Source organism: Protobothrops mucrosquamatus, unplaced genomic scaffold (genome assembly GCF_001527695.2).
Source record: "Protobothrops mucrosquamatus isolate PMUCROS unplaced genomic scaffold, P.Mucros_1.0 scaffold2194, whole genome shotgun sequence".
NCBI classification, from domain to species: domain Eukaryota; kingdom Metazoa; phylum Chordata; class Lepidosauria; order Squamata; family Viperidae; genus Protobothrops; species Protobothrops mucrosquamatus.
The window spans coordinates 40,278-165,204 of NW_015388287.1; the positions used below are offsets into that span (position 1 = coordinate 40,278).

The window sequence follows — 124,927 nt, forward strand, 5'->3', positions numbered from 1 at the left end:
CTACCCTTTCAATTCAAAATCTCCAAGACAAAGATCATAGATCTTCATTCTTTTCCTGAAATTAATCACCTCTAAGTGGCATCTGGAGAATGCCACTCCAGGTGAGACACTTTACAACTCCCCTCCCTATTGACTTTTTTGTTCCAGTTGATTCGCTTGCTTTGCTCACATTCAATTTACCTCTCCCTCTTGAAAACTAACCTTACCTGTTTGCTGCCAACCCTCCCTTGCCCCTTTCTATCGAGGAAGAAGAAGAAGAAGAAGAAGAAAAATATACAACTGTGCCAAAAATGAATGAGACGTGTGGGCGAGGCCTAATAAGGCACGACCACAAATGGGGTGGTGAGGGGAAAAAAACCCCATCCCTACTCAACTCTTCCACAGACACTTTTGCAAGACGGAACAGGAGACAAGATGATGGAAGTGATGGCAGTCTTCATGGTACTTTTGATTGGGACAACAATCAATGCTGCACATGCAGAAGGTAAGAGAGTTGTTGCTTGGCTGTTGTTTCAATGGATTCCATGGGAAATTAATGAATTGAATCATTTGGAATTGAAAGTATAAAAGATAATGTGCTATGTCTCTCATCGAACATCCACAGGCTAAACAGGCATTCCTCAACAAAATGCAAATTCTTTAGGGTAGGTGGGAAAAGAATGTTAGCTGTGTGTCAGCATACTGCGTGAAACCTGGTGGAAGATGGAGGGAGGGGAGAAATGTTCCCACAACATGCTAAGCCTCATTAATTTATTTTCTGCTAAATATGTTTTGGTAAACCAGTCAGTATGGTGGATATATGGTTCAATGTATTATGCAAATACAGAAAATTAATTAAATCAGCAATCAAATTAAGCATGCTGTGTGAACACAGCCTTTGGACTGCAATTTCTACCTCTTGCTAATTATGACTTGTTCTTTTAATGGACTGATTATTAACAAAATCCTAGTTTTTCACTGTTCATGGGGAAAAATATTAATCAATATATAAATGATTTGGTGGAAAGAGAATGAACAATGATTTGTATAGAGCCCTTTCCCAAAATAAGGTGACAATCAGGACCTAATTATGAAAAGGTCCATTAAGACTGTTCAACTCTCAATTCTCCAGTTTCTGTTTTTAAAGAAGAAAAAATATGTTCAATGGCATTTTTAGATTTCTCTTTTGAGAAGATTTTAAATTAACAAATAGCATAAACTGTCACAGGCAACAACCTGGTTCAGCAGATCTTGACATGAAACAGATGACAGCAAAGTGGAAAAGCGACTTGAAAGTCGATCAATGGGAAATGTTCTCGCTCCTTTAATAATTAAAACAATGAATAATCTTTGTAATACATTTAGTAATCATAATCTGATGTTCTAGAAACCCTAGATTTACATGGACAATTTTCTGGTTGATATCCCGTTCAATTTTTGTTTTTAGTAATATGTTCATTCAAACAACTAAAAGGACGAAGAGTTTCTATTTTAAAAGTAAGATTTCTTTCCAGATAAACTTTGTTTCTATTCTATTTTTGTGAGGGAGAACTAAAGTTATAGTTTGTGACATAATAAACAAGGTTATATAACCTTCATTTGATGCAGGATGTTCAAATTAGTATTGACTGTGGGTTATTGCGTAGACAAATCCCTGCAGTTTTCTTAAGTTTATGATTCAATATTTTAAGACCACCTCCAAGAATTCATAGTCTTGACTGCTATCCCGGCCACCTTTCTTGTGGATGGGTGGCTGACGATTCTTGACATTCTGAGCTTCCCTCATGTCCATCTAACTCAGCAAAAGCTTACCTGCAACCCTGGCTTATAGTCATCCCCCCAGTTTTAAATGTGTGCGCGCGCACCCACACACACACACACACACACACACACTTGGGTAAGTGCAGTGAGTTTTGACAGATTTCTAAACCAGGAATCTCTGGAGCAAGTCAAGATTTTTTCAGAATGATATGTACATCTTTCCTTACTTGCTTATGTGAGACATTTTGACCCAAGTATAATAAGAGTGAAGCTAACATCACAGATCATATTTTATTATTGCCCTCCTTCTTCCCTATGGATGCCCATGGGTTAAAATTGATGGCCTAGCCATGTATCCAAATTCATGTTTTCCCCAGTCAAAAATAGAATAACTGAATAACAGAGTTGGAGGGGACATTGGAGGTATTCTAGTCCAACCCCCTGCTCAGGCAGGAAACTATACCATTTCAGACAAATGTATATCCAATCTCTTCTTTAAAACCTCCAGAGCTGGCGCATCCGCAACTTCTGGAGGCAAGTCATTCCATTGATTAATTGTTCTAACTGTCAGGAAATTTCTCCTTAGTTCTAGGTTGCTTCTCTCTTTGGTTAGTTTCCATCCATTGCTTCTTGTCCTGCCTTCTGGTGCTTTGTAGAATAGGTTGACTCCCTCTTCTTTGTGGCAGCCCCTGAGATATTGGAACACTGCTATCATGTCCCCCCTCGTCCTTCTCTTCATTAAACTAGACATACCCAATTCCAGCAACCGTTCTTCATATGTTTTAGCCTCCAGTCCCCTAATCCTCTTTGTTGCTCTTCTCTGTATTCTTTCTAGAATCTCAACTTTTTTTTTTATATTGTGGAGACCAAAACTGGATGCAGTATTCCAAGTGTGGTCTTACAAGACATTATAAAGTGGTACTAACACTTCACGTGATCTTAATTCTATCCCTCTGTTAATGCAGCCTAGGACTGCATTGGCTTTTTCGGCAGCTGCAGCACACTGCTGGCTCATATTTAAGTGATTGTCCACTAGGACTCCAAGATCCCTCTCACAGTTACTACTATTGAGCCAAGTACCTGTGCATTTGGGTTTTTTTTGCCTAAATGTAGAACCTTACTTTTTTCACCATTTTGTTAGATAGGCCCCAACGTTCAAGTCTGTCAAGATCCATCTATATATTGTGCCTATCTTCTGGAGTATTTGCTGGATCTTTCTCTGCAGAATGGCGATGTCTGGTGAGAGGGGAAGGAAACAAAGGCAGGAAACTCAGCTGATCCCTGTTTTAACCTGCCTCTACCCCATAAATCAACATAAATTATTTGCTAGCATAGGGCTTGAAGTTGCAGAGGGATCTGCCAAGAAGCAACAAGACTTATGCAAGAAAAAGCATTCTGCTAACTCCGGAACTTGGGGACAACAATTCAACTAGATGCCAAGGAAGAAACCACTTCTGAAAATATGCAAAGAAATGCTAGGGTTTAGTGAACTTTAGGACAGGTGAGATTAGACTAAGTCTTTCCCGTTTTGTGTCTTCATTTAGTTCCATCCTTCAGCATGCTCATGGGGGAATGATATAAAATAATGGGGGAGAGATACTGTGGTCTGTTATTATCAACTACCAATGTCCACAGGAAGTGGTTTAAAAAAGGCAGCCACCGCAATGTAATCAAATTCCCTCTCCTTTGTACAGGCACGCAAACAAAAAGAGCAGGAATTTGATCATGAGCATAATTTTTCCCTTTTTGACCTCCTATGCAGATTAGGAAGCACCACTACCACCATCATTTTCTTACTGCTCCAGCTTCCCACTCCCATGTTCAAATCTAGAAGGGAAAACCATTTGGAAACTATAAAGTGCTATAAAGAGACCAGGCTGAAAAGTATAATTTTATTATAGCTGGTCCTCGACTTATGACCACAACTGAGCCCACAATTTCTGATGTTAAGTGAGACAGTTGTCAAGTGAGTTTTGCCCCATTTTACAACCTTTCTTGCCACAGATGTTAAGTGAATTACTGCAGTTGATAAGTTGGTAACCTGGATGTTACTGTAAGTGAATCTGGCTTCCCCACTGATTTTGCTTGTCCAAAGGTTGCAAAAGGTGATCACATGACCTTGGGAAACGGCAACGGTCGTAAGTATGACCCAGTTGCTAAGCATCTGAATTTTGATCACATGATCATGGGGATGCTACAAAGGTTGTAAGTGTTAAAAATGGGCATAAGTCACTTTTTTCAGTGCTGTTGTAACTTTGAACATCACTAAATGAAATGTTGTAAGCTGAGGACTACCTGTACATGCTTGGAAAAAATAACAGGATTTCACCTTAATACCATTTGACCAACAGATTGATCCTACTCACACCTCAAGATTAACTGGAATCATGGAATCATAGAATCTAAGGGGTGGAAGGGACCTTGGAGGTCTTCTAGTCCTCCCCAAAGCAGACATCTTTAGTCCATCCCAAATAAATAAATGGTTGTCCAATCTTTTCTTGAAAACCTCCAGCAATGGAGTACCCACAACTCCGGGAAGCAAGCCGTTCCATTGATTAATCATTCTCACTGTCAGAAAATTTCTCCTTAGTTTTAGTCTGGATCTCCTTCTGAAGAGCTTCCACCCAATTTTTCTTGTCCTGCCCCTCTTCCCTGTGACAACCTTCAAATATCTGAAGACCTGCTATTATGTCACCCTAACCTTTCTGTTTGTTAAGCTAAATATATTGTACCTAGTTCATTGTATGGTTTAGCCTCCAGACCCTTATCATCTTTGTGGCTCTTCTCTACAATCCGAGATTTTTTAATTATTATTTTTACTTCTTGGATGTTTTTATTTTACTTCTTACCTTGCAGCAAGATGAGCAGCAAACAAATTTAATAAATAATTATAATATTTTTTATTTTACTGATCAATATTTTAGCAACAATAGCAATGGCACGTGAGAAATACTTTTTGTTTCGGTTAAAAAAAAAGTCTTTCAGCAATGAAAAAGAGCTTTCTCAGATACAAAAATCTGAAGCCTCTCAAATATTTTAAGTATTTTGGACTTGAGCTTCAAGCAGCCCTTAACATAACCACCGTACTCTAGTTTCCAAAGTTCTTTTTCTGCACAGCTCAGATTTTAATCACATCACCCTTCCCTTCCTGCTTATCTATTTTAATACAATTTTGATAAACAAGAGGTGTTATGAAAATGCTTTAATTTTTTTTATATCTCCGACGATTAACCCACTGTAGAAAGTATTACGTGGAGAAGCCTTTGTGCTGTGGGACCTGAATGCAGAGGGAAAACTCACTTTGTTTTCTTTTTCCAGAATTGATTGACTATACTCCTCATCTCACTACTGAGGAAATAGCAGGGAAGATCACTGCTTCCACTTTTACCCTACAGCAACCACGCTGTGTCTTCTACAAGGTTGTCAGTCCCAGTGATGTGATCTGGCTGGTTGTGGCTCTTAGTACAGGTGTGTTACGATTCTTAGCAATGCGCTAGTAATAATTTCTAAAAGAGATGGAATAACCAACCACCAAGCGGCTCATTCTAGAGAAACAGATCTACACTACAGTTGCAATTACTATATTTATTGAGCTATCAGTCCTTGGGTGTTACTGAAAAAATACTAATCCCAGTTAAACTCTTTAAAAATCAGGTGATGTGGTCAGTAACTTTACTGTGTGAACTAAATGCCTGTGCAGTGGGGTTTTTTTTTGCATGGAACAGCCCTCGTTTTAATGATTATTCTTGATTCAAAGACAATGTGTGGTTACAATCTCTACTGTATGATCCAGTTTGGTTCCATGATAGAACATTCCATTAGATAAAGCTTTGGAAGTGCCATTATCGCTTCAGGAAGGTTTGGATGGGGAATTACAGTCCCCACTTTTCCCAAACAGTGTGAATTGAAATTCACCAGCAAATCAGTGATTTTTAGCAATGGGATTAGAGGAGGGTGGGAATTAAAATAGTTATTAAGCCTTCATCAAGATCAATGGTTTTATTTTATTTTTTATTCCAAGGCAACCCTCCAAACAAGACATGGACATTTCAGGGCTATACTTTCCAGTGACAGTACAACAACGTAACCTATCTCCCCATCTCCCTCTTTTTCACTAGGGCAATGTGCATAGATTTAATTTCCAAAAAACTTAACATCTGCAGAGTATGAAAGGAAAACAGCTGGGCTGGACCTCAATTGAATGTTAAGGGAATTGACTTGATCTCAAAGAATGATTGCATGCCATATATGCAGAAATGCCCTCTACTAGCTTATAATGGTCCAGGATCCTTGCACTGACAATGGATTGCAAAATAGAAGGCTGAAAATTGATTATAATGATAATAATAATAAAGTCCTGGCTTCTTTCCAGATACAGTAGGTTAGTTTGCATCCAGCACACGCTCATTTATCTTTATAGTCAGAACAGAGCAAGCACATAGAGAGACTGCTCAGATTAGTCACCCAAAAAATAATGCAGCTTGGTATTAATAATAAATATCAGCAAGCACCAAAACAGTTAATTGGCAAAGCTGGACAAAAGGCAGGCAAAAGCACAGAATGAGAGAAAGAAGAACAGGCAGTGATTTATATTGTCTATACATCTAACTATAGGTACAGTAGTTCTCAACTTATGACGAGTCACTGAGCAACTGTTCAAAGGACCTACCTGGAGGGTATTTATGACCGAGATTCAAAGTCGCCCTCCGCCCCTACAATCATGGGGTTGCACTTTGGATGCTAGGCAACCAGGCCACATTTATATCCATTTACTGTATATCCATGGTACTGTAACATGCTGAAAACCGGTGTTTACGTCTGGTTTTTGGCAAAACTAGCCCATAGTGAGCTGTAGTGTCATTTAACAACCCCAGCAATTGCTTAACAACTGTAGTGTTGACTTGCTTAATGACCTTCACAAAAAGGTAAAAAAAATTGGGTAGGTCATGTGACTGACTCACTTTACCACTGTCACAAGTTACGACCATGATAGGCAGGCTCCATCACAGTCATAACTGGAAGACTATGTGTATCAAAAAGGCCACTTTCCAGAACCACTGGAAACAGGACTCTGTTTCAATCAGCATGGGCTGTCCAAAGAGAGTGGCCTTTTGTTATTCCAGTTGTTTTCCTTTAATGTATTTAACAGTAGCAGAATAAGATGGAAAGAAGGCTTCCAGGTGATTCCCCCTTCTATCATGATTCCCTAGTTCCAGGTGATTCTCCTGCTACCAAGTGATTCTGCCTGCTTCTACCAGGTGATTCACCTCCTCCATTGTCCCATTGTGCTACCAGTTGGACTACTGTACTGTGCTCTACATGGGACTGTCCTTGAAGAGTACCCATTCAGCTGATTCAGAATGCAGCATGGGCACACATTACACCTCTGCTTGGCAAGTTGTATTGATTACCATTTTGTTTCCAGATCCAATTAAAGATGCAATTTTAAGCCCTACATGGCAAGGGATCATGTTATATGAGAGATCACATTTCCCCAATGATATCTTCCTGTCCTGCCAGATCCAGCAGAGAGGACATGCTACAGGTTCAGTCCACTAGGGAGCTATATTTGGGTGGGCCTTAAAGGGTGGACCCTTTCTTCTGTGACATCCTCCCCCTGAAGTGATGCTGTTTTTATCACTTTTGACTTTCTGAACAACTTGGTTGTGTCATTAGGGCCAGGGACTCACAGAGACTGGCAACATATTGAGATGGCTCCGTTATTACTAACATCCCTTTGTCCAACATTTCTTCTTAAGCTGTGCTTTTAATGTTTTTAGTAATAATAATAACCACAATAACAGTAATCTGTTATTTGTTAACTATTAGCTTTGTTGTACATTAGTACATTACCCAACCATCGCTTGTTTTGTGAGATGAATGGTATTTAAATTTGATGACGGTTTGGTGGACGAGGCATGATGGATCCACCACTCACAAACTTCAGCTTTGGTGGAACAGAGAAATAATTATTTGCTCTTTTTCCCCATAGCTGTGAAGACTTTCAAAAATCCCAGCACGCCTGAGGATCTGCCTTACCAATTTTTTGACACACATCATGTTTACATGACTTTGAACACCACGGTGTCGAATTACCCCTGTCCAGAAAAAAGTGAAGATGATGAAATTACCATCCTGCGTGTGGGGACTGAAACTCAGTGCGTTCTGGATCTTTCGCGGCCAGACTGTAATGGTCCTCTTCCAGGGCCAGGACCCTACAGGTGAGAAAAGAATGTTAGAAATTTCCCCGAAGTTCTCTATAGCTTATTTCTTCATTGTCTGAATTGATAGCAAAACAATACATGTCCATAATACAAAGCTGACACGTTTGAACTGTGGTGCTGTCATAAATTATGGCATACACCAGCCAGAGTAACTAACAGAGAAGTGTTAAATCGTATAAAACCAGACACTGGAAGCTAAAATCATAAGACTACATCTGATTTATTTTGGCCATGCTATGCATGTGAATTCATTGGAGAAGGCAATGATGTTAGGAATGGTTAGTGGACATAGAAGGGGAAAGCAAAGAACATGCTGGCTTCATAACATCAAATTTGATGCAAAGTTGAATATACAACAATTGAAAGAAACTGTGCTTGACAGGATAGCATGGAGAGCACTTGCCTATAAAGTCACCAAGAGTCGGATGTGACTAAATGGTTAAAAACAGCAATACATATCCCACGTACATAGACTATTCAAAGAGAGGAATGCATTTCAAAGTATATAATTCCAAAGTTGTCCAATCTGCCTAGGTATGTTTCTATATAAAGTATATATTAATGACCATTTTTAAGGCTTTCAAACCTTGGCCATGTACCTGAGCCTGGGGCTCTGAATGTATTAAGAGTCCTGTTTCTTGGCTTTAATGTTAATTGGTTAATTATCTCAGCTGCCGTATATATTTATTTTGGAGGTTTTTATTATTTTAAATATTTTTTAATGTTTAATTGCTTTTATATATTTATATTTTATGTATTTAGAACGGTGAGCTGCTGAGAGTCGCAGTTTAAGATGGGCAGCTAGAGAAATCAAATAAATAACTTCAAAAGCTACATCTATTCAGCCCAGATAATGTATACAAACTATTTTCCCATGATGTATTTCTTGTGCCTTGGCAATGCATAAATGATTTGGTCTAATGATTAAAAGACCAGGCTAGAACTCACCATGAGATTGTGGTTCTAGTCCCACTTTGGGCATAAAGCTGGCTGAGTTACTTTGGGCCAGTCATTCTTTCTTTCAGCCCAACCCACCTCACAGGGTTGTCGTTGTGGGGAAAATAGGAAGAGGAAAGAGTGCTACATATGTCCACTGCCCTGAGTTATTTATAAAAATTACAATGGTAGGATAAAAAATAAATAAATTTAAAAAATAATGTCACTTAATGTCATTAAGGCGGAAACACCAGTATCTCTTAATAATAATAATAATAATAATAATAATAATAATAATAATAATAATAATAATAATAATAATAATAATAATAATAAAGTTGGAAGGGACCTTGGAGGTCATCTAGTCCAATCCCCTGCTCAGGCAGGAAACCCTATACCATTTCGGACAAATGGCTGTCCAGTCTCTTCTTAAAAACTTCCAGTGTTGGAGCATTCACCACTTCTGGAGGCAGGTTGTTCCACTGGTTAATTGTTCTAACTGTCAGGAAGTTTCTCCTTAGTTCTAGGTTGCTTCTCTCTTTGGTCAGTTTCCACCCGTTGCTTCTCGTCCTGCCTTCAGGCGCCTTGGAAAATAGCTTGACTCCCTCTTCTTTGTGGCAGCCCCTGAGATATTGGAACACTGCTATCATTTTCCCCCTCGTCTTTCTCTTCATCCATTTCATTTTCAAATGAAGCCTCGTGTTAAAAATTAAAATGCAGAAGGAAGAAGTTAAAAAGGAGAAAAAGCAGACGAAAAATTAAAATATGGGAGATTTTGGATATGCATAGATATATATGCACACAAATGTGCTATGAAGTATAAATCCAAACATTTGAAACATTCATTCTCAATGTTGCTACTCAGCACAATTCTTGTTCAGTTGAAAGATATATGTTAAGAATAAAACTATTACTATTACTAATAAATGGTGACTCAGCTGAATACACTAGGGCATTGCTCAAAGCTCTTTGCTTTTGTTTTTCAAGCATTTCCTCCTTTAAGCATCTTTAAATGCCATTGATCCAAAGGAAGATGGATTTTTGTTTTCCACATGAAAATATCAATACACATTACACAGTTAACTTTCAGGATAAACAATGTTATGCAGAGCATTGAAAAGAAGTCAGAAATATTAAGCCCAAAAAAATTAAAGACATGAGATGAGAAAAAGAAAAGATAGATAAATCTGACTTACAGCAATACCTTTTATTAACCTTTTCATAGCCTTTTACCATTGCAAATCACCTTTGCTTCCAAGATGTGTTGATGTCATTATTTACACTCCCTTTTGTTCTTGACTTTCCCAGTGTTTTGTAACAATAGATCTAAAATTTGTTCTTCTAAGAAAAAAGCTCAATCAATTATTTATGTTGCAATAGCCTGTCTTAGGAAATATAGGCAGTAAATCAACAACACGATTTATTGTCAAAGGGTTATTTCTCCAAGAAACCTGGAGCAAAAAAATGACTAATTGGATGTTGTCACTTAAGGTAATTGTGTTACATTTCCTGTCCATTTCCTGTTACAAGTCACCTATTTGGGAAGAGATGAGAAATGGTTTGGTAGCCAATATGGGCGGTGGGAGATTGGGAGAAGGGAATCTAGAGGAAGATTTCTTTTAAAACTGTGATTTGCCTATTTTACAACATAGATCATAGAATAATAGAGTTGTAAGGGACCTTGGACATCTTCTAGTCCAAACCCCAGCTCAAGCAGGAGATCTTATACCACTTGAGCAGGAGAACCTATACCAGAGGTCCCCAACCTTGTCCACTTTATGACTTGTGGACTTCAACTTCCAGAATTCCTCAGCCAGAAGTTGAAGTCCACAAGTCATAAAGTGGACAAGGTTGGGAACCCCTGCCCTATACCATATATTTACAATATGATTGTCAGATACTTTTTTTATTGATCTGGGACAATCAATCATCAATCAATTATGTGTTCCCCATCTCAAAATGAAAGGACAATGGTCAGGTTTGGGTGCTCATGTTCAGAGTAGGTTCAAAAAGCCAGAATAAAAGGAATGTGGAAGTCCCACAGGACCGAGGAGCCACAGGTTTTCCACCCCTACATCAAGCCTGTCATGCTGAATTATGAACCTGTTTCACACACAAAAACACATCCTTTTTCTTTCTCATCCTCCCTGTTCTTCAGAAGAAGGTTTACCTTCTGCTGTAGAAAACCTTCTTTCTGTAAAGTGCAGAAAAAAGCAACAAAGGTGATTAGGGGACTGAAGGCTAAAATATATGAAGAACAGTTACAGGAATTGGGTATGTCTCTAGTCTAATGAAAAGAAGGACTGGGGTGACATGATAGCAATGTTCCAATATTTGAGAGGCTACCACAAAGAAGAGGGGGGGGTGACAACCTATTTTCCAAAGCACCAGTAGGCAGGACAAGAAGCAATGGATGGAAACTAATCAAGGATAGAAGCAACCTAGAGCTAAAGAGAAATTTCCTAATGGTGAGAATAATTAACCAGTGGAACAGCTTGCCTTCAGAAGTTGTGGGTGCTTCATCACTGGACCGCCATTTGTCTGAAATTGTATAGGGTCTTCTGCTTGAGTAGTGGGTTGGACTAGAAGATCTTCAAGGTCTCTTCCAACTCTGTTATTCTATTAACTTTAACACCCTGTGGAGGCTTTCTACTGATTATTTATTTATTTTAGTTCTTTTCTATTCTAGGATGTATGTCAACTCACTGCAGCCAACTCCCACAGCCAACTCTCCATGGTATGGCCAAGTCACTACAGGACAACTTGCCACAGGACAATTCAACAATTCAATTTAATTATTTAAAATAATTTTAAAAATATTTTAATTTTTATCATTCACATTTCATTTTGTCTCTCCTTCTGCATCCTTTCTTTAATGATAATATTCCACCATTTCTTTGATATCAGTGTAACTCTTGTCCTGTGGTGAGTTGTCTCATGACAAATTGGTTATGGCAGGTTGTCCTGCGGCAAGTTGGCTGCAGCAAGTTAGCTGTGGCAAGTGGGCCATGATGAGTTGTCCTAGACCTGAAAAATAATCAGGCAGGAACAGTTGCCATTTATTTGAAAAAAGCAATTGCTGATAAATTTTGGAACACCCCTCACTGTCATTAACACTCTTCTCTTTCCAGGGTCAAGTTCCTGGTAATGAATTCAACAAGCGTCATAAAGGAATCAAAATGGTCTGATCCCATCAAACTGATTCAAGGTAACTAGTCATGGGTACCAGTAGCATCACCTGTCACATATCCAGCCTGTTGGAATCCCATTCATTTTGGTTCCACAGTCACACATGGAACTAACTCTACAATATTTTATACACACTAACCTGAAAGTAAATCTCATTAAATTCAGTTGGGCTTCTTTCTGAAAAAAAGAGAAATTATATATTGAGGATTATTTTTAGTATAGTGATTTTTGTTACTATTTGTTATTTCCAACTCTCTAAAAACTCCCCAGTGTTGCTTCATGAATGGGCAACCTTAGACATTGGGGTCAGTTCATGATGCAAAACATGATTTACTGGAGTATTTCTCAATCTTGGCAACTTTAAGATATATCAACTTCAACTCCCAGAATTCCCCAACCAGCTTGCAAGATTGATAGCAATAGCAATAGCAATTGCACTTAGTCTCATATGCCGCTTTACAATGCTTTACAGCCCTCTCTAAGCAGTTTGCAGAGTCAGCATATTGCCCCCAGCAATCTGGGTCCTCATTTTACAAACCTCGGAAGGATGTAAGGCTGAGTCAACCTTGAGCTGTGAGGATCGAACCCCTGGCAGTTAGCAGAATTAGCCTGCAATACTGCATTCTAACCACTGTGCCACCACAGCTCATTAATGTTAGTCTTTCAAGGTGGAACAGACTAGAATGCCAGAGCTATGAATGCTAATGTGACTTTATTATAAGGTTTAGTAACAAAATCTTGCAAGTCTCAATGTGCTTCCCCCATCTTTTTATCTTCATGAAAATAAGGGAGGGTCAAATCTGAGACAAATTACATTTCTGCCTTGGACTCAGATTTCTTTTATCTGTCCACCACCTTGGCTGTGACTCTTCCTCCTGTTCCCCAAGATTATTCCTACTGCCCATTAGAGAGGTAGAGATAGAGAATTTTGCCATGGATTTTGCTAGGGTTCACAGTAAAATTAACATGAGCAGGAACAAGTTCTCTCCAGCTTTTATTGTTCTCTGGGGTGGGAGGATGCCCTCGCTCAGTAATGGAAATTTAGGGTTCAGTTGTGGCCATAAGTCAAGGACTACCTGTACAAATCCAGGAAGACTGGTGTTATATAAATCTACACTGGTTGGAGGTGCTTCTGTGCACTCTTACATATCTTGATTTCAAAGAATAATTTCAGTGTAGGCATTACAAAGTATTCCCTGTACTGGAGGAAGGGACACTTTTCTACAATGGTGCCTTGAAAGGATTGCATGATAAAAATGTAAATTTGTTTTTCACTAGGGAAAAATCCTGACAGCATTATTGTCAGACCCAGACGGCGGAGAACTGAGACAACCATCATTGCCACCATCCTGCCCATCCTCTTTGCCATTCTCCTGGCTGCTCTCATTGCCGCCTTGATCTATAAATAGTATGTTTCATATATCTATGAATATATGTATATGCACACAAATACATATATACACATTGTCTTTAATTGCATTAAAAATGCGAATCCTGGGTGTGTGCATGTTAGAAAAGCAAAAGAAATTGAGCACCAGGATAAAAATATAAACAAAACTATTTAATATAAAACCACTTAGCTTTCATCAGCCAAACTGCTGACATCGTCAGAGTGAAAGTAAAGGATCTGGGAGTTTACTTATATGGCCAGCTGCTTCTGTGCCCTGCTCCTTGAGCGAGTCACCGGTCCATTTGCTTAGATCGGCCATAATGCTCCTAGTCGTCTCACACCTCTCAGCATATTGGCGAGTTCACAAGCTGTTCCCCCGCCCGCAGTTGCTCCCTTAGCGCGCATGCAAATGCCCAGAGGCTGATTATCCAGAGGAGGGGAGCAAAGAGCAAAAGCGGCTGGATAATAAGCCTCTGGGCGTTTGCATGCACACTAAGGGAGCGACTGTGGGCGGGGGGAACAGCTTGTGAACTTGCCAATATGCTGAGAGGTGCAAGACGACTAGGAGCATTATGGCCGATTGAAGCAAATGGACTGGTGACTCGCTCAAGGAGCAGGGTGCAAAAGCAGCTGGCCGTATAAGTAAACTCCCAGATCCTTTACTTTCACTCTGACGATGTCAGCAGTTTGGCCGACGAAAGCTATATGGTTTTATATTAAACAGTTTTATTTATACTTTTATCCTGGTGCTCGATTTTTTTTGTTTTTCTAACATATATACACATACATACATACATACATACATACATACATACATACATACATTCATACATGGGAAGAGAATCTTATCCTGACCCAATCAGGTACCTTGAACCTATGGAGAGAGGTTCTTTTCCTATGTTCTGTGATATTGGCTCATATGCTTGGAATATTTTTCTTGACATTGTGAGAACGTTCACACATTTCACTAGAACACAATCTCATTTGCTTGGTTTTAGGGATAAGAATCTAGTCATTGTGATTTGTAGACCACCATTAAGCTTAGGGCAATGTACGAGGCCAGCCAAATGTGGTTTATTCAAACCATGTTTAATAAATATTTGACTCAGCATAATAGGCAAACCCATCCATTTGGAAAGTCCTCCCAACCATGAAATCATGCCAAGGGAAAAAGATTTTGACTTTGACTGAATGGAGTGGGCCTAGGAAATGATGAACCCACCCAAAATTTTCTACTGTGGTGGAAGTTTTCCATAGTCTTTGGCAGGTCTTCCCCAAATTTGCTACCTGAGATTCTACAAAGTGGGAACCTTCTGTACCCAAAGACAACATTTTTCTTTTCTCACAAGCTAAGTGTGCAATCCCCAACCCACAGGCACTGTGGGAAGGCTGCCATAAAACAGATGGGGAAATGTCAGTATTCTTCAACTAGTTGTCAACATGGTAGATTGACCCTATTATCCTGCATAATTCTCAAGCCTTACCTTGTATCTCATCTTTATTCCATCTTTGCCTTTTCTTTTCCACAGTTCCAGCATTTGTGACAAACCGATGTCTGTCGATTTTATGGGAATACAGGATCCAGCCATAGTGCGCTACACCCCTCATCAAGTACATGAGTCCAACAAGTTATGAGCTCCTAAGTTGCTGAATATCAGTCAGTATTTTCCTTCCTTTTTCCTACCTGCTTCCTGTTTCATTTATTAATTACAACTTTTGTTTGAAAATTTCCAGTGATGGAGTACCTAGAACTCCAGGAGGCTGTTCCATTGCTTAACTGTTCTCAGGGTCAAGAAATTCCTCTTTGAGTTTGGATCTCCCTCTATGAAGCTTCCATCCTTATCCAACCATCAGGAGCTATGGAGGCAAATCCACACCTTTTTCTCTATGAAAGCCTTTCAGGTGTTTGAAGAGAGGTTTTTTTAATCATATCTCCTTTTAGTTGCATTCTTCTCTCCTCAAAGGAATCCTGGAATTACAAGGTCTCTGTCATCACCAATTACATCTTTCATAGTTACTTGTAAAAGAAAATGGCAATTAAATGAGCTTCATTCTGTAATTCAAGTACCGCTATGTGGTTAGAACTGATCCATCCCTCCAGCCAGTGGAAATTGAATAGATGATCAACGTTCTTTCAAAAGTATTTGCCTTCTTGCTGAAAAGTTTATTTGTAATGTGATAAATATATTGGAAATATTTCTTTTTCCAATAGAGACATAAAACCTGTGAAAAAGATCATCATGTGTGCCAATTTTCAAAAGATGTAATCCCTAATGGAACTGCATAGTTCTTAATGGAACTGCATCTACATGGGGGGAAGTACGCAATGGGGTACCCCAAGGCTCTGTCTTAGGCCCAGTGCTCTTCAACATCTTCATCAATGATTTGGATGAAGGGATAGATGGGGAACTCATCAAACTTGCAGACGACACCAAGCTGGCAGAAATAGCCAACACTGCAGAAGACAGGCTCAAGATACATAAGGATCTTTACAGACTTGAACACCAGGCTCTATCTAATAAAATGAAATTCAGTGGTGAGAAAATTAGGGTTCTACATTTAGTCAATAAAAATCAAATGCACAGATATAGAATAGGTGGTACTTGGCTCAATAACTCAACTGTGAGAGGGATCTTGGAGTCCTAATTGACAATCACTTAAATATGAGCCAGTAATGTGCTGCAGCTGCCAAAAAAGCCAACACAGTCCTAGGCTGCATTAACAGAGGGATAGAATCAAGATCATGTAAAGCAGGCATGTCAAACTGCTGGCCCGCAGGCCAGATGCGTCATGACAAAACCGCACCCACCCCATTGCTGGCAATGGGGAAAAAGTCACGATACGTCGTGCGATGTCACATGATGTCGCGAGTTTGACATGGCTGATGTAAAGTGTTAATACCACTTTATAATTCCTTGGTAAGGCCACACTTGGAATATTGCACTGAGTTTCAGTCGCCATGATATAAAAAAGTTGTTGAGACATTAAAAAGAGTGCAGGGAAGAGCAACAAAGATGATTAGAGGACTGGAGGCTAAAACATATAAAGAACAGTTGCTGGAATTGGGTATGTCTAGTAACTAGTTTAATAAAGAGGAGGTCTAGGGGTGACATGATAGCAGTGTTCCAATATCTCAAGGGTTGCCACAAAGAAGAGGGAGTCAAGCTCTTCTCCAAAACACCTGAAAGCAGGACAAGAAGCAATGGATAGAAACTAATCAAGGAAAGATCCAACCTAGAACTAAGGATGAAATTCCTGACAGTTAGAATAATTAATCAGTGGAACGATTTGTCTGCAGAAGTTGTGGGTGCTCCAACATTGGAAGTTTTAAATAAGAGATTAGACAACCATTAGTCTGAAATGGTATAGGGTTTCCTGCCTGAGCAGGGGGTTGGACTAGAAAACCTCCAAGGTCCCTTCCAACTTTATTATTCTGAAGAGAAGGACGAGGGGGGACATGATAGCAGTGTTCCAATATCTCAGGGGTTGCCATAAAGAAGAGGGAGTCAAGCTATTCTCCAAAGCGCCTGAAGGCAGGACAAGAAGCAACGGGTGGAAACTAATCAAGGAGAGAAGCAACCTAGAACTAAGGAGAAACTTCCTGACAGTGAGAACAATTAACCAGTGGAACAANTTATTATGTGAGTTTGCCTAACTTGTAAACCATGGCATAATGGGGGTGGGAAAAGGTGAGTTGGTTCTATGATTCATAGCTAAACATCACAGAATCCTCTTAGTTGGTTCCCAAAGCAATAATTTAAACAGAGTTATGTCTATCTATCATGTAACACTAAACAATTATTCTTGCTTAAGCTGCCAAGAAGTCAAGATGTACAAAATTTATTGTGCTCCTCCCATCATACTTTCTTGGCTATGTGTTCATATGACCAATCCATCTTGGTCATTGGTAGGGTCCCTTGGAGTTGTCTGCATCTCAGGAAGAGAGGTGGACAATTGATATAATTATGATCAGCAGCCTCAAAATATTCTCATTGGTCAGTAATTAGGACATTCCATTTTGTTAACCAACCAGGACATCAACAACAGTTGAGACAGCATGATCACTAACATATTCTACAGACATAACTGAAGAATCTTTGGAAGGAAACACCAGTGTGTGGTACAATCCATGAAGAAAAAGAAATGATAAAACATGAGTCATGATGTCAGAACGTAAATCCTGGCTATAAAGGCAAGACAAGAAGGGATCCACCTTTAATTCCCATTTGGACTTAATGTTATATTTACTCTGATGAAAAGAACTTGAAGGGATTTGTAATCGGGTTTCTCTGTTTTAAATCATTTGTTTTTGTAAAGCATGTGAATATTATTAAGAGTAAATTTATATTCTTTCACAACCAAGATGTGATTGTGTTATTTTTATTGCATTTCCCAAGGATAGTTTTTTTTACTGGATTTTTAAAAAAAACTTGGATCTCACATGGAAAATCAGAAAATTAATTTTCCTGGATGGAGACTCACAGCGCTCAACTTCTTGAAAGAACAGGGATATAAAAGCTAGAAAGAATTCGGCAGTATTATTATGGAAACTAACTTCCACATTCAGAAAAGTCCCTGGTTTAATACTTATTCACAAAACAAGGTCCTGTTTTGTGAATATAGCCTCTCAATGCTCCTTTCAAACCACTTTTGGGAGAGTACTGAGGGAAAAATTGGGAAAAAATGATGGACTTGATAGAACTAATCTAACAGGGAACTCTGATTTCATAGAGTTTCCAGATATCACGTAGACTTGTTTTCATAACAAAAGCTCAGCTTGGAAATCCTAGTAATAAGGATGAAAATATCCCAATGACTGAACAGAGTGCAAATCTGCCTTACGTTCAGAAAGATATTCAGAGAAACATCAGCTTTATGGGAATAAGATTCTCTAGATCTGTGTTTTTCAAACCTGGCAACTTGAAAATGTGGGGAATTCTGGGAGTTGAAGTTCCCACATCTTCAAGTTGTCAAGTCTGAAAAATATTAATCTAGATGAACATTATCCTGATAACAGATGTTTGGACTATGTCTGTGGGGGAGTGTCAACAGAACGGTCTAGTCTGATCATAGCCATCAATTTTGGTTAGGAGACTCTTATCTATTCCACCTTGCCAGGTGTTACCAGGTCCCATCAAAGAGAGGAGATGTCACTTCAACAGAAAGAGCACAGTTCTGAAGAACAAGATACACAATTCCAATGAAAGGTCTCTCTGGACTGGTGGACATTTACTGCGGTACTGACATGATCTAGATGGCCCTTGAACCTTGAATGGGACAATTGACTGCAGCCACCTCACCCCAGTCACATCACCTTGGTCCCCCCACCCCAGCCAACCCACTGTGATCACCCTTCTTTGACTGCCCCTCCTTAGCTGCCTCACCTTGGGCAATTTGCCATGGGATACCTCACCCCGGGCATTTCACCATGCAGAACACCTGGCCGCCAGCACAGGTACTTCTGGCATTTGGTGAATTATCCCATGTGGCTAGTTGTCCTATGCTACTCCCCACCAAGAGCCCTCGTCATGTGCTGCATCTAATGGGAAGGCAGAGGTCCATCCCTTGGTGTGCTGATTGAGTTATCCTGCACAGTTAATTGTCTCATGTGGTGAATCACCCAAGATGTGATATCCTGCAGCGAGTCGCCTGGGGTGAGGTGGCTGGGGAAGGGTGGCCGTGGATAGGCGACCACAGAGGGGTGACCGTGGTGGATCCACTAGAGCAGTGGGGCTGCGGTAAGGCAGCCAGGGCGAGGCACCAATTGTCCTAGACCCGTTGCCAGGTGCCTGAATTTTGAACATTTATTTATTAGATTTATTTGCAACCCACCTTGTTTCAAAATGACTTGAAACATATGACTGTGGGGATGCTGTGATGCTCACAACTATGAGTACTGGTTGTAAGTCAATTTTTTCGGTAGTATTGTAACTTCAGTCATTGAACTAATGATTGAAAGATAAGGACTATCTGTACTATTTTTATTTTCAGTGATTGCCTATACCAGTGGTGGCGAACCTATGGCATGGGTGCCAGAGGCAGCACTCAGAGCCCTCTCTGTGGGCACGCGTGCCGTCGCCCCAGTCCTAGGCCTACAGCTGGGTTTTATAAAACCTTTTTGCTTTAGGGGTCTGCTGCCACGTGCAAAAAAAAAAAAGTTCAGTCAATTTCAACTTCTTGCGGGAAAAAAAAGTTCTTGCAAAGTTGGAATTGATTGATTGAACTTTTTAGTCCCACCCAGTCTGCTGTTATCACTGCAGCCACGCTCACCCAATGGGCCACACTCACCCAATGGGCCACACCCACCTGGCACTCGACGATGCATAAGTGGATTTTGGGTTGCAGTTTGGGCACTCAGTCTCTAAAAGGTTCGCCATCACTGGCCTATACATCAATGTAGAACCCAGATGCATCAGGGTAAAATATAAAGAAGTATATTAGATGCTGGTACTTTGTTTTGCAGTATGCTAATTGCCATTATAAATTTAAATTAAAATAATATTTTAAAAAGTTGTGCTTCCTATCCCTCTGTTAACAGAAACACATTACTTATTGAGCAGTTCTTTTTAGATAAGGAACAACCATTGCTAAAATTATCTACTTAGCAAAGATTCTGCTAAAAGGCTATCTGACCACTGACATCGCCAGCTAGGAGAGTCTGTTACACAGAAATAATAGCAGTGTTATACAGGTATTCAATTTATTATTTTTACTTAAACATATTCATTCAACAGGAAAAAGATACTTATTCCCAAATAAAACACTAGCAGGAAAAACTCTTTTAGTCCCATAGTTATGAGGGGGCTGTCAGTCTTCTCCCAGGCAAACAAGATTTGAACCAATTAAATAAACACAAAAGAATCTGGGAATATTTGGTAAGTATTGTTTTTGTGAAAAAAACCATTAAGAAAGAATTCCAATGATTATTGTGTGTCTAATGCAAATCCTATATATAGTGAAATAACACTTGAAATTCTTTTGCGCTTATTCCTCCTGGAGGTCCCTTTCTTTGGGCAGATCATGTTCTAGCCATGATCTCCCATCTGGCTGCTTTCCTCTGGCTGCATAAGAATTAATTTCAGTAAGTGCTACAATTGAAGTGCAGCATTAGAAATTTGAATTTGTTCGTGGTGAGAGTAGGAATTATCCTGGGATATTCAGAATGTAGGAATGGTTATAATAGGGAAGCTTTCCTGAGTCGAGTTGCATTCAGCACGTAGAGTCACATGCTCTTGGAAGAGATAGAATGAGACCAAAACTATATGTGCCTTTATTTCCTTTATGTCTGCATTATTTAAAGTTATGAATAATGAATTGTTATTCATAATGTCTCCCTTCTGTAGCATTAAAAATTGAGAAACAGCATTTCAAATGTGGAGGGAGAGAGGAAAGAAATGTGATTTGTTCGTTTGTCTTCTGAGCTATGCATATGGATTCTTAAAGGAGCCCACAGTACAATTGTTAAATCCAGAATCTAAAATTATCCAGCTGGGCCATTATGATATTATAATATGCTTACAGAACTAAGATTGTTATAACCGCCAATATCTCTCTTACAGATTTCATATTCCTTATGTTGTTGATTTTTTTAACGTGTTTTAATGACTGCAGTAATCATTTTATTTTAAAAATAATTGAATTGTCCCTAAGGCTAGCCTATAGCTATACATAAAGCTATGCCCAATCCCCCAATAAAGTTATCCTCATTGTTCTGTCTAGTGCTATTAGACTGTTTTAGAAAGCTTTGGGTGCCACATTATCCTAGAAGTCCTTCATTCATGTTGCAGTCCACTCCTGCACTCACCAGTCAATGAGTAGATCTGGTAACTTGCTATTGTCAAGTTAATCTAGACCAGTGCTTCTCAATCTCAGCGACTTTAAGTTCTGTGGACTTCAACTCCCAGAATTCCCCAGACATTGTTTCTTAACTTCAGCAACTTTACGAGAATTATGGGAGTTGAAGTCTATACATTTTAGTAACTGAGGTTGAAAAACACTTGTCTAGAAGGATAGAGGTCTAGGACAGAGAATCAGTTTCAATAGAAAATCTGCATTACACTTTTTTCTGCAGCATGCACCAGTAGGTCTGCAAGTGAAAATGTACATACAATTTCCATTGATTCACTTTTAAATGCTTCTGAAGATCGGTCCTTCCTACAATAAACACTGTCCCCTGCTCTGCAAATTTTTAATGGGAGATTCCAGGAGGTGAACTTGCTTCTTTCGGTCTTTTCTCAATAGATCCTGCCTTGACAAGTCCAGCTTTTGTTTAAATCTTCTTTCTCTCCCAGCTTCTGTTTTTTTACTTGTCTCCAGGTACTTTTCTTGTTTTTTGCACTTACTGATGTTTCCTTGGACTTTTCTCCACAACCTGTGAAATCACTCTCCAACCCATCTAGAAGATGGCAGAAAATTACACTGATGTTAAATTTTGTGGTGCCTCTGCTCCCTTACCTCATTCTGCCGTGATATAAATTCAATCAAGCCACTTGCAATCAAGCCACTTACAAAAGCACTGAGCCACTTGCAGTGATGCAGAGGTTCTTGGTCCCATCATTTAATTCCTGCAGTCTTTCCCACAATTGGCCAGAGGAATAGCAAAAGTACTAGCCTCAATAGGACTGAATTACAGAATAACATCGCAGGGTGAGGTTGTGCATTAAAACAACTTGCCTCCAGAAGTTGTGAATACTCCAACACTTGAGGTTTTTAAGAAGAGATTGGACAACCATTTGTCAGAAATGTTATAGGGCTTCCTGCCTGAGCAGGGGGTTGAACTAGAAGACCTCCAAGGTCCCTTCCAACTTTGAATCTGGGTCATAAGTAGCTTTTGGGGGGGTCTGTCATAACTCCAACCGGTCACTAAGTGATGGTTGTAAATCAAGGATTACCTGTAATTAGGATTAAGAGGTGAGCTGGATTCGATCCTGGTAATATATAGGACTTCAGGGGTGAAGTCTCAATTTTGTGTGTGTGTGTTTGTGTCTGTGTGTCTTATGTGTGCCATCAAGTGTCTGTACCTTCAAGTCAGTGTTGACTCCTGGCAATTGCCTGTGGTTAGCCATTGCCTCCTTCTGAGGGCAGAGAGAGACTGACTGGTCCAAGGTCACCCAGTTGGCTTTGTACCTAAGCAGGGACTAGAACTCACAGTCTCCTAGGTTCTAGCCCAGTGCCTACTGTACTGAACTGGCTCTTTTTATCCCTAGAGCCACCAGCTCAGTATTTCAAGGATCAGTTCCATATTTAGGATGAAAAGGCCCCGTCCTCTTTCAACCTAAGAAGGAATGCAAATGGTTTTCTCTCTTTTTACTCTGAGAATCAATGCTCTTGAAATGCCCCAAACTGGAGTTAGAGGCTATTATGACAATTCTTTAACTCAGTAATGTTCGTTTACTATATACAAATGGTCTTATCTTGATCAACGTCTCCCACGCAGCTCCTATTAATGACTCTTCAGGGAAGACAATCAGCAACTGAAAAATTAAGCAAATGAGAGGACAGCCTAGGCAGAAAATAGCTGCAGAGAACACTTTATTGTTATCCAACCCAGACTAGCTATAATGCTATCCCTCACTGAACAAACCATTTTTATTTTCATTGCTTTTTTCCTCCTCCCTCCCCAATCCTTTTCCTTGGTTCTTGCATCTCTATTTTTTTTAAGGCAGATGGCAAGAGCTGTCCAAATATTGGTTTTTGTAAGTTGTCCTATGAGCCTCCTTTGGCTGAAAAATGGGACAAAATATTTTTTCCATTCCTATAATTTTAAAGATGACCATGATGCAATCCTTGCTGTCAGACCCTTTGTGAATCTGTGAATTGATTTGCCAGCATTGAGATACATCTTAAAATTAGGGTTCTAAGATGGCCAGCCTGTGGAAATAGGAACAGCAGCTGGGCTACCCAGAGAGGGAAGACAGATAGGAAGAAAGAGAGAAGAGAGACATCCCATCTTCTAGCACTCTGTTCAAAATTCAAAGTTCTCCACTGTTTCTAGGAATCCTTTCTGGAATTCTACAGAAAGAGGTTGTGAGCCAAGTTATCGGTAATGGAAAAGGGGGAAGAAAATGAAAGGATGGCGGAAAGAGACAGATGGCAATGCACCAAAGCACAATCTTGTTGGGTTTTATCATTTTTATTGTGATTTTTAGCATTGTTGTTAAGTCACCCAGAATTGCATGCCACAAGTTGAGTCTTCAACCTTCTAAATAAACAGATAAATTTTCATTCGCTTTTCTGCTCCTCAAGACTGGAGACTTTAACCAATTGTGGAACTCCTCTGCTTACTTGAACATGTTGCCCTACAGCTCAAAAACAGATGCTCCGGAGTGGCTCTGACAGTACGGCTGCTCTAAGCCCATGGAGGTAATGGTCTTAAGGGACTACATCCAAAGCAACTACAGTACAAAGATGTTTTTAAACGGGACTTTTTATTATGTAATTACTCAGTAGCTTTCAGCACTCTGCTTGCGTTCAGGAGCATATTGTCTGACCAGGGATTCAACTTCCCAAAGGACTTCTGTCCCCTCTTCTTCCTCTCATTTCAGTTCTGTCTCTTGACCCTAGAAATAAGCCAAGATCCAGCATTTCTCCAATCATGGACTATTCAGAAGAAGAAGCCAGACTTTGTCCCAAAGGTGCTTTTTCAAAAGGAAGCTGGACTGTTTTTCCCTGAAGATGTTTCAATTCTCATCCAAGAAGCTTCTTCAGTTCTGATTGAATGTGGAGAATGGAAGGATTTATATTCTTTTTCAGTCATCTGGTCATTGTTACTACATTGTTGAGACCACTTGGAGGTTTATTTGTGCCCTCAGGATCACCTGAGCCCTGAGGGTCACCCAAATAGTGCAAATGGCTGTGGAACCTTCTTGGATTCCAAGAAGGTTCCACACCTATTTGCACTATTCAGGTGATCCTGAGGGCACAGATTAATTTCCAAGTGGCCTCAATGACTTTCAGAAAGAGTGCTAACAACCAGATGACTGCAAAGAATATAAATCCTTCCATTCTCCACCACTCATTCAGAACTGAAAAAACTTCTTGGATGAGAAACGAAACGTCTTCGAGGAAAAACGAAGTCGAGTTGCTTTTTGAAAAAGCCATGACTTCCATGACTTCCATGACTGAGAATCTCCACAGATGTTAAGCCAGGCCGTGTCATGAACATAGTCCTTGCTTAAAATATTATTATCCATACTCCTAAAATAATACCAAATTCTGGTGCAGGGAAATGGAAATATAGCTGGGTACATGAATACGGAGAATTACCTTTCTTTTCCCCCTGATTATCCAACAGGTATTTCTGGGAAGCCCAGCCAAGACAATAAGCTACTCCTGCTCCTGCTGTTTTACAGGAGCTGGTATTCAGAGGCAATCTATTTTTTTTCCCTTTGCTTCAGGCTAGTTCAAGAATGCACTAAACTGGGAAGACACAGGTCAGGTCTCCCAGTAGTAATACTAAAATAACACTAGCATCTGTTCTGAAACCTTCCCAGCAGCAGGTAATGAACCATCTGAACGGCTAGTCCTTCTGCTGGAGGACTACATTTTTGTTACAGAATAAGGGGAGGTTTGATGAGAGGAAAGAACTGTAGGCTTGAGTAACTTTGTATTAGCTCTTTATTTATAAATGTACATAACACGGCACATAGGTAGACAGTTCTGGTCTTTAAAACAGCATCAGTTCCCTCAAGGGGACACTGTATTTTTAGAGATAGTCAAGACCCCTCCCCACCTCAATTTAGATTTCTAACCTTTAGCTGGTGATTTTGTACAAGATGAGGGCTTTTTTCCCTCCAACTTCGATCCAAATAATTGGTATGTTGTCATCTAGTATCTACCAGTTATTATAGATATTTAAAAGTCATTCAAGAAAACCTCTTCTAGTTACCAGTGTTGATAGATAAATACGGTACATAGACAGTTTGCTCAAATTATTGGGGGCTTAGCCCCTTACCTTTTGCGACCACAATTATCCATGATTTGGATAAAGTTAGGGGAATCAGGAGGTGGAGCTTGGGTATTAAATATATATTTACCATTTGCCTTTTCATAACTTATTTTTGGGTCATAATGCTTTTGCGGAGCATTAACAATAAGCATATTGTGGATAAAGTCACTTTAACATTGAGCTGATGGCCATCTTGACAAGGCTACATGGTTTTCTTGACAAAAATACAGACGTGACTTGTCAATTTTTCTGCCTTTTTTAAAATTTGGTCTAGTCATTTCCTAGTCATCTCTTACTTAAGTTCTAACCAAGTCCAATTTATAGAATACAAAAGAGTTAGATCAATTTTCATACCAAACAAAACAGGGAAAATCCTAAAAAGAGCTTTGTAGTCATTATGGATAAGGCACTATCCATGTGGTATCTTTTTATAACTATGACATGAAGAAAAGGCCCTAAAATGATTAAATAACAGCATAAAATGACTTCTAGTAATTTTTGCTAATGCTGCTCAATGTGCACAGTGATTGGAAAATATAGTTGATAACAGATAAAGTTGGGGAATTTGCTGAAAATTATATAAACAGGTTTCCGCCCCTGTATGATTCAGTACTGAAAGGAATTTCAATCAGATATAAATATTGAGAACTGATGTATCTGGAGCATGTCAATCACATATTAGGAATGCTTAAATGCCATAAGATTGTATTTCTCTGTTTTCTACAACTGAGTGACTTGAATGTATTTTGAACTGGAAATATTTCGTAACTACCATTAGGCCTAAGAAATAATTTGACATAATTTGACATTGCCTTTTGCTTCATCTAAAATGATCAGCTCAGTATGACGTCCTGTATGGGAAGTGCCTGCAAGTTAGTTTGTTTCAGAGAGAGAAAAAATGCAACATGGAAAATCAGACTATGAATGTAGATTTTTACTGATTCCTAAAAAGGACATAAAGTCACAATGGGTACCAGCTTCGAACAAACTTTTTCTGATTTCGAAAAACTAAAGGGCACCACACTTGAGCATTTGAATGGGTTGCTTCCATGTATTTACTGGGGGTTGAACTTGATAAGAGCAGCTTTGGGTTTAATCGTGGCACAAACACTTCTCGGCAACATTTTCCCTCCATTATCTACCTGACATTGCTGCCCTACCAATTTATAGCTCCTTCTAGAGCAGTGTTCCTCCACCTTGGCAACTTTAAAACGTGTGTACTTCAACTCCCAGCCAGCACTGCTCTACAGACATCCATCTAACTGTCTTTCTACCAAAATAACAATAATCATACCACTTCAGTGACGGCTGGGTAATGCTCCTAGCCACTGGTGCAGAAATCATTCTCACATACAGCCTGTAAATAAGGCAGCTTGAAGTCATCCTTGGTCATCCTTCACTGCTCTGAAAATGCTCTGGCACGCTTCACTGGCTATTTGGTTGCTGACCCAGTCAGGGGATGGAGCTTAACCCTGACCTACAGAGGGCAAAACTGAGCCAGGTTCTGCCAACTGGATGTTGTTAACTGTTACTATTCAATGCATCACAGGTTTTACATTGTTTCTGCTATCATGGCATTGCCTACCCATACTTTTTATTTTGATTTGCTCCGAGGACTTGTGCAAGAGGGCTACGGCTCTCTCTGTGCAACATTCCCAGGTTCGGTTCAGTGGAGCTGCTGTTCCTAGGACTATTTGTGCAATGGGCTTCACTGTGCCCCCACGGTAGGGCTGGTGCATTATTTTGCCTGCTCATTTTGTATCTGACAGCACTGTGTACCCCGGCAATAAATGCTGTTATAGGCAAGCCAATTCCAATTCTGGAAGTCTAACTCTAGTACATGTGTTCATTTTATCTATTCTCGGGCTACTTCCAGATGTTGCCATCTGTAAAGGCAGAAGTGGGTTCTCTTATCACTCTAAGCTGCCACTATCCTTTTGCTGCACTAAACAAGGTGGAACTTGCTTATTATTACTCACTCCTTCTCTCTCTAGCCTGTACCCTCTATTGCAGTGTTTCTCAACCTTGACAATTTTAAGGCATGTGGACTTCAACTCCCAGAATTCCACAGCCAGCAATGCTGGCTGTGGAATTCTGGGAGTTGAAGTCCACATGCCTTAAAATTGTCAAGGTTGAGAAACACTGCTCTATTGTCAGCCAAAATAATTTAGTGCTCTTCGAGAGGAAGGCTAGACCTGTTTTTAGAAATATCCTGATTGGTCAGTTCTAAGTGTAGAGGATATGAAAAAGCAGGAATAAAGAATTCCTTCCACTTCACTCTGTATCCCCCTCTTAGTTCTGTCACTGCTGAATCGGAATTTAGCAGATGACTAAATCTGCCATCCCAAACATCTGCTTAAAGTCAACCTTTCCCATATTAGAAGAGTGATTAGTAGTTGTTTTTCAGCAGGCAAGTCAAGCTTAGTGGGAAATGAAACTAGGGGCTATTTATCAACTGTAGAGAGTAATGAAGATGACCTTTGCAAACATATGTAGAAACTGTTATCCCGGCAAAAGGGGATAGAATACTTTTTTAAGTCCAGAAAGAGATAACATTTGGAAGTTGCTCAGGGTAGACACCTCCCTAAATCACTGGAGTATAAAAAGAGGGAGGAGACAAAGATTTGCAAGAATCTGCTATTATAGCCAATCTCAACAAAGTAGTGTTACCTAATGGGGCAGACATAATCCCTTCCTTAACTTGGCAGCAGTTACTAAAGGCAACTTAGTTTGCTGGACTCCTTATAGATCGAGGGGGGGATGGGACATAATTTATGCCAACATATTTTTCAACTGATTCAGGGACTGGTGGATAGCAGTAATTTGGCCATGAGCTCTTGACCTAGGGAGAAATAACTTCTTGGTGCTTTCTGATATGTAGTTATGTATTTGCCTGAACTTAGGAGAGAAATAAATTAGAGAAAGCTCTGGACCAAGAAATTTATGACACAAGTCGTGCAGAATTCTCTGGCACCAACAATTTTATAGTAGCTATCAAAAGTACATTTCCCCCTAAGAGGCTTTTGTCCAGTTCTCAATTGAAGTGCATTCAACTCAAATTGGCTGTATGTTAAAATGAGGCAAGGCTTCCACCACATGGTTGTGCTATCATTATGACCTTTTTTGATATGCATCCCCACAGATACCCCTGGCGAGCTTAATCTTTCCCGCTAATAAAATAAAATAGTGGGTCAGCATGTTACAAACAGCCCCAAAAAGTGATGGTTTCTTCTTCAATGTGGTATCAACAGAGCTGACCCCCTGGCAAGGATACTAAAACTGCACCTTTGCTGCAAATATTGTGTACACTAGTAAAACTTCAGGATCTACTCAGAATCTATTGGAGTTAAGCAGCAAATAATGTTCAATCGATCAATCAATAGAACCTTGCCAATTAGGTAATGATACTAAATCAGTTTTTTTCAACTGATTTCAACTGGCAGCTTGTAGATGTGTAAACTTCAACTCCCAAAGTTCTCCATGCTGGCTATCCACACATCTTCAAGCTGTCAAGGTTGAGAAGCACTGTTCTAAACAGTACCATGCGACTGTTAGTAAAAAAGGAGACAGAAAAGAGAACGAGATTATCTCATGTAACCTTTCCGCAAAAGCAAGATCTCTAGTCCGGTTTTGTGGCGGTTTTCCTTGTCGTTAGAACTCAAATGGTTGGTTATTGGAAAGAGAGGCCTCTCTGGGATGGCATCAATTTGGAAGTCCAGGGCATATCCAGAACCTCAGTGTTCTGAAACCCTGAAAGAACAACAGTTGAGTTTGTAGATTGGTTTTATAATTTACTCCCGTTTTGTCAGATTTCATTCATGGCCTCTCTGGTAATGCCCAATAGGTCACCATTTCTGTCCCTCCATCCCCTCCAATTCCACTTGAAAACGGTCAGGATGGCACTGAATGGACAGGCTTGCCAGCCTATAGCGCTCTCAGAGAATTGACAGGCATTAAATCAGCTCCCTCCCTCCCAGCTGAGCCCAGAGAATGGCAATCCTTACCTGCTACCCAGGAATTGATCACTCACTGTTGCTTTCTCCCCTTAAACAAAAATAAAGCACAGTGAATCCCTAACATTTTTGCTGGGCGTGGTGGCAAAGCGCCATGGCCTTTAAACTTCAGCGTGGGGTTAAGTACAAGAGGCAGGACATGTGAAAATCTCTCCCCACCTCACCCCCTTAACAGCACAAAATGTCCGTTGGAATTCATGGTAGCAAAACATTTCCACTCCTAAGCAGGCTTCCCTTGTTGGAGGAGAGATGACAACAGTCACAGGGATGTGCTGGGAAACATCAGAACGGCAATTGTCCAGCTGTGGTATCAGGCGATCATCACGGACCTAGACTTCCATCTGGAAGAGCCCCAAGTTACAGAGGTGCTTGTTTTCATTATAAATGGAAAAGAAAGCTGTGCGCTGTCTCCATTAATTCATTGTCGTCCCCATTGAGCACAACACACTTTGGGCACAGTCCTTACTCAGCAGCTAAGATCTGGTATATCAGACCGGCGCAAATGAAGCCTCCTAACAATAAAGTGTAGACAATTAAGAAATAAGCCAAAGCTCTTTGGAGTTCTTGAAGAATTTCAGCTACCAGACTTGTGACCTTCTTCTTTCGAGACATATCTCTTGCTCAGATATCTCCAAAGAGTTGTGACGCTTGTGGCTTTCAGGTGTCCGTGGGGGTGGGGTAAGGCTGGGTGAAGATTTCTGAGATCACAGGAAGCCAGAAGCCATGCTTTGCCTTAACTCAGTTTCCATCATCTTTGGCATGGGATCCTCCTGCATAGATACAGAAAAAGATCGATGTTTTATTTCAGCTCTTTAGAAATGGAAATTCTGACTTCTCCAGAATGGTGAGCAGACAACATGGAAGAGTAGGTGAGAATATGATTGCCTTCATTTTTTTTTTTTAAAAAATAAAAACTTCCCAAGTTTCTCAGCATTTTTCACAATATAAAGAAACTGATTTTTTTTTTTAAAAAAACCGAGTGTCTAATAAAAGAGAAAGCTGATATATCAATCCACTTATACGTTTTCTACATTCTGAAATAAGTGAAAGTAATCCATGTTATTGTTCAAAAGTTCCTCTCTCCTGTAAGAACATTAAACTCATAATCTAAGCTTAGTTGTTATTGGAAAGACTGGGAAAATGTGGATCTCTTATTTAAACCCTGCTTCCAAACTAAATTCCACTGTCTATTTCCACAACAAAGACAGTTCTGCTATCCAGAAATGCATAATTTGGCCTCCAGAGATATCCTCTCTGATTTCCATGCTTATGAGGGACTGCTGACATCAACCTTATTGGTTTACTAGAGCAGGGATCCCCAACCCCCGGTCCGTGGACCAGTACCGGGCCACAGCATGCCTGGACCGGGCCGCACAAACAAGCAAAGCTCCAACCACGAGATGCAGGCAGCACACAAAACCATGCACCCTTCGGTCGGTGGAAAAACCTCTCTCCATGGAACCGGTTCCTGGTGCCCAAAAGGCTGGAGACCTCAGTACTAGAGAACCCCCGACCCTTTGGGTCATTGTTTCAGAGATATTTCCTTACCAGATTCCTCAATACCTTCAACAGCGGCAGAGTATCTAATATACCTACTGGAAAAGTTGTTAAAAATTCAGGGGAGATATTCAGAGATGTCATGTTGAACTGTATAGCACAATCAAACATCAGGAGTTGACCACAGAAAATGTTTTGGGACATTTTGTATTATGTCATAAAATGCTTTATGATGATTTTCATGTCATAAAATTTTATAACATTTGCCAAGACTCCATGGGAGTCTTGTGTCCCAGATTTTGGGTGTGTTCTGTAACGTAGCTCATTTGAGTTGGTTGAAAAAATCTTGCCCTATGATGCACTATTTCACCCAGTTACAGGTTACAGATATGAGAGTTTTAGTAGTATATAGACTGCTAGGTTTATATGTCACCATAGTCAATACATTTGATGCACCATCAACATCAACGTTAACATAAGTATACAATTCATAAAACAAACTTATATTAACCACAGACTATGCCAATCCATGATCCTCCAAAGGTTATCCAAAGAGTTCAGTTTTAACCAATTTCCAGAGAGCTGTCAGGATGGATGCCAATCTGGTCTCTGAGGCACGGAAACAACAGTATTCCATAATATAGAAGCCAAACATCCCCGCACTCCCAAAATTGGAAAACTATCCAAAAAGAATGTACTTGATGGGTTAATTCTACTGGATGATTCCTTTGAAGAAAAAGCAACTTCATATTTTAGCAGCACCAAAAAGCTTATTCACAAATTAAGACATTTGATTTAAATTCTCTCTCTGTATTATTACTATTTTGGGCCTGGCCCCACCTACTTTTGGAGTTTATCCTGTAAGACTCAAATCCCAAATCTAGTTCCAATTTTTTTTTTTAAAAAGCTGCACAGATGTACAATTATTTCAATATAAAAGCTGTTTGGTTTGTCTCTTCCTCTTGTTTCAACTTTTTCACTGGAATGTGGCTGATTATGGAGACAATTTTGAGTAATGTTGATTTATATTTAAATGGGGGTGGGGTGGAGATTAACTACAGTTTGGTTCTTTATTTCTGAAACCTTTAGGAGAATTTTAGGTGTCCCTTGAAATAATTTTTGCAGTTCAAAATATAGCCTAATTTGAATACATATAGCCAATGTCCACTTTCTTTATTGAGGCTCCAGATACAGACTTTTATAGGATGGTTGGATGACGCAATCCAGGCAATTCCCCTGTGTTTTCTACCATTTCTTTTTTAAATATGTATATATAAATTTTACAGAGATAATGCAGAGTTTGCCTATCTGGAAGCTTGTCACAATTATATTTAAATGCCTTATGTCTTGAATGCCAGCAAAACACCCTTTTTATACTATTCACCATTTTGCCCAATCAAGCATTTGGTTGGTCTTTGTGTTGTTCTAATGAAATGACTGCCCTAAAAGAGCTTTAAACTTTCCTTTTTCTTAAAACTATTGTGACTATCTTCTTTTTTATGCTTTATTAATCACAATGCTTCTATTTAAGCCTGCATATCTAGTAACCAAGCCCACTTCCTTCTTTCTATAGATGACATATAAAAGCAATAATATAGAGAATTAAAGATACTGCTTTAAGCCAGGATGCATAAACAAGTAAGACTGATGCTGCTCCATCTTTTTTTTTAAATAACACTTTTGTATCTAAAAGGACTGTCCAGTCCATGTCCAGTTTAAAAAAATCTAAGATAAAGATGGAAATAGACAGAAGGACATGGATTACTCTGTTATATAGTTATTCATTTATTTACTTATAAAACCTGCATTCCGTTCTTTAAAACATAAAGATAAGATTAGTTGTTGAAAATGAAACAGAGAAAGCATAAACAGCAGGCACTGAGTAAAATGCAGTATAGAAATGTAAGAGATGATCTCAATATATTAAAATGTTTAGTAGAATAAAAATACCTTTATTCTGTTGATACATTAGGGAAATGGTCTGAAAGCGAAGGAATGAAATTTATCAGAGACAAGTGAAAGGTGGGTTGTTTTTTTCATTTAGGAAACAAAAATCAGATGCACAGGTACACAAGTCTTGGCTGATAATGATACTTGTCAAAACCAGAATCGATTGCAAACTGAATGTGAGCCAGCAATATGAGGCAGTTGCAAAAAAAGAAAGATAAATATAATAGGAAGCGGCATCAATAGAAATATAATTTCCAAACATCAGAAATAGAATTGCTTTGCACAGACCCCCACCTTGAGTACCCCAGCTCTGGGCAGCTCACTAAATATAACAGGTTTGGGGTAGGGCAATGAGAACTATCTGGAAAAGATGTTCTCTCAAGAGAAATTGGCAGAACTGCTGGGCATGCCTGACTGGGAAAAAATATAGCTAAATCCGTACAGCTCTGGATTGTAAGCCACAAAGAGTCACCTTATTGGGGAGATGAGTGGCATACAAATTTAATAAACAAATAAAAATAGATGGGAATATGCTAGCAATCTTCATGCACCTGGAAGGATATCACCTAGACCAGGGGTAGGCAACCTTGGCTCTTTTATGACTCGTGGACTTCAACTCCCATAATTCCTGAGAATTCTGGGAATTGAAGTCCACGAGTCATAAAAGAGCCAAGGTTGCCTACCCCTGACCCAAACGGTCAAGATCTGTTTTTCGTCATTCCAGTACAAAATGGATTTAAGTTACAAGAAGATTACGGTGCAATACTAGACAAAAATTCAAACTATCAGAGCAGTTTTAACAGTGGAAACAACAATCAAGATAGGTAATGGGATCCCTTTTATTAGAGGTGTTCTACTGAAGGCCAGATGACCATCTATCTGCAGTGTTTTAATGTGGATTCCTGCACTGAGTAGGTAGTTGGACTTGATGCTCTAGATCAGGGGTACCCAACCCCAGTTCCGTGGACCAGTACTGGGCCGCGGCATGCCAGCAACCTGTCCGCACAAACAAGCAAAGCCCCATCCATGACATGCAGGGAGCACACAAAACCACACACCCTCCGGTCCGCAAAAAAACCTCTCTCCACGGAACCGGTCCCTGGTGCCCAAAAGGTTGGGGACCTCTGCCCTAGATCAATATTGTCAACTTGACGATATGTGGACTTCAACTGAGCATGCTCCCTGGGGAATTCTGGGACTTGAAGGCTATACATCTTTAAGCTGCTGAGATTGAAAAACATTGCAAGATGACTCCTTCCAACAATAGGATTCCAGAGGATCATTCTAGAGCCAAGCAGCTACCACTGAAAAGGCCATTCCTAGATTACATACTTTTATTTTTATCTCCATTAGTCAGCATCTTTAATGTGCATCTTTTGTTTTTATTCTATTGTAAACATCAGCATTCAATTGCATATAAAATCTAGCAAATTCTAAGTAATAATAATCACAGGTAATTAGCAGGTGCAAAAATTTGGCTTTCCTGATGGTGCCCCAACCATACCATTCTGGGAAGCTTGTGCATTCATCTATTTGCAGACTGTGAGTCCTTCCTCTCTAGCCAACCATTGCACTGCCTTTTTAAAAAGTTAAATAAGAATAAGCTTAAAGAAATAGCAACTGTTTACAAATACTGCACTGCCAACATACCCTCCCTTTCAATTACACGGGGTCAGGCTAAATGGTATGAAAACAGGCATGCTGCTTCTGACAATAGTCCATTTAATCCACTAGGAAAGCCCACAATCAGGAAATTATGATGTCCCTTTCTTACAGTTGTTTCCTAGCATACACAGCATTTGGATATGAAAGATACATCTGGATCATAGATGCCTCCTTTAATTTTCCTTTAAGTTTGATTCTGCCCGTATATAACTGGGCTAAATAGGAAATATGAATTTGGAAGTCTCAGTATCTCAAAAGGCCTTTGGACTTGCACAAATTGGACAAGCAAAAATAATTTGTAGAACCTCCCAAGAAGAAGCTCAACTAGAGGTCTCCAGTTTTTAATTCAGAAACCCGTAAAATTCAAGCCTTTCGCTTACCTTTGCTCGCCCCTGAACTTTGGCCACTTACATCCAAAGACCTTCTCCTTCAGATGCCGTGTTTGGAGAACTGGAGGTGCTCTCCCATCTCAGCGTTTCCAAGCTTCTCTGTGCAATTAAGCAGGATGCCTTCTTCTTCAGTTGGCTGCAAATGATCCGTTCTGCTCTATAACAATGGTGTTGGGTGGCTGTTCAAGGAGGGAGCCAAACAAAAGGTGGTGGATCTGAGCAAGGGGATGCAATTGTATAGCTCACAGATTCTGATGCTGGAAGAAAAAGGAGGTGGTGATTTACTGGCTTCGGCTGAATGCCACTTCTTTCATCTGCCATTCCCCATTCTCTTTCCAGAAAAGCTACTGCTCTTGCTGCTGTTGCTTGGAGATTCTGCTACAGCATTGTCCGATGCGCCTCCTCTCCTATTTTCTAGTCCAGAGTGATTGATGCCCAAAGACAAGGACTGCCTGCTTTAACAAATGCTACAGCTTATGTCGGACTGCTGCTTTGGTGAGATGATAATCTGAAGCCTAGATCAGAAGGCAGATAATGCATTTACTGAGTACTTCACTGATCCCATGGCTTTCTTCTAATCTCTCCTAAACACCACAGGCAGCAGTAGTGGCCATTGCTAAGATCTAGATAGAGGCACAGATTCCATAATTATTGTTTCAAGGCTCAACTGTCTGGAAACATGCATATTTTTCAGTACATTTATCAGCTTCATCCATTTAAGGCAACTGCAAATATTTTTTAAAGTGTAAAACTTGTTAGGATTTGGAAAGGAAGGTGAGGGCAACCAATCAGAACCAGGCACAGCTGGCTTCTAAAGAACCAGCCAATCGGAATGCTAGAAGGACAGCTATCTTGTACATTATTTTATTTTCCCAAGGCATGCTCCGGTTAAAGGTAGCACAAGAGAGAAGACACCAGTCACATAATTAAAATACATGGAAATGACTTTTTAAAAATAAGGTGCAGCAGGGCCAAATTAGAATAAAGGCCCTTAAGATAAAAATATTTTGTTTAGATCTGGTAAACGATAATATTATGAAGATGATGATGAGAGAAAATTTTTATAAGATGTTTTATAGATGGCATTTGGATCCTCAAAAACTGTCACGCATGTATCCTAACTTACAGCCCAAATGTTGGAGATGTGGAAGTTTAGATGCAACCTACTTCCATATTTGGTGGACATGTAGGGATATAAAGGCATTTTGGATTAAGATTTGGTGGAATATTCAAAATATCTTTAAGAAGAAGATAAAGTTTACACCGCAGTTATTTTTGTTAGGTATTATGGGAAATTTGGATGCCAAAGAAATGAATTTGATGTTGAATCTTATAACAGCTGCAAGATTATTGGTAGCTCAATATTGGAAGACGGATGGTTTGCCCACTGTAGAAGAATGGTCGATTAAAGTGTCAAATTTAGCGGAAATGGCTAAGATTTCTGCTTATTTGAAGGATCAGTCATATGAAAGTTATATTTCGGTATGGAGATGGATAGATTATATTCAAAACAAATATGGGACTGAAAAGTTCCATTTGGCTTTTGGGTAAAAATTTTAAAATATTATTGTTATTATTTTATTAAGTGCTTGCATAATAGCTTGTATGATTTTTATTATAATTTCGACTAGTAGTGTTGTTTACTAGTTTGTTTTTTCTTCTTTTAAAAATGTATTTAATTTTAATTTTAACTTATTTAAATTTATTTTAAAAATGAGTTAAAGTGTGTTATAGATTTGGTTATATAATTAGTTGGTTTATGTTATTTAGATTATGATTATTATTTGTAACCCTGTGAACAGCTCTGGGAAGTGGGGGGAGAGGGGGGGTTGTAGGGGTGGGGGGGATTTATATTGTAAACTTTATAAAACTTTTAATAATAAAAAAAAAGATGATGATGATGCCTTGACTGAAGCTTTTCTTAATTATTTCTGATGTTAAAGAACAAGTGCGAGGACATGTTTATTTTCTCTTTCCTTTTTTTAAAAAAAAAGAATAAATAAAAATGTGTATAAAACATAATCACGTTAATGAAGTTCCAGAAATATTTAATAATGTGGTTTCTACCAGATGGAATTGATCTGATAGGGCTGGCATGCTCCATGTTCCGTGCTTCTTCTATTAAAGAATGCTACCTATCAGGATCTAGATCAGGGGTAGTCAACCTTGGCTCTTTTATGACTCGTGGACTTCAACTCCTAGAATTCCTGAGCCAGCTGTGCTGGCTCAGGAATTCTGGGAGTTGAAGTCCACGAGTCATAAAAGAGCCAAGGTTGACTACACCTGATCTAGAGAGTCTTCTGGAAGGAAGTACCCCTCCCCCAGCTCTGGTTGGTCCCACCCTGTTGGCATTCTGAAGCACCATAAAGGCCAAGCTGTTCTCTCTGGGCTAGCATGTTTTCAGCCCCCTTGTCAATTGCTGGTGGGATCTTCTGGGGTTTGCTGGGTTCACAGTTTCCTCTCCTTTTTTTGTCCAAGTCTGATTTTGTTGTTCTTTATTCTTTATTATATGGCTTTTATATTGTTTTGGTGTATTGTAAGCTGCCCAGGGCTGTTTAGAGTCAGGCAGCATCAAATGGAACAACATAGTAAATAAATGATAAGTGTTTTATTATACACTGAAATGATCTTCACACATAAGCAGCACTGCTTATTTCTCACTGCTACTTTTTTCAAAACATTTCAGGCAGAATGACAGAGGGAGGCAAGCACGCCCCAACAATTATTCACGGATTCTTTTTCCTAATGAGAAAGTACATAATTCAATGCCCCTGGGGAGGGGGGAAAAGTAAGATATAAATAAATATTATTGTTTCAAAACTCTGAGGCATAGGTTGTTCACCTGAAAATGTTTTTGGCTCTATTGCATTCTCTGATGTTTTTTCTGGTACTGTCTTTGCAGTATCTCCTGATGCATTCTATCATTTATTTTCCATAAGAAATAAATATTTCAATGGGTAAACTGTACAGTGACAGAATGCACCTTTTGTACCTTTGGATTGCACATAGGAAAAGGTAAAGTAATACTGTAGTCTCTACTATCCAGATCTCATGAGTTTAAATTAGAGGAGCACCAAAATGATTTAGGCATTAGATAAAAATGTCTCCATTAGTCCAACAATGGACCTAACACACAGGGAAAACAGATGTGTTCTCACTTAGTGGATATGCTTGTGGATATTCTCACTCTCGACCAAAATATGTTCCTCCACTACCAACTCTGTGATTTAGAAACATGAACTTGTGGAATAAACTCTGTAAGTAGAGAATATAAGACAACAGAACTCACTTTCAGAATGTGCTTTCACCCCAGGATAGCTGTCCTACTGGGCGTTATCAAGACAATATACTTTTGTTGTGCTGCAGTGCCACCTCTATGGGGGCCAAAGCTGAAACTGCAGCTGCTCAGCCCAGACACAGCTCAGCTGCTAGCAGCTGGATTTTGAATTAATTTCCAGTTTATAAGTGGCTTTTAAGCGGACTGAATATATTGCAGAAACACATCTGGTGGCTAAATCAACTGTTACCAAAAATATACACATTCCCATTGCCCTGTGGTTGTATTACATTAAAAGCATGAAATCTTTACAGTTGATTCATCAGTACAAATCTTGTTAGATTGCCTGTGAAAGAGCAGGCATAACAGGCAACACATAGGCAATCAATCATACAGAGAATCAATTTGCTATAGTGGTTAAGGAGCTGGGCTAGATTTTATTTATTTCTTTATCAAATGTATTTGCCATCCATCTCGTGGTTCAAGGCTACTCTGAGTCGCTTGAATCACAACACTTTTCAAGACCTCCCTTAGGAATGGAATGGAATGGAATAGAATAGAATGGGACCTTGGTGGTCTTCTAGTCCAACCCCCTGATCAAGCAGGAGGACCTATACCATCTCAGACAGGTGATTGTCTAGTCTCTTCTTAAAAATCTCCAGTGATGGTGCACCCATGATTTCTGGATGCAAGCTGTTCCACTGGTTGATTGTCCTCATTGTCAGGAAGTTTCTCCTTAATTCCAGGTTGCTTCTCTCTTTGATTAGTTTCCAACCATTGTTTCTTGTCCTTCCCTCTGGTACTCATCTTCTTGTGGCAGCAGATACTGGAATATTGCTATCATGTCTCCCCTATTTCTTCTTTTCTTTAGACTAGCCAAACCCAAGTCCTGCAGCCATTCTTCGTATGTTTTAGTCTCCAGGCCTTGGATCATCTTAGTTGCTCTTCTCTGAATTTTTTCCAAAGTCTCAACATCTTTTTTGTGATATAGTGACCAGAATTGGCTGCAGTATTCCAGGTGTGGTCTTACTAGGGTTTTATAAAGTGGTACTAATACTTTGTGTGATCTTGATTCTATGTCTCTGTTTATACAACCCAGGATTGTATTAGCTTTTTTGGTTGCTGCTGCACAGTGCTGGCTCATAGTCAAGTGATCGTCCACTAGGACTCCAAGGTCCCTCTCAGTTACTATTTTTAAGCCAGGTCTCACCCAATCTGTACTTCTGCCTTTGATTTTTCCTACCTAAATGTAAAACTTTGCTTTTCTCCACATTGAAACTCATTTTGTTGGCGTAGGGCCCATTGTTCAGGTTTGTCTAGATCTTTTTGGATCCTGAGTTTGTCTTTTGGGGTGTTGGCTACTCCTGTCAGTTTGGTGTCATCTGCAAATTTGATGAGTTCCCCTTCAATTCCCTCATCAGGCAGAAGTATTAGATATGTTCACTCCCTTGAGTTATATACAAAAAAGGATAAAATAATAATAATACATAAGATTTGCCATATAATGACAAAGCAGGGTCAATGAACGGCTGTATTCAAGCAACACATTTAAAAATGTTGCTGAATTAACTTATTATCTGGGCCATGAATCACGAACTAATTAAAAAGGCTAGACTTGCAGGACATATCAATGCACTATACATAATTTAAGAGAGGGGTGTGATGTTTTTTAAATGCAAGGGACATGCTTGGCTTCGTATGCCACGGCCTTATAAGAGTAAGGAAAAAGGAGTAGTTTTTGATACCAACATTTTGTTTTTAAAAGCATGTCCCTGTTTTTATCTGCCAAATGCAGGTTGTTGTAAAAAAAGCAGTTTTGAAATGTAGGTGGGCAGTTTATAGGAATGCATTTTTGTGTTGCATTTTTAATTATTTGGTTTGCCTGAGAAATCTTGAAATTGGAGGGGGGGAATGGGGGTTGGATGCAGGATTTTTAACCGCTTGCTGTTTACCTAGATCAGTGGTTCTCAAACATTGCGTGCCAGAAGCAATGAGAATCAGAAGAGTAGGCAGCATAAATTACACAAAGAGGTAAATATCTTACTGCTGTTGCTTTCCAATCCAGCTGGAAGCAGGCGGGTAGTCACTGATAACACAAAACTCGTTACCCAGGGGTAACCCTGGGGAAATCGCTGGGTTAGATAATCACAACCTCCGTTTTCAAAGGCTTTCTACCCGTTGCAAGACCCCGATGCTACCGGCTTTCGGTCCTGCGTAGCGATTTCTCCATCTACTCACTCTCCATAGAAAATAAACTCCCGCCCCAGCGCGTCTCTTTTTGACAGATTAATCAAATCAAACACACCTCTCTTGTTTCTGCCCGAGTTGTAGCTCTTTCGTTTTCCATTTCTATGCAGCCAATCTGGATCTACAAACAAAACCCCTTTGAAATAACCAGGTGATTCTTCCCTTTTCTTATCTCTATGCCGCAAGTTTCTTTCAGCCAAAATTAACACTATCGGACATTACCTCTCTTGCCTCTGCCGTCAAAAGACGAGTCCCGATCGCCTTTTTGCGGCATTCTGAGACGCTCGCACCGATTAGATCAGGGGTAGTCAACCTTGGCTCTTTTATGACTCGTGGACTTCAACTCCCAGAATTCCTGAGCCAGCTAAGCTGGCTCAGGAATTCTGGGAATTGAAGTCCACGAGTCATAAAAGAGCCAAGGTTTGACTACCCCTGGATTAGATCATACTCTTAGCTCCCTAGGCGGCTGTGATTTTTGCGACTCTGCCACAAAATCAGGCCAGCCCTCTGTTGCTGTAGAGAGACTCCCATGCTCGGGTTTGCGGCGTTGCCGAAAAGCGATGCAATCACTTTCTCTCTGAATAATTAGACGACCGGGGGCCATCTTTGGCCGTGCTGCTTGGGCCCTGGGCCCCCTCCTCCTCCAGCTGTGCTTTACGGCAGGGTCGTAGACCGCCAACGGGCGAGCAGACTTTGCGACGTTCGGGCGGAAGTGTGTCCTGAGGGAAGAAGACGCGCGAGAGAAAGAGAGAGAGAGAGAGACGGCCCTTCCTGATCCGTGACAGGAGTTCGCCTGAAGGGAGGAAGCCGGAGGGCAAAAGGTGGACCGAGGGCTTCATGGGGAACGTGGGTAGCCACAGCGAGGGAGAGGAAGAAGAGGAGGAGGCGGCAGCAGCGGGAGGAGGAGGAGGAGGAGGAGGAGGAGGAACGGCGAACATCGTCACCTGGAGCAATAGTAACGGCAACTGGGCCGCTGCCACCAGCGAGTCACCTCCGCCGGGAGCTATGGAGGCCGCCTTCCCGGGCCTAGCTTCCCCGCCGCCAGCTTCGTCGTCGTCGTCGTCGTCTTCTTCCTCCGCCGCCTCGACCCTCCCGCCGCCGGCGGTGTTGCTCGGAGAGGCCCGCCTGCGCGAGGAAGCCGCCGCTCGCCTGCGCGAGGTGCCCGCGGCCGAGTCGCTGCTCTCGCGCCACCACGCCGCTTTGGTGCGCTGGCTGGAGGAGCGCCTGGGCCGCGGGGAGCACGCCATCAGCCTCGAGCAGCTCTGCGAAGCCTTGGAGATTCGTGCTGGGCCCGCGCAAGGGACGACGGCCACGGCAGCTGCCGCCGCCGCCGCTGGGGCAGGAGGAGACCCCGCTGCCGCTGCGGCCGAGGAGCGAGTCAGGAGCGAAGAGGTGAGCACGGGAGAGCCACCCGGGGGGGGGGGGAGGAAAAGCTCAACTGCACCTGCAGGGCAAAAGGGGCCTAGGGTTGCCAGGTGTCCACTATTTGAGTGGACAGTCCACTTTTTTCACATTATGTTCACTATTTTTTTTTTCACAAAATAGTGGACATTTTTTTTTTATTCAAAAGCTTTACGATGAAAGGGTACGTAATCTAAAGCTGTACAGTCTACTTTTTTTTTTACTACTTAACACCCCCCCCCCCCCCCGCTTGTCGGCTATTTTTTGGAAGCAGAACCTGGCAACCCTACACTTTTCCAGGGCTGGCACAAAAAGAGTTGTTAGTGCTCGGAGAGGCTTTCAGGGCATCTTTCTGATGCATGTGTGTGAGAGGAGAATCATTGAACGACCAATGGAATAGCAATCGAGCAATTGCTTGCCTTCAGAAGTTGTGGGCGCCCCAGCACTGGAGGCTTTGAAGAAGAGACTGGACAGCTTTCTATCAGAAATAGTATAGGTCCCTTGCAAGAGCAAGGAGTTGGACTAGATGACCTCCAAGGTCCCTTCCAACTCTATTACTGTTACTGAACTGCATAAACTCTGGCTTACATTTAGTACTAAATGTATTATTGGAATTTCATCTTGGGCTTTCTCCTGAACCAATTAGCAGGCTGCAAGCATATGCAGGCTTTCACCAAGGTTGCCTACCCCTGCATTAGGGAATACATTTGAAATAATGAGACATGGAATGCCTAGAAACATTTTAAACCATGTACAATTTAGAGAAATGAGGACCAATTGTCAGTATGATTTTAATGGAGCCCTTTCAGCATGTTTATTTCTAGATAAATACAGAGTACTAATCCTAATGTTTCCTTTTGGGGCATCAGTGTTATGCAGAAAAAATAGTAAGCAAAATAAATTAGAATCCACTGGAGTTGGCTGGAAATAAATTTAGATTGAATAATGATGGCAAGAGATAAGTGAAAAAGGTAAGTAAAAACTAATGAAAGTTTTTTATACATTTTCTTATTTATCATTGTTTCCACTATGTCTGTACACTGCTTCATACATTACCTTTTGTTCTTTAATCCTACTGTATTTAACTTTTCATTTTTTTTTCTGACCAACTCTTCAGTATAACAAAATGGTTAGAAGCATGTTCTTAAATGGCAAGCATTCATTCACAGACCATACATTTCCCATGTCTATTACTTTTTCTTAAAATTTATCCATTTTCTCATGTTTAATAAACTTTCTGTGCAAATTTCATCTACTTATTCTATTTGTTGTGATTTATCTCTAAAGCCTGCAATAGTTTGCTGCATTTCTTTGTCCAACACATCTTTGTTACATTATTAATTGTAGATCCATATTCCTTGTTGCATCATTAGTGCAATATTTGTGGCAACTTCTTTAGGTTCTTAGCCAACAACTTTATTGTTGCATATAAAAAGTACAAAATGTTTATGCAATCAATGACTCACACCAAATAGCTGCTGGCCACACTTGATATATTCTCTTTATCACAGATAAAGAGATAACAGGAGACTTTTGCACAGGTTTTTGTCACAGACACATCATTCCTCATGACAAAGCGTTTAATGGGGGCTGTTAACCTCCACAGGAAAAAAGCATTGGTTTAAGATGACCTGCCTCAAGTGCTTGATGAATCTACAGGGTTTTCAGATGGGTTTGGGGAATTCTTCAACAACTAGGGCAGCTCTATTGAATGTATTGATAGCCTCTATCAATATAAAGGTGATAAGTATACTACATAGGGCTGCTTCTTTCAGAGTGACTGGGTTTTCTGATGAGTTTTGGGAAATTAAGTAAAGAGATGCTTGGAGCAAGGTTGGGGAAAGTGAGGTGTGAATACAGCTGGAAATACGTATGAACAAAAATTTGAGCCTACCTCATGTAATAAGGCAACAAAGCAAGATTACATTTCTGTGTGATGGGCAGCATATAAATATGATTCAATAAATAAATTACTATTATCTGCAGAATATTTGTCCGTTGCAAAATTCAGAGTGTCCTAAGCTGATCTAGGGAATTACAGCTAGAAGTCCCTGCTGGGAAACTGCAATTACCTGATTAAGCATTTCAGGGATAAGGTTGCTCGTACTTCTCTTTGAAGCTTGATGAACAGTATCTTGCTAGTTCCAGTGATGTTATATCTAGTTGGGTAATGAAACATCTGCAAGAAAAGAACCAAGCTCTGGGAGCACCAAGGATCCCACAGTATCTTAAAATATTGCAGAAATGACTTATTTACCTGAGTGGATTTTGAGCCTGTGGCACTTGAAGTGAGAAAATTGTGAGAAAATGTTGGAGCAATAATTAAAGCTTTGGAGGATATGTGATAACTGGCAGCTGGGAAACAGGCCCTAGTAAGGAGAAAAACTGCACTGATTGTCCTCATGGTTGTGAGCTATCATGATTGTCCTTATCCTGCTGAACCTCTCAGTGACAAATACTGTCAACCACAGGTTTCATTGGGCCATCTGTGAGGATTGGGAATTGGAGGCATTTTTTGCATTGATTACACTCCTATTTGAGTGGGTGGATCTGACCCTGGGCCAAAAAGTCCTGGCCTGATGCTTGGAATCTGTCAGAACCTTGATAGGAAAAAAGAGCCAAGCAAAATGGAGTGGATGTTAAGTCAGAAGCCTACTTAATCGAGGATAATATCAAATATAATTCTTAGTAGGGTTATGCTTAGTTGGCACAGGTTTACTACTTGAGGATTCTTTTGGATTCATAGTACCTGCTACAAAAGCAGATGGAAGCTGTTTCATTTTGCGTTTTGTTCAGCTTCAGTTGATGCATGAGTTGTAGATTGGATTACTATAATTTGTTCTTAATGGAGCTGCCCTCAAAGACCACCCAGGAACTTCAGCTGGTCCTGAATGCATCAGCAGTAAGACTTACTGAGCAGTCTAGGCCAGTGGTGGCGAACCTATGGCACGGGTGCCAGAGGCAGCACTCAGAGCCCTCTCTGTGGGCACGCGCGCCATCGTCCCAGTCCTAGGCCTTCAGCTGGGTTTTATAAAACCTTTTCACTTTAGGCCACCACCGCCGTGTACAAAAAAAAAAAGTTCAATCAATCAGTCAATTTCAACTTCTCGCGGAAAAAAAAGATCTTGCAAAGTTGGAATTGATTGATTGAACTTTTTAGTCCCACCCAGTCTGCCGTTACCACCGCAGCCACGCCCAGCCAATGGGCCACGCCCAGCCAATGGGCCACGCCCACCCGGCACCTGACGATGCATAAGTGGGTTTTGGGTTGCAGTTTGGGCACTCAGTCTCTAAAAGGTTCGCCATCACTGGTCTAGGCACTGCAATGTTACACTACTGTTCTGAGAGCTACATTGGTTACCATGTGTTTTCTGAGTGCAACTTAAGTTATTGGTCGTTAAATTTCCTTTTGGTTTGGAGCGTTGATGTTTAGGAGAGCTCCTTTCCCAATTAGAGCCAATTCTAATGATGGGGTGGATGCTAAAGCTCCCTTCCTACTGCATAGAGGGGTTTGATGAAGGGCATTCCTTAACTCTTCTTTCAGAGTAGTATACATTCTGATTGTAGCACATTTTGATTTTAAATTAATAGTGTAATCAAGAAAAATTCCAAAAGTATGTGAAGGCTAGATTAAAACAGGTAAAATGAATCTGCGAAGTATTTTGTTGCTTTTGTGGGAAGGGTGTGGAAAGTAAATAATCTAATAAAAGATAATGTCAAGAGAAGTACAGTATTGCATCTGGGCAAAGGTTCAGTGGACCACACCCTGTTAAAAAACAAGTTACTCAGATAGGAAAGCTGGTTGATTTACATGCCTTCAAGCTGTAGCAAATGGCAACATTGTCTTGTTTACTTATATTTCTAGAGTCCATTTCTGCAAATCCAATCACAGTCCAATTACGCTATGGAATATATTGAAATAAAATATGATCTTAAAAAAAATAACACATTACCTGACAGCTAGTTAATTAAACATTAGAAAATTCAAATGCAATTCATAATATATGGTAGATGACATATTAAGACCAGTGGTGGGATTCAAATATGTGAACAACCGGTTCTCTGTGGATGCCACTTCCGGAAGTCCATTCTGGGCCTGGGCAACAAAAAATTAGCTACCGGTTCTATGAACCGGCTGAATCCCACCACTGATTAAGACATATAATGTCTGCAAATAGAAATAAAGTAGCACTATAGCAGACAAAATAAAAATTGATTATTAAGTATAAATAAAATCTACCAGTACTAAACACAGAGAGCTCTGAATAAGAAGTTTACTGTCTACTCTGTTTACATACCATTGATCTCAGAAAAGTGCTGGTTAAGGTGTGGTAGGTGCTGAATACAGGTGAAACAAATGTATTCTGTATAAATATTTTTATTACACTACTGCTAATATGCCCACATTTATTTGGAGACCACCATTCTGTATTCACTGGATATCATCTAATGCAGGAATGGATGGGCTATAAATATTCAAGATTGTTTGCTTTCATTAGATAAAGCAAATCTTCTCAGCAGTATTTCTATATTGATGATAGAATTTTAAATAAAAATGAGATCATCTCAAAGAATCAGGGCTTACTGATTGAGCTGAAATTGCTATATTAAAGGTGGCAGAATATTTTCTGAGGAGACCATTGTGATATCAGTTAATATAGTATTTCATATAGATTATATTTGTAAAGATCAGATGCAGCAGCATTCTGTATGCATCCATTTGCAGTGTTGACCCTTGTGTTGACAACCAGAATTGTATTTATCCTGTTTGGAAGGCAACTTAACCGGTTTCAGAGAAAGGTCTTTGAATGCTTTGTTTCTTGTCATCAAATATTTGCAGCCAGTAAGGGTACTGTAATCTAAAATTGTGGTTTACAGTTACCTTAACTGCCAAGATCAGAAAAGCTGAAGGCCTTTACCACCATTAATATCTATCCTTTCTGTGGTTGGACTGTGGAAAGTGAAAAATAGGGAACAGTTGCCTGGAGAAATATGAGCATTTGTTTCTTCAGGCCAGGCCTACTGAAAGTCTGTCAGTCAAGTTTGTATATGTTGTATACAAGCTTTGCACATTACCCCAGGACAACCAGGTGTCATTTATTTGTAATGACTGCGATTCTTGATTTCTTCTGTGAGAGGCCTTTTATGGAATTTAAATTTGTATAACTATATTAGAGATAATTATATGAGAGTTATTTCTTTAGAACCTCAGGAAGGTCTTTGAGCAAGATGCTGTTAATGCTGACCAAATTCTAATCAAGAATTTGTTGATTTCCAGCAGCTGATTGGAATGATAAGTACTGAGAGGTTTTTCTAACTTTTTTTCCCCAACTAGGCTTTTGCTCAGTTTGATCCTGAGGGCGATGGCACAGTGGATGTGGAAAATATGCTGGAAGTTCTCAAGAGCTCCAGTGGTGCAAATTTGCAAGGAGAGCTTAGTCATGTAATCCGGCAGATGCAAAGTTGTTCACTTATTCCAGGTAAGAAAAAAGGAAGGAACATGTTCCTGGCATCTTCACTTAAACGATCTTTGATTTATGCACTGGAGAAACCCTTTCACTGAGACCTTGGAGAGTCCTGGTTTAGATGGATACAGTTTTTAAGAAACATGATGTTTCAAGTTGTGTATGTGCATATATACTTTGCCTACTGCCTGAAATAAAATATTAAGTTCATGGAGCTCTTCCAAATTTCTAAATAGAGAGAATAGTGGAACAAAATTATATTTTCAATGTCCTTGTTTTATCTTCAGTTATTTTTTTTCTAAAGCTGTCTAACTGAACCTTACAACTTAGAGCTGGAAACTTTTATAAAAATGCCTATAATTAAGCTTATATGAAAATGTGTCCATCTGTCATTCTAAGATACATTAAACAAACAAAGCATTAGTTGTCAAATTTAAAGTATTAATACAGTGGAACCATTGATTACTTTTTATGTGGATACATAATGAAATCACGGATAGCTTTTAAATCATGACATGAGTTTATGCTAAACAATAATATCTAGATTCCAGGCAGCCAGAATTAACCCATGCATTTATAGCATTTATGCTTAAAATAATATTTTCATGAGTTTTACCAGAAATAGCTTTTCTCTCTTTTCCCAGCTCTATTTGATTGATTGACTATGTACCATAAAACTGTTGTCAACTCAGACACTACATAGATAGATTTTGATAATCTGTCCCTAATCTGGTTTCTCAGGTCTTCCAATGATGCAGTCAAAGACACTATAACTGAGTCCATCTGTTTGACTGTTAGTTACCCTCTTTTCTTCTATCTTTCCCCACATTACAGTTTTCACCAGAGAGTTAGGTCTTTGTATAATCTGTCCGAAGTAGGGTAATTTGAGTCTAGCCATTTGTGCTTTGAATGAAAATCTGGTTGATTTGTATTCTCAGGATATTCTCCAACACTCAGTTTGAAAGCACCTATAATTTTCATTTGTGACAAGGTTTTATTAAACTTCCAGAATGTATAGAATGGTAGAATAAAATGAGTTTTCCCACCAACTTTTATATGTTTTCCCCTAAGGATCTTTTCTTTCTCTTACAGGTTTTATAGATATATTTTCAGACTCAAATGAGCGCCTTAGTCTTCATGCTACTACGATTCTTAGATTCCTGCATCGGCATCGTATCACCAGCACTGTTATCCCATATCCAGTCTTGGAATACTTTAACAATATTTGCACTATGCGCTCTTCTGTACTAAAGGATTCTTTAGATCGACTTCTCCTAAAAGAAAAGGGTATTAAAAATTCATTTTTAATAGATTTACTTTGGACGCTTATTTAAAATATTTATATCCTGTTTTTCCTGTTGCTAGGCCTTCAAGATAGTTTTCAAAATTTGGTACCAATGAAGTCTATATTGAATTGACCATCAAAAAACCACCATCTATTTCTATTTCAATTGCAAATGATTCTTCTACATTTGAAATGCACCACTTAAAAAATCCACCCCCCCATCCCCCTTCATCTCATGTTGGCATCCTAAATAGGGCTTCCGATGCTGATATTACAAAAAAGGCAGGCTTATATGAGAGAAGGAATTTGTTAGAAAGTCCCCTGTAATCAAAGATGTATCAGGCTGACAGTTGGGATTTATAATAATCTGACTTTTTTATTTGGATTAGATAATTATTGGTGTGTTGGCCTATGTGTTTTTCTTCAATTCCCCTAATACTTAACAAAGACAATGATTTAAAGCAGGATTTCCTCATAGTGATCAGTATCAACCTCCAAGGATCAATGGGAATTGACCAAAAGTGGTTGATGATACCATTATTATTATTTGTAATATTATTAGTTAAAGTAGTATTTATTAAATTGTTTTCATATAATAAATATTTGGGGGGGAGCAGTCAAGAAACAATCTCAAAATTCATGGTTGATGAGCTGAAGAATTTGGGGGGATCCCTGATTTACAGCCATGCTTATAGAATTACTTTTCCCTGCTGCTCTTTTCCTGGAAGGATTGTGCAGCTCAAGAAGCAAGCTGCAGCATTGTGTAATTGTTAATTTAGGCAAGTGGATTTGTATGCTTTTAAGTGGAACAGAGCCAAACCCACTTAGTGTGCTAGGTGTTTCTTTCTTTCTCATTCCTCTTCTAAGTAAAAAGCCATTTCGCAGAATTTTCCTTAAGTGTTCTGCAGCATTTTGGAGGTGGCCATCTCTCTTCTCTACTTAAAATGACCTAGAACAAAGCTAGGGCTGAAGCATGAAGGAAGGTACAAAGCGGCAACTCTTCCACGACTGTAGCTGGTGATGTCCTTTGCTCCTTCCCTTCTTGAAAAACTTTAGGGAAAAAAATAAATTGGTGTTTCATTGCAGCAGAGACCCATTCCTGAGAAACCATTGAGGAATGTTTCTCACACTCTGAAAAACTGAAGTAAAATGATTCCATACATTTCTCTGCCCATAAATAGTGTGGTAAATTTGATTTGCGCAAATCAACAGTTTCGTTTGGATTTTTTGTTTCGTTTAAACAAGTGCACATTAGTCAGCAAAACTGGGGAAGAAGCTGCTTCCCTCTTTTTTTATCAAATTGAATAGAGACAGCTACAGATGTCAAAAACCACAAACAAGAAAAATATTTAAAATTAATGAAGTAGTGGGCTCGGTAATCACCATGCAATTCTTTTCTTCAAATTTCAGTTCTATTCACTATGGGATGTTGTGCATTTTATGATTTGTGAGAACGCAGTTTTTAGAAGTTTTTAGCGAAACACTTTAGAATATGGCTTGAAACAATTCTGAGTTTGTAGTGCCACATTTTGAGGGTAGCCACCATGAGGGGAGAGAGCAGACATTCACAGAGAACGGTAGACAGATCTGTCTGTCTGTCTGTCTAATAGTCCATCTCAAATACATATCTCTGAGAAGTTAGCAAATAAAAGCAAAACAGTATACAAATTGATAATGACATCTGTTGATAATGAGTGCTTCTGATTCTCCTGTTTGTCCCTATATCTGATCATTTTACAGAAAGTCCTAGTGATTTAAATGGAAATCAGGAATTGGACAAACTCAAATCAGTTTCTAAGTGCTATACCCATATAGAAACCTCCTCTAATTCAGCCGATATAGACAAAATGACAAACGGAGAAACTTCCTCCTTCTGGCAATCAGATGGGAGTGCTCGATCACACTGGATACGGTGAGACCTTCTTGCTAAATATTAATTAACTACCTAAGATGGCTAGAATAAAATCTGACTTTAATGGAAATTGATCTATAATTTTGTTAATAAAAGACTCCCAGGTATAATTTAACTAGCCAAGTATGTATAATACTCATAGATTGGGCCTGGCCTGAGCCTAATGCTGGCATATTCTTAAAACATATGAACTCTTGACCAGATAGAAATCTGACTTGTAAGGGCATTCACTTTATCTGGCCAAAAAAAACCAAAAAGCATTTCTCTCATACCGATTAATGGATCTGAAATAGCATACTATGATTATCTTTCAGCTCTATTAATTGATTGCTTGATATGTTAAATATTACAATATGTTAAATGATAAAAGGTTTAAACGATAAAGGTTACATTATATGTTAAATTTGCATAAGAGAAACCTTTTCCTAATGGGAAAAATCTTTTCTCTTTTCAGTCTTCAGAATCATGCCCTCTTGTTTCAGAGAAAATAGCATTTTTAGCTGGATTTTATGTGTAGTGTATATTATATGCACACATATAATATACATGGTATTTATTACAAATAATTTAATAGCAGATTAAAAATGATAATATTTTAAAATAAAAGCAGGAAAAATGCCTGGATAAAAGCAGTGCATTAAAAGTCCAAAGTTAATGGCTGGATAACACTAACACACATTTGGAATCTTTAAAAGATTCCTTAAACATGTAACTTTTATCAATCTACAATGGAGTTCTGTACATCTCTAATAACCTGTTTTAAGTTTAAGTAAATGGAATTTTATTTCTTCAATTTATATGGCAGCCCATCTCAAATATATGACTTTGGGCAACTGACAAGAAATTAAAACAGGTAAAAACATCATAATATAAAAAACAAAAACACAGTAATCAAGATAAAACTACCCAGGACAATCAGTCTATATCTATATATCTATATCTGTAGCAGTATAAATAGGAATGCAAGCCTAAATGTTGCAGTCTTTTGTTTTCTCAAGATTCTGTGAAACGGAAACATTATTTTACGTTTCTCATGAAACATAAGCCTATCAATTGATATAGTCATGCTTGCTGTATTACGCTATTTATTGTCAAGTAGACTACAGTTGAACCTATCTTTGTGTTGGTTACTGAGAAACGTGAGCATTGAAGGTATTCCTTTTTGTTTTTTCATGTTTTTATGAATAATGTTTGTATTAAAAGTTTCCATAACAACAACAATAATAATAAAGTTGAAGGGACCTTGGAGGTCATCAAGTCCAACCCCCTGCTCAGGCAGGTAACCCTACACCATTTCGGACAAATGGCTGTCCAGTCTCTTCTTAAAAACTTCCAGTGTTGGAGCATTCACCGCTTCTGGAGGCAGGTTGTTCCACTGGTTAATTGTTCTAACTGTCAGGAAGTTTCTCCTTAGTTCTAGGTTGCTTCTCTCTTTGGTTAGCTTCCATCCGTTGCTTCTTGTCCTGCCTTCAGGGGCTTTGGAGAATAGCTTGACTCCCTCTTTTTTATGGCAGCCCCTGAGATATTGGAACACTGCTATCATGTCCCCCCTCGTCCTTCTCTTCATCAAACTAGACATACCCAATATCATCACATCTTAATTGTCCTATGTTTGTGTTTTTATATTTCACTGCATATATTCTTATTTTGTGAGCCACCGAAGCTCCTGTGCTTGCAGTGGGATGCAAAGTTGATAAATAAACTCTTTCTTTCTGCCTTGCAGTTTAAAGATGAAACCAGATGTCATTCTGAGGCACCTCTCCATTGCTGTTGCAGCAAATGACCAGAGTTACATGCCCCAGCAAATTACAGTAGCAGTTGGAAGGACTCCCAACAATCTCCAGGAGGTCCGAGATGTTCACATTCCCAGCAATGTTACTGGATACGTGACATTGTTGGAAAACGCTAACATTAGTCAGATGTGTGAGTCAATAACAATACAGTTGGCTTTTTTTTTTGCTTTGTTTTTTTAAAAAATTAAGTAAGTTACTGAATGACTTGGAAGCTAAAGGGAGAACTTTGCAAACAAGGTTTTAAAATGTTGCCTTTTCCATCAAACTATACGAATACAATTGCAAACACATTATTTGTGTTGCGGCTGACTCTTCCCATCCCTGAATAGGAATAAGTAGGGAACTCCGTAAAGAAGGTGCAAGCAGCCCATTTGCTGCTATTTACTAAAGCTGAATGAGAAAGATCACTCTTTTCTTCACTCCGGCTTTCTCTATGAGAAAGAACATGTTTCTTTCTCTTTTGTTAAGAGGTTACAGGAGATAGAAGCAGCAAGGCTGCTGCGGCTCTCTGCAAATGTGGAACCTGAGTTGTGGAAGCTTTTCCATGGAGAAAAGAGGTGGTTCTATCCCTATAAGGTTAGCCTTTTCAGAAGCATCTGCTGTGCCAATCTGCCATTCCTTTTTTTTTGTAGAAGGTAGGGAGCAGTGGGTGGGTTTTCTCTCTTCCCATTGGAGTTTTGCAGGCAACAGCAGTGAGGTCCAACACATACTTTGGTAAAGGTATTGATAGAGCAAAACCATCTTTCTTCCTGTTTGTTGAGAAGGAAGTTAGTGGTGGTGAGTCTTTCTGCAAATTGGGCTTTTAAAGAAATTGCAACCACCATCGCCTGTTGGCTTTTTAGAACGAAAAAGAGACTGTCCTCAAAATCTCCCCCCCCCTTTTTTTTCATGTTGGTTTTTTTTCAGGAACTAGCTGTGAGGTTTCAGTATTGCTTTCTGAAAAAAAAGTCTGTAAAATAGAAAATTTCTTTTCTGAAGAGCCTGAGAGAAAAGGGGAAGGAGCTTCTCACAAGTAGGAGTTATCTCACAAGATAGACGCAAAAGGGGTTCGTCTCTTAATTGAGAAGTGACAATATGTTCACCACCTCTTCCATCAGATGATTTAATTACAAATGTGTGTCCTCCTAGCAGAACCTTCTGCTTTTTAAATTCTATTTCTTTCATCCGTTTATAGCACCTATAAGCTTACAAAAATACTCGCACAAGTGAAATTATTTCTCAGAATTCTGTCCTGAGATTGTGGTTTGGTCCATTGTAAGTGTCATTATCTATGCAAACAGCAGCCTTGAATCTTTGGCTGCTTATTTGTGTAGAAATGGAGTAGGATCACCTAAAAATAAGATAGTGACTTTTACATAACCAGGCACTTTAATAGTAATAAATGACCTCAGTGGAGGCAGGGCATAGATTGTTGGAACACTAACATGAGAGCTACTCTGGGTTTTATACCCAAATAAAGTTATATTCAGGACTCCATGTGCATACATATTGTGCTCATGTCTATGAAATAAGAAAAAACTCAAAAATTATTTGGAACTTTCCAGTATGTACAGAATGTTGATGTACCAGTTTGTTGTAAGGAGGAAAATTTCCCGCACTTAAATAAGTTTGGGTTTCCTCTCGTCTTCATAGCCTAAGAAGAGAGTGACAGCACTTTCTCCTGTTCTTTTCAGAAATCTTCCCTCCTTTGAACTCTGAACTTTTAGGTTTTCAAGGGCAACCGGCTCTATACAGGGTCACTTTTTAGATCTAGAGATGCATTGGGGCACTTGATTGCAGATCTCAATTATTTGTCTCAATTCTTGATTGTGTGAATATGCCTGCGACATTTTAGGAATCTCTAGAATTTCTCTTTGGGCAACAGTCATGTATCATAATTATAACTAACCTTTAAATATATATGCTGGCAGTGACAATCAAAACAAAATCCTTTTTTAAAAAATGAAGAAATTGTTGCCTAGGCCCGGTAAATCAGCAAAGGGGCCCCATTGGAGTAGATATGATAGGGCTGAAAAAATTACATTATGTGGGTTATTTCTTTGGTTTGTCTAAGGAATGTTTTCACTTTAAAACAGTTGTGGTAGTGGAGTTCTGATTCAGAATAATAAAACAGTGATACTGTGGGAATAATGTTCCCTTCTACCATTTTTTAAAAACTATACTATTATCTCCCCACCCCATTACATTATTGCTGAGTGAATACTTTCCTCTGTGATTAATAGTTTGAGGAAAGGTAATTGGATCAGAAAAACAGTGCAGGTTGACTCGTATCTTGATCCCAATGGAATTCTATTTCCCTTTGTAATTTCTGGTTTTATTTTCCTCCAAGTAACTAGTTTAGCAGATAGTCTATATCCATCTGCTGTTTTGCTGTTGGTATAGTATACGGTCTTAATTCCTTGTAAATTTGACTGATTACTTAGATGTAGGCATTCTTAATTTTTGCAATTGAGTTCTGAACTCCAACTTTATAATCATTGAGAAAGAAATGATCCTCTAATAAGTCAGAGGTGGTAAATTAGTTGTTCTGGTTTTTCCCCTCTCTTTTTTTAGTAGAATTCCAAGAATTGAACTTGCAAACATGAGAAAAATCAGCCTCAAGTGGCCAGAACTTAGTTCCTACTAAGTTATGGTATCATAGGAGTTGATCTCATGGTGCTGGGGCATCCATTTGTTGAAATTGTTGGATGTTGTGCTTTTTATTTCAAAAGACTCATTCGGAAGGATATGCCACATGATTGAATTTATATTAATCCAGTTAGGTTATAGAATGCCATTTTGCAATTCTCCAAAGCCCTAAAACCAGAACTGAATTGTCACAGCGAGTATTGCTGGCCATTTAAAACTGTATTTGACCGACATGGGAACCTAAGTAGGTTTCCTTTGCTTTTTTGCTCTTAGATCATCCATATCTTTTCCCATATAAATTCACAGGGGGATATTGAGTGTATGTGTTCAGCACATGTACAGATACAGATGTGGCCTGCTGGAGGTGATGTTGCAGCATTTGCTTGCATTTAACTTGCTTGCTTTCCCACTGTTAAAAGATTTATAGTCTAGTCATTTCAAGGACATGATTCTGAAAGAGTCTAGTACAGTTTTCAATTGATATCTTTTTGAGCTGGCAAGAGGTTACTTATTTATCTGATACTTCCTATGAAGTATCTATTCATTACTCTTGGCATGAGAAATGATTAGAAATAAATATTTAGAATGACTTCTGAGAAAAAAAAATACTATTACTACAACCACAATAACAAAGGTGTGTAGTTTTCCCATTGTAACCTGATTATGAAAATGGCTAGACATTTACTTTCTCTAAATTACAAATTCTTTCCACTGCTTCAAAAACACTCTCTCACCGTTCATCATTCCCCATACAAACTGTCTTACATAGGATCTTCAGAAAGTGGTCTCAAAAGATACCATGGAACAAATGCTTCTGGATCTTAGAAGCCACGAGCCTACCCTTTATTAGATTTGCTGACTAGGAAGACATATTAGTATTCCCTGAAATAATTGAGATTTATCTATATTTCCCATAATGTATACCTAGATGCAATTGTGTTTAAAGATTAATTCAACCGTCCAGCTATGTGCCTTCAGAACTATTCTTAAATGGTGTATCAAGAACTGACTGACTTCTGAAATTTTCAGTTTGGCCCTTGACTGGAAGAAATTACCCTTGTTTGATATTCTTGACAGATGTACAGATTAACATCAAGCGTTGCCTTAGTGATGGATGTGACACAAGAATTCACGGTCTCAGGGCTATTGGGTACCAAAGAGTGAAAAAAGACTGTGTCTCTGTATGTGATGCTTCAGCAATCTGGTACTGGTCACTTTTGACCTCTCTGGTCACAGCATCCATGGAAACCAACCCTGCGATTGTTCATGCTATTCTGCAAAATACCCAGTAAGTTCTCTCCTCTTTCAGCGCATTAACTCTTCTTAAACCACTTCTCTGTTTTGTACTGTGAACATACTTCCTTGTATATTCTTTTATAGCATTAAAGAACAGTATTCATCCATATTTACATTTAACCTAGGGATTTTACTATAGGTCAGCCTTCCCCAACTTTGGCACATTCCAGGCTTTAACTCTCAGCAGTAATTATGCTGGCTGAGGAAAATCTGGGAATTGGTTTGCCCATCTAGAGGGCTTTCAGGTGAAAAAGGTTGCTCTGCAGCTTATGTTTGGAACTTTGAATGACAGTGTGTAAATACCTTTAATCCAGGAATGCAAAAAATTGATTTTAAATCCTAAACTTTGTTGATTTGAAACAAGTTCCTTTATTCCTGCTGCCCACAGTCGTACAACCTATAAATTTTATCAGTACATGCTGCACTTTTATTAATATAGTATAACTCTTCAAAATGAAGCAGGCAGTATCTAACTGCTCTTGTACAAAAAAAAGGATAGGAAAATCAGATGCATTATCCTTTGTTGGTTTGTCTGTCTTAGAAGCAATGCAATTATTAAATCTCCATTTAGATTGATGATTTTTTTAAGTAAGTGATTTTGAAATACTTTGATGATTTTATGCATCACAATAAAAAGTTAAAACTTTTTTACAGTTTAAAAACTAAAGTTATAACGTTGTATAAAGCTATGTAATTAACTTAGTCTCTAACTAATTTCTTCACTCCCTGCATGGAGTGAAGGAAAACCTGCAGGAAACCTAAAAATATTAACTGCTAGCCAAGTGGCCAAAAAATTCAAGGTTAATATACTGTACATGCTACTTTATAGATAATCATGTCGATGATCAGCCAGTTTTTAAGTGCATCTTCAGGGAAATGCTAAGAAGTGTATCACAGGACTGGATGATATCGATTAAACCAATTTGATTGTAAGCCAGGATGTTTTTCTCATACAAATTAATTTCCTTGAATTGTCTGTAGAATAAGCTCTCATAATCAAGGGCAGGTATCAGAGTATTAATTAACAAATTGCTTTATTCAGGAACCGGAGCGGCTAAATTACAAGCAAAGGTTGCTGAAACACAAAGTAAAGGCAAATGTAATTAAGTCCCTTGTTCTTTTGTTGCCAGATTCTTGGGCAAATATTACCTATTATGACTGTCTTCTTGTGATGGGCTTGAGGCAATTTCTGATGGACTGCCTTTTCTTTCTCTTGTCCTCTAGGAAGGCATTGCAACATATGCCGCCTCTCTCTCTGTCTCCAGGCTCCACAGACATTTCAAGTTTCTTATCTTCCAATGTCTTGGAAGAAGTGGACAATTTTCTCCTGGGAATTACCAGGTATGGTAAGGATTAAGCTAGAATATAAAGAGGAGGAGGAGGAGGGCATATTAGAATAAATTGCAAGTTTTTAAAATTTAATCTTTCTTTTTCCGTTCCAGTTACTGTGCCTCTCCAGAAGTAGAACTTACGCTGCTAGCGTTTTCTCTGGCCAGAGGGAGCCTGACGAAAGTGTTGAATTCACTTTGCACTATTGCTGGCCACTTGGAAACTGCTTATAAGGCTACTTCTCTAATTACTTCCATGGCTACAGTCAGGCAAAACCTGCTCTACAAATATGGTAACCATTGCTGGAAACTTTGTGCTTGGGGATGTTCAGTCCTCTCTGGGTCAGACCTTGGTACCAGGAGTTTATTTTGTTTCTCTGCTAGCCTTCCACAATCCACAAACTACAGCACAGGGAGGCAACCTACAGGCCACCTGATGTTTTCCAGCATCCCACACGTCTCTGAAATCAAACTGATGAGATGGCAAGATGGCCCATTTTATACTGTATGGGCAATATTTGGGAGCAAATTAAAGGTGGGAGTGAATGTGGGAGGCCTCTGAAAGCCAGGTCATTTCCATTCCCATCTTTAATACTCCCATTTCCTACAACCATGAAGACCATTTTTGTGCTAAGTATCATGAGCATTATTTTGTGTGGGTCCCCCCCCCCTCTCGTGTTGGGAGGTTTAAGGAGAGAATGAAAAGAGGTTTGCCTCTCAGAAGCTATAACCACTTTCCCACTCTTTTCTCAAGCCCCCAAACGATTCTGATCCTAGCTGAACATCTTAAGCTCTGCACTAGGCTGACTTTTATGGAGTCAAGTGATCAGGATGCTTCTGAGCAGTGACTCGGCCAAATCATTTTTTTATAGTAGTAGAATTTAATCAAATCTTTTGCATGCAGATCTGCATCTGATTCTCCTCCCCATTTTCCCCTGAGGTGGACTACTTCCCACTGAATCAATTGTGGAAAAAAACCCCCAGTTATTTACCTCCCTTTGTTTTACTCAGTTTAACACCTTACTAGATGAAAATACAGGTACTCCTCGACTTTCAACGGTTCGTTTAGAGACCGGTCACAGTTAAATTGTACTGAAAAAAATGACTTACGATTGTTTTCACATTTACAACCGTAAATGTGCAGCATCCTTATGGTCATGTGATCAAAATTCGGCCGTTTGGCAACTGACAGGTACTTACGATGGTTGCAGTGTCCCAGGGTCATATGATCACCTTTGGCAACCTTCTGACAAGCAAAGTCAATGGGGAAACCAGATTCACAACAGCCATATTAATTTAATAAGTTCATTAATTCACTTAACTGTGGCAAGAAAGGTCACAAAATGGGGCAAAATTTACTTAACATCTGTCTTGCTTAGCAATGGAAATTTTGGGCTCAGTTGCGGGCATACGTCTAGGACTGTACCTGTATAAGTGTTTCTTGAATAGTCAGTATAAGGCAGCACTTGTGTTGTTGGACATATATTGGGAAGAATAAATTTAAGTTTTTCTTTCAACCACATACTTCCGCTGGTAAATGTTGGACCTGGAGTCATCCTTGTGAACTTAAGCTGAAAGAGTACAGGTTGTTCTGAGTCATTCTTATCCCGCTCTGTTCAGTTAGACTCAATTGGGTACCCTGTGTCTCTTCATAAAACTGTTTTTTTCCCCCTGCTTTTCCAGGAACAGCCCTGCAGTTAACTCTGCAAGCTTGTGATGTCAAAGGGAAGGAAGACAAATCAGGACCTGAAAATATGCTTGTGGAACCATGGACAGGCGATGGTAAGGGCTTCCTTTGATTCTCATTTTCAACTCAGTAAAAACATTTCCATCTTGCTTTTCTGCCTCAGACAGAGATATCAAAGAGCCGTACAACAAAACAGTAATTTAGAATGTTAAAAACACAATAAACAGAAAAGAGCAACAGCAATATAAATGTGTGACGTGTATGACTTCACAAGACAACCATCATCGTGGTAGAAAGTGTTTTTTTTTTCACTTATCATAAATTATTTAATATTCTGGTGGTAAGAGCCAGCAATTTGAATTGAGGCTGGAAACAAGAGCAATGTGCCAAATAACAGGCATTTTTTAAACATTGTCTCATACTTGTTATGAACAACTGAAAGTTTTTAGATGCTCTTCAGAGCCGTATTCAGCATATTGCAGTAGAACTGGGCATGTGTAACAGTGACTTGAAATACAAGTAGTCCTTGGTTAACAACAGCAATTGGGACTGGAATTTCCATCACTAAATGATGCAGTCATAAAGCACAACTGCATATGACCATGCTGCTCAATGACAGCAATTACACAACTTCTGGTTGCTGCTGTTAAGCAAATCCTGCAACATCACATAGTTGCCATTTGCAACCTCCTACTAGTTTCCCCATTAATTTTGCTTGTTGGAAGCAAGCAGTGAAGGTCACAAATGGTGTTCACATGACCACAAGATACTTATGATGTTGTAAATGTGAGCCAGTCACTGACTACCCAGATTGTGATCACATAACCATGAGGACGCTGCTACATCCACCCAGAACTTTGAGGACCGATCATAAGTACCACTTGTTCAATGCTGTTGTAAGTTTGAATAGTCACTGAATGAGTGGTCATTAAGTGAGAATCATCTTTGCATTTTATACACTAGCGAGCCATCAGGAGTAAAGCAAGTTCCAAGAACACACTCAAATTACAAACTTAATTCTTAGACACAGTTAAGTTTTAATTAATGTGCACACCAGTTGCACAGTCTCAAGCCAAACATGTAACAAGGTGGAAAAGTTTGTTCTGAACATATCCAGATAAGTTGTTGCATATTTTTTATCCAAAGGCTTCCTGACAGAGACCGGAAAAAGACAGGCCAGCATCATTCTCTCAACTGGGACAGAATCAGCCTTTCAGGTCACACAAATCAGAATAAAGGTCTGAATGCTCTTCTTAAATATTCTCCGTGAATCTCTTTGTTTTGCTTTTAATTGCATGGTCTTTATAAGTAAGAAAATTTTGCTCATTTAGCTTCTTGTAAGCTTTAAGCTTTAGCCTGATATTAAAAATTGGGGGGGGGGGGGAGTTTGCAGGACATATATTTTAAACAGTAAAATATTAGTAATAGGAATAGGGTTTTTTTTTCAGAGTAGGGAACCCATAATAATACTTTGTTTAAAAATTGAAATGGAAATGGGTTGGTCACATAGCAAGAAAAACTCTTGGTAGGCGGACCAAGGCAGTCAGAATAGATTCCACTTGATAAAAAGCGTCCACGAAAGAGACCTAAAACAAGATGAATCTGACGACATCAGCAAGTATTGTGGGCCCAGTTGGCAAAAGAAAGCTCAGGACTGTATAGATTGGAAACATGCAGAAGAGGCCTTAGTCCTGCAGTGGGTAGACAGATAAAGGCTAAAATGAAGAAGAAAGAAAGGAGGAGGAGGAGGAGGAGAACATCTGTATCCTCTACTTTTATGAATGAGTTAGATAATGCATCAAATCAATTTGAAAGTTGGGAAGAGTATTATTTATGTAGAATAAGGTTATATGGAGTTTATATGACCTAGTCTCAGAGGAGTCATTTAGTTTTTCTCCTCGTGGTTGGTGCAGTGCTAAACATCCTTTTTTCCCCTCATAGGTGCGGAGAGGAGCAATTGGAGCCCGATGTGGATTGGTGTTTGCTTACAATTCCTCTTCAGATAAATTTCATGCAGACGAACATTTCAAAAGATTTGAGAGCTATGACAAATGGACACTAGAGGAATTCCAATGCTTCTTAAAAACAAGGTAGGTATAAAACAAATGTGCCTCATTAATACATAATGTTAAGCTGCCTTTTACTAAGTTAGCCTATAAGCTTCTTTCATTGGCAGTAAAACTCCCAAAGAGCTCAGTAGACAAAACCCTTGCCTATCACAACTTACCTGCTCTTTTTAACTGAAAAGACCAACAACTGACTCTGGGGCTTTCTAGACAGGCTCTTTGACTTGGGACATTTCACTGAAAACTAAGCATGGCAATCTATTGGGACAGAAGACACGATCCCAACAGTCAATTCCAGCTTAAAGTGTCACATTTGACCAACTAATCCACAAGACATTCTACCCCGTGCTTCTTATCATGCTGCACAAATCATGCTAAAACAAATGATAAGGATGAATATCTTTGCCTTTAAAAATACAGGTAGTCCTTGATTTACAACCACAATTGGAACCAGGATTTCCATTGCTAAACAAGGCAGTTGTTAAGTGAGTCATGCCTGATTTTTTATGACTTTTGTGCCATAATTGCTAAGTGAATCACTGCAGTTGTTAAGTGACTCACAAGGCTGTTAGGCGAATCTGGCTTCCCCCATTGTCATCACTCGTTGGAAGCTGGCTGGGAAGGCTGCAAATGGTGATTACATAACGTATCTAGTATATAGTACAAATATTATTATTTTTAATACTGCCTGTTTTCCAGAAGTAGCATTGTATGTGATGAACTTGGAGAGGAAGATCCTGTTGGATCGTTTGAAATGGAAGAAGAATGGGATGAAGTAGAAGTGAAAATGCAGCAGTGTAGAATATCTAAGGTAAAACTGACAGACTGTCTCTTTGTCTATGGATATACATGGCGTCTTTCCTCTGAAAGCTCAAAATAACTTGTGTGGGGATATTCCTTCATTATCTCCACAATAGGAACTGACCTAAGAGAGTAACTGGCCTAAAGTCATCCAGTGCTTTCTTATAATTAAGGAAAGTACACTGTATCATACTGCCTCTCATTGTATCACATATCCAGACTTAAAAGAATAAGTTATTACCTTATAGTTAAATGGTGGTTCAGTGAGATGCATATATCATCTTAGTTGGACTGATTAGCCAAACCAAAAGTAATAATTCCTCAAGCACCATTTCCTGGAGGTCAAGCAAACTAATCTAATAAATACATGAATTATATATCAGGCTTAATGGAGGTAGGTACATTAATTTGCTGTTAGATATCTCAGTCACATCAAGCTAAAGGCAGCATTACAAACAACATCAACATTCTGTTGTTACTTTTTGTTTTTTCCATTGTTATCTCAATTTGGTGACTTATTCTATGCAATTCAAAATTTTTATTAGGGACTGTTGTATTGTTGCTATTAATAGAGTAAATCTATGTATATTTGATCATAACAAAGTATAGCTTTAAAGCAGAGGTGTAGTCTGGGGCCACAAATGTCCTGTTAGCTTCTCTTATATATATCCTTGCCCCACACACACTGTGGTGATCCCATAGTTCAGCCTTTTTTGTTGTTTTTTCAGGGTTTTGGATAGCGATTTAATGAGCAAAATATACACCTTAATTATTGCAAAGTTTTAAGATATTTAAATCCCTAATGATTCCTGTCCCCAGTGCTTTTTTTCTAAAAAAAAAAAAAAAAAAAGGTGCCGGAACTCACCCACGTCATACAACCTGCCTTGCCTACCCTACAAGGTTCCATCCAAAAAAGGTGCCGGAACTCCGTTCTGGGCGTTCTATGAGAAAAAAAGCCCTGCCTGTCCCTAAAATGGTCCTGATCCTACCCTCTTTTGCACTAAGTGCCTTGATCTAATGGTAATTGCACACTCCTGGTCTAATGTAAGAAGACACACACTATTTTAGATGTGTGCTAAAGGCTGCAACAAGCATTGTATTAAAGGCATTAACTCCCAACAGGAAAGAAGCTATTCTGTAATGACTTGAATCAAACGTTTGAGTTTTAAGAATTCAGAACACGTATGTTGATGTTAAAAGAACTGAAAACAGAATAGCTGACCATATTTCATAATAGAAATGTGTTTGTAAATCTTAGTGTGAAATGGTTGAGTCTTTTTTTTTTTTTTTAAGAAAGTTGCTTGGACTCATGTTTGTTCTCTGTACTTTTCTAGTACTTGATGGTAAAGTTCTTATGCACCAGGCAAGAGAAAGCTGAACGGCTGGGAGTACAAGGATTAAGTGTCTTTGGTTATATTCGCTCAGCAGCTGAAGAACCTAGCAGAAACAAGATCTGTAGGGAATGTGACAGACTAAATGACGATACCGTTTGTGGAATGACTCTTCTTCTAAAAACTCTGTCTTTCATTCAACAACTTGCACAAGATTTGGTAGGTGGCATTCTTTTCATTGTAACTTCCCTTCTGTAGAGTGTTTTGTAAAGACACATTGACAACAAGTTTTAATAAGGTCTTAAAAATAAATGATCTTGTTAAGAACGACAATATAAAATGGTGTAAAATTTCAATAAAACCCATTCTGTATGGAATTCAGATATGCGAGGAATTATTAAAGTATTAACCTGGGTGAGATTGCACTCTTCAAAATACAGATTTGCAATTTGAGGCATTTTTATTTGGCCTGTTGCATTTATGTCTCTGAGTTTCTTCCATCATAGTTGGGTGTGGCAGTGGGGTCTGTGGCTAGACAGAGATGATCTAGAATGATAATGCAGCTCCTTAGAATAGAATAGAGCTGGAAGGGACCTTGGAGGTCTTCTAGTCCAGCCCCCTGCTCAAGCAGGAGAACCTATACCATCTCAGATAAGTGACTGTCTAGCCTCTTCTTAAAAATCTCCAGTGATGGAGTGCCCACAATTTCTGAAGGCAAGCTGTTCCATTGGTTAATTGTCCTCACTGTCAGGAAGTTTCTCCTTAATTTCAGGTTGCTTTTCTTTGTTCAGTTTCCACTCTAATAACATCTAGACTAGATTACCATAACACTTTGAATATACTTCAAAAGTACTCAATAACTAGAATGGTATAGCTTAGGTAATGACAGGTGCATTATTATATGACCCATTTCAGACTTTTAGATGTATTATGCAATTAGGTTTCAGGGATTGGATTCCATTTCAGCGAATAGCGGATCATCAAGTGCATGATTCAAATCCACAGTCTTATTCTGTCATAAATTTTCTATCTTCAGAATGTCACTGGATTTTTTGTTCTCAAAATCAGTTCACTCTCATTGCTGTTCAAAAGCTGCACCTTTTGTCCCAGCAAAATCTAGTTCATATCAAATTCTTTTCCATTTCATTATTTAGTAATTTCTTTTATAGGTTCAGAAGAAGGAAAGTGGTCAACGATATAAATCATATTTGGACTTCACAGGCCTGGATTTAAAACTTTTCTGGAATTTTTATAGTAAACTTCACCAAAAGTAGGTCCCTTTCGAGTATACTAAACAAAAGTCAGCACAATTAGTTATATTTAGGGTTATCATTGTGGTGGTTATTAATAGCGAAAACCTTCAGTTTTGGTCTGTTGTCAAATACATGAGACTGGCAAGTTACAGCTATAATAAATCATATGCAATTATCAACAGGCACAATGCTGCTGTTCAAAGGAAATCAGTATACTTATACAGTTGAGAAAAATAAAAATCTAAAGCAGGTATTAGATTTTCCAGAACTCTGTGTTACACAGGGCCCTTCAGAGGTATTTATTAACTACCACAACCATGTGTTATAAAGACTTTCTGCTGATTGGTATGTAGGAAATTACACAATGTAAGGTTCTATGCTTGGTTATGTTTAGGGAAGGCATTTTAAATGCTGAATTACTGTCTTAACCATAGTTTCACGACAATTTTTTTGTGGCTTCTCCTTGTAGCCCAAGAGAAGAATGCATTGATGCCCAGGCCGTGCTCTTACAACTTCTTCAGAGTTGCTTCTCAATGCTTACATCAGATCCCAAAGCTGCAAAGACTGAGAAAGCTGCTCAGAAAACAACAGTAGAAAGTACAGAAGCAGCAGAGGAACTTTATAAACATTTGTGTGAAGGTGATTCTTCTCATCTTTCGTTACAACCCATGAATTCCATGTAGTTGAGACTTCTTCCTTTAATATAATAATATGAGGCATTTATAGAGCAGGGTAGCTGGCAATTCTTTGAGGAGTTGTGGGGAAAGGGAATGCAATTGCTATGAAATTCCTAGGAACAAGGATCTCCTGCTGATCCTCGATTCCATGACAGATATCTAATCTCAGATCTCAAGATGTCTGGCCTTTGGCGTTGAGTATACTTTCTGCTAGGGAAGGAGGAAAACTAACTGTACCTGAAGTTGACCCTTTTATATTCTCCCTACTAACTTCTCATTGTGGCCAGTTCCTTCTTAACTCAGAGAATTAAAAAAAAATCAGGGACCTTGTGCATAAGAATATCTGTTAATCTCTATTTAAATCTCTATTTAATCTCCTGTTTACTGGAGCCCAAGCCTCATTCATCCAGGTTAAATCCTAAGCTACTTCATATTAGCTGATTTCTGTTGGGGTGGGAGTTGTCATAGCATCTTCCAACCTTTTGTAGGCTTCACAAATTGGTGCAAGCTGCTGAAATTGTTGCATACCTAGTGGACTGTAATTTATTCTCCCAAAACCAAGATATCCTTAATTGGTATCTTCTTGATGGGTCTTAAAGAAAAGAGGAAATACAGATAGTCCCTGACTTACAACAGTTCCTTTAGTGACTGTTCAAAGTTACAATGGCACTGAAAAAAAGTGACTTATGACTGTTTTTTACACTCATGACTGTTGTAGCATCCCCATGGTCACGTGATCAAAATTCAAACACTTGGCAACTGGCTCATATTTATGACGGTTGTAACGTCCCAGGATCATGCAATCCTCTTTTGCAACCTCCTGACAAGCAAAGTCAATGAGTAAATCCAGATTCAGTTATCAACTATGTTAACTAACTTAACAATGTCAGCGATTCACTTAACTGTGGCAAGAGAGGTTGCAAAGTGAAGTAAAATTCAGTAAACAATTGTCTCGTTTACAGAAATTTTGGGCTCGATTGTGGTCATAAGCTGAGGACTGCATGTATGAGATGAGATTGCAATAGAAGTTTAGGAACAGCAGGAAAAGGAATTGGAATTCAAAATGTACTTGATATTTTTATCTTTTTTAATGAACAGTTGTTAACAGCAACAGTGAGTCCACACCGCTGAAGGCTTTGAAGCAGGAAATGACTAACACATTACTCAATGGAGCAGCCATCTTTTTCCTCCATAGACATACCAGGCGGGAGCAGCTCTTTGCAATGCTGGTATGTTGTGAAGATCAGTGAAATGTAGTTTTTGTTGTATATGTTACTTAAAAGTACTTTTTAAGATTAGATTCTTCAGATACATGCATCTTCTGTCCAGTCTACCTCAATCTGCCTCCCAATAACATTTTTATTAGTTTTAATATTAACTATATTTTATCTTGTACATGTTCATTGTAAATAACACTATCTAGTTAAGTAGATTCCGTTACTGCCATTTTGTATCTACTCAACAATCCTTTGAGATATTCCATTCTGCTTATTTATTCTGTTGCCAAAAGTGTATATTTGTGAGAGTTATTTTTAAAAGAGCATTTTCTATTTTACAGAATAATATCACAGAGCAGAAACACAAGCCATCTGTGCAACTTACTTTCAAATCTCTTTGTGCTTATTTTAGGTAAGCAAGTTAATCTTTGCATTTTTTTTTTTGAATTATCTCATTGGCATTTTTTTAACATTTTCAAATCTGTCATTTTGTGATATGAATCTGCTGATCATCAGAATGAGATTTCTGCTTCAGGAAACAAAAAAGTAGAAATGGTTAATATAGAAACTGGATCTGAATTACTTAAAAAAATAAATTGTGACCATAAGGATTGAAAAATACATGGCCCTATTTTAGAACCTGCAGCGATTCATATGTTTGTTTATTTTTTGTTTTGTTAGCTTCTATTCCACCTTTATTATTTTTACAAATAACTCAAGGTGGTGAACATATTCAGTATACCTTCCTCCTCCTATTGTCCTTACAACAACAACCCTGTGAGGAAGGCTGGATTGAGAGAGAATGACTAACCCAAGGTCACCCAGCTGGCTTTCATGCTAAGGCAAGACTTGAACACATGCTCTCTTACTTTCTAGCCTAGTGTGATAACCATTAGACTAAATTGGCTAAATGATAAATCTTAGCTTCAATTTTTATTGCTCATACTGGCTGAGGTAGTTGGCGTCAAATTCTGCATTATCTGGAGCAGTTTTTCTCAATCGGGGTAATTTCCAGGGGTGTGTACTTCAACTCCCAGAATTCCACAGCCAGCGCAGCCATTGATAACAATTCTGGCCGTTGAAATACATATGCCTGGAAGTGGCCATGGTTGGCGAACGCTGATCTAAAGATTAACCAGTTGCCAATTCTAATTGGTAATTAACAATACATTATTATGGAAATGTTCTTTCTTTGTCAGTGATCAGGATCCAGGTGGACTTCTGCTATTACCAGATAAAGGAACATCTGCAGATGTTGATGTTACTCAAGTGCTAACAGTAATGAGGACCCTCCTGATGGTGATGTCAAAAGAGGTTGTAGTTTTTAAAAATGGGTTTTTTTTCCATATAGAAGTGATAATTTATATATACATTATTTCTGGAAGGTCTGTGAAAGCTACTTCTGACAATATGTTCCAATAGTTTCAGAACAGGTATACCAGGGTTTTTTCCCCCCAATAAATACTATTGAGGTGGCAATATTGATTGAATTTGCAGAAAATTATTTGCAAATTTAAATACCAGTAGAGCTGATTTTTTGTTAGTCATAACTAAAGCTGAACAGAAAATTCGTAAGTATTTAGTGATAAGCTCTGCTTGATGTAATATCACTATTTTGCACCATTTTTAAATTAAACAGTCTATTGTAAATTGTACAATAGAGTATAGAATGTAGACTATAATGTTTAATGTTTTTTTTCTTATATGGTGAAGTAGGGATGCCTAATTTTTTGGGTGTTGTGACACATTTGACATTTGAGATCTGCATTAAGCAGCAGAAAATTGATTTCATTTAAATTTATATTTAATTATAATTAAACATATTTGAAAGAACTGTGACCAAGTTGAGGTGGTGGATAGCCAGCAAACTGTTTTCGTTTTGATTTCTGATGGGACATCAAGTTAAACTTAATGATTCAATGCTGTTTCACAGATTTGTTTTTTTAAAAAAAAACAAACCCAAATAGCCATATCCAGACTTCTTATATGATGTTATCCTACCCACTTTATGGTCCTCAGTTGCTTCATCCCAGTCAGGTTGGGCTATTGATTGCCAAAAGATTGTCTACCCTGCTTAATTATTATTGATGTAACACTTAGACTTAAAAAGTGCAGTTTCTGTCATGTTGGTACATTTAAAAATAATAAATGTGAGAACATAAAAAAAAATAGTTAGTTCTAATTCAGGAGTGGGAGCTCACAGGTAACAGCTTCTTTGGTTACATATCTTTTCTGATCCCCAAGTAGAAAATGTGACCCCTCTCAGGTCAAGAAAAGGGTGTGTATTTTATTTTAGTTGCTCAATTTCTAGTTTTGATTTCTAATGACTTTGAACTTAACTGATTTTTCCCCAGTGTGAAATGTTGATGAAGGACATTGTATTGCAAGATACTGGCCCTGTTCTCTCATCCTTATTCTGGTCAGTACAGGGTAGCCTCCTGTCTTGGTGCTACCTGCAACTTAAAGGCAATGATGCAGCATCCAAACATCTTGCCAAAGAAATCCTTACAAAATGTGAGTACTGTATCTAATACTCATAAGTAGTCACCAACATTTTAGTTTAGCCTACCCTAAAGCGATGTATGTGTCAGTCTCTGAAGATGAAGGTAGATGTAATCCAACATAGTTAGTGGGCATCGAGTGACAGAATCCCGTTGCTAATATTTCCTTTAACTGTTGCCTTACGCTTTTTTTTTTGTCTAGATGTACAACAGTTTCTGTCAAGTATTAAGACAATTTTAGAGTCTCTCCTATCTCAATACAGCGTGAAAACCACTGTGGGAAAATTAAGCAACTCTGTTTTTGCCATGGTAGTCCGTCAGCTGGTGAGTGAGTTGAATGAGTTCCTACGGCAATTGCCTATTTTCAGTTTGGAGCTTCTTTTTGTAAGTGTTAACATCAGATGCTTTGTGTGTTCCCTAGGTGATCTTTCTGCAGGATTTCTGCATTTTAGACATCCCTCATGGGAGCCTCCTGCAGGATGTTAGCACATTGACAAAATTACTGAATGACCTGTCTGCAGAGTCTGAAAATTGTCCAAATAAGGTAATCTGAGAAAAAAATACAAATGCTTAACAATATTTCATTTTTTAATTAAATGCTGGGATTGTAATACTAACACTGTGAATAAGAAGTCATAGTGAAACATTTAAATAGATTGCAGGCTTCTGGGTACTTAAGAAACTCTTATCCTCAATTGAAACACATTCCTCTGGTATCTCAGCTTTTTGATTACCTGTTCCATTCCAAGATCTGTTGCAAAATACTGATAGGCTGTTAAAGATTTTAGGACCAGGAAAATATGTGGAGTACATTCCTGGGAGTTCAGAGAGATGCCTGAAATTCTGGGACCAAGTGTGGAGTAGTGGCTCACATGTTAAATAAGGAGTGACAGAGCCAGTTTCTAGTTCATTCTGAACCATAGAATCTCATTGGGCCAGTTAATTTTGGTGGTTATTTTTTTTTCAGTTCAACCTACCTCATGCTAATATTATACTGGGGAAAAATAGGAAGAGAGAGTATTTTGTAAACTTTACTAAGTTCTGAATGAAAAGATAAGTATCTAAAAAAATAAGTATCTATTGTAGCTGGAGTAGCACTGAGAAGTCTGTTTTTATTCAGCCATTAAATAAGTCTTAGCTCTGTACTGCTCTATTTTTACAACTATTATTTCAGTACTTGTAGCTGATATTTCTTTTTCCTGCTTAAAGTACGTGCCAAAATCTGTAAAGCATTACAGAGTCTTCAGTTGAATAGCAGGTTTCTAGCCTCTGGCATATGAAGATCCATTGTTAACCAGCTTAAGAAAATCTGATTTTGAAAGTCAGATACAACTTTTAAAATAGAAAAACAGATCCCTGAGTGAGCAGGCCATAGCTATCAGACAAGTCAGGATCTAAAATGAAGGTTTGGATTAATTTTCCATGTGCCCACTGGATAAGTGGTCACAATTGTTTTCTAGATCAAGCTTCAGAGAGTTAATTAATATCTGCTCCTCCTTTTTATTTTATTTGTATCAGATGGGCATAGAAAGCTGGCAGCAGGAGCAGCCAGTGGTACTACAAACGTGGACAGCAGAATCTCCTCATAATTACAATAACAACTGCCATGATGTGACTGTCTTCCTGTGCCCAGGAGCAACTTCCTTCGAGGTTGAGTTTGACGAAAGATGCGAAACGGAGCAGAGGCAAGTTGATCAATCCTGTATTAACACTTTTTGGTTAACATTTTCTTTTGGCCTTATTATTAGCTGCATTCTTGAAACTACAACAAAAGAAATGGTTTTTAGATTGTTTATGTGAGACCAGTTCTAGGACTCTTGCTTCCTCAAGAGCCAGAAATTTAAAACCTAGAACCAAAATGTAAGAAGACAAATGGATGGTTCAGAACGATAACATTTGTCTCACATCTTATAACTTCTCTCATCAGGTCCTTTATTGCTAATGTTTGCTACATAAGAAAATGTATTGGTAGTCAGTTTCTTGTAGGGATTGCAGTTTATTGCATTCAAGTGGTCACTTAGTAAGTAGCATCTTCAATTTAATTAAAAACTGTGAGATATTGACTAAGGTGCTTGTAGAAGGCAGAGAGAATGGCCTTGAAGAATAGGAGGAAGAGCTGCTACCAGGCAATGTCTATGGAGATTCTCAATCTTCCAAGTCATGGTTGTCCCAAAGGTGCTTTTTCAAAAGACTTTTCACTTCTCATCCAAGAATCTTCTTCAGTTCACAAACTGAAGAAGCTTTTTGGATATGAAGCAAAACATTTTCAAGGAAAAAAGCAAGGCAGTCCAGTTGCCTTTGGGACTACCAAGGCAATGGCCAGATAAAAGCAGCTTGACCCAGGCCAAGAATATATCATGAGGAGACATCTCATACACTTCTTAATTTGGGAAAAAAAACCAGAAACCACTTGGCAACTTTTCAGCAACATTCTTGGGGAGAGTAGGCTTTCTGCTGTCCCGCTGGTGGGGGCTTCTGCTCGCTATGTAACTCCCTTCTCCATATCAACTTTCTGTTTTCTTTCAGCATCATAATGGGCCTTCTTTCCTTCAGGAGTATTGATGGCCAATATCCATAATGAAAAAAACTGTCTTGTGGCTCAGTTGCATGTCTTGTTTCCAGATTAATCAAAGGGTGCCAAAATTAGTCCATTTAAGACTTGTTCTTTTAATCTGTTCAAAAAAACCTGTAGGTATGATTACCTGGAATTTACTGATGCCAAAGGCGGCAAAACTCGCTATGATACCAAAGTTGGCACAGATAAGTGGCCCAAGGTGAGTACTCTCCAGATTCTAAGCAAGAAATGTATATTGATGTGTTGTCATTCCTATCCCTGATATCTGATGTTAACTTGTTTTTCTAACCTGTTACACCTATAAACATCTGGCTGTTTTATTGTTTGGTAGAAAATGACCTTCAAAACTGGCCCTCGGTTGCAGTTTCTCTTTCACTCTGATAGCAGTAATAATGAGTGGGGCTACAAGTTCTCTGTCACAGCCTATGGATTGCCTGATGTTGACATTTCTTGGGTCCTGGATTTGCATCTCCTTGTGGCCAAGCTAATGGGGCGCCTAGCTTCACAGAGTATGGTGTTGAAATCTTCACAGGGTGAGTAATTAATAGTTTAATTTTCTTCATTTTCAAATCCTTGATGCTTTTGTAGGTGGGAATGGATGTGATATGAAAATCTTTGCTGACTTGCAATTTTTATTCTCAAGGTTTATACTTAAAATGCCTATACATTTAGGAAACAGTGGAAGAAATGCTAAGTAATGTATTTTAAAACAAATACTCAGCATCAGAGCTGAATTTGTCATTTGTCTAAATTCGTTTAGAACTTCTGTGTTTCCATATCCCACTCACTCATTTATCCTCAAAGGATTATCTTGTCTGAAGTGTTGTGCATCTCTCCCTCCCTCTCTCTCTCTCTCCCTCCCTCTCCCTCTCCCCCCATCCCTCTCTGAGTTGTAAGCCTTGGTGGGGAACACTTCATCCTGACAAAAAAGGAATAAATAATAATTTTGCTAGAAAGTGGATTGGAATAGGGATATCTACCCTCTGGTGCTTTACTTTACTTTAGCCACTACAGTTGCCCAAAGAAGTATTGTTCTGACATGAAATCCAATATCCAACAAAAAATAACACCATAACCCAGCAGTGGCGAACCTATGGGGGCAGAGCGGGGGCAAGGCATGGGGTGGAGTGGGGGCGGGGCCAGTTTTGGGGCACTTGGTCTCTAAAAGGTTCGCCATCACTGCCATAACCTATGGCAACACTGAATGCATATATTGAGAGTCTCAGAAGGAATGGAAGCAAGGGTGACAATAGTGCCAATTTCTAAAATGTTATATGTATTGGCTGGCTTTTATAGTGAATTTACTTTTCATTTTCTACTACCTTACCTTTGTAAATATAGATTACAAACTGTAATCTTAAAATATATTAAATTTGATAACGTCTCGGCTATTCTAACTTAGTGTTTATTCTCTTCAGGGGAAGATAGTGAAATAGAATTGCCTCCTACAGAAGCGGCAGCTGTTCTTAACTCTCCTTTATGGAAACCTGTCTTCAGGCATCGGATGCCTTCTGAGCAAACACCAGTAGACAGAAAAGAAAGCCAAACTCATCAGGAAAATAAAAAGGTATTAAGGTTGGCTGCTTACACTTAGTAACACCAATTCAGAGAACCCTTTGATCGTTTTTTCCCCTCTTCTTTTCTGACAGGTGTTACAGTACATCATTCAGGGACTGGAATGCTATGCCACAATTTATCACATTTTGTATCAGAAACAAGTGATCAAGACTAAGGATGGGATCAGATAGAGTTTGGATTAAAAGCATGTTTAACATCTGTCTGGGAGCAGCTATAATTAGGCTAGATTTCATGCATGGCAGTGGGAGGATTCTCCTCTTTTTTTCTACCCTAATTTTAGAATTTCTTCAAAGTTCCTGTTCAGTTGTCATGTAATCTTTGTTGTCGTGGACATTCTTTTACTTCCTTGTCTGGAATACTTAGGCTACTACAGCAGAGTGCTGGACTATAGCTCAAACCAAGGATTTATTCCTACAGTATTTACTTTTCAAAAAGAATTTTAAAAATATGTGATTTTTATAAGAAATTGGAAACCCATAACACAAAGAGCGTTAAGATCATACAGATTTATCTCTCAGTGTTTTATTTCCTGTAATAAATTGTGGCATTGTTACTGATACTTGAATAACCTACTTGAAATCTTAGCTAGTTTGCTGATTTTTCCTTCTCATGGTAAAGCCAACCATCAGCAGACCCCATAACCAGGATATAAGTCTGTAGCTTTCTTTTTCTAATTCCTTTTCAGTTAGGAAACTAGAAAATGGATCCCCAGATTTTTAGAAATAATGGTCCAGTTTTTTATCTAAATAGGATAGCTTCTTTTTTTGAATTTCTTATTTAAAATTATTTTTAACTACATCTAAGATACGTTTTTATTCAATCTAATTAAAAGTTTTTATGACATTTGTTTTAATGTTCATATTGAGATTGGATCTTATAATGCTTATAGAATTAATCATTAGGGACTTTGAGTTGGGTTGAAGTAGAAATTAATCCCTATATCTCTTCTGATGTTCTTTTTTAGGCAATCAACTCAGATGCCAACTGCTGCCATAATTTTCTCCTTGAGTTCTCAAAGTCAGACCCCACCCAGGAGTTCTGTGGGCCAAATTCTGAACTTTTCAAAGGACTCTTACAGGCATGTAATAAACAGGCCCCAAAGACAGATATAGTTGCTGGTTCCACTATCGATCAAGCTGTCCAGTCTACATTTGCTGCTTTGGTGTATCTCTCTCCAGATTTGTATGGGAAGCTGCAAAAATATGGTAACTTCTACATTAGTGAATATATACTTATAACAAAGACTGCTGCTCATATTACATAGCAGTCTTCTGTGACCAGGTGTCCTCCACATGCTGGATGACAGTGAACATTCAACATATGGCTTCAGGAATCAGTAATATTATCGGCAGGGAAGGAGTAGTACAAAGTTAATTTTTCCTAGAAAGCTTAATATAGGAAATCACTATTTTGAACATTCTCCGGTGAATGTTTTGAGATATGTTTAATTTTCAAGACACCATAATAGAGTATCATATTTAATTTGGGTGCATTTGCGAGGTTTCTTTGTGATTCTTCTACCTCAAAAGATGATAGACACTTCGTTACCTTGGGTCCTAGTTGTCCTTGTCTTCTTAGAGGGAAAACGGGTGTTGGGTTGTAACATATCATTCTGATTCTTGATATACGTAAGTAATTAAACAGCTCAAATGAAAGGGGAAGACATATATTTCTGAAATACTGTAAAGTCATAGGCCAAGATGGTTGGGAATTCTGGGTGTGGTAGAAAGGTCAGTTCACTATTTTCTCCTCAGCAAAGCTTTGCCACTTTAAGAAAGATCTAGAAAGATTTTGCACTTTGTATGAAGGATGTGCCTTGTTCTTTGACTGATTTAGGCTAAAAAGATCTGTCTTCTTATCTCCATCTTTTTGTCCTTGCAGTGAATAGTGGTGGCAAAACTCCTTTAAGTGAAGAATTTGCACAAGTATATTTGCTGGCAGATGGGATCAGAATATGGATGGTAAGAGGGCTGGCTGCTAATTGTTATCATATATTCCTCATTTACTAAGTGAGTCACAAAGTGGATCTGGTTCAGAGCTGTTCAGAATCGGTCAGATATTGCTTAAATGCTTGAGTATCTCTTTTAGTAGCATTAATCAACTTTTCTTTTATGGGGCGATTAATCCTGCAAAATTCATTTCTCATGGCTCCCAAATATCCTTTCATTTAAAAAATAGCATAAAATTTTGCTACTCGACATCAGGGATCCCCAATCCCCAGTCCGCAGCCTGGTTACCAGTTCGCAGCCCATTGGGAACTGGACCGCGCAAGCAGTAGGCAAGCACGTGAGTGCATGATGCTCTGTATAAATGGTGTGTGCATGTGCGAAATCACACCCTCTCCCCACCACCACCACCGCTTCCATTCCGTGGAGCCAGAAAGGTTGAGGATTGCTGCTCTACATGTCAGGGAGCAGGTTTAGTGGGAGCTGTCCCTCCAAGTATACTAACTTCCCAGAAGAAGAAATCCACTTAAATGAACCTGAGAAAAGCCTATATTTCACTTATCCATTGGTTTTCTTGATGAGCTACTGGTATCCTTACTGATGCAAGAAATGACATGGAAATTGTATTGTTAACTCATTCACTCTGCTAAGGGTCATATACTTCCTGATGCAATCTGATTTCCAAAGACCAAGTGCTTTGCCGAAATCTGAACTGATCATTTTCAAACTTAGGTCTGTTAGTAGTATCCTGTCTATAAACTGGCCATTCTTATATTTTTCTAGGTTTTTCTTTTAAGATGTGAACTTATAATACCATTCCATTGATCTGTTGATTTCCACTCATTGTGAGGAAATGTCTTTGTGGAGATGTCATCTGAGAAAGGCAAATATGAAATTCTTTCATTCTTTTTTAAACTCTCTTTTCTGCAGCTGGAAATGAAGCAGAAGTTCCTCATGGGCCAGAGAAGTAATGGGGAGGAGCAGCAGGCTGGTGAGATGAGCGAGGTAAACCCAGAATGTCTTGGTAAGTCTCTTTCTGCGCTTGCCTCTTTTTGCAATCCTATTAGTTATTAATCATATGTCCATTCTCCAAAGGACCTTTTGAAGAACATTTGTCTTTCTCACACAAAAAAATAAAAAATGGCTTCATTAATAACTTACCACTCCTTCTTAAAATGCAACCAGATAACTCTTCATTCTGTACTTTGCTCCCTTTTCTATAAACCCATTTCTCCACCTGTCCTTATTAATCAGCAAAGATCCAGTAAAAATTAGCCAAAAATATTCACAGACATTTCTGAATATTATAATCACAGAAATGACAAAGAATCACCAAAGAGAAACACTTATCTGTATTGGTAGAAAGTCTCTCTTTAACTGAATAACAAATTATAATCCAAAAATTTCATTAGAAATGAGAAATGTAGGTTCTAGAGTCCACAAATTGGGGTGTGAACTTAAGGGAAGACCCTCTCTCCCTATTGCTCGCTTCACTAGCTGATTGAGAAAATCTAAATTTCTGTGACTTTCTTGTGAGGAATGACAGTCCAGAGGACAGATGTGTTGATTTCAGGTTTCCTCCTTATTTCCAGAGGGAGAAAAAGCATTCCTAAATATAACTGGTGGCAAAACAGTTTGGAACACCATCTCCCTTTGAAAATGGTTAAACTGCCATTTTTTCCACCAGAAGTCAGCCCAATAATACAACCTAAAAACTAAACATAATCCAGAAACTTAAAATTAAATCATTTAAAATGCATCCACATACAGCAAGAATAAAAATGTTTTGTTGTGTATTTTTAAGAATCCTGAACAAGTTTTAAAGGGACATTCCAAAATCAGGGCAGCAGAAGTGTCTCTTGTTTGAAAATAATAGATCAACCTAGAAAGAGGCAGTGAGAAAGCTTTTCTCTGATCTTCATGCATGAGATACTCCTTCAGATATTTGAACTCTAAACAATTCAGGGTTTTAACAGCTACTAGCACCTTGAATTAGGTTCATTAGCAAGTAAAAAGATTTCAGTTTAGTTACGTTCCTCTTAGGCCAGTAAGGAAGCATGCTACAGCCACAGAAGATTGCTAAGACCTTCTGCTTTTCTAGAAATGCCTGACACATTTGATGACTGGCTTTTCTGTCTCCCAGTAGTCTCAGGGTCTTGTTACCAACTGGGACTGTGTTTGAATTGCAACAACCAGCCTCAGTTTGCCATTGCCTGGATTGACAAAATAGTGCACTGATGTGCTTAAGGCTAACCCTGAGATTTGCAGAAGAACCCAAGGCATTATTCTACAGTAATAGCTACTTTAATTTGTGTGAAATTTGTATTGCTTTTTTATAGTCTGCTTCACTCACTCACTCACTCACTTGGAAATGCTGTATTCCAAAGGTGGGTGTTCCAGTTTTCTAAATAAAAACCTCAAGAATGGTCTGAGAATCTGGGGTGCAGAGTGTTGCTTGTGCTATTCTTAACAAAACGTATATTGCCTTCCATTGTAGCACAGCAGTGTATCCAGAAAAGTCTTCTGTTGCTGAATTTTTTGCCTGTACGGCCCAAGACTGAAGGCCTTAACTCTGATCATCTGGAGGACCCTGGGCAAGTCCTTAATGGTAAACGCCATAGGACAAGTTCTGTAGTAGAAGCAGATTTCCAAGCCTCACATCTATCACCTGCTTGTGAAGCAACTGGTTTTCCTTTCCCTGAGGGAGGTCAAAACTCTGAACTCAAGAAAAAACAAGTGCCCGATTCCCCACAGAGGGAACTGGCTTCAGCATCCCAAAATAGTTCCCTGGAAAAAAACTCAGAGCCAGAAGAAACCTTGTCCCCCCCTTCTACCCCGACCCGCAAGCCTCCATTCAGCCGTGGACGGCTACGACTCCTCTCCTTCCGTTCAATGGAAGAATCTAAACCTGCACCCAGCATAAAGGAGAAATATCCCATCTTGAAAGACATCTTGGATTTCATTAAAAATCAATCTCTTTCTCATGAAAGGTAAGCCACATTGTCCCCTGGATGCAAATCTGTGTATAGGGCTGATAGTATTTTCTGCTTTAGGGTTCCAGGAGTGGATAAGTTGTTTAACCCTGTAAGTTATAGTCAAGAAAAACTGCAAACAAACCTCAGATATTAAACAGGAATGGAGCAAATGCAAGGAAATATATTTTCATAGTTATTTCAGTACTTAAACAGAGCAAAATAGTCCCTGTTTTAGTAAAGAGAATACTTGTTTCAGTTTATAGTTTTAGAGCAGATATAGAGTGGATTACTCTACAGAAAAGAAATTAGGCAATTAACTTTGAAAGTTCAACAACAACCTGAATTAATGTCAGAACAAAGCAAATATAGAGCTTGAACTTCTCTTTGAAATTGCATAAGGCAACAGAAATAGCATTTTCTTTTGATTGCTTTAGCTAGTGTTGATCTCTGAAGTATGGCAAGCAAACTGAAAGCTATGTTTCCAATAATGCAAGGGAAAGAACATTGTTGTGAAAACGATAGTGGTTCTAACTGGCTCCTCAGGACTTGAGACTTGACAGGATAGTGGAAGGCAACCATTCAGGTGCTCCAGGATCAGCAATTCATGCCATGCTATCCTATGCTAATTTGGAGGAAAGACATTATCTGTTTTATCTGAAGTTTAATCCACAACTTGAGCAAGACTTGTAACTTTTTCCCTGCCAAGATTCTACTAATTCTGAATTTGGTTCCATGTAATCTGATGCATCCAACATCTAATTATTATTGTTCAATATTTATGTGAAGCCGCTGGGTGAGATCATTCGAGGCTTTGGGGTGGAGTTCCATCAGTACGCTGATGATACTCAGCTGTACATCTCCACCCCGGGTCACCCCAACGATGCCCTTGACGTGATGGCCCGTTGCCTGGAGGCCGTACGGGTCTGGATGGGAAGGAACAGACTCAGACTCAACCCTTCCAANGAAAAAACCTTTTGTGAATGGGATATTTATCTGTAAACTTGGAAATCCTCCCTTTCTATTTTTAATAGAACTGCTCCAGTCTGCAAGGAACCTAGTACAATATACTCAATACCCAAACTGCAATGGGTATTCAGTACACTTGGTAGTTGGTTAGGGCTTAACCATGGTGCCAGGTTGCCCCATCCCAAGTATCCAGGGAAAACGATCTATCTTTCTTTCTTTCTTTCTTTCTTTCTTTCTTTCTTTCTTTCTTTCTTTCTTTCTTTCTTTCTTTCTTTCTTTCTTTCTTTCTTGCTTTCTTGCTTTCTTGCTTTCTTGCTTTCTTTCTCCCCCTAACCATAGCCAAGAACTCTGAATTTGTTGGCGATGTCCATTTTGCTCTATGACTTCATGGGGACCTAACACTAACCCTAATTGGAATTTTCCTCCAATGGGATTTCCCCATGTATTTTACCAGGAAACATAGATAGGGCACCCTAGAAAAGTGAGTGCCCTCCTAACCATACGCAAGCACTCAGAATTTGATGGTGATGTCCATTTTGCTCTCCGAGTTCATGGTGACCTAACCCTAACCCTAAGTGGAATTTTCCTCCAATGGGATTTTCCCATATATTTTACCAGGAAACATAGATAGGGCAGCCTAGAAAAGTAAGTGCCCTCCTAAACATACCCAAGCACTCCGAATTGGTTGGCAATGTCCATTTTGCTCTATGACTTCATGGTGACCTAACCCTAACCGTAAGTGGAATTTTCCTCCAATGGGATTTTCCCATGTATTTTACCAGGAAATATAGATAGCGCAGCATATAAAAGTAAGTGCCCTCCTAACCATACCCAAGCACTCCGAATTTGTTGGCGAAGTCCATTTTGCTCTATGACTTCAAGGTGACTAAACCTTAACCCTAAGTTGAATTTTCCTCCAATCTGATTTTCCTATGTATTTTACCTGGAAACATAGATAGGGCAGCCTAGAAATGTTTGTGCCCTCCTAACCATACCGAGATACTCCAAATATGTTGGCGATGTCCATTTTACTCTATCAGTTTGCAATGTTCTAACCCTAACCCTAAGTGGAATTTTTCTGCAATGGCATTTTCCCATGTATTTTACCAGGAAACATAGATAGGGAAGCCTTGAAAAGTAAGTGCTCTCCTATTCATACTGAGGTAGTCCCAATTTTTTGCCAATTTCCATTTTGCTCTATGACCTCATGGGGACCTAAGCCTAACCCTAAGTGGAATTTTCCTCCAATGGCATTTTCCCATGTATTTTACAAGGAAATATAGATAAGGCAGCCTAGAAAAGTAAGTGGCCTCCTAACCATACCCAAGTACTCCGAATTGGTTGGCAATGTCCATTTTGCTCTATGACTTCATGGGGACCTTATCCTAACCCTAAGTTGAATTTTCCTCCAATCTGATTTTCCTATGTATTTTACCAGGAAACATAGATAGGGCAGCCTAGAAAGGTTTGTGCCCTCCTAACCATACCGAGGAAGTCCAAATTTGTTGGCGATGTCTATTTTGCTCTATGAGTTCACAGTGTCCTAACCCTAACCCTAAGTGGAATTTTCCAGCAATAGGATTTTCCCATGTATTTAACAGGAAATATAGATAGGCAGCCTAGAAAAGTAAGTGCTCTCCTAACCATACCCAAGCACTCTGAATTGGTTGGCAATGTCCATTTTGCTCTATGACTTCATGGGGACCTAACCCTAACCCTAAGTGGAATTTTCCTCCAATGGCATTTTCCCATGTATTTTACCAGGAAATATAGATACGGCAGCGTAGAAAAGTAAGTGCCCTCCTAACCATACCCAAGCACTCCGAATTTGTTGTCAATGTCCATTTTGCTCTATGACTTCATGGGGACCTAACCCTAACCCTAAGTGGATTATTCCTCCAATTGGATTTTCCCATGTATTTTACCAGGAAACATACATAGGGCAGCCTAGAAAAGTAAGTGCCCTCCTAGCCATACCCAAGCACTCTGAATTGGTTGGCAATGTCCATTTTGCTCTATGACTTCATGGGTACCTAACCCTAACCCTAAGTGGAATTTTCCTTCAATGGGATTTTCCCATGTATTTTACTAGGAAAGATAGAGAAGGCAGCCTACAAAATGTAGTTTCCTCCTAACCGTACCCAGGTACTCCGAATTTGTTGCCGATATCAATTTTGCTCAATGACCTCATGGTGACCTAACCCTAACCCTAAGTGGAATTTTTCTCCAATGGCATTTTCCCCATGTATTTCACCAGGAAACATAGATAGGGAAGCCTTGAAAAGTAAGTGCTCTCCTATTCATACTGAGGTACTCCCAATTTTTTGCCAATTTCCATTTTGCTATATGACCTAATGGGGACCTAAGCCTAACCCTAAGTGGAATTTTCCTCCAATGGCATTTTCCCATGTATTTTACAAGGAAATATAGATAAGGCAGCCTAGAAAAGTAAGTGCCCTCCTAACCATACCCAAGTACTCCAAATTGGTTGGCAATGTCCATTTTGCTCTATGACTTCATGGGGACCTTATCCTAAGGCTATCTCCGAGACCGCCTTCTGCCGCAGACTCCCTCCCACAGGCCGGTACGCTCCCACAGAGCGGGCCTCCTCAGGGTGCCGTCGGCCAAGCAATGTCGGCTGGCGACCCCCAGGGGGAGGGCCTTCTCTGTGGGTGCCCCCACCCTCTGGAACGAACTACCCCCCGAGATCCGGACGATTCCGGATCTCTTAACCTNAAATAGGGACAATTTTTAACGATTTTAAAGAGCCACAGCTACCAATATTTGGGTTTTAATTGGTTTTTAGTAGGGGAAATTTTTTGTATGATGTTTTAATACGCTGTGAGCCGCCCTGAGTCCCATGGGGAGAAGGGCGGCATATAAATCCTGTTAAATAAATAAATAAATAAATAAATAAATAAATAAATAAATAAATAAATAATTATGATGGTGGTGATATTCTGTCATCTCATTTGGATTTGTGTTTTATCCCCAGTGTCGTGAAAGTCCTTGCTTTGAGGAAGACTCAAGCCAAAAATATTTTGGAAGTGCTAAAGATGATCCTCCAGTGCCTAAAATCCCTCGGCCAACCTCACTGTTTTGTTCCACCTTGCATCATTTTCCTGCTGGAACTTTTAGCTTGCCAGAAAGACTTCACAAAGTAAGACATGATGAAAACCATTTCCCTGACATTTGATCAACTTAGACCAGTGGTGGCGAACCTATGACACGTGTGCCAGAGGCGGCACTCAGAGCCCTCTCTGTGGGCACGCGTGGTGTGCCCCGGAGATGGCGAGGGACTGGCCCCTGCCGCCCTGGCCCCGCCCACCCAGTCTGCCATGACCACCGCGGCCACGCCCACCCGGCACCCGGTGATAAATAAGTGGGTTTTGGGTTGCAGTTTAGGCACTGGGCCTCTAAAAGGTTCACCATCACTGACTTAGACCATAAATAATTGGACGTGTGTTTTGGAATGTCCACTTATCCATGGAATGTCCTATCCCCACATCCCATATATATATATAGATGTAAAGTAGATATCAGTGAAGGATTTATGATGTAGTTCATCAGCCAGCCTTATGTTGTTGGGGTTGTTTTTTTTTTGCTTGTTTCCAGCTATTTTGGACACTTAGAAGGGTGTGGAGCTGAATTACACCGAGAAATTCGGGAATCTTTCTACCAGCTGCTTCACTTCTTGGTCAATGCTTTGAAAGGATTTAACAACTACAGTGACAAGTATGAGCCTTATTCATAAAGCATGCTAAATTACTCTTTAATCTTATTGCTTATCTTGGTAATGGATCTTCTTGGTAGCCAATGGTCCTTCTATGATGGAGAGTTTATAAACTGTTATTTGCTCATTTTGTATACATACATACATATATTTTTCTGAAACATTTGAGATATTATTTTTATATGGATTTTATTGGTGTATCTGATTGTTAGCCTCTCAGAGTTACCAGGAATGAATACCATAAAAATATTATAAATAATCACCATGTATTGTTTGTAGTGGATGAGAAGGAAGGGATCCGTTTCGCTGAGATTATTTCATTGTTATATTCAGATTTTGCTAGGTTGAATGCTGTTTTCTCTGAAAAAAAATGTTTGAGTTAATGTCAGTCTGCTGATTCACAGGGATAGACATCTATATGTCTTGATTATGTTATTCATAGAAACTATTATTCCAGTCAGTGAGTTATACAAAAATTAGCTGGACTTTCTTGGTCTCTCAAATTAAACTTTCTTCTAAAAAGGGAGATCCTGAAAATTCAGTGTCCTTTTTAAAAACCTACATTGCCAGGATAACAGTAGGTCTTAACTAAGGGAAGTTTGGTTTTCCCACAATTCAGTTAACATCTAGATCAGTTTATATATCATATACAGCTGATTTAGTGATATATTTAATAATTATATTAATTTAGTGATGCTAAGAATTACACAGACTGAAAGAGATAAGCAAGTCTTGTTTTATCTTTCTGAAGAAATAAAAAGCTATTAAACTAAAACCAAACCTGGTACATTTCAGACAGACAGTGGCACATTTTCATTTCACATTAAATTTGACTAATCAAACCTTAGGCAGAATGAGTGGTTATAGTCAATATAAGTGTGTAAAAGTTTGCTGACTTCCATGCAATGGTCTCTTATTTGTTTCTGTGTTGGATTTCAATTTATTGTTAGAAATGTATCAATATGTGGAGTAAGATTCAGGAATTTTTAATGTTAATAGCCATTAGGTGACATTTCATTTTTAGTATACCCTTACTGATATAACTGAGTACAACTGTTCCACTAATGGAGATGGCGAGTTATCATTACCTTGGCATAGGAAGAATGAAAGCTGTATTCTGAATATAACTAGATGACACTAAATGGGAAGAGGCTATTATCAACCAAATCATAAACGTCGCTCCATTTGACAAGTGAAAGAGTCCCATTTTCGTACATCTGGTTAGTTGGAAAAACAGAATAGTTTTCATAATGTTCGCCTGCCAGCTTCTGGCTGTTCCTATGCTCCAAAATTTAGGTTCTTCTCCTTGATTAATGTGTCTGATTGCCATGTAAAGTCATCTTAGTTGGCAGCTATTACACAATCTTCCTGGTAGTTAAATTATATATTATATAAGCAGGATGCCTTGAATAGCAGCACTCAATTTCATTAGATTATTATTTGTTTAGATCATTACTGCCTGCCTTGTCCTGTGTGCAGACATGTCTCCTTCACTTTTTGGATATGGGCTGGGAGGCAAACGATCTTTCCTTCTTCATTGATATTCAACTGCCACGTCTCCTCCTCACCATGTCACAAGAGAACATAAGTACACATGACAAGATAATTTGGTAAGTCAGAAAAACATGTGATATTAAAAAGAGAAGTCAGTGAAATAATTTAAGAATATCTTTTGTACACGGATATTTTCCACAACCGCTTTGAAGGCTGTTCATTAAAAAGGTATTCATTATAAATACCAAATGTTAATTTGAATATTGATGGGAAATTAAAGCTTGGGGAAAAAGCAATAACAGGACATTGATTGTATATAAGGATTGAATCCAAATACAATTAAAATATGTATAAGCTAAAAATGATCGATAAATGTAACAAAGATGTTTTTACTTAGTTGATACCGTAATAATAATAATAACTGTATTAGCCTAATATGAGATAGTAGATATTAAGGGAAAAAGAGAGGAAATATCTGATGTTGTAATTTGAGATTTATACTAAAGACTTACGTATGTTATTGAACTATTGATTAACCCAGTCACCACGTTGCTTTTTAAATAATTGTAAAATTAGAAAATCAATAAAATGTTATTAAAAAGGTAGTAAAAATCTTTAAACGACTACCGGTATATATAGAACGTGCTAATATTGTGAAAATTATGACTTCACTATTAGTCACTTTCTGCAAAGAGGGAATAGAATTATAGCCTTAGGTTTTGTTTTGTTTTTTATTTAGAATAATGTAGTTGTTGCTTAAAGCTTGATTTAGATTTGTCTTCAACTGCACGCAGGCATCAATGCATACCTACACTGCAGATGGGTTGATGGGTGTGCATAAGTTGCAGATAGCTGCAGATGAGTTGACACGCACACCTCCCAAATCTCAACTACATGTTGTGCAAAGATGTGCATGGTAATTGGTTAATAAGACTATATTTTCTATGCTTTGTTGTTTGGGTGCCCCCCCCCCCAGCCAGGAGGTTAACATTTGCAAACATTTAAATGCAACAGCAATGCAACCATCTTCCAACTACATATGTATACATTACCTCACATGCAGTGAAGCACAAGTCTAATCCTAACTTTAGTTGGTTTTGAGCATTAGGCAAAGTTGGCCCTTGTTTTTCTTGAAAAGGAATAAAAGTTTAAACTGGGGGAAATTTAAAAACTGGGAAATTAAAAATAATGTTCCATAAGTAGGGGCAAATTACTTTCTTAAAACACTGTCAAGAAAAAAAACTTACGACGCAGTCAAAAACTTACGATGGCTTGGGAGCATCTTCACTATTATTTTTACCAGATATACCGGTAATTATATTTACATCTAATAGGTCATTCATTTCCAGTGGCGTACAGAAGCAAATAGGGCTCTTACTTAATAGGACAGAACCATGAAACGAGCTCATACTAAGTAATGATTGTGAATGTTGAGCCCCAACAGATTGGAAGTGTTAGGCTGAAAAAAAACCCCCACTACAATTGCTCTCCCCTGTTGTCTCTTTCTCTTGCTAATTAGATATAAAAAGGTGAAGGTGTCCTTGCGGGTTTTATTCTGCTAGTCGTAGCCGATTTTAGGAGGCGGTGCTCATCTCCGTTTCTTTAACTGATTGAACCAGCGCCGGCCAAAGACATTTCCATAGTCATATGGCCAGCATGACATCATGTCACAGCACGAAGCATATGGCCAAACACAGAACGCTATTACTTTCCCACTGAAGTGGTATCTGTTTATCTCCTTGTGTTTACATGCTTTCAAACTGCTAGGTTAGCAGTTGAGGCAAGTGACAGGAGCTCACTCTATCACACGGTGGTAGGACTTGAACCTCTGGAGTGTAGACCTTCTCTGCTGTCTTTTAAGCCACTGAGCCACTGTGCCTCTTCTAATTAAATATGGGATGCTGCAATTGAAGTTCTACTGATAATACTTAATTATATATTTTTATTGAAGGTGAAGCAATAATTGTGAAGCAGGTAAGACTATTCTGCCTGGATATTTAGGTTTTCTGTTAATATTATCTTAAAGGTATTTCATCTTTTGTGAGAGAGAAGATGAAGAGCATATTTTAAGATGACATTTCTGTCTGTCATATGTTAAAGCTGTACTTACATTTTTTTAAAAATCTCTCTCTGCAACTGGATTTCCTGCTGTTAACGTTGCACTTCAGTTACTACAGTATATATTTCCTACCCAAAGGTCATGCTAGCTAAAAATGCTAAAGGCTAAGATCATTACATTTCAAAAGCAGCAACACAGAGAATGCTGATTACTGAACCAGAAACTGCAGCTTCTTTCTTTTAGTTTTGCTTATGCAAATTTGTTGGAGATGGTCTTTCTGGCTTTGTCATTGTTCTAAATGAGTTTTTAATGTAATGCTTTGTTCTCAGCCAATGCAACAAAGAAGAAGAAATTGTAGACTACAAGCAAAACTCAGAGTGGATGGATGAATGCCAGGAAGGAGTTTTTGAAACCTGGTGTGACAAGATAAGCCAAGCAAGCCCTGATAAGCAGAGAAAGGTCATAAGGATAAAAATGTTAACATGGGTTTTTTTTTTCAGATAAAAACGTTTTTAAAACAGAGTGATGTGCTGTAGCTTACATATGTTAAATCTTTTGGACAGCAGTAGGACTGGAAGAGTCTGTTCAGTAATATCTGAACAGTTAATCCTCGACTTATGACTGTAATAGCCTGGCAATTAGGGTCATAAGTTGTAACAGTTATAAAGTGAGTCATCACATGGCCAATTTTACCATCTTAGTTGTTGTTAAGCAAACCCATTGGGGGGGGGGCGCTCTGGACCAGTTTTTGCTGGAAACCAGACGTAAATGCCAGTTTACAGCAGAAACATAAACTGCGGTTCTGGCAGAAACATAAATCATGGTTGTGTGATTGCAGGATGTTGCAAACAGCCATAAATACAGACCTATTGCCAGGTGCTCAAAGCACAACGGAGGTAGTCAAAATTTCAAAACCAGGTTGTAGGTTTTTGGAGGAGGGTCTGTTGTAACTTCAGACAGTCCCTAAGTGACCATCATATGTTGAGGACTACTGTTGTGGCTTTGGGAACCTTCCGTATCCAAGCCTCAGTTGAGCTTCAAAGAGATTAGTTAAGCTATTATAGAATTATTCAAAACACAGACAAAATATAATATGTATTTCTTCCCTTTGAAATTCAAACCAACTCTGTCAGTGAAATTACTTCCAGGTTTTGGAAGATGCCATCCTTCTTGGATTCCCATTTCCATCTGATTGCTCCTGTGCTTTTCTCCAGTTTTCACTAGGTGGGAAAATAGCACAACACCCCCACTATCCCTAGCCATTTTGTTATTTATTGTTCATCAGCGTTTTATCACTCTTTCTTTCTAGATGCACATGTTCATTGCCCGCTACTGTGACCTGTTACATGTGGATATATCATGCGATGGATGTGATGAGATTGCTCCGTGGCATCGTTACCGCTGTTTGCAATGCAATGATATGGATCTGTGTAAAACATGCTTTCTGGGTAAGGTACATAGATGGAAACTGTATCATAGGCTTGATTTCCCATAATGGAGCTGTAGTTCAACTTCCACTGTTATACTGAGAGTCAGTTGGGGGGGGGCATGCGGGTGTATACACCCACACACATACATGCACACTTAGACAAATATATTCACAAAGTAACTCCACAATTTAACAAAGTGTGGAAGGATATTTGTTGAAACCAAATGTCTACATCCATTAAATCTAAGTGGGCTTTTTTGAATTTCTGTAGCAATACTGACAGTGATTTGATGTCATAGGCAGCTGCTCTTCTAGATGTAAACCATACAGATGATTATAGTAGGTGGAGAATGGATATTTCAAACCGTTCCAACTAGCAAATGTAGGATTGTGTAACTAGGAAATGTCTAATTGTCCTTACAGTTGTTTGCTGCCAGGGGTGGTGTTGTTAAGAGTTATTTTCTTTTTAGATTTTTATCTCACCTTTTTATATATAACTCATATTTAATGCTTAGGCCTCCTATTTTCCTCACTGCAACAACCTTGAGAAAGAATAACTGGCCCCAAATCACTTAGCTTTCATGCCTACAGGAAGCCTAGACCTCATAGTTACCCAATAGCTTTCTTTTTTTAATTATGTACATAAGGTTAAATTTTGTTTGTTGCAGCTGAAGTCTACTGAACTGAGGGTTTATTAAATCAAGTGTTTATTGCTATTTATCTATACACACATCTCACCATTACCTTGAAAAAAATGGAAACGTTTTAAATAAAACTATTCAATAATACAATGCTAATTATGATTTAGTCTCACGGCCAGTTCGTTATATGATTCTCTGAAATAAACTTAAAACAATCTGCTGATTTCTTAACTATTAACATTTCTCTGGAGTAATATATCAGCTTCTTGTGGAATGATATTTATACAGCAAGCAGAGCAGTTATTTCATGGCGCAGTTTCTTAGCTTCTTCAGTAGGGGAAAAACAGGTAGCAGGGCAATGCATCTACTGGCCCCCAGTTACATGACAATTTTGGATGTGTGTCTTTGAGGCTTTAGATCAGTGTTTTATAAACTTTGCAACTTTAAGATGTTTGGACTTCAAGTCCCATAATTCCCCAGCCACCAGTGCAGAATGACCTGCAGGACAACAATGCAGCATGTGAATGATGGAATGATGTGTTTTGCATTTGCCTACTAAAAGGTGGGGTGAGACCTGAAGGTCACGAGGCCAGTCATGACATGATTAACATGGAGTATGCGTGCAATCACTGCCAAGGGATTATTGTTGGCCAGCGCATTAACTGCAATGTGTGTGAAGATTTTGACCTTTGCTATGGATGCTACTCTGCAAAGAAATACTCTGACAGGTACTAGCCCATCAGCAGCTACTAAAAGCCAGCCTATCACTTGGTCATATTTGGGTGTCATTTCTCTATGTATTTACACTGTCTTTGCTATATGAAGAAAGATGGCTGGGGGAGGATGAAAGGAACAAAACGGGATAATTGAAAAGATTTAATTTCTTAGAAAACCACTTTGGTTATTCCATTCTGCTTTGCTTTACTATCTTCCCCTATAAGCAAAGGTTTTCTATATTGATAGTCCTCAACCTATGACCATAATGGAGCTTGCCCATCAAGTTGTAAGATGTGATGGTCATAAAGCGTGTTGGTCACATGACAAACCCAATTTTATAACCTTTTTTTGCTGCGGTCAATAAATGAACCAAGCAAATTTCAATTTTTGGCAAAACCATCATAAAATGCCGCAAACAGCCATAAATGCAGCTCAGTTGCCAAGAGCCTGAAGTTCAGTCACATGACAGAGGGCCATTGGACTACCTGTACTGCAGTATTGAAAATCTATTGATTCATCTCTGCTTCCAGTGTATCCTGATCTTATTTGCATAATTTCTATCAATTTTTACTATAGTCTTTGACATTGTTCCCAATATTTGGTATATGTATAAGAAGAGCTGCTTCTGTTTAAGCAAAAACCTAGTATCTATAAAATCATTGATTTTCAGCTGGGTGGTACAGACTGGGTGGTAGCTGGTGCCTTGCCATGAAGTGGGTCACACGATTGAACCATCGGTGTTTCATTCTTCACTGTCGCAAACAGTAGGCTTCAGATATATCTGAACAAAGTGCAGGGGAAAAAATATCTTGTTGTTATTAATGATCATATCAACCAGCTTTTATAACCCTTTTGTCGTTTTAGCCACCTGCCTACCCATAGCATCACTGTGTATCCAATGATGACCTTTAGGATCAGCGACTGCCATAGGCTCATCCAGCCTTATCTTCACAACTATTCCTGGCTCCTTTTTTCTGCCTTGGCTCTCTACAGCGCTGACTTGACTTGTGGCAAACAAGCAGATGGGGAAGAACTCAGTCCAGAAATCATCGCTCATGCTAAAATCCTACAGCAAGAATGTGTTCAGCTGATTGGAGATTGCCTGATGAAAGTGCAGCATGGCAAAGGTGAGCGGAGATGTTGTCACAGTCTATGGGGATAACCTTGAGAAACGGGAGGAGGAAGAACCGCAGCCAGAGCAAAAAGTGAGATATGAGACGTCTCAGGGGAAAGCATCTCAGAAGGGACTCTCTCTAGTTGCTTGGAAAATAAAAGAAAGGGGGGACTGATGTGTTTTCAGACTTGCAAGGTTCAGTTACTGTAACCTTACAATAAAGGCAGTGTTAGAACTCATGGTTTCCTGTCTGGACTACCTTGAAAGGCTGACAGACATGCTGGCTATTTGAATACAAGTATTTAACATTCCTGTCCTGGCATAGCTTTGGCGGACATAAGAGTCCACCAACATGAAGGATTTTTGTCCACCAAAAAATCTATTCATCAGATATCCTCTTCTAGCGTTGGAACCAGATCAACCTTATCTGGACTGAGTCCCTCCTGAATAGCCATTGCAGTCTGTATAATTGATTCCTTAAGCTGTTTCTCTTAAACTTAGTCATATAACAAAAATAGTAGGAATTGGGAATTTATGCTCTGCACACAGATACTTTCAAATTACTCCACAGGGATAGATTGATGAACATGTTACCTTCTGAGGTTTCTCTGTGGAACAAAGGAGAGCTCATCTTTTCCTTTGTATGAACCAAGATGTTTTGACTACTCTTGCCATTATTGTGGTACCTGTAACTCTCGGATGCTTGTCTTGCCTCAAGAAAAGTTCAGTTGCTACTAGTGATGATTGACCTTCCATCTTTGTTAGCAGCATTTCTGGTTGTAAAATTCTCTTTGTACTAAGTTCATTTTTCCCAAATTTGCAGCAAGAATTTGCCAAGAAAATTCAGGATGACCTCACTGATGGTCCAGATATCATGAGCAACGATATTTAAGGCTACTGAAAATAAAGCAGGATGAGGAGGGCTGTGTTCCCTCCCACCATCCACATTTTGTGCAGGCCATCCACACAGTAAGCAATGCTGTTCCTGGCCCAGGTCCACTTCATCCTGGATCCTCGGAAGTAACTCTAGATGAGGTAGAAGTTGTCCAGGATGGCTGGATAAAGGAATCCCCATTTTGTCCCTTTCCTGGCAGCTTGAACAGAACAGAACAGTCACACAAGGAAGGGGAAGGATTCAATAGATATGTGGTGAAACTCATTCCATGATGTATCCTGTCTTTCTGAAATTCATTGATTGGGGTGAATTCTGAATTCAGACTGTTTTTATCCTGTCTTGAACATCTAAACTTTCTTTCTTCGCCTGCAGGTCTGAAAAGCCAAACTCTGCTTAGTATGTTGCCAGAAGAACCTTCGTCTGAAAATGGGGTGCCCTCCGTTGACTCTTGCACAGAGAGCCATGTAGAAAACGATGCCAGTAAGGAAATCGTGGAAAATAACAAGATGCCAAAATCTGTCATCCATAGCAATGTAAATATTTTTTTTTTGAAAACACACATATATTGAGTAGTTTAATTTGCTTATAAATGCAGAGCCTTATATTAAAGAGACATATGCAAATATGTGAGTATCTGTTATACACTCAACAGAGGGGAGATGGATTCTAAATGAATTTATTTTAGTTTTTTTATCCTGTTTTTATAAATAACTCAAGGCAGAGAACATACTTAATACTCTTTCTTCCTTCTATTTTTCCTCTACAACAACCCTGCGTGGTAGATGGGGCTGAGAGAGAGTGACTGGCCCAAAGTCACCAGTTGGCTTTCATGCCTTAGGTGGGACTAGAACTTGCAGTGTCCTGTTTTCTAGCCTAGTTACTTAACCACTAGACGAGTAAGCAGGTCAAGCTGTATCCTATAGAGGAAGGTGAATGAATTCCAGGATTATTGGTTCAGCTGGTCTTAGGCAAGATCTTGTTATGACCTCAGTTACATCAAATTGAAGAGGTTCTAAATATTCTTGGGGCTGAACCTTGAGCCTCTGTAGCTCTTATCTCTTGTGTTCATAGTCAGTTTCTGAATAAGCTGCAGTTGACACTCTCCCTTTGGAGACCTAGGAGGTTAAGTGTTCGTTTAAAACAGCCTTCTTTAACACTGAGCACTCAAGATGTGCTGCAGTTCCCAAATCTGATGACTTTGCTAACTCGGAATTACAAACCCCGCATATCTAGAGAGCTCTAACTCGGGGAAGTTAGTTCAGATATTGGGAATGATCCCCTTTATTGCTCAACAAGAGCATTAGAATTTTACACTGGTTTATGGTAAGTTATTCTATTGGAGCAGTGCTGTTAAACTCGATTGCAAATAAAATGGCTAAAATTAAAAACACTTCCTTAAAGTCACTAACTGCTTAAAAATACATTTTGAAGTTAATCTGTTATTTTTACTTAGGGAGATGGAAGCACTACTGAAATTCAGACTTCAGTAAATAAAAAACAAGAGAGTAAAATGAAAATTGAGAACAAACTTTCCAATGGTCTTCCACCAAAGAAAGAAATGGTATCACAGGAGAAACAGACACTTGCTTTTAATTCAGACTTACTTGCAAAAGAGAGCATATCCTCAGGTAAATATTACTTTTTAGCTCCTTTATATATAAAAAAGCAGTTGCTGTTCGGTTTCTTTTTTCTTACTTCTTTATGTACATTCTTTGCAACCAACTGTATTACTATTGGTCTACTAACAGCAATACATTATTGTTAATTTCTAAATTGCCTAATATTTTTTAAAAAAACTGACCCTAACTAGTCAGTTTTTAGAAAATTTTAGGCAATTTCAAAATTAATAATTATTGCTATTAGGGGCAGACCCATAGTAACACAGCTAGTTGCAAAGAATGTACAGAAACAGTCAAACATAAATAAGGAAGAATGAATGATTGTTAGCAAGCAAATATATGAAATTTTAAATAGAATTTTAGAGCAATCCATATTTAATACTGCAAGTTGAAAGTGAAGACACATGTAAGAGAAAGTTAAGAGAATGCTGTATTTTGTAGTTAGCAGTATTTAAAGGGTCCCTGGTTTAGTATTTTAATGTTTTGTATGTTACCACAGTAGAAAAACTTACTTTTTCGTACAACAAAACCCCTGTGACATAAGTTGGGCTGAGAGAGTAATTGGCCTAAAGTTACTCAGTGAGATTCCGTAACTGAGGTTAGATGAGACACCTTATTAACTTCAACACAGGCTCACTCATTTCTCATTCGTGGCTTAGAAAATCGGTAACATTGAGCCTAACTGCATACACAAGGACATTTTGAAAATTAACGCTAGTGTAGGTGTCCATCATACAATCAGAAAATTGCTATGATTTTTTCAAAAACCTTATTAGTATAATACATGTGTAATGCTGTATCCTGGTAATGCCAAAAATGATCATCAGCCTTCCAGAGGTAGATACATGAATTCCTAGCATGCTATATCTCTCTCTCTACCAGTCCATGTACAGATAGTCCTCAGTTAATGATTACTTGTTTAGTGATAGTTCGATGTTACAGTACTGCTGAATAAGGAGACTGCACAGCATCTCTGCAGTCACATAATTGCAATTTGAGCATTTAGCAATTGACTCTCAATTATGGCCACAACATCCTGCAGTCACGTGATCGCCATTTGCGACTTTCCCTGCTGGCTTCTAACAAGCAAAGTCAGTGGGGAAGCCAGCAAGAAATCACAAATGGCAATCATGTGACATCATGCTTAATGATTGCACAGGATTTGCTTAACGATGGTAACTGGAAGTGCCATTTAAGTTGGCACGGTCACATACATGAATAGAATAGAATAGAATAGAATAGAATAGAATAGAATAGAATAGAATAGAATAGAATAGAATAATAACTTTATTGTCACTTTAAATGTACACTCATTGGCATACATTAAAATGAAATTTCATTGCATACAGCTCTTCAAAGGGTCACCACCTCATATATACACTACATAAATATGAAAAATAAATAAATACAGAATTATGCATATACCCACATATATTATATGACACAGAGAAACAACAATCTAGTTCAGGTTATGTATAAATGTGCATGGCGAGAAAAACAAACCTTGCATATACCCACATATATGACACAGAGAAACAACAGTCTAGTTCGGGTTATGTATACTTGTGCTGTCGATAAACAATGTGTTGTTTATCGACAGAGTTGCCAGTTTCAACATTATTCACCAAGGATTACCTATATAAACATGGAAATAATATTCATTTGGGAATATTTTACTATACTATATATGATGAGGAAATGTGCATCATTATGAAGATTGAATTGATGCATTGTAAATCTGCAGTGATTGTAATATTACTAATATTTTCAACAGTAAGCATAATTTGAGGAAGCATTTTCGTTTCTTGGTTTACAGATGTTGAAGTTTCTGATGTTTTGCCTCCGCACCAAGCTGAAGAAAAAGCAATGCCTGATCAAGCGGAAATATTTGCTGAATGTTCCCAGAAGAGGATTCTCGGGCTACTAGCTGCAATGTTGCCTCGCCTGAAATCCGTAAGGAATTATCCAAATTAGGGAAAACAGTGAAGGAGTTTAAGTGCCAGATAATTAAGGAAGAAAGAAAAGGACAATCCGTCCAGAAGATCATATGAATCATTAGTGGTTTCATCAAAGAATTTGAGAGTAGGAAGGAGCTACTTAGGACATCACATTCAATCCCTTCCTCAATTCAGGAATCTATATATATTTGCTTAAGCAATGAAATGGAATCCATTAGCTCTAGTTCCACTGGCAAATTGCTGTTACTGTTGGAAAGTTATTCTAGCATTCAGTTGGAATCCATTTTCCTGTAACTTTATTATTTCACATCCTATGCTTTGGAATGAGAGAGGTCTTGATCTTCATTTGTGTGACTTCCTTTCAGTCTTGGGAGATAGCAGTATTAAAATGCAACTAATAACGTAAGCAAATATTTGAAGAGTGCAATTACATTCTCCTTAATTGTAGGTTCTGAAGACTAAACATGACTAGCTTCTTTATTCTCACTTTATAAATCTTAGCTTCTGGTCCCCTGGTCATTGTTCTTCTCTGAACCTATTCTAGTTTCTTCAAATTCTTCTTAAAAGACATAGTAGTTAAAGTAGAGTACAGAATAGGGCACAAAGATTGTTTCCTGCAATTTGAAAATCATATTCCTTTGATGCAGTCTAAAATTGTCTTTGTCTTTTTTGTAGCCACAGGTCATTTTGAGTTTTTACAGCACAGTCCAAATATAGTAAAAATACTGTAATTACTGTAAAACATGGTTTAAAGCCACTGTGGTAAAAAAAAATTCAAGAGCTCCCTCTTATGATAATAACTATAATTCAAACAGACAATTAGGTCCATGATAGCCGTATATGGGAAAAACTGGAAAATTGGAGCTGATTACAAATTAGAAATACATGAATTAATATACAATAAAATAAGTGCTGATGAAAAAAGTAAATTAATGCTGTGCTTAGTCACCATCAACCTGGCACTATCATTTGTAGACAGGTAGTCCTTGACTTACAGCCACAATTGAGCCCAAAATTTCTGTTGCTAGGTGAGGTAGTTGCTAAATGAGTTTTACCCCATTTTACGACTTTCTTGCCATAGTTGTTAAGCGAATCGCTGCAGTTGTTAGGTTAGTCACACAGTTGTTAAATCTGGCTTCCCCATTGACTTTGCTGGTCAGAAGATCACCAAAGGGAGGATCAGATGATCCCAGTGTCAAGATTCTGATTGACAGAGACAAATAAAGCAGAACTCCGAGGCTTGCAAATTCCTCAAAGAACAGAGTATCGGTACCTCAAAAGTGAAACCAAGTATGAAGAGATGCATAAAAATTCCCCAATACAAAGTTAAGAAATCCCTCCGCCAAAGCTATGCAAGCAACTACATTTCCCCACTCAGCTTGTTGGCGGGCTTTTCATGAAACGCCCAGCCTGCAATCTCGGGAGCAGCCGATGACCTTGGTTTCCATGAGAGAAAGTCCAAGAGAGAAAGTCTGTTTTGTCTAGTGCAGGGGTAGGCAACCTTGGCTCTTTTATGACTCGTGGACTTCAACTCCCAGAATTCCTGAGCCAGCCATGCTAAGGGAAAGGGAGAGGTTTCCAAGCTCAGCCATACTGACTCAGGAATTCTGGGAGTTGAAGTCCACGAGTCATAAAAGAGTCATGGTTGCCTACCCCTGGTCTAGCGCAACACCTGGCAAACCCCCTCCCTCCGTGCTATGTGGCAACTAGGAATGAGAAGGAAAAAGATGGCTGCAACCATGCTCATTCTAAAGTTGACACCCAGGATACTACAAAGGTCGTAAATATGAGCCACTTGCCAAACATCTGAATTTTGATCGCATGACCATGATGCTGCTGCAATGGTCATAAGTGTGCAAAACAGTCATGAGTCACTTTTTTCATTGCCATTGTACCTTTGAATGGTCATTAGGTGAATAGTTGTAAGTTGAGGACTACCTGTATTTATTTGAAGTCAAGAAAAAATGGAAAGAAATGACTGGTTAATCTTTGTTTTACTGATCCCAGTTTTTCATTTGGATTTTGTACATAACACTGAAATTATGTAGTCCCTACTCAGAACATCCCTTGAATTTGTTCTTTCCACCCCAAGCTGTCCCCGAAGGATAAATTGTTCTTTGGGCTTAGATTCTTGATACTAGTCTATGAATAATCACCATGATTATGAAAATGGGAAACTACGACAGCATTCCTCCTGTAGAAAGTTCTACTTCCTCTCTAATGAGCCCACCATCTTGGAATTCTGATGCTTGTTTCATCATTCTGGCAGAAACAACTTCTGCAGACACACATGTCCAGTGATTCTATCCCAAATCCTCTTCCAGAAGAGGAATGTTGCCAGTTCCCTTGCCTTGCTTACTTCTTGTAGTCATTTCTTTTTCTTTCCTGCAAAAGTATTAGAAAAAGCAGTGAAAAAAACTTGAGACTGTTTCAAACTTTTCTCACTTATCTAAATTGACACCTTTTAATTGAGAACAGATACTGGGTAGATAATAGATTTTTTCTTACATTTCCTACTTTGCTACATTACATACTATTTGGTAAAAATGAGTTGAGTTTCTAATAGTTACTACATGCTCAGTTGAATAATTCATCTATGTACCCAATTGGATTTGATGAAGCTAAGCAGAATGAGTATAGTTTGCTCTTTGTCAGCATTCGATTTAGAATCCACTGTTTGATATCCAGTAGACCTGTTGTTGGTTCAAAAACAAAACTGCAAATTATCTATCTTTGAAAAACTGAACCTTTGAAGTATGTTAATTAAAATAAAGTATGTTGTGTCACCCCCTCTGCTGATTTCCATATTCTTCCCTGTTCTCTCTTTGTAGGGCTTAACCATGTCTCTGATTAACTTGGACCAGATCCTTCCTCTCATGTTTGATGTTGTGATCTCCAATGCTGGCCATTTAAATGAAACTTACCACTTAACCTTGGGGCTCCTGGGACAGTTGATTCGAAGACTGAGTCCTGCAGAAGTGGATGCTGCTGTGAACAATGTCCTCTCCACCAAGCATAGCCTTGTGGCTGCTGGTGATGGCTCCATAGTGCCAGAAGGCTGGAAAACAACCCATCTCCTCTTCAGTCTGGGAGCAGTGTGCCTGGACAGGTCAGTTTTCATGACAGCTTAATCTCAAAAGCTTTAATATGTTCAGTTGACCCTTTCTATTATAAACTTGTCATGGAATGCCAGGTTGTCAAAAATGTTTGCAAGCACTGCTACTGCTCCAAAAAACCCAAAACTTAATACCGCCTTCAGTAAAAAAACAAAATTGAGGCTCACAAGGAATCAGTAAGAGCCGTGGTGGTGCAGTGGTTAGAATGCAGTATTGGAGGCTAATTCTGCTAACTGCCTACTGCCAGCAGTTCAAGTCTCACCAGCTCAAGGTTGACTCAGCCATCCATCCTTTCAAGGCCAGTAAAATGAGGACCCAGATTATTGGGGGCAATATGCTGACTCTGTAAACCGCTTAGAGAGGGCTGTAAAGCACTGTGAAGCGGTATATAAGTCTAAGTGCTATTGCTACCAGTAGTACTAATGTAAACCTTTTTTTAAGGGAAGAAAGAGAGAAATAGGAAATGCTGAAGATAATCCTGTATTTGTAGCTTGTTTGAAAGTAAGCTAATTTTTAAACTTTGGAAGACTGTCCCGCCTAGAGCAAAGATCTCAAAATCATTGCCTGAAGGCCACTTGCTACCTTCCAAGTCATTTTCTGCAGCTCATTACAATCCATGGGGGAAACAGTAAGTTCTGCAAGGAACGTCCCTCCTAGTTGGCAGGATCTACCCCAAGAGAAGGCAGCCTGTTTCAATGGGGATTACAAGTGAAGCAAAATAGACATTGGCTGCTTTCAGTTTTTGAAGCAATGCTGCCGTAAGGCAGGCACGTTCAGGAGCACATGTGAAGATAATTAATTCTAACTCTTGGTTTCTAGTCGTGTCGGATTGGACTGGGCTTGCACCATGGCAGATATTCTGCGAGCGCTGAACTCCTCCGCTCAGTGGCATGATGTGATTGCTGCCTTCACAGACCACTGCATCAAGCAGCTTCCCTTTCAGTTGAAACATACCAACATTTTCACGTTACTGGTACTTGTTGGCTTTCCAGAGGTGAGCATATTAAGGCACACGCTTTTCTAGGCCACTTTCTGAAGCTGCAAGTAAAAATGCAGCCAAGGCTGGCAGTGAAAACTTGATTGACTTCAGTTTAGAGGACTTTAGATGCAATAGACAAAAGTTATATTCAGGCATTCTTTCAGAATAACAGGCCAAATATCAGTAGTCCAGATGAATCACATAAATTGATGGACTATAATTTGTGTCAATTTACATGTGTATGTAATTATGCCAGTATCATAAATAGATACAAATGATGTAAATTTAGATTATAATGGCTAATCCCTCCCTCAAATTGTCCAGTAAATCATAGTTTTACTTGTAGCTTGCTTGGATAGAGAGCAAATCTAGCTATAATCTACATTAACTGAACAAATGTCATCTGAATGTCTCTTTCTAATTCTACAGGTTTTATGCATGGGAACCAAATCAGTGTATATGGATAATGCAAATGAGGCCCACAATGTGATCATCCTCAAGCATTTCACAGAGAAGAACAGGGCTGTGGTTGTGGATGTTAAAACACGAAAGAGGAAAGCAGGTTCGTGTTATCACATTTGGATATTTGCTTATATCTTGTATATAGAAACTTAGTTTGTGTGAGCTAAGTGGAAAATCACATGATCACAACTGTGCTTTCTTTTTCCCCACTCACGATCCAGTGCTGGCATATTGCTGCTACCTATAATTATTAGTTTCATAACTTCCACATTTGTTTGCCTCCTAACCATTCCTGCTTTGGAATGGTTATCCTAGTACTGAGATAATTAACAAGAAAGGAATTAGTGTTTGTAATTTACATTTATTAGAGAGGAAGGAATTACAAGAGAGTAAGCAGACATACAATGGGGATTATACTGGCTGTTTGCATAGCATGCTTGGTGCTGCCAGTGTCACTATGTCCCATTGTGTGCTTTCCTTCCATTGCAGTCCCTTCCTCTCCAATCTCTTCTCTGCAAGTGTACGGGGAGAAAAACAACAGGACAATGCATACTGACTGTAATGGTGATCATGTAACTGAAGGATGCTGTGAAGGTTGTAAATGCAGACATTGGTTGTAAAATTATTTTTCAGCACCATTGTAACTTCAAATGGTCACTGAACAAGGCAGTCAGTAAGCAAGCAAGGGCTATCTATATTGGAGTAAAATATTAGAAGTGGCTGAATGCGAATCATATGATAATATTATTTACTGCCAGCCTATTCTTAATCTATATTCTGTCTACATCATCTTTCTGTGAATATAAAAAACATAATTCTTTAAAGAGTTTATTTTTGAGATAGATCTGAAATCATTTTTTTAAAATGAATTTGTGTTTTTCTCACATTGCATCGTGTTAAGCCAAGGCCAGAATTAAGTAAACAGAGCTGAACCCAGGACAGCTACTAACCGAAACTTATGTATTCATCTATTTCTGTTCTAGTAAAAGATCTCCAGCTGATTAAGCCATGTGAGCAAGATGATGCTGAGTCTCAGGGCCAGCTCCGCCAGTATCTCCAACATTTTGTGTTTATAACTAGCCATCTTCTCCAGACCAGCATTGACAGTAGCCTTGCAGAGGCAGTGGAAGCAACATGGGTCTTATCTCTTGCTCTGAAGGGACTTTACAGAACACTTAAGGTACAAAAACGGACAAAGATTCCCAAGGCATCTTATGACTCAGAATTATATAAATCATTGTGGGGGGGGGGCATAGAAGAAAGAACACTGCTGATTTCTGATAAAGAAACATAGACTCACAGAACTGGAAGAGGCCATTTTGTTGTTGTTCAGTTGCTAAATCGTGCCCAACTCTTCGTGACCCCATGGACCACAGCACGCCAGGCCACTTGTCCTCCACTGTCTGCCAGAGTCTGCCTTAACCGATGCCCACTGCGTCAATTATACTATGTAATCATCTCATCCTTTGTTCTCCCCTTTCCTCTTGTCTTCATTTTTCCCAATATCGGGATCTTTTCAAATAAGACATCTTTTCTCATTTGAGCTTTAGCTTCAAAATCTAAGAAGCCATTTAGGCCATCACATTCAGTTTTCCGTTCTCTAATCCAGATTAAAGCATTAATAAAAAAAATGGCTGTCTAGCCTTGACTTTGAACCAATCATCTTAGGTTCTTTAAAATAACAGAAAAAAGAACCTGGAGGAACAAGAAGTTAAGAATATAACTTAAGAATGTTGATAGTTTTTATTAGCAAAAAGTTACAGTTAAGACAAAAGCCAGCAGCCAAAAACCCCTTCACCCTTCTAAAAAGTTATTTTCAATCTTTATAAATTTAATACACAAGCACTGCAATCCAAGATTACGTTTTCTTGATCAGGAATACTATATACCACACTATTTTTTCTTTGGGAAGGAACAGTGGTCTATAATTCTGTACACTATAGATGAAAATGTGATCCTTAATATGTTCAGTGCCTTTCTCATGTAAGAAATCCTTTAACAAAAAATCCTGAAAAAAATCAGTCCATATAGACCAGCATTTCTCAACCTCAGTATTGTTAAGATGTGTGAACTCAACAATGTTAAGACATCTGAACTCCCAAAAATCCCCAACATGCTGCCTGGGAAATTCCAGTTGAAATCCACCTATCTTAATGTTGCTGAGATTGAGAAAACCTGATAAACTATCAATCTTAGTCAAAGTGTTAACGGTTACCATTTTTTTCTTGTGACCAACAGACACATGCTTTTGAAGAAATCCGCACAGCCTTTCTGCAATCTGGCTTGCTTAAGCTATTGGTGAAGAAGTGTAGCAAAGGAACAGGCTTCAGTAAGACTTGGCTTCTGCGAGACTTGGAGGTAACATATCAATGCATTTAAGGGCTGGGCAAATTCTTCCCCACGTGCTCAGTTGTTTGATTATTCTGTACCTCGGCAGTTCCTTCTCATTCTTGCAGTTTTATATTCTTCGTCATTTCAATCTTTCTAATTGTGCTGCAGCTATGGAGAAGGAATGTTAAATGGATGTGTTGCTAGCCTTTTTGCTCCAGACTAGAATGATATACCCAGCAAACCTAAACTGAATGGAAATTGATGGAGGGAGGGGGGCTGGATGCTTTGTGAGTCTGTTATGGAACTACATACAGCACAACTCTGAGACAGCCTTTTTGAGAGTAAGAGTTCCATGGCACAATTCAATGAACTAATATTCACTTCATCACTTACCGATACATTATTATTGGTTATGTTCATGGTTTATTGTTCAACTACTAAAATTGAAGAGTATGGCTAGAGGCTAAAGAGGAAGCAGCCTGACAGAGGAGAAGCAAATCTGGCCTGTAATTTGTCTTGTAGCTTCAGTGGCTTTCCAATGGAATTTAAGTTGTACCTTGTCTTTGTCTTCGCAGATCTTGTCGGTCATGCTTTATTCTTCAAAAAAAGAGATAAACTCCATGGCTGAGCAGAAGGACTTAGAATTCAATGAGCGAGATCATGAACAAGCAGTAAATGAGTCTGTTGACACTTCTGATGCTGAGCAGAATAGGCTTGACCCACTGGAAGGCTTGGATGAAACCACCAAAATATGCTTCCTGGTACTGTTTTTTAATGTACAGTGGATGGGGTGGGGACAATGCTTCAGTTGTTCTCAGAAGCACAGCATGTAAGCTTGCATTGCACTGTACATGTTGTTTGAAGTTCTCTTCAGACAACAAGGGATTAGTCCTCATCAAGGCAAAAGACAGACCTAAGAATACAAGCAGAAATTTAAGATTAGTGTTTCACTCGGGGGGGGGGGAGGCTATTGGTATGTACAATCATACAGTGTGTGACCCTGAAGTTATATTCCAATTCACCACCTCTGCTTCAATATTCAACTTCAGTTTGTCCCAAAATCCAAATAAAAATCCTATTAGAATGTTACAGTGACAAAAATACAAAATCCATTCATGCCTGAATGATAATACTATCGATGTACTATCAGTTTCATGGACTCTAGTCAACTTTGAACAAATACACAGTTAGCCTCCGAAGTGAAGTCTAGTCCAAATGTAAAACTTTTTCTTGAACAAATCTATCTAATCTTTCAGGTAATACTAGGCTGATGTTTTTAGTATTTTTATTTCTTTGCTGTGTCCTGTCATAGTAAATGTAATGAATTGACAGAAATTGCATTGACACTCCCACCCTCCAGGTTTTGCAGGTAGATCTTATCCAGCCAGCCAGTATAATGATTGTATGGGGTGTGGGGGTAGGGTATTTGTGTGTTGTGGAAGCCTAACAAAATAATTCAGATTCAAACGTTGACTCTACCAATGCAATACTTCCACAGTGGTTTTTAGGGGAAAAGAAAAAAAAGTGACTTGGATTTTTGGTGTTTACTAGCAATGAAACATCTGATAAAAAAAAATATATTTGCAGTTATAAAAAAAACAACCAAGCCAAAACTAAGAATCCAACAATTCAACCCTGAGCTACATTGTCTACTATTAGAAAGTATTTTCCTTCTTCTCACCTAATCAGAGTTAAATCTATTTTCAGATGACACATGATGCTCTTGATGCACCTCTACATATTCTTCGAGCCATGTATGAATTGCATATGAAAAAGACAGATTCTTTCTTCCTAGAAGTTCAGAAGAGGTAGGAGAATTTTCGAACCCGACTTGGAATGAAAATTTGTGTAGCCATAGTGACTTAATTAATCTATTAATCAAGAATACCTAAAGAGGAAACTAGCAGATGGCCAGGAGTTTATTTTTAACAATTGCAGGTATTTTGCAATGGGGCAGGAAGACTTCTTGTATTTCTAACTGAGCTGTTGATGATTTTGAGTAAGATAAGAGTACCATTTCAGCTTTCTTGTAGGCCAGGTTTTAGTGAGGAGAACTATTTAGTGTGCAAGGAACATTCCATCATGGTCTTGCCCATTTACAAGCTGAAATGGCACAACCCCAGAGAGAGGCAGGCCACTTCTGTAAGATACCTTTATGCTATAATCTTTTGATAAAACAGCCATTTCCAAGCTGTTATCCTTTCATTTTTGCTGTAAATCATGGTGGTTAGAGCCCAACACATCAGACACATTTTCTTGACCTTGGAGACAGAGAGAGGATAAATTACTTGCAATCAGTTACCTTGTCTTTGAAAACATGCTTATATTGCAACTTAAAAGTGTAAGATATAAAAGATATTCTAAATTGCATGGAACATGGACAAGAAGATATCTAGAAACAAAGAAAGCCACATGACCATATAACTGCTAATATAAAGAGCACTTGATGGGATGAAACACAGAGAAGTGGTTTTAAATGTAGAGATTGCTCAGCTCAAAGGTATTGTCTTTAAATTCTGACAGTAAAAATATTTGTGCGCCTATTTTTAAAGATTTGATGGAGAAGTACTTACCATGGATGAAAGGATTCGTACATTGGCTCAAAAATGGCAGCCCAGTAAGCGTTTACGCACAGAAGAGCAGAATTCCAAAGCCCTGGATACAGATATGATCATTGTGCCATGTTTGGTGAGTGTACTGTTTTATACAAAGCATTTTTTTACTTTGTTCCGTTTATGTAGTAATATCTAATACTTCCACCAAATATGATCATTAACCATATTAGCCAGAACTGATTAGAATTGTAGTCTAAGCATCTGGAAGGACATGGGCGTTGAAAAATGTTTGTTGATTGCAATGTATACCAAACTAATATTGCTAACTATTTAAATAGTTATTTTTAATCTTTTTAAATTTTGTATTGTATCACTGTTTTAAACTGGCTGTAAGCCGCCCTGAGTCCTCCGGGAGAAGGGCGGGGTATAAATTTAATAAAATCTCAAAAAATCTCAAATCTCTATTCTTCAATCATTCATTGGCATAGCTGTGAGATATTTGGAGAAGCAGAAATTTAATACACATCTAAAGGATATTAAACTAGAAACACACAACAAGAAATACGACATATCTGCAGTATCAAACCCTTACCTTCAGAATGTACTGTAGAATATTAATGCATGTTTAAATTCTAGTCTCCATTTTGGAGAGCTTTACAAGTAGTCCTCAACCTACGTTCAGTCATTTAGCATGGTATATCAGTCAGGATTCTAGATGTGGACAAGCAAGATTTGAGTTCCAGTCTCCACTTAATTATAAAGATCCGACATAGTTTCTGTTACTGACTGCTACAAAAAAAATAAATCATACAATACATGGGCAGCATTCCAAAAGCGGGGTAGATTTTGAAATGAGACAACTTCACATCTACTGAGACACCCTTTATGTTACAGTCCAAGCCTGCTTCCTGCAGCAAAGCCACTGAAGAATCCAACCCAGTGTCCCAGAAACTCATCACCAACACAGAAAGTGACCTCCAACTTAGTTATGCCAAGCAACGCCGCACCAAAAGTTCTGTCCTCCTGCATAAGGAGTTGGACTCCAGAAGCAAGAAAACTGTGCGGGGTTATCTCTACCGAATCAATGAAGCTACTGCTGTCCTCTATGCCAGGCATGTCCTTGCTTTGTTGTTGGCTGAGTGGCCTGATGACATAGCAATAAGCGAGGAGATGTTAGATCTCAGTGGCCCAGCACACATGACATATATCCTGGACATGCTGTTGCAGTTAGAGGAAAAACAGCTGTGTGAAAAGGTAATGACTTGTTTTAGTATATCTCTCTGATTTGGGAGTGAACCGGGAAAAGTAGCTTGACACTAGCAGCAAATCAGAATATCAGTCTGTCCTAACTCCATTGTTTTGTTTTGTTTTGTTTTGTTTTGACCAATTTTGTTTTTAATGTGCTAGAAGACAATATGTTAGTCTACTATTCAAGTTGGATTTTAAGGAGGAGAAAAGTGAAACGGAATATTCCCATTTTCTCTCCTTCCGTGTTTTTCCTTTCCTTGTTGTCTGGTTGTCTCAGCTGCATAATTAGATTATTCAAGAAGATTGTTTGAAGTTCACGACAGGAGAGATCAGATGTAGAATGTCTGCAAGAAATTGTAAAGCACTTATTTGGCATGTAGAAGATCACAGTTCAGTCTCAAATAAAGCAATCCTAGAATGCCTGAGAATTTGGATAGCTGCTAGTCACCGTAAATGGAATTGGGCTAAGTGGACAATAGCTGCCTTATTTTCTCAGGGAGAAGTCGTGCTTCCTTTGAACATAAGTGATGTTACTGGAGCAATCCACTAATACTAACAAAGAAAATTCCTTTAGATGATCAGAGTTTTGACCTTAGAAATGTTCTTATCCATGTAGGGCTCTATAGTGCTCTAAATTTTGGCTTTGACTTAAAAACCATCTCCTTCCTCCTAGTTTTCTTGCTTAAGTTGGAAAAAAGGTTTGAAATTGCTTCCTAATCTTGTTAAGGATGATCTCTAATTAATCTTGTTCATACTTAAATCTGTGAATCCATTCCAAATAGGAGAAATAGTGAATATCAAGCACACCTCTACCAATAATCTAAGAGTAAGTTCTTTTCTCACTTTTAGACATCAGGGTCTTGGGCAAAAGCAGACAAGGGCCATCCAGGGTCTCTCTGTGTCTTTTCTTACTTTACCTTTCTTGTTTCATTATTCATCACACCCACCTGTATTTTTATTGATACCAAACTTAACAGTACTTTAACCAACATTTATTTTGTGTGGTCACTCCCTCCCCCTGATCCTTCCTACAGATCCTACTGAAAGTGCTCCGTGGGTGCAGTGGAACCATGCTAGCAAAGATGGCACTTACAGCCTGTCAGTTCATGGAGGAGCCTGGGATGGCGGTCCAAGTGCGCGAGTCCAAGCATCCTTACAACAATAATACAAATTTTGAGGTACTATGCTTAGTTGTCTTGACGCCAGGTGAGCAAAATGTCAGTCATGCTTGCATTGGCAGTTCCAAATGAAAAAGACCGTCCATCTCATATTGTTCCATTTTATCAAAAAGGTGGCTATGGCCAACCCAATTAAATGCCTTACTGTGGACTAGGTACAAGACTACCAAAGAAGAAATGGCGGACTGAAGGCAGTTCCGCAAAAAGTGAAGCTAATGACTGAGTAAAATGAAGAGCTGGCAAGTAGCCCCGCTCTGATAAGTCCTCTCCAGACGAGGAGAGAACATGCGATTACTCACGAGTGCTGCAGACTGTTGTTCCTCACGAGGAGACTGTGAGAAAGAAGTCTCTGGCAGGTTTAGAGCTCTGGGTGATGAGGAAATGGCCATTTTGCTCAAACTATGGTTGTCACCTTTGAAAGGACACTGGGTTTGTATGCTTCCTTTTCTAAACCCTTTCGGAAATTACTTATTAATTGCTTTTCAGCTACTAAGAATTTTTGGATCAACAGGTTTTATAGCACCAGATGGGTTTCCTTTAATCCTTAGTGAAAGAAGTTTTAAATACAAGTTTAAGGATTTTAAAAAATTGCTCGGAATAAACAACAAAAGGATGATTAAAATTTTGATTTTAGAAAGTTACAAATGGATTAAGGGGCCAGATAAGATATTTCAATCTTGTCTTGCAGTAAGATTTTGATATTGATTGTAAGGAATCCTTCCCATTAGAAAATGTTTTTTTTTAATTCTTAAAAATATTTATATAATAAAATAAGATTTAAAAAATTAGACTAGAGGGAAGTAAAGATTAGAATTAAAGGAGAAAAACATTTAAATTTGATTCTGAAAAGATTGACAAGTAAATTTTAAAATGTCAGGCAAAAAAGATGTTACATTGGACATACAAAAGAAACCAGCTGATGTCTTAATAATTAAAAGAGATATACAAATAATCAATCAATAATGACTTGGATAATTTTTTTATATTGGATTTTAAATAAAGACTTATTAAAGCTTTGGAGAATTTTGTGAGAAATGACAAAAAATGAAAAGAAATCAAGTTCTGGGACATTATTTGAAAGGACTAAAGATCAAGACTGTTAGGAGTAAAAGCAAGGACTATAGAGTTGTTTTGATCAAGGGTGACCAGAAATAATAATAATAATGTTATTTCTGGTAACCCTTAATGGACTTTTGCCGACCTCCAGATAGAAACGATGAGGCTTTAAGGATGTGTTTATACACAAGAGATGGAATATGGGTAGAGATCATTTGTGTTTTAAAAGAAGATGATACGTTGCTAAAATTATTTGACACCATCATAGCCACTTCTTTGATAAAAGGAAACAATAGGTATGGATGGCCCACGATCAGATGAATTCACAGTTGATTGAATAACTGTACAATACATGGCCCTTAATGCATCTGTCAGGAAGGAGGGATCTCAGGGGTCTTGCCCTAGGCTCAGGCTTTTCAACAAGGGGATAGAAGGGATGCTCATCAGATTTGCAGATGATACAAAACTGGGAGAAGTTGCTAATCCCTCGGAAAACAGGTTTTAGGTTTTTTTAGACTTGAACATTTATTTATTTTTATTCATTTTGTATGTATTAAAATTTTATACCCTCCATCTCCCCTTTAAGATGACTCTAGACCAGTGGTCCCCAACTTTTCCAGATTGGCGGACCGGCGGGGGGGGGAAGAGGGGATGGTTCTGTGTGAGTGGCAGGCGCATGCATGAGTGCGTACAACTCTGTTTGTATAAGTAAATCCAGTGCTTTTTTTCTAAAAAAAGAAAAAGGTGCTGGAACTCACATACGTCATACAACCCGCCTTGCCTACCCTATAAGGTTCCATCCAAAAAAAGGTGCCGGAAGTCCGTTCTGGGCGTTCTATGAGAAAAAAAGCCCCGAGTAAATCATTTAAGGGGAGAATCGGGAGGACTGTCTCTCAGAAAGTGGAGCAGGATAGCTGCTGAGGTTAAAAACAGCAGACACAGAAATTCCTTGAAAGAACGGTGAAATAAATCATTTTATTTATTTAAAAAATGTTTGAAGTGCTTAACCTTTATCTTTTGGTGAGGTGGTTAGATAGGCCCATGCAACTTTATATAGAGCCAAATGGTAGCTGGGCTGCGTGTTCCTCTTCATGGACTAGGCAAGGACGCCTTTTGCAGCCTGCCACTCATAACATTTTTTATTCTCCTTGCATCAGAGGCATAAAACTATCAAACCTCCACGGTGATTTCCCCATTTTTGAGCTGTAGGATTCCAGCAGGTTTTCTTTAGTCATTTTGGTTGATTGGCTTCTACCCATTTGGTTCATGTTGGTATGGGACTGTGGAACACCACTGATATTCATACATTCTTTTATCCACAGGATAAAGTTCATATCCCTGGTGCTATCTACCTCTCAGTCAAATTTGACTCTCAGTGTAATACCGAAGAGGGATGTGATGAGTTGGTCATAGCCAGCAGCTGTGACTTCATCCATGATCGTCATACATTCAGTGGGCCTCCACACAAATGGACTGATTTTGAACTTCCAGGTAAACTACAAAAGATTTCTTCAGGAAATCGATTATCCCTTATTTTGAAGGTCTGTGTCAGAAGTATAACAGAATAACAAAATTGGAAGGGATCTTGGAGATCTTCTAGTCCAACCCCCTGCTCAAGCAGGAGACCCTATACTATTTCAGGCAAGTGGCTGCCCAGTCTCTTCTTAAAAGCCTTCAGTGATGGAGCACCCACAACTTCTGGAAGCAAGCCGTTCCACTGGTTATCCCAAAGATGCTTTTTCACAAGGCAACTGGACTTCCTTGTTTTTCTTTGAAGACGTTTCGCTTCTCATCCAAGAAGCTTCTTCAGCTCTGACTGGATGGTGGGGAATGGAAGGATTTATACTCCTGCAGACAGCTGCCCATTTGCTTATCTGTGTCTTCAGGTCATCTGAGCAATGCAAAGCTGCGTAGAGTCACTGTGAGCAAGTAGACGGCTATATAACTATTCTAAAACAAACAAACAAATAAATCTTGATTGTTAATTTTAAACCCATCATAATTAGTTCCAATAAAAGAAGGAACTTTTTTTAAAAAAAAATAACCTAAAGCAATTTTAGTACAAATTCTTATGATAACTACAAATAGTAAAAAAAAAAAAAAATAGTTAAAGAGGTGAGTCTCCCTCCTGCAGGTGTATGAAAGAAATAGGGAAGCCTTATCAGATGGGTCACTTCAGCTTGTATGAGAGAATCTTTCCTTCTTATTTGACAGGAGATACACTCTACTACCGATTCACCACTGACATGAGCAATACCGAATGGGGTTATAAGTTTACAGTAACAGCTGGTCACCTGGGGAGATTCCAGACAGGTCAGTACTGCTTAGTATTGGAGCATTTTATTATTGCTTTGGTGGGTATCTTTGTGTAGGGACACTAAATAAAATAATAAATACGTACGTCGAGAACTTAAGAAGATCTAAGTCAGTCTCCTTCCATCAACACTGAGAGTGACCCTCCAACACATCTAGATAGGGGAAGTCAGAGTGCTGCCCTAAATAAATAAAAATAATTGTACTATCTATCTTGATTATTTTAGCTTTATGAAACTGCTTTTCTAATTTCAAGTATACTGTGTGTTTTTCTTTAGCTCTATATACCAGCTTAGTTATGAACGTATTTTAGCTTTATGAAACTGCTTTTCTAATCTCCTCAAGTATACTGTGTGTTTTTCTTTAGCTCTGTATACCAGCTTAGTTATGAACGTCTCTGCGGATAAGAATATAGGATTAATTAAAGAGAAGAATACAGAGACTTAAAAGAACGCATAGAAAATGCAGTGTGCTTATATTGAATTTCAGGCTTTGAGATCTTGAAACAAATGCTGTCAGAGGAAAAGGCAATTCCTCATATTCCACTTGCTAAAGTTTGGGAGTGGCAGGTGGGCGTGGCCTGCCGACAAATTGGACACCAACGATTGAAAGCCATCCACTTGCTCTTGAAGATCATACAGTGCAGCAGTGAGAGGTACACTTTTCGATCCTACTTTTGCTTTTCTTGAGGGAGTTCCCTGCTCTTGTGTTTTTGCAGAAAATGCATAATCCACAGTACTTATGATTTTGAGGGCTATATATTTTCATTTTAACCCCTTTGTTTAAATTCTCAGTTGGAACTGAAAGTGTAAAATGTTGAGTTCTCTCAGTTCCAAATTGTAAATGGAAGAAATAGTTTTGCCTCACAAGTGGTTACTTAGCTTTTTTCATACTTCTTTCTTCATAAATATTGACCTGTTTGTTTTTCCAATGAATCCAGTGGTAAGTCCCTCCCAACCACTCTCAAGGCAGCACTTAAATTTCTTCTGCAGCCTCTAGAGCAGGAGTGTCCAACTTGGCAACTTAAGATTTATGGACTTCAGCTCCCAGAATTCCCCAGCCAGCATGGCTAGCTGGGGAATTCTGGAGGTTGAAGTCCACAAATCTTAAAGTTAGTAAGGGTGGACATCCCTGCTGTACATAAAGGGATAGTCTCTTTTCCCAGTTGTTGATTTGCCTTGCTCCAGAGATGATGCACAGCTGTGAATTCTATGGGCCATTCATGTGACCAGAACAGTCAGAACTTTTCCCCCTCTCTTTTGTCCCTGTTCCCTTTAACTTAGTACAGGTGCCATGATCAGCAGGCTCATGTAACTTACTCTCTCTGCAGTGGCTGAGGCCAGGCATGGAGACCGGGCCCAGTGGCGCAGCAGTACTCCCCCTCATCTCACTGTGGTATTCCTTTCTGTGCTTCCCCAAGAGGAAAGAAGAAGGCAAGAAACGTTGCCTTGGGTTGCCAGCTGGCACAAGTCACAAGGGCTTTGAGGGCAGAGTGAAACATCACCAGTCCCCAGCTCAGACTGAGATCCCCACCACGGTGGGCAAACATCATCCTGCCACTCTTGTAGGGGGATCCTTGCCTCCATCCTAAGGAGAGACTTAGGTTCACCATCTCAACTATCATCTGGTCAGATGCAGAACCAGATAGCAAGGAAGTAGAATTCTCCTCAGATAAGGAACACGACCAGCAATTAATCCTCAGATCCACTAGGCTTAGTCAGAAAGCAGGTTTTTCACGACTGCTCGGGAACATCTAGACATCAGTAAGGCTTGAAAGACTCAAAATCATTTGGCCCTTCAGATGCCCCAAAGGTTCTAACCAGAAAAATAGGTAGGCACCTCAGGACTCCATCCCGATTTGCATCGGTTGTGTGCGGTTTTCACATCTCAGTGCCTTATCCTTCTGCACCTCTTTTTCTTGCTTGGCATTCTAATGCTGGGGAAGGCACTCTATTTCCTTCAAGAAGAAATCTTGAGCCCTGCCTCCGTAACAAGTGGGCAGAAGATGCCTACTATCAATTGTCCCAGCTCCATGGTGGAAAATGAACATTTACATTGCACCTTTTTAGTGCGGTTTTGTGTAAAACTAATACTTGGATTCCTAAGAACTACGGAGATAAAATGGCATTCAAAATAGTAACTTGAGAAATTGGTCTGCGTAGGTAAAACAGCGCTTAGCGGTCATGCCATTTACAGTGCACTGTCTTTCATGCTAATTTTAACACACCTTTTTTTTATTTTCAGAGACTGTGATCTCACTTTGCTGAAGCCACTGTGGAATCTTTTCAGCCACATGGAAAAAAACATGAAGTTTGAAGTGACTAAGCCAGGGGTCCTTCTTCCACTCCACCGGGCACTCACTGAACTTTTCTTTGTTGCTGAGAGCAGAGTTAGTGTAAGTCATTTGTTTTTCTTTGTTTTGCAGACCACAGATGTATATTCCTATAGTTTGCTTATGAGCCTCACTTTTTCTGTTTGCAGGAACTTGGGTCTCTGCAGGATTACTTGCTTGCCTTAAATACGGAAGACCATCTCTACCACTGTACAGCCCAGGTAGGACAGCCTGTTCCTCTTGTTCTAAAGCTCCTCCCCATATGGGTGGAGTCCCTTGAAGAGTTGAAACAAATTTGAAATGGGAACTGCGTGAAGTCCTTTGGAATGACTAAATTGGCATCAGGCCAATGAATCCAGAGACATTGCTCCAAAAATTAGCTCAAATACCGTAGTAAGAAAAACCAAGTGTTTATTCTATTATTATGTTCTAAATCTGCTTTCTCTGAGTGGGGAAAACTGGCTTTGAAATTCAAATTAACATGCTGAATTGAACCTGATAAAAAACTTAACAGTCAGTGGCATTTCTCGATAGTAAACGCGATATGCTTTTAATCATCTTTCTGCTTTTTTTAACTGTTTGTTTGTTTGTTTGTTTGTTTAACAGGCCCTGAAAAACATTGCTGCTATTAGTCTTGCCATTAACTATCCCAACAAATCAACAAGTCCCTGGAATGTCTAGGAATGTCTTTTGCTGCTCAGAATAACTTAGTTCTTGTCCAGAGGAACCTTGGTGCAAGCGTTTTCGCTCGGCTCCCGAATCGGAGAAAGGCAGAGGCCTTTCCTGCTTCAGTGTATGTGCACTCAGCAGCCAGCCAACCTTTCTTCCTCCCCAACCTAGATTCTGTAAGAGCAAAAGCGCACATCTGGGGAAATGGGGGAGAATTCCCTGGAGCACTTCCGGTGCCATATGCACTTCATATCTCTGGAACAGTATTCACCCTCTGAATCTTGGAAGAAAAAAAGGCAGGGAAGAGGGGATGAAGTTCCCCCAAAGAAGGAGAACTCAGGTCATCTTCTGGCAGTCATCGCATCTTCCGGTCATCCTGTGCATATCCTCTACCCAGAAAAGGCTAACGAGCGAATGAACTGGAATTAGCAAGTGGCAGCCTGTGAACGCCTGAATGAGGATGGAAGAAGCAAGATATTTAAGAGGGTTTTAGGCTACAGCATGGCGGAAAACTGAGTTGCTGCCTTACACCCTTTTTTCCTTTTGAGATGGAGGCTCCTTCCCTAGCGAGGGCCAGCTTCCAGGATCCAGATCAGTTCCTACAAATGAGCAAAAAGAAAGAATGTATTTTCTGAGAAGAGCAGGGTAGATTATCTGGGCATTTATGGAACGATAGTGTTGGGGTAGAGAACCAAGAAGCTGGCAGTTCTCCTTAAAAGCCGGTCTTTCACAGATAGCTCCAAACTCCTGAAGATGTCATACAATAAAAATTCCCATGGCCTGGAATTTACAGTATTTGCTCATAAGAAGGCAAGAGAAAGGAATTATTTTTTTTTCCCAATAAGATCCCATTGAGAAGAGGGAGGGGGGGATGCAACGGGGTTTTTCCTCCCACAAGATCTTAGGAATGCTGTGGTGTAGAGAAAGTGAACTCTTCATCTTGCTTTTCACAACAATAACCACAGAGCTCCTTCTGAACTGGGAAGACATAAGAAGATCTCAAACATGAAATATATAGGCTTTAATTTCTCACCTCAGGAGGGAAAGTAGCAATGCAGGGTAGGGGAGATTTTGTTGTTGTTTTTTTGTCCTCTCCCAGGACAACTGCATGGAAAGCTAGGTGCTTCTATGTGGAAACCATATATTGCCAGCTGTATATTTATATTATTATCAAGCTTGCCAGTCATCAGTTGTGCTTCAGTATGTCTTTCAGGATTTTCAGAATCCAGGGGAAAACGCACCTGGAGGATCTGAACATTGTGATGGCAAATCAGTGTAGGGACACACATCAAATATATTGCTCCTGCTGAAGCGTTTAAAAAAAACAACAGTGTTTTCTTTATAAAATGCCTTTTTTTCTAAAAAAAATGGTTGATCTTTTGAAAGTGAAAGACAGAGATTCAATGTTTCTCAACCTTAGCAACTTTCAGAAGTGCAGACTTCAACTTCCAGAATCCCCCCCCTCCAGACAGAAAGGCTGGCTGGGGAATTCTGAGAGTTGAAGTCCGCACATCTTAAAAGTTGCTAAGATTGCAAAAACCTCAGGCTAGATATAACTGCTGGAGATGATGCTGGGTGCTTGCATATTGGTCTTCAAGATTGTGCCAAGGGGCTGGAGCTTTCCCTGGCTTAAGCAATACACTATAGGAAAAGTAGAGAGTGCTTGACTGTTTACAATGGCAAATGTCAATCAATGTAGAAAAACCTCCAATTCTCTCATCTCTTTTCAAGAACAGAAGCCATAGCCAGCACAATCAGCTTTTGGCCAGGATGCATTCTCTCACCCAATCAGATTTTCCATAAAGCATCAATCTTAGGAGATGATCCCTGTTGTAGCAAAGATATCTATTGTCTTCCGAGCTGTACGTTGAGACAAGCTATGGATCACATACAGCCAGATGGGAAGCACTTTCTGAAGGCCATTTCAATGATAGTTGTATCCAAAGAGGCCAGAAATCCATTTGGAGAGCAATGTTGCTCCTGTTAAAAAAAAAAAAAAAAAAAGTTCATCACAATTTTTAAAAGGTAGGATCTTTTGATGGATAGCTTGTTGAAAGGGAAAAGGAACTCATGACAACTGGAGTCTCGGCTTATTTTTCACTCTCCTCCAAAACAAAATTGCAAATTTTATTCATGGTACATGGCATGACCTGAGACCTGTAATCAACAGTGTCATGGTTTCAATTCCTCCTGTTTCTGTTTGGCTTATGATGTGTCCCTTTCTACATAATCATATAAATATTGAAAGGAAAGTAACTGTTGCCTTGCATATTGCTTTTCCTATGACCAATAAGAATTTTGAAGCTAGAAAAGATTGAAACCGTCTTTTGTTCTAACCTCTGTACAAGGAATTTACTGGGTCACCGCTGAGCATGAACATCAATCATTGCCTTACATTGATTGCTCTCTTCATTTCTTATTTTTCTCACAAGGAAGAATTATGGCCTTTGTTTTAGCTAGCGTGAAAGATGCACATTATATATTGAATTAAGACAGTTAGCAAACATTGCAGTTAATATCTGTAGTAGTTTCAGATGAATGCAAAACTGAGATTTGAAGGGTGAATGTGGAGAAGAAAACAAGAAATGTGCCTACAAGTGATTATTGTGTATCTTAAATTGTATCCAACATATCGAGAGACTATTACCATCCTAATGCAACTTTATTTTCCCAACATAACACTTAAATGTTAATAGTCATTAATTTTCTTACATGCTTATTTTTTTTGGGGGGGGGGGGTTCAGAAAAAAAAATATTTTGGTTGGGGGAGGATAGTCTGTTTTGATTTAACATTATTAAAATCAACTTCTTAGATTTATTCCTGTTTGGCTTAATATGTATTTAAAAAGAAGTTATAAATGCGATGAATATATACAAATGAAGAGATATATTGTAAAAAATTATATTAAAAATGGAAGTACCCAAATATGTGACTGATCATTATGTAAACGTATTTGTTGACAATCCGCAAAAGTGTTTGAATTGTAGGAATTCCAAATAAATGTTTTTGGACTACCAGACCTTTGAGTATAACATCCTTCTCCAAACTGAGGCCTTCTGGGTGTGTTGAATTAGCTCCTATCATCCCCATCCAGTGTGATGGGAAGGATATCTCAACATATTTGGAGGGCATCAGGATTGGAAAGGTTGGTCTATAGATAACTGCTTTATTCTCTCATTCTCCTTCAGCATTGGCAGATTCTGTCCTTGTCCTATTGATTGTGTTCCCCCATTTCAGTGCCCTCCAGTGTGTTAGGAATGGAATCCCATCCAGAATTTCCAGCTAGTCTAGGTTGACTGGCTGGGGAATTCTGGGAGTTGAAGCCCATACCATCTGAAGGCTGCCAAGGTTGAGAAACACTGCTAAAGATGATCAACCAGGGCACTTCTCCACTTTCCATATATATTCTTTGTATAGTATGAAACAGGCTGATGGTCACTTCTGCGGCTTTGGTTGGCAGACAAGGTTTGTGAATGGTTTTTTATTGCTTTCCCACCTGATATCCTGCTATGCCACCTCATTATGGTTGGAGGGAAGGGCTTCCTGGGAGAGAGAAACAAAGAACACTGAAGGTATTCCAAAAATACAGTGTATCATTCCAGCAGGATCACCCAAAGCTTGAGGGTGATTTCAACTGCCCAGTTAAAGCAAGTAGGTACATATATCTGACATCAATATTATAGGAAGATGCTGAAGGTAAGTTACCACTTTAGTAACAACAGCAAACAGTCATACTGTGTGGGAGAAAGCAATGATAAACTATTCCTGCACTTTACCAAGAAAGGCAGATGGGCAGACAATATAAAGTGGTTGACAAATAATGCCAGATGATAGACTTCTCAGGTCACGTGGCAGTATTACTACTGAGGAAGAACTGAGAATCTTTCAGTGTTCTAGTGTATGATGCAGCTATATTAAAGCCCTCTGGATGTCTACCTTGTGATGTTGCCCTACAAGAAAAAAAGCTGCAGACTTACGTATATGGGAACATGGAAATTAAGAAAAATGAACATGGGAAGTCACAACACATTGAAAGATTAAAGGAACTAGACAGTAATGCCTTGGGTGTCAGCAAATTGAAATTGAAATTCCCCAGCTAGAATTCCCCAGAATTGGAAACTTTCAGTAGATCATACTGTTTACTTGTTGGAACATGGAAACAAGAAATTGCGTTGTTTTCATACAGCAAAAGCAGTACTTGGATGCAATGCAGTAGTCAGTCAGCAGATAACATCAGTTAGATTTCACAGTCAATACAGCATTTCTCAACCTTGTGAACTTTTCAGATGAGTGGACTTCCAATTCCCGGAATTCTCCAACCAGCATGGGTGGATGGAAAATTCTGGGACTTAAAGACACACATCATAAAGTTCACAATGTTGAGAAACCCTGCTTTAATAGGATTATTATCCAAGTTTGTGCTTCAACTGATGCAGAAGAGGAGGCTGACAAATTTCATACTCAAATTTAATCTGAAATTTATAGTCTAATCTAAACAATGCAAGCAGGACGTGCAGTGGTAGCTGAAAACTGGAATGCTGAAGTAGGACAATATGGCCTAAGTAACAGAAATGAAGCAAGATAATAACCATTTCAGGCAATCCAATAATTTATTCATTACTGTTCTGATGAATATTTTTCAAACAACATGGACATCCCCAGATGAAGCACACAGAATTAGACTGACTATATTATTGATACAAGGATTTGGAAGTGCTCAGTTAATTGAGCTGACTGTAGAATGGATCATGAACTGCTCATATGCAGTCAAGGAGAAGCTGAAGAACAAAGCCTGTGAGTTACCACAATAAGATCTTGAGCATATGTTCACCCATTTTCAAAGAGAAACTGAATCACTTTGAAATCCTGATCCTCACTGATAGGGAACCAGATAGGAAAAAGTGTTTGCCAAAGATCAAGAAAAAGAAAAGTTGGATATCAGAACAAACAGTGGAAAATGGAAAGTGCAAAGAGGAGAAGCCAAAGCCAAGAAAGAAAATATCTCAGGAAGGAACCTAACAAAGAATTTCAGAGAACTGGAGACAAGAAACAGTATTATAATTAAATCGTAAAGATATCAAAGATGAAAACAAACACAGAAAAACAAGGAGAGTTTCCCAAAACATCTCCAAACTCAGAATCACAGAATCATAAGGTTGGAAGGGAGATCTTCTGGTCCAACCTAAGGCAGGAGTCTTTATACCATCCCTGACAAATGATTGGACAATATTTTCTTGAACACCTCCAGCAATGGAGCATCAGTAATATCAGTAACCTGTACTATGCTGATGACATTACTTGGATTAACTGAAAAAGTAAATGATCTGCAAACCCTAGTAATGAAAATCAACAGGAACAGTGAGAAAATAGAGCTAAATGTAAGTATGAAGACAATCAAATTAATAATAATAGGTAAAGCCTTAGAAATGAGGGGTCCTTGGTGCTCTCTGAGCTCGCTTGTTTTCTTGCAAATGTTTTATTATCCAAACTAGGTAACATCATCAGACTAGCACTGATGATATTACCTAATTTGGATAATGAAACATCTGTAATAAAACAAGCCAAGCTCACAGAGCACTAAGGACCCCTCATTTCAACCCTGAGCTACAAATATTCTCCTTTGTTAAAAGCCTTAGGAATGAGAACAAAATTAGCAGTAGATAGTCTCTGTTCTTTAGGATTAACCATCAACAGCAATCAAGAAATATCTGCCAGGGAAACATTTGGTAGGGTAGCAGTTGAAGGCTTTGGAAAGGATATTTAGACATTATGGACTTTCTGTACCCACAAAGATGAGAATCAGAACCAATGCAGGCAATGGGTTTCCCTGTGACCCACTATGGAAGTAAACATTAGACTTTGAAGAAGCAGGATAACAAGATTGATACTTCTAAATTTTGGTCTTTGGAGAAAGCTCTTGAGAATATCATGGAAAATCAAGAAAACAAACCCGTGGATCATCAAATGAATCAACCCAGTATTCTCACTTGAGGCACAAATAACCAGACTCAAATTATCATATTTTGGTCATGTTATGTGAAAACCTAGCTCTCCTGAAAGTCTGTGATGCTGAAAAAGGCAGAAGGAAAGAGGTGGAGGATCAGCAGCAACATGAATGGCTTCAGTTACAGCGGTGATGGATACATCATTGGAAAATCCAAAAGAGCAGACAAGAGACAGATCATCCTGTAAAAAGTCTGTGCAGCTGCTAAGACACAGCATCAACTTGAATGTCCATAATCAATTGGCCTGCTTCCCAGCCTATTTCTCATTCAGTGGCTCATTTAATAGATTTGACACTCATGACATAGTGTCCCTCCCAGGGACTCACAGCCTAATAACAGATGAAATCTAGAAAGGTGGAGGGGGAAAAAAAATAAGCATTAGACTGTTCAATTATAAGTGACACAATTTGTTACAGAGGATAATGGGCTCTTAGCAGGAGCTCACAACATTTATGGAGTTAAGACGTTGCCATCAAAGTTGAACAAAATGGCCCCAAATGAAATTGAAGCAGCAATTTATAGTTAAATTGATTACTCCTTGTTTAATCATGTAATTTCTTAGCAACCTTTGGAGAGAGGGGGTTGCATCCAATGCTTTCAAGGTCTACATGCAGCTTGGAGACATTAGTGTGTATCGTAAGCTTTGAGAAAAGTCCTGTAGCATGGAATTTAATTTTGGCCAGTTTTCAGGCCTTTGAGTCTTCTTTTTCTTCTTCTTTACTTTCTCTTTTATCACTTTGGGTGTTGAGGGAGACACAAAGTTCCAGGCTCTTGCTCTTCTGGCGGCCTCAACCATTGTTAATTGATGTTGTTGTAGTGTGTCTTTGATGTTGTTTCTCCATCTTTTGGGTTTGCCTCATGTTCTTTGACTTTTGCCTCTTTTTGTATATGCCTTGTATGGTATAGAATCCCATGACACCCTCTCCCGGTGAGCAAACCATTTTATTTGCTGTTTTTGTATGTAATACACAATGCCAATTCTTTCTCTTATGCTCTCATTTCTGATTTTATCTCTTCTGGTCATTCCAGCAGTTTTCTTCAAACGTCTGATTTCTGCGGTGACTAACTTTTATTTATGTTTTGTTGCAAGTGTTTGGTACTGGTAACAGCCCTTGAGTAGCTCACCTTAACCACAGTTAGCTTAGGAGACAGCTCTAGAACAGGAGGGGAACTTTATTCTGTTACCAAAGGTGGATGGAGGTGAAGCAAGTTGCTAGGAAGGCCTTTACACACCGAGCATCTTCTTTGTTATCTATGAATTGGGGGGGGGGAATGGGGTGGACATTTCCTGATCAGGCAGTTAAAAATGTACAAAAGGCTGGCTTTGAAGATTAGCCCTAGATTAGGGTTTCTTACTTGGCGGTTCTGAGCCAGTTTAATCTAGCGGTGAAGGCACCAGACTAGAAAGCAGGAGTCCGTGAATTCTAGTCCTGCTTTAGGCAGCAAAAGCCAGCTGGGTGACTTTAGACCAGTCACCCACTGTCAGCTCAACCCACTTCAGAGGGTTCTTGTCGTGGGGAAAACAATAGGGGGAAGGAGAACTAGATATGTTGACTGCCTTGCGTTACTTATAAAAATAATAAAGGCAGGATATAAAATTTAAAAATAAATAAAAATATGTTAAAATGTCTAAACAAAGTTTCTCCCCCTGCCCCCCACTATCCAGTTATCTTTCATTTTATCTTGATTCTCCATTTCTCTTTCCATTGCAGGGCCCTTTGCTTTAACCCTTTGCTTTAACCCATCCTTTATTTATTTTTTTTGGGCAGGAGTAAGTGAATGTTCCCCCCCCCTTTTTTTAAAAAAAATCTACCAGAAGGTGGAAGGGAATTGCATTAGAGGGCAAAATAGCGGGTAGATATTGGTGGAGGATCATTTTATCAAAGTAATTTGCTATACTGTGTTAATTTTAATCAGGGGCCTTTTAGAGGGCAGGGAGATCCTGGCTCTGCCAATTCTGGATTGGCTTCCAGCAGGTATGTAGTTGTATCTGTACACACACACACATACAAACACACACACACACATGCATGCACACACACGGCAGAAGTCTTTGTAGGAGGAGAGACGGATCAGTCTACAGTAGCCAAAATTTAGAAAGATCTTTGCAGGTGAACACATTTTATCACAAGGCAGATGCTTTCATAAACTGGAAAAGTGATCGCAGGCTCCTGAATTACTGAGGAGGTGAAATCTCCAGAGGCGTTGTTGCAACCCTAGTTTGAATTTTTGGCAGGGGGCACAGGGGCCAGGGGCTGGGCTGGGTATTGCATAAGGTTTTGTGTGATTCTTCTGTGTGTGTTCTTCTTTGGTTGATGGTGACGATCTTAAATTCAGATTGGTTTCCCCTTTCAAGGAAATAGAATTATTTTTTTTCCCTCTTCATCCGGCAGGCTGCCAAGGAGGGGACAGATTGTTCTTCCCACGTTTCTTCCCAGAAGTCTAAACTGATGGCTTAAAAAGCGCTTTCAAAATGAGGCTGAGGACTGTGTGGCATTAAGCCAAAGGCTGTTCTTGCTATGCCTACCTTAAATGGACTAAAGACCTTGTTCCTTGAGGCCTTCTTTCATTTAATTCAATTTGAAAGGGGTAAGAATGAAACTGGCTATGCAAAAGTAAATATTTAGCAGTAAATAAATGTATGATTCATCAAATTAGCTTTCCTGCTCGGAGCGCAAAGTGGCTCAGATGGTTTTTCTTCACCGCATTCTGGGAAAAAGTGACCGACTGACCCAAGGTCATCAGCAAGCAATGAGGCTTAGTGGGTGGTTTGAGCCAAATCCAATTATTGGCTCCAGCCTTTAAGACATATCCTGAAGCCAGGTTGGGATTATTTGTGTTTATATCTAGTATTATCTTCCCTAATTCAAAGAAAAGAAGCAGGCATTCACATCATCTTACACAGTAGAGATGCCAAAAAATGAACTGGGGGCTTTTTGCATATCTCATTTCCTCACTTCTTCAGAACCTGTTAACTGTCTGGATATGCCTCGCAAACAAGCCCATCATCCTCTAGGACAGACACGTCAAACCTGCGACGTCACGCAACGTATTGGAGCTTTTTCGCCATTGCCAGCAATGGGGTGGGCATGGTTTCCCGATGACGCGTCCGGCCTGCAGGCCAGCAGGTTGACACCCCTGCTCTAGGAGGTCCTCCATGAAAACCTCCTAGCCTGCAGTGTTCCTAACACCTGTATAAAAGGTAAAGTAAAGGTTCCCCCTGTCCAGTCTGTCTGACTCGAGCGGTGCTCATCTCTGTTTCTTAGCTGAGGGAGCCAGCGTTGTCCGAAGACACTTCTGAGGTCATTTGGACAGCATGACTATATGCTGAAGCGCACAGAACGCTGTTACCTTCCCACCAAAGTGGTACTTATTTATCTACTTGCAGTTGCATGCTTTCGAACTGCTGGATGGGCAGAAGCTGAGGCAAGAATGGGAGCTCATCCTGTTGTGCAGTGCTCAGGTCTTGAAGCTGAGCTGTCAGCTTTCCAGTTGACAAGCTCAGTGTCTTTAACCACTGATAACTGTATACAGTTTTGATCTTTATGCATCTGGTTTCTGCACCAAATGTAGCTTCAAATTGCATTGTTGCTGATTTTTTTAATATTGGCATTAATTTCCAGCTTTACCCGCCCCCCCCCCACCATCACCTCCATTCCCAATGCTATGAACTTAACTTTTTCCGATCACAATGGTTGAGATTGGCCGCAGGTTCTCTTGTAACTAAGACACCAAACCTGGTTGCTAAATGGCACTGTTGTGTTAACATGGCAACAAGCTCTCAGAAATCTGACAGCAACCTACTGATGCTCATGTATTTATTCTGTTTCTCAGAAATCTGGGAAAAAAGTGGATTTTCACACATTGGGCAGACCAAATTTTCAACTGATCTTTTGTGCCATCCACAGGAATGTCATAGGAAAGGTATGGAAGGTGGAACTTCAAAGTTATAAACAGATTGGCCAGTGGAAACCTGGCACTCAAGCAAATCAGCCATCAATAGACACATAGAGATAAACAACATCTATCTACCACTCAAAAAAAACAATAAAAAAGTCCAAAAGGAAACAAACAGACCAAAATACCACCTCACCAGATGAACAGAGGTGACCCTCAAGATTAATGCTAGACTAACAATCGAGACGCAAACAAAGCCCGATCAAGAAACTACCAATTCAGACAAACAAGCAACAGTAAACAACAGCCCAATCAAGGAACCATCAACACTGAGAAGGCAAGCTACTAATATATAAAACGAGAGCAAATCCCACTCCCTACTAGTATTGATGATGTTACCTAGTTTAGTAATGAAACGTCTGTAAGAAAACAACCAAGCTCAGAGAGCACCAAGGACCTCACAGATGGCTAATTATTTTCTCCTCTTAATTAAATTGCATTAAAATAATGGGGGGACAACCTTTTTTTTTAACCTACCATCAAGAGGATCAAGCACTGGTTGGAGCCTAATGTCTGTTTCTTTTTAAGATGGTAATTGCATGGATGTGTCATATTTCATTTTCCTGGAACAATGTGGAAGGCATTTGCCACTGCCTTCTTCCAGTATGGGTTTTGACTTCCTAGCCTAGTTACAGACCTTGATGGTAGTCAAGTAACTGTGAGAGGGATCTCGGAGTCCTAGTGGACAATCACTTAAATATGAGCCAGCAGTGTGCTACAGCTGCCAAAAAAGCCAACTCAGTGCTGGGCTGCATTAACAGAGGGATAGAATCAAGATCACGTGAAGTATTAATACCACTTTACAATGCTTTGGTAAGGCCACACTTTGAATACTGCATCCAGTTTTGGTCACCACGATGTAAAAAAGATGCTGAGACTCTAGAAAGAGTACAGAGAAGAGCAACAAAGATGATTAGGGGACTGGAGGCTAAACCATATAAGGAACAGTTGCTGGAATTGGATATGTCTAATATCTCAGGGGCTGCCACAAAGAAGAGGGAGTCAAGCTATTTTCCAAAGCGCCTGAAGGCAGGACAAGAAGCAACGGATGGAAACTAATCAAGGAGAGAAGCAACCTAGAACTAAGGAGAAACTTCCTGACAGTTAGAACAATTAACCAATGGAACAACCTGCCTCCAGAAGCGGTGAATGCTCCAACACTGGAAGTTTTTAAGAAGAAACTGGACAGCCATTTGTCCGAAATGGTATAGGGTTGGACTCGATGACCTCCAAAGTCCCTTCCAACTTTATTATTATTATTATTATTATTATTATTATTATTATTATTATTATTATTATTATTATTATTATTATTATTATTATTATTATTATTATTATTATTATTATTATTATTATTATTTACTACTGTATGTCTGATCCTGCTTGGCTTTTCTGAGATTAATGAAGTACGGTAGCTAAATGCAGATTCTAGCAGTAGTAGGCAACTTGATATCTTTATTCCCCCCCCCCCCCATTTTTTGGGAATGTGGTATATTGCACAGCAAACTACAGTATCCACTGCAGCATAATTTTTCCTTACAGCAGTATTTCTCAACCTCAGCAGACCTAAGCTGTATGGACTTCAACTCCCAGACTTCCCCAGCCAGCATATCTCTGGGCTTCACGTGAATGTTGTGTATTCAGCTTTGTCCCAAGAAGGCAAAAGTAGCTTGGAAGGTCAAGAGTATCCTGGAAGGATGGGACCAAAATAATGGTGTGTCCTTGTTTATTGTTTGAAAATAGCTGAAAGACAGAAGATTGATTGGAATCTTAATAGTGGATTATTATTATTATTATTATTACTTATTATTACTTTAATTTATACCCCGCCCTTCTCCCGAGGGACTCAGGGCGGCTTACAGGTAAATAAAAACAGAGCTATACAATAAATATTTAAAAGCCAAATTAAAATATATATTAA

General features: G+C 39.0%; 2 protein-coding genes across 2 annotated transcripts; both read left to right on the forward strand.

The window, feature by feature from the left end:
* The first annotated feature begins 341 nt into the window (after positions 1-341).
* LOC107295018 (uroplakin-3b) lies at positions 342-17,840 on the forward strand. The gene is made up of 7 exons (XM_015824305.1): positions 342-484; positions 5,059-5,208; positions 7,733-7,961; positions 12,032-12,108; positions 13,368-13,497; positions 15,009-15,136; positions 17,513-17,840. The coding sequence occupies exons 1-6, from the start codon at positions 415-417 to the stop codon at positions 15,112-15,114; spliced, it is 762 nt and encodes a 253-aa protein (XP_015679791.1). The 5' UTR covers positions 342-414; the 3' UTR covers positions 15,115-15,136; positions 17,513-17,840.
* Positions 17,841-41,301: 23,461 nt separating this feature from the next.
* ZZEF1 (zinc finger ZZ-type and EF-hand domain containing 1) lies at positions 41,302-113,077 on the forward strand. Its single transcript, XM_015824304.2, is given in 56 exon segments — positions 41,302-41,748; positions 43,955-43,968; positions 47,164-47,345; positions 48,423-48,617; positions 50,356-50,527; positions 52,251-52,450; positions 56,026-56,236; positions 57,469-57,585; positions 57,687-57,865; positions 59,256-59,354; positions 60,406-60,497; positions 61,201-61,349; positions 62,025-62,136; positions 63,461-63,676; positions 64,627-64,727; positions 65,180-65,349; positions 66,486-66,616; positions 66,946-67,016; positions 67,804-67,918; positions 68,959-69,118; positions 69,308-69,429; positions 69,527-69,649; positions 70,624-70,790; positions 71,798-71,879; positions 72,012-72,213; positions 73,099-73,247; positions 74,223-74,463; positions 75,140-75,219; positions 76,135-76,228; positions 77,702-78,194; positions 82,141-82,305; positions 82,761-82,880; positions 84,327-84,488; positions 86,761-86,890; positions 87,741-87,879; positions 89,064-89,229; positions 90,083-90,345; positions 91,600-91,760; positions 92,681-92,855; positions 94,663-94,799; positions 97,636-97,913; positions 98,740-98,914; positions 99,329-99,461; positions 100,345-100,541; positions 101,600-101,719; positions 102,268-102,453; positions 103,400-103,500; positions 104,245-104,380; positions 105,142-105,501; positions 106,530-106,673; positions 109,052-109,220; positions 109,944-110,042; positions 110,532-110,697; positions 112,287-112,437; positions 112,524-112,595; positions 112,981-113,077. Coding segments are annotated over 56 exon segments (9,066 nt in total). The 3' UTR covers positions 113,056-113,077.
* Positions 113,078-124,927: the final 11,850 nt, after the last annotated feature.

Bases quoted from the DNA above. Each gene is read 5' to 3' on its own strand.
- LOC107295018 (XM_015824305.1), top strand. From the start codon at position 415: ATGATGGAAGTGATGGCAGTCTTCATGGTACTTTTGATTGGGACAACA. The intron at 485-5,058 runs GTAAGAGAGTTG...TTCTTTTTCCAG, and splicing joins CAATGCTGCACATGCAGAAG to AATTGATTGACTATACTCCT. The intron at 12,109-13,367 runs GTAACTAGTCAT...GTTTTTCACTAG, and splicing joins TCCCATCAAACTGATTCAAG to GGAAAAATCCTGACAGCATT.